We start from the raw sequence: 144,179 nt of genomic DNA, 5'->3' as shown, positions 1-144,179 counted from the left end.
GTAACCCAGTGTACACAGATTAAGCATCTAAAAATTGAAAAGCAAAGCTAGATATACCTTAAGAGTTACTGTACTGAAAGATTAAAAAAATTCCAATAATAACTTGCCTTTCCAAGAATTTATTAACCTCAAAGAAGTGAACAACATCTGTCATTTCTCAACATACATATTCATAATATGTACTTTACAAACATTAGAATAGCTTATTGTACATTTAATCCCATTCAATTTCACTGAAAAATACCAAACAAACATTGTTTAAAGGCATAAAATCCTGTTCTATGACTCAATCTCAAATATAAACTGTAAAACTGTCTAAAAGTATTTTTCATTGCCTCGGATTATTGCTCAGTGAAAAACAGAAACTGTTTCTATACATTACAGGCAGATTGAACACTTCTATCTTAGACCATTTCAGACTGCCTTCTTATAGCAGTGCAGTTTAGTAGAAAAATAGAGAAAGAGAGGGCATATTTTTTATGAATAAATGTAAGAATTTTTAACACCCTTTAAGGATTACTGCATTTCCTTATTAGAATAAATAGAACAAATGTACCAATATCTTCAAACAAGCTCTTCAAATTGAGGTACAGGCATGCAAATGAGGAAATACAAGAGCAATAAAACTCAGTAACAATTGCATACAAACTCTGTAACAATTTCGTCTGAAACTTTTACTTGCTTCTTAAGCTTAAAGAACTGAGCAGATAATAAGCTGAAACAAACCTTCAAACTGTGAGTGGGGCACATCATCACATGCCATAAATCTTACTGAGTTTAGTCCATATTCAGACATCACGCCACTCGTGATCCGAAAGTTCCTGAATCAAGGTAAGGACTCTAGGGTTCACGTGAAGACGGGATGTGTTTTTCTTCTCCACTTTAGTTCCCTTCTCTGGGTTGATGGAGAAAAAACACCTTGGGAAACAGAAGAAAAACAGATGACTGTATTAATAATAAAATAGCTTCATTAACAACAAAACATTTCACATCAATCATCATTTTTTTATTCAAGCTATTATTTTAAAGCCACTTATAATAGTAAAAAGGTAAAACAGGGTTTTTGCACCATTTTTAAAGTCAAATGAATCCTACTTTGGAAAACAAAACTTAACTTTTCCGTTGTTTTGTTCAGTGTTGAGAATACTGTCAATTCAAACTTTTCCATTCAAACCATTAACCAATCAGAGAACAGTTCAAGCATATTACAGTTTTTTTTGATTGCTAAGACACATTTCTTGAAATTATGCTCCATTTCCCAAAACTCTAAACACAAATGCATAACTGCACACTCATCTTCACAAACTTCAAACTTCCATGTCAAAACCAAACTCTCCACTCAAAACCATGTAATCTTACATCTAAACCAAACTTTGCCTTCAGACATCACACAAAAGCCATCAAATACACGTACACTACAAAATAGCCATTACACACGGGTGAGATCAATTCAAAACACTACCGTAAAAACCTGTTACTGCAATGAATAATGGCGCTTATGGTTTTCCCCCAGAACAACCTCTTTACATGATGAACACAATATAAAGACACAACACATATATACATTTTCAAAATTTTTAATTCCTCAATGTACTGTAGTAAAATAAACTGAAATTGAGTGAAAAAGTAAATGTACTGTAAAAATATGCAACTGATAAAGAACGTAGAATACAATAAAATAATTTCCATGTATTTACCAATATAAACCAATGAAAAAAAAAAAACAGTTTGTACATAAAGAAAGAAATCACATTTATTCTGCCTCAGCATCCCGTCTCTGGTCTGGGTCAGGCCAGAGATTCTCATCAACATCACATCACAAAACAAGTGAACTGACCCATAGCCCTTTTATCTATCTATCCTGAGGTTCTGATTGGTGTGTGAACAATTTTGACTCTTAGTGTTTGTACCTGGGGAATTGTGTGTTAATTGGGTTCGAGCTGTGATGACTTGAGTTAAAGATATTGAATGCCAGTGCTTTCTAAATGAGCACATGGTGCAGCCAGTGATATATGAAGGGATTTGTGTGTAGAGCTTTTCACAAAAAGTTAATAGGCCCAGTTATAGTGTGTAAGCGATCGAGAAAAACTGTAATAAGCTTACAGTTTTTCTCGATCGCTTACACACTATAACTGGGCCTATTAACTAAACATCCCAAACCATAACGCCATCTACCAAAAGACAGACCCATTTCCCAAAACTATAAACACTATTCCCCTGTTTCCACACATGATTCAGATTTGTTGAACTTTTTGTGAAAAACTCTACACACAAATCCCTTCATATATCACTAGCTGCACCATGTGCTCATTTAGAAAGCACTGGCATTCAATATCTTTAACTCAAGTCATCACAGCTCGAACCCAATTAACACACAATTCCCCAGGTACAAACACTAAGAGTCAAAATTGTTCACACACCAATCAGAACCTCAGGATAGATAGATAAAAGGGCTATGGGTCAGTTCACTTGTTTTGTGATGTGATGTTGATGAGAATCTCTGGCCTGACCCAGACCAGAGACGGGATGCTGAGGCAGAATAAATGTGATTTCTTTCTTTATGTACAAACTGTTTTTTTTTTTTTCATTGGTTTATATTGGTAAATACATGGAAATTATTTGATTGTATTCTATGTTCTTTATCAGTTGCATATTTTTACAGTACATTTACTTTTTCACTCAATTTCAGTTTATTTTACTACAGTACATTGAGGAATTAAAAATTTTGAAAATGTATACATGTGTCTTTATATTGTGTTCATCATGTAAAGAGGTTGTTCTGGGGGAAAACCATAAGCGCCATTATTCATTGCAGTAACAGGTTTTTACGGTAGTGTTTTGAATTGATCTCACCCGTGTGTAATGGCTATTTTGTAGTGTACGTGTATTTGATGGCTTTTGTGCGATGTCTGAAGGCAAAGTTTGGTTTAGATGTAAGATTACATGGTTTTGAGTGGAGAGTTTGGTTTTGACATGGAAGTTTGAAGTTTGTGAAGATGAGTGTGCAGTTATGCATTTGTGTTTAGAGTTTTGGGAAATGGAGCATAATTTCAAGAAATGTGTCTTAGCAATCAAAAAAACTGTAATAATAAAAGTCCTCAAAACAGAGGAGAGAGAGAGAGAGGAAAGAGAGAGAGAGGGAGGAGAGAGAGCAGAGAGAGGAGAGAGAGAGGGAGGAGAGAGAGCAGAGAGAGGAGAGAGAGAGGGAGGGAGGAGAGAGAGAGAGAAGAGAGGGAGGAGAGAGAGTAGAGAGAGAGGCGAGAGAGGGAGGGAGGAGAGAGAGAGGAGAGCGAGAGGAGAGAGAGGGAGGGAGGAGAGAGGGGAGAGAGAGAGAGGGAGGAGAGAGAGGGAGGGAGGAGAGAGAGGGAGGAGAGAGAGAGAGGAGAGAGAGAGAGGGAGGAGAGAGAGAAAGGCAGAGAGAGAGAGAGAGAGAGAGGGAGGAGAGGGAGAGAGAGGAGAGAGGGAGGAGAGAGAGGAGACGAGAGAGAGGGAGGAGAGAGGGAGAGAGAGAGGAGAGGAGAGAGAGAGAGGAGAGAGAAAGGGAGGAGAGAGAGGGAGAGACAGGGGAGAGAGGAGAGAGAGGAGGAGAGAGAGAGAGAGGAGAGAGAGGGAGGAGAGAGAGAGAGGAGAGAGGGAGAGAGAGGGAGAGAGGGAGGGGAGAGGGAGAGAGAGAGAGAGGAGAGGGAGGAGAGAGAGAGAGAGGGAGAGAGAGGAGAGAGGGAGAGAGAGAGAGAGAGAGAGAGAGAGAGAGAGAGAGAGAGAGAGAGGAGATAAAGTGAAAATGTTGGATAAAGCCAATCCAAAAAGACATACCTCTGCAGAAACTCCAGGGTTGAAGCCAGCTCTGATGGGTAATGGATGTTGAAGCAATAATAGCTCCCAAACATCATGCACAGGGCAGAAACGAAGGAGGGGATGTTGTCATGTACAATGTTTCGATCCACACTCAGCATGAACCGTCTTGAAGAATAGCAGGATCGTCCTACAAAGAAAACAAAAAAGAAAAAAAACAACAACAAAAACATAATTCAAACAAAATGAAAACAAGACTTGTCTTCCTGAAACATTTCACAAAACAATTTGAGCATATATGTTTTTAAATTTTCAAGGTCAGTTAAATTGCTTACCATCAATACAGAAATCAGTGTATGTGCAGGTTTAGGGGAGAGAAATGTAAGGCCTTTTAAGGCCACTTTGACTAACCTTAAGAGCTTACAGTAACAAAAAACATTGTGCAACATGAATTTGTGTCCAAATAGACAGAAAAGAGAGAAAGAAAAGGAAGAAAGAATAGAGAAATACAAAAGAGAGAAGAAAGACCAAGAAAGAAAAAAATGTTAATTTACCACACACAACAATGGTGGGAGTCAAGTGAACTTGGTCCATCTGTACTTCCCCTGCCAGGCATGTTTCCTCCACATAACAGAACATCGCGTCTTCCTTCTCATCAAAGTAGGACAGCAGAAGCAGCACCATCTCTTTGACGTCTTCAGAGCAACCACTCAGCTCTCCCCTCAGCACTTTAAACTTTGTTACAGCCTGTAGGAACTTTTTGTTCTTGTACACACAAACAGTATTCATGTAGTTCAGGAGCCGTTTCCCCTTCAGATCCACATTCCGTGTGAAAGTTTCTTTAAGCCCAATTCCTGTGAGTTCCTTGAAGTGGACTGCCATGCCAAGTTCGTCGAACCAAAACGGCCACTCTTCCAGGAGGTATTTTATATTTTTCCCCTGGTTGACTTGTTTACGCTGTGTGTAGAAAGTCGACTTCATTAGAAGTTTGACCTCCTCTGGATTTGCATCAGTTTGCTGAGACATCATCTTCAGTTTTTCTGTCTTCTCCTGCTGGCTCTCTGGGGTCTCTCCAAGGGGCAGGAATTTTAAATCCCAATAAATGCACCCATAAGTGTCCTGGATTGCTGCTCTCTGTTCTGGAGGGACTTCGTCTGTGTCAGACTCATCAGTGCGATGCTTTCGTTTTCTTATTTTTGGGTCGTAGATTGCTTCACATTCTCTATCCTATTTTGCAATTGCTTGACTACAGAGTGATACCCTGGCCCAATCACGTCTCCCTCTATTATGTCTTGCAGAGATTTGGGATATTTTGCCACTATCTTTTCGGCAACTTCAGTAGAGATCCTTTTATTTATGCAAGAACTTTTTCGAATCATCTCACAAACCACAATCCGGACCATCTCCCTTCTCATTTGTGGACTTGGTCGTTTTCCTCTCTCCAATGACTGCATCAGTTCCTCTGGGAACTTCTCCCACGGTATCATAAAGGTATCCACCCAGTCTCTATCAGGGCTTTGGCAGCTGTTGGAAGAGGTTGAGGATGAACTTCTGGGTGAAAGAGACTGCAAGGATGCGGGAGGTCCTGGCGAGGCACCAACAGATGAGCTGCTGGTTTCAGGAGTCTGGCCTGTAAAAACACACACACACACACACACACAAAAAGAGATATCAGGAACACAATGTGAATGTTTTTATATTTCCGATTGATCTTTTATGCTGGCTACTTTGGGCACTGGTTGCATCCTGTACTGCAATACATGACTTACATGTCAGCTTCCAAGCAGCAAGGACTTTTCGGGCTTGAATTGGCCTCAACGCTGACAGCAAATTGGCTTCCTCAATAAACCGAAAATCATCATATGTCTCCACCCCAAGGGATTGTAAGGTCTCTTCTAGAATATCTTTCGTCATCTCTGGAAGGTCAGGCAAGACCTCAGTGATGGCGGTGCGTAGAAATGTTTGTTCCAAGTCGGTCTTTTCTGGAATCAAGGAAGAATGACACCAGTTTTCAAGATTACAAATGAAAGAAGACAAAAGTAATTAGACATTTAGTCAAGTAACACTGTACCTACAGTATATACAGATAAGAGGAACCTCTACTTTGAGTATATAATGTGAGTAAGGATTTACACTTTTTATTTCTGTACATCTAGAAGGAAAAACTGCTGGCACTTTCATATTTTTCAAATTGTATTTTTATCATTTTTACTAAGCATACATGTGCATTTTTAGTATGGTTTCTCCACCACAGTGGCCAAGATCATGTTTATTTTGACAACACACTGTGTTTCAGCGGAATGACTTGGTGCCCGTCAACAATGTATGATGGTAACGGATAAAAATCTACCAAGTCGTTAATGTTAAGACATTGCAACCTTGTACTCTGTTTTGTCACTGAGTACAGATGGTATTCAGAATGATAGTCAGCTTTATGTATATCCATCACAAAATACACAGCTGCATCATTTTGAATTAAAATGAGAAGTTCTCCAAACTCCATGGACTCATCACTTTTTGACACATGGAAATGCCCTTTTTTATATGATGTACCTTTATACTGTATGTCTGTGGAAACACTAGTATTGTTTTCTGAAAAGCCAAACTCTCTCACTGCATGTTTAATTGCGTCACTGTAAAGGTTTGGGTAAAAAGTACAACTGTCTTTGACTTGCAGAAGCTGACTGCATCCTGGCCCAGCTGAAAGATATGCCTGAAACATCTGATGTCTTTTGGATAAAGTTAGGCAGATGTTTTTAAAGTTTTTCAAATGCCTGGCACATCTCTTGAAGTAGCTGTGTTTACTTTCAAAATGCATCGTCCATACTCTGATCAAGGGGCCAAATTTCAAAATTAGTGCCGGATAGTGCCGCAAGAAATGGTGTTTTGGTTTTAGTGTACTCTCAGGAAATAAACACTTTCTTGATTCCAAATATTCTTGGATTATAATGTCAAGATAGGCTACCTGTGACAACGAAATCTTTTGCGCACAAATCAGATCAAGAATATCTTTAAGCTGGAGAGTTAACTGCCACATATCATCTTCTGGATTTTGCACTTTGTCACCAATTAATACAGGCAGCAACCTTAACAAATTCCAGTTCTGAATGGCTTGACCCGAAAGCTTGGACAACTCAGAGTTGACAGCACATGGCTTTGTGAGAGCATCAGCTCCTTTGTACTTGAACTGCTTGATGTGCCGGTTCAAAAGTGAATATGTAAGCCATTTCTTTTTCTTAATGAAAAAATTCAAGTACAGTGCAACATCATAGGATAAGACACCCTCAAATATGTCATGGCCTAAACAAGGTGGGAGACCAGGTGGCAAACATGAAAAGATTTCAGAGCATTGAAAACAGAGTTTACCTTTATGCCTTTGCTGTGTTGACTGTCTTCAGCTTGTAGATCACCAACAGCAGAATCGTAACTTTCAGGGGTGCGCTGTGGACCACATACATTTGGATCATCACTCTGAAACTCACTTTGCGTGATTTCACAGTACCTGCAAAAGTACTGAGACCTACTAAAGTTTTCAGTAAACCCACCAATGCTGTGTGAACCCAAATTATCACCAGCAATACAATACAGGGCCTCTTTGACTGTTTCAACACCTACAGTTATTCCATTTTCCTCCAAATCTTTTAAATCCACTAACATCTCTGGCTGAGCTTCCGGATCCGGTAATGGCGGCAGCGTGAAAGCTGTGTGTCTCTCCAACCCCACAAGAGAACAAAAAAAAAGAAAAGAAATGGTGCTTTGACTTATCTCCATTTGCCTTCACGTCTTAACCTGTGTCGGGGGATGAACTTACGATCAGGTGCAACAACGGAAAAGACAACTATATCAACAAGTAAGAAACGCACAAACAAACAATTGGCGGCACCCATCCCCCAAATGGCTGAAGTGGGAGAAATAAAACGCCTGATGATTGAAATGAAGGACTCGCTCTCGAAAGAGATCAAGGATTTCAGGATGGATTTCAAAGAATTTCGAGCCGAGACCGAAAAAGACATTAAGACAATTATGCAACAGACGACAGAATTACGCCTTGATCTAGAAAAAACGAGTGACAGACTGGAACAGGTTGAGCGCCGTGTCGGTGAGATACATGATACTGAAATACTGCACCATAAATCGATTAAATATCTGGTGAACAAAGTTTCGGAGATGGAAGAACGCACTGAATACCTGGAGAACAAGTCCAGGCAAAACAATGTGCGTATATTCAACATACCAGAGAAAAGTGAAGGCAACAATATGACAGCCTTCCTCAAAAAACTGTTTAACGAGGTGCTTAAAATACCTGGAGATTTTAACATCATCAGAGCGCACCGGGTGTACAGAGAAGGCAAAGATCATACCAGACCGATAATTGTTGCCTTTTTGAACTTTGAAACAAAGAAGCAAATACTACATGCGGCATGGGGGAAGAAGGAATTTACCTATAATGGTACGCGTATCTTCTTTGACCACGACTTCACCTTCAAAGTGAAACAACAGAGAGCCTTGTACAGACCTATGAGAGAACAACTTAAGGCCAAGAATATAAAATCGCATATCTTGGCCCCGGCCAAATTGAAGGTTTTCAGCGAAGATGGGACCTCGCAGACATATGGAAATCCACAAGCTGCGGCAAAGGCTCTCGAGGAGCGGGGACTGCTCGCCAGTGTCCTGGTACCACGAGAGTCTACACTTCAAGACACACAGATCATGGAACGGGACACCAACCAGCGACAACGATGGGAAGTGGACAAGAAACAACGGAACAGTTGGAATATTATTGAACTGGTGCAAGAGGCAGAGAAGAACCTCGGACTATGTGAGTGAAAAACAATTCTATACATGTCCATATGTTTGCTTATTGCAACTAAAATTGTATTGGATCAGGATAATAGGAAAGAAACACTCTCCCGATTTGCTCCCTGTTTCTGCTGCTGTTTGTATAGGCTGAATGGGAATTACATTTCAGAATAGTTTGTTATTCTATTCTTCCTCTTAAGTTTTAGTTTTAACTCATGTTCGCCTGTTTATGTTAACTTCTTTCTTTTATTAGAGAGGCCCACATGATTGGCATGGGTTTTTTGTTTTTGTTTTGTTTTTTCTTTTTGCTATTACGCTAATTCTTACCACTAGATATTTGGTTAAAGTAAATGGGAAGGGGATGAGACAGCATTAATGCTACCGCCTTAATTAATTCGATGGCTAAGCAAATACAGGCATGTGTTATTGTTTTTGTGTTTCATGTGCATTTCAGTAAGTGTTTTATGTTTTTGAAGTTGTTAGTTAGGATCCTTACTAAGTATGAAAAGAAGGTTAATCCTTTCTTAATTTTTCTCCTTAGATGATGTATGACATGTAATAGTATAACAATTGCAACTTACAACTGTAATGGCTTGGCTAATGTTTCTAAAAGAAATGAAGTTTTTACATGGCTGCAAGATAAAGAAAATATTAAAATTATTTGTGTGCAAGAAACGCACTCTAACTCCGAAAATGAGTTAAAATGGAAATCAGAATGGGGTGGGGATATATACTTTAGTCATGGCCTTAGTAATAGTAGGGGGGTTATGATTTTGTTTAAGAAGGAACTGCAACACACAGTTCACTCTGTCCAAACTGATGAAGATGGAAGGTGGATTATGTTAGATGTAACAGTAGATAATTTACACATAAATATAATCAATATATATGCTCCAAATGAAGACAATCCCTTTTTTTTTTGAGGAAATCCATAATGTTATCTCCTCTCAAAAGAATAACCAAAATATTATAGTTGGAGATTTCAATACAGTTTTAAATATAAGCAAAGACCGTGCAGGTACTCATTCTTTCAACAACCATCCCCAGGCACTTAGTGAAATTCAAGAACTTATGGCATCCTTAGATTTAGTGGATATTTGGAGGCTACAAAATCCAGACTCAAATAGATATACATGGCATAGAGGGCAACAAGCTAGTCGTATTGATTATTTTCTTATCTCCTTTTCTCTTGTTCCCAAGGTATCAAAATGTATTATTGGTGACCGCCTAAGATCTGATCATGCTATTGTAACAATTCAAGTCATTACAGCTGAACATCCTCGGGGGCGTGGCTACTGGAAATTCAACCTATCACTTTTAAATGATACTATGTTTATTGAAAAAACTAAAGAATTTATTAAAGAGTTTTTTGAAAATAATGAGAATACATCTGACCCACACAACGTCTGGGAGTCCTTTAAGTGTTCATTTAGAGGACACGCCATTAAGATGGGATCATGGAAACAAAAAAAATATTTGATGAAGGAGAGGAGTTTAATGGACCAGATAAATGAACTGAATAAAAGGCTGGATGAAAGGCAACTGCCCTCCGTAGAAATGGCTTATCTAATAAAAAATAAACAACTGGAACTGGAGAATTTATACTCTGAGCGGGTAAATGGTATTATCAATAGATCTCGTGCCACTTGGATGGAAAAAGGGGAGAAGTGCACCGCTCATTTTTTAAGATTAAATCGAAGTAATTTTGTTAAGAAAAACATTATGAACTTGTGTACCACAAATGGTGTTATACTCACATCTCCACAGGAAATATTGTGTGAGGAGGTGGATTATTTCAAAGCTTTATTTTCTTTTGAGAAGGAGCCAGAGTCTCTCGCTGGCTCGGATATTGAATTATTTTTTCCGGAAAGTTATGATCAGACACTTTCAGTACATCAGCAATTAAGTTGTGAAGGTGAAATTTTAGAAGGAGAGTTACTGGATGCCATTAATTCTTTCTCCTCAGGTAAATCACCTGGGATTGATGGTATTCCTATTGAGGTTTATAAGACCTTTTTCACAGAAATTAAAAAACCTCTGATGGCATCTTTTAACTACTCTTTCACTCAGGGGATATTATCAGACACACAGAAAGAGGGCATCATCACATTACTTCTAAAGCAAGATCCACAGGGGCATTACAAAGATCCCACATATATGAAACATTGGAGACCACTGACACTGCTCTGCTGTGATACCCGTATCCTCTCTAAATGTATTGCATTGAGAATAAAACAAATTATTGGTGATATAATAAAATATGATCAAACAGGTTTCATAAAAGGGCGCTTTATTGGTGATAACATACGGCATCTTCTTGATACTATAGACTATTATGAAAATGAACAAAAATCTGGGCTTTTATTTATTGCTGATTTTGAAAAGGCATTTGATAAAGTAAGATGGGATTTCATCCAAAAAGCTCTTCAGTTTTTTAATTTTGGGGAAACCTTCATAAAATGGGTGAAGGTCATGTATAATCAACCAACCAGCAAAATAGTAAATAATGGATATTTATCTAATAGTTTCACCCTGTCTAGAGGCGTACGTCAGGGGTGTCCGCTGTCTCCATATTTGTTTTTACTATGTATTGAAATTCTTGCTATTAGAATTAGAAATAATTCATGCATAACAGGTTTAAAACCATATGGGATAGAAACAAAAATAACATTATATGCAGATGATGCAACTTTTTTTCTGCATCCCGAGAAATCTTCACTAGATGCCCTCATACTTGATTTAAATCTTTTTTCTAAACTATCTGGATTAAAGCCAAACTTTGATAAATGCACTATTATGAGAATAGGACCAGTGAGGGGTACAGATTTTGACCTACGGTGCCCAGCTCCAGTCAAGTGGAGTAACGGCTCGGTAGATGTTTTGGGAATTCATATTCCAGATAATCTAAAAGATCTAGTTAAGATAAATTACGAACGAAAAATTGAGAAAATTAAAAATGTTTTACAACCTTGGAGAGGGAAAATTCTGTCGTTACAAGGAAAGATTACATTGATTAATACTCTCGTAATTCCTCAGTTCATTTATCTCTTAATGGCACTTCCCTCCCCAGAGGCATCCTTCTTTAAATGTTTTGAACAAAACATTTTTAAGTTCCTTTGGAATAATAAACCTGACAAGATTAAAAGGCAATATATATATAATTCACATGAAAATGGTGGATTAAATCTAAAAAATATTGCAGCTATGAATTTATCCCTAAAAGCATCTTGGATTAATAAAATTTACCATAACAGTCTCTGGAGAACAAGTCAAAACTTGTCTTCTGTGTACTTATTCTTTGATAGCAAATTGTTTCCCTTTTTTCAATTAAAATCTCACCACTTTGAATGGCTATTTAAAGGAATATTAGCGAATCTCTCACCCTTTTTTAAGGATGCATTGAAGGCTTGGTTGAGTTTCCAGTATTACCCCCCAGATACCCCAGAAGATATCCAAAATCAGGTAATATGGATGAACTCAGAACTGTTAATAGATGGGAAACCCTTTTTATGGGAAACACTTCAGAGAAATGGAATCATTTTTATAAATGATATACTAGATAACACGGGTGATTTCCTTTCATACCATCAATTTTGCTGTATGTATGGTCAGATATGTGATATTTTTAATTTCAATCAGTTGATTTCAGTTATCCCAATTAACTGGAAACGGAAACTAAAAAAGAGTGGATACAGACAGCAGGTTTGTGCACCTATTACAAGGTGTCAGAAATGGCTATCCAAAACAAAGATAAATAAAATAATTTATAATTTCATTTTACAGAGCAGAGGCCTTACTGCCTTCCCACATACAGTCTGTTCCTTTTGGGAAGATGAATTTAATATTTTGATACCTTGGAAACAATTTTTCAGAACTATTTACAAAACAACAATTGATTCCTACTCCAGAATCTTTCAATTGAAGATATTCTACAAAATTACTGCTACTAAAAAACAACTTCACATGTTTAATATTGAACAATCGTCATTATGTAGATTCTGTAATGAGGAAGAGGAAGACCAGTTGCATTTGTTTTTCTACTGTCCATATGTTGCAAGTTTGTGGACCGATATCCAAAATTGGCTAAGGCCACTCAATATTTATTTTAAATTTACACCTTTAAACATTATGTTGGGGGTTCTGGATGAAAACTGTCCCCAGACAATAAATACAATTATTCTGTTAGGTAAAATATTTATATTTAAAGCTCAATCAAGAACTAATTTGAATCTAAGTTTCTTAAAAAATACAGTGCGAAGCCAATTCCTTTTGGAAAAAATAATTGCTACAAACCATTACAAAGTAGCACAACACAATATGAAATGGGAAAAAATTTGCTCTAGTGAAGAGTGGGACTATATAAAACTCTAAATACACTCTACCTGTCATATGTATATTTCAGTTTCAAAATGCACTGGTACTGTCAATCTAATTATTTGAATTACTGAAGGGATCCTATTATTTTTATTTTTTATTTATTGTTTATTTTTATTTATTGTTATTTTTTTATTTTATTTATGTATTTATCTATTTTTTTTTCTTTTCTTTTTTGTGAGGATATATTGTCATGTCATATTATCGTGAGTGTTATGTGTATTTTTGCCTGTAATAAAAAAAAAAAAAACATCTCTGAGAAAACCTTAGTACTTCCAAATTGTTTTAGGTCATTTTCTCCACACAATAAGACAAGGGACATGTGATCAATATTGGACCGCACATGAGCAGGTAAATTTGCCACCGAAAGATGTACTCCAACAAATTTGTGTTTTTTCTTAGCAGAGCCGAGGGGATTGACAATTTCAAAAGCATCCTCGTACAGAATTAGCTTCAGGAATCGTGGATTTTCAATGAAGAACTGGTTGGACTTAAAGTTTTGTCCATCACTTATGTCACCTAAATCATCTGAGTCTGTTTCACAAGACTGTTGTGACACTGAATTCTTCCATAATTCTCATTCTAATAAGTTATTTACTGTTTGTTTCACAGGTATGTAGTAAGCAAACCTTTGTGTCATATTTTCATCATTTCCTAATGTTACTTTTTTAGGCTCTATGTATTTGAACATCTTTTTGAACGTCTGAGCTCTTGAATATGTTGTTCTCAGTGGTCGCTGATGACAGACAGAGAACAGATCTGAATCCTTCACACAATCACAGATTTTAGCAATAGCATCATCTGTTAGACACATGTCATTTTTTTTAAAGTGAATGTAGTTTACTTAAAGTGTAATCCTGTCCCAACTCATGCACATTTTGCATCTCTTCGACAATCGTCTGTATTGTTGAAGCTGGAAGAAGGAGCTGCCCTTGCAATTTTAGGTAGAATAAACATACATTCCTAAGAAAGGTCTCATTGAAATTCTGTGGCAATTCAATGCTTTCATTTGTTGTTGCATCATTTGAGCTCTGGGAAGCATCTTCACATGCAATGACAGCAGAAGACTGAGAAATAGTTTCCCTGTACATGTCACTTATGCTATCCACCGAACATGCTCTATGTTTCCTGGACATATGAGCAGTAAATGATGATTTCACAGTGAACGTATTTTTACAACCAGTTACTGGACATGCCACAGGTCGCCCCTCCACTATATGCTCTTTTAAGTGGGATATAAGTTCTTTCACTGTGTGAAATTGGCGCTCACACAGCGAAATGGCACATTTAAAATCTGTAACAACGGCTGTAGCAGTAACAGAGGGTGCAGGCACATTGTGAACCCGATAGAAATGAGCTTTAAAAGCTGCGTAAGTAGAAAATGTCCACTTGCAGTCAGTGCCAACACATTTGAAAAAACAATGGGGTTCGTTCCTATGAACTCTACAATGCAGCACATAACCCCTCAACGTCTCTAGTGTTTTTCTGCAAAAACGGCAGGTAATCATTTTTAGCAAGCGAACAAAACCACCGCTCCACAACAGCATGAAAAAAACAACTGAAAGAGTTCAGACATAGCATGAAACGCCAGACTAATTAAACCCCAGTCAGTCGGCGTTATTATTATGACTGCAAAATATACCCTCGGTCACAAACAGAAGCTAGTATTTTTCTGACAACAAACGGTCATGTATTTCAAGTTTGAAGAAAAGGAATTGTTAGTTTACCAGTGCTACACATCGTGATTCTCCATGTCATCATGTACTCACTCAAGAGCTCATCTAGTTTGAAATTCAAACACAAGCGTTTATTTTCGCGGGAATGTAAAATTTACATTGAAAATCATTACTGTTACATTTAAAATGGCCTTAAGGCACTATAAATATTACCAAATGACATTATTCTGTAATGAAAAAAACAGAAACTTTTCATTTTATCATTTACAATTGATTAACAATTAATATGATGCAAAAATAAAGAACTGATGAACAGCTATGGAACAGATGAGCAGCTAAATGTCCATATGGAAGACAAAGATAAAATTTCTGTAATTCCATCACCAGTCATTATTACAAGTTCTACACTTATTTTAGGAATTTATGGTGTATAGACCTCAGTTATCTGTAATAATACCACTTGTTTTTCAGTAAAAGAAATACAATTTATGTATTATTTTGACTATAGTTAAGACCAGAGGAAAATATATTGAGGGATTATCACAGACTGGCATCTGTTTAGCCAGGATGCTGTTTTGAAACCATCTAAAAAAATGTATTGGTACCATAGTCCCATTTGGTGGCTGAAATAAGCGACATCTGTTTCTGGTCAAAACTGACTGATGTGCATGTGTGTGTGTCTGTGTGTGTGGGATTGTTGGTGGTGGGATGGGTGGGGGGAGGGTTGGGTGTGGTGTGGGGATGTATGGGGAAGTCAGACTTGGGTCAGTCAGATGAAATATACCATATTTATCACAGAAGAAAGTTGTAATCGGCCAATTTTGCCCGGAACACAATAGGAGGGTTAAAATCCATTGGCTATTAGCTACACTTACTCATGAGTTCTTTTATCAGGGAGGCTATAAAAATAGTTTTTTTACAGTGACCTACTACTATTATAGTTTTACTAGCCTACTGATATATTGTTAAATATAGGCCTACTCAATTCTAAACAGACACATCACCTGTTTTTTTAAACCCTTCATATTAACATAATTTTACTGTATTTGTACATATTTTTATCTGTAAAGTATAACATATGAATTTGTAAAATGTAATACGGTTTCTTTCTGTATAAAAAAAAAAACTACCTGACAAAAAACATTATTTTAACACTGTCAAGTTGTAATTTTAACTGTATTGTATTGCTTTTTGTTTTACAGTTTTTCTGTGTTTGAACTACAGTAATCTGTAAATTCTACAAAGAAATATGATTATTTTAACATATTCTTACTTTAAAATTAACAGTTGTGTTTGGTTCAGTATTTTACAAAATATTACTGTAAATTAAACACTGCTTCATTGTTTTTCTATTTACACCTTTTTGATGTCATAATTTCACAGCACTTCACTGTTAATTTCACAGACATTTTTTACAGTGTGGCAAATAATTGTACTTAATTGAAATAATTTATCAAGTAAATAATAATCAAATAAATATAACTAAATCATAGCCTAGAAAAAGAGACATAGTATTTTCTATCCAATAACACTGTTGAATTAACTGTTTCATATTTTTGGAAGACATTAAGCTTGTCGGCGGTTATAATGGTAAGATGGATCAGTTAGCTGCACTACTGTCCATCAGCCTCATCTATGTTCAGAGACGACACAGACGCAGGTTCTGGGTCCATCCCATCCTGCAAAAAAGACAAGAGCAAGGCGAGTACCATCGCCTTGTGCAGGGGCTGCGTCTGGACCAGGACCAGTGGGGCCACAGATAGAGAAAAGGAACACCAGACTTCGGTGTGCCATTTCCCCCCGTCAACGGCTGGCTATAGTAGCATATAGTAGCTTTGTTTACTGCTTTGATTACATTAGGTGATGTGGTCTGTTTGCAGTTAACATTAACTAGTTAGGTGGGCGATTACTGTATAACCAGAGTTCTTCTCAAAGAAGTAGCCTATTACTGGCATATCGTATAGACTGTATAGACATATCGGAAGACTGGAGGGAGATTGCAGCAGGCTTCAGGGATAGATGGCAGTTTCCGAACTGTGTTGGGGCCATAGATGGGAAGCATGTGGTAATAGAGACTCCCCCCAACTCTGGATCCCTCTACTACAATTACAAGGGAACATACTCAGTTGTTCTCTTGGCAGTTGTGGACTTCAAGTATGTTGAATATTCTCTGCACGTTATACTCTGTCAAAGTCTCTGCAGGGGCATATCAAATTCATCCATGTTGCAGCACATTGATATAATGAATGCTTATATATTTATGCTTACTCCCAGTACTTGTGGAGACTCCACAAGCTATACACCACCTCAGCATTATATTGAGTCTAATTTCAACTACACCGCTGTACTAGCTACTGCTTTAGGGTCATTGATGTTGGAGCTTATGGGAGATCCAGTGATGGAGGAACCCTGGCCAACTCCATCTTTGGCCAGGTACTTTGGAGAGAGGGCCTTAACCTCCCTGAAGATGCTCCATTGCCACGAGGGGAACACCAAGGTCCACAACTTCATGTTTTCGTGGCTGATGAGGCGTTTCCCCTCCGTGTAGATCCGATGCGGACCATGTAGAATCAATTATAACACAATTACATAGAATATGAACAGAATTTAGTGGCAAGCCAGCAATGGAAAATCTTAGTTAATGCAAATTAAACTGAGAACCTATGTTAATGTTCTGTGTGCTATTTCTTGCCTCCAAAAATGGCGTGCTTTTCAACACAATGTTTGTAGTTGTGCATTGTCACAGTTTTACTGCATCTCATCTACAACTCTGGGGGATATGTGTGTTCCCTTTATTGACACATTAGGTTGGTAGCGGAAAACATCTTTGGGATCCTCACCTCCCAGTGGAGGCATGTACCGTGGAGTGATCAGTGTCAGCCCTGACAACACGGAGACCTGTGTTAAGGCGACCTGTGTCCTGCACAATTTCCTGAGGAGGACTGGAAAAGATCCGTCATCATGGGCTTCAGAGGGAGAGGGTCCTCTACCTGGTATGTTCGACATCCAAAGTGCATGGAGCAACAATGCCACACGACGCATGTTGCACATTTAATTTTATTCTCTTTTTTTTCTTCTTTTCTTCATCGGATTTAGCCTCTTCAGAGCTGGCAACAGGCTCCTTAGGAACAGTTCATCCTCGTCATCTACGGGCCTAGTGGCATTGGCCCCAACCTTATCAATTGCCCCCAAGAGCCGGCTCTCAAATGAAGATGTGTCACAGCGTAGTTTCTGTGTCTGCTCCACTGTTGGCTGTATGGCTGCTCTCTGGCTCGGCTGTGTGGCTGCTCCTTGGGAGCGTGTCTATGTTCCCTCAGCCCTATGTTCCCTCAACCCTATCCCAACTTACCTTCTGACAGCCTTGACTGCAAGCTTGCTCTAACCTTAACCTCAGTGACCTCATGCCTCAACCCAACCACCTCATCTGCCCTGGAACCCCTAACCTCAACCATACGAGCTCCTTACCTAAACACATAGGGCTGAGGGAACATAGGGATGACCCCCTCCTTGGCTAGGTGGTTGTATGGCTGCTCCCTGGCTCGATGGCTGTCTGGCTGCTCCCTGGCTTGGTGGCTGCTCTGCAGCAGTCCCTTCCTCAAGTAGGACATCTTCAAGCTGAGAACATGGCAATTTACATAGTGTTAAAGGGCAAATTCTTCATACAACTTAATTATACAATTAAAAGTGTAGAATGCAAGTTGGGTGACCAAATATCTACTATTTCAAAAGAATTATGTGTGTACTTCTGTGTGCAAGGACACACTTCACAGATATGTTGTAGTTTGTGGTGCTAGATGAAATTCATAAACTTAAAAATCTAATGCCAAGAGACACCAGGCAGCACAAATATTAATCATCAAGAAAGTATAGACAAATCTTGTTTCACCAATTTATTTTTACCATGTTAACGCCTAGTGGCCTTCATCAGAGCATGAACGCCACTAGGTATTGACATGGACAAAAATAAGATTTGTCTATGTCTTGAAGATTACCGTGTGTGCTACCTGGTGTCTCTTGGCATTCGATTTTTAAAGTTATCTTAACTACCTCTGCCTCAAAGAGCTGCTCAAATTCTGCATCTGTAGCCATTTGACCCCCTGCAGTGCCTTATTAGAGACTGCCAACTCTGCCTCTCCTGCTACTGCGTTAATAAGGCCATCCAGATTAGACAATGTTTGTCTACCATCTAAAAATGGGTTAAAAAAACCCATAACTGCAGCAAACTTCCAGGGACGAGCATTGCTCTCCCCTGCTCCACTCTTCTGCCTGTCTCTCTCCCTGTTCTTCTCTCTCCTCAACTGGTCTCTCAGACTCTTCCATTTTTTTCCCACACTCAGACTCTAAATAGAATGAATAACAATAATTGGGATCAGGATAATAAATGAGTACATCAAGGAATGTACAGACAATAGAAGGATAAGTTGGGCGATTTTGGACCTATATGATTTGTGTGTTACATATACCTGTTGTAGTTGCCAAAGAAAAGTAGCCATATTGTATACAACACTTACTAAAAGTGTAGAATGCGAGTTGGGTGACCAAATGTTATCTACTATATTATCTACTCTATTTCAAAATAATTATTTGTGTACTTCTATGTGCTAGGACGTTTATCCTTTAACGAGTAGGATGAATAGCCATTCTATGATCCAACCCCTCTGAAAGAGTGTATACCTCTTTAAAGCCTGACCAAGACTTCCTCAAAGCTCTAAATCCGTGGCAAAATATTATCAATAACATGATCACACTATTTGGTAGGCTATGGTTGTTCTTTGTAAACAGATAGGAACATATGAGACCGGTTTGTAACGCTACTTTCAATCACAGCTAATGCTAAATTTAATTAACTGACATTAGCAAATTAGCCTGCCGGTTAACAAGCTATGACATTGAAAGAAAATACGTACCTGGAATACCAGTGATCTCTGCCACCTGCTTCCATGCTGCATTTTTCTTGTTTATATCGGAGTCGGGTTATAAATTACTGGAAACTGGCTGACAGCAAGGATCAGTTTCTCCTCCATCTTCAACACGGAGCCTTCAGTGTGGACAACCGTTGGGAACGGGAATAGTGAAACACATATACCTCTACTCTGATTGGTTTGTGCTTCACCGCATCATCAGAGCGTGGAAAAAAGTTGAAGCCAGCTGAACTTCAGTTTGTAGTAGAGCTCGCCCGGCGCGCTGCTACATTTTACGCTCTGGCGTTTGTAGCGCCGAGTTGCCGGCTTCCATTTAGCTTCCGTAGCAGCACAGCAGGAAGCAGAGAACAGAACAGTGCCAGAAAAACAAACACACCTCAAGCTAGCTCCACCTACCTGAGACCTTCCATTTTCCAATTCTCAAAGACAAAGAAGACGAATGAGGGGTGTCCTAGTGGCTCAGTGGTCTAAAGCGCGTGCCGTGTAAATGCGATGCCCTGGTAGGGATGGAGAGTCGGCTCCAAAAGAATCAATTCTCGATTGTGGGGAGGGGAGAGGGAGAAATTCAAAGCTCAATGGTTGAATGCCAACCGGTGTAAAACTTTAATTTTTGTGTGATTTTCATCTGGAATTGGAATCGATTTAGAATCGATTCCATCAATTCCATTACAAGGAGTCCGAGTCAGTATCTACTCCAAAAAATGTGGAATCGTCCATCCCTATGGGTTTGAATCTGGTCCAATACGTTTGTTGCATGTCTCCCCAGTCTTTCCTGTCTCTCTCTACTTTGATCTGTCCAATAAAGGCAAAAATGCCAAAGACTTACTCTTAAAAGAAGACAAATGAGTGTCAGAGCTGCAATATCCATTGGTGATACTCTGAAACAGAAAAGCTATACAACTGTTATTCATTTGAATAACAGTTGAAAATAAAAAATGATTGGCCACTAGGCACACAGACAGGGTTCTACAGTGTGAGCAAAATGCTCGCATTTGCTCCTACTTTTTAAAAAATGCGAATGAGAGGTTGAATTTAGGGGCACCGGTGCGAGCGTAGGAATGCAGCGAGTAACCGATGTCACTATTAGCCACGCTTTGAAACACCACGGTTTTCTAACCGTAAGCATTTTAGAAACTGCGGTATCTCTGCCTGCGACTCTGTGCTCTTGAATGCAGCCTCACGTTTGCACGAGACTGTGCCTGTCAAAACTTCTCAAAAGAGCGAATCACTGTTCATGTTTGTGTGGAGGCTACATTAGCTAACAGAGAGGAGACAACATCCCAGCTTTTATCCACCAAATAGTGCCTTAAATCAGCAGTGTGGAAGCATTTTGGATTCCTAAAAAATGACCGGGGTTTGTTGAAGAAGACTGATATTCAATTTGCAAAGCTGCCGACGAAACGCGGCTGCCAATGGCTCAAACACATCTAAAGTTGCTCACTGAGACGTAAAGCTGGTAGGGGATTAAATATGGACTGGAATAGTATGGAATATCAAAAATCTTTTGATAACTTTTAATCATGGGCATCCAGAGATTATGCACACCAAATTTGGAGATGATTGCCTCAACGGTCTAGGAGGAGTTGGTAAAGAAAATGTTTTTGAGAAAATTAAAATGACAGAAAATCTAGTCAGGCAGAAATGGGCGTGGCCTATATGGATATATGCGGAATGACCCAAGGAATCCAGGGGAAAAGAATTTTTATTCTATGACTGACAGTTCAGAAGTTATTGGTTGAATGCTATTAGCATCATATTACCACCTTTATATACAGGCTTTGCTTGCATAATATGTAAATATAATGCTAAATTAATGTATATCAAAGAATATTTTATGAAAATAGATCATTTATTTACATCCACGGCATTTAACATGGCTACTTTTCAGGTATATAACAGTTATGCTAAACAGATGCTAACCTGTTGTTATTATGACTTAAAGGCCCAACGTGACACATGTGTCACATGGAATTTCAACCGACTGGTACAAAGTCAATATTTTAGAAAAATCATTGAAAACTGACTACATTACTTCTAACACGTCATGAACACAACTAGTTGACTAAATTACCTTTTTGATTGAAATATATGGACTTTGTGAGCAGCAGAACCTGTGTGGCGGTCAATTCAACAGCCTGCCATTTTGTGTGGATGATTCCATTTGAGTAATGCATAATATGACAACTAGATTCTGCTAAACATTGATTGTTAGGACTGTTGTTGAATGTTATAAAGAAAAATCATGAGTGGGTGCCATATAAGAATTTTGCTAAGCAAGTGAAGTGTGTGTGACATATGTGTCATGTTGGGCTCTTAGAAACTCTCTTATAAATTGACATTCAAACTTTCAAAACACTCTTTGTGTGTCTGCAGACTCATACATGTGTATTGAAACACTTAAAACTGGGTATAGCTCCAAAACCCTCACTTTAGTACCATGTTTTGTGTTTCAAAACCAAAATATTGTGTTTAAAGTTCTCCCAAACACTGATATTAGTGTTTCAACTTGAGCACCCCCCAAACACCAATCCCAGTGTTTCATAACTGGCTAGAACATGAAATTAGACAATACCATGATAACAATGGTCCCATGTACAGAGATGGAGTGAGCAGATTATTTTTCTAGCTACTGTCCCTTGCAGTTTGAGGGCATCAAAATAACCAGCAAAATTAAGGTGTAAAATAAAAGCCCTCCAACTGCAAGGGACGGTAGCTGGAAAAATAATCTGCTCTCTCCATCTCTGTACATGAGATCATTCATTTTCAGAATTCATTTTTAGACTTACAGGGAATTCTTTACAAAAATATTGCAATAATTTCCTATCGGACATTGTTTGGACATAATACACTTGGACTATTTGGACATCGTGTTAAGTTTCCGTCTTTTAGAATTATTCGAAAAAAACACGGCATTTTTTAAACTTTTTGTCGGTAGTAGCCTAATTTAGAGTAGTCTCCAGACCCAGTACCGGGATCTGGAGTGGGAGAGGTTTTAAAGTGGGTTTTCTTTGTTCAGAGAAGAGATGAACGTAAAACACAATTAGGCCTAGTTCACTCAGATTGTTTAACCTAACTGACTAAACGTGTTGAATAAGTTGACTTTCTTAGAGTGGTCATTGTATTGTAACTGGGTGGAGGCCATGAATACAGGTTTTCTCATCATTGCAGGTACAAAATATAGACGAAATGGCATTTTTAATATTAATATTAATATTTACAAAAAATGAAAAACATCTCTATCTATAAGGAAAACCTAATGTAATGTTTGGCATATGAAAAATGAATTTTAACGCTGGTGGGAACATGCTTACCATAAACAGGCTAAAGAAGACATCAAGGTCATAGAAATAAATGTAAGCTACACGTTTTATTTAACTCAATTCATATATAGTACATGCTTTATTTTTGTTTGTTTTCTGAACTAGCCACACAATTTCTGTAATTTCTCTGAGTTGTTCGCTGCTTTCATCCTGGGGCAGCTGGAGAGCGGCTGTAGGCTTGGTGGTGCATTTATGCTTTAAGGCTGTTAGACAACATTTAGGCCTATATGGAAACATTAACACCAAAGTGATTTTAAATTCTTTTCATTCCTTAACAGTCACCGGTGTTAGGTTGGCTCATCACTAGGTATAGGCTACCAGCTATCCCCATCCACGCCAGTTTGGCAGCAGCCAGTTATCAAGAAACAAACATCAAGAAAATCCAAAACAAAAGCTAAAGGCAGCAATAAAGTGATGCATTTAAAAGCTTGTTTTTAAATAAGCAATTGCTCCGGAGTTTTACCAGTTAAAATCTGATCAAGTCTTTGCTTTCAAGTCTCGTGTCAAGTCGAGTCTTAAAGCAGTCAAGTCGCAACTAAATCGAGTCTGGAGTCCAAGTTGAGTCGCAAGTCTACAGCTCTGGTTAGAGTAAATTGTTAAAATACAATCAATTTTGGTAGATTCAAACAAAATAATGAGAATGTTAATTGACACCAAGCTGTCAAATTGAAAGAGTGTAATTTTGCCATGACATGGTATTAATGTTACCTTATAAAAACTACACTGTTTTACCACACATTTACCACAAATTTACCACTTAATACTTCATAAGTACCATAAGAATATACCACAGGAATGACAGAATTACCACAAGAATACTACAGAGTAGTACCTGTGGTACAGTACCATAGGAACATGTGGTACAGTACCACATGTATGGTACAGTACCACAGGAACGTGTGGTACAGTACCACAGGAACGAGTGGTACTGTACCATAGGAACATGTGGTACAGTACCACATGTATGGTACAGTACCACAGGAACGTGTGATACAGTACCATAGGAACGTGTGGTACAGTACCACAGGTTATGTGGTACATTCCTGTGGTAAACGTCCCAAAAAACCACACAGACCTCAGAATATCACAGGAATACCACAGCACAGTACCACAGGAACATCATAATTACCAAATAATAAACCCTGGTTAAATAAAGCAGTGAAGGATGCACTGCACAGGAAACATAATGCCTTTCTACATGGTGGGGATGGGGATAAGGCAGAAGCTAAAAAAGAGGCCAGATATGAAATTAAGAGGGCTAAACTCCAATATAAAAGCAGAATAGAGGAGAAATTTCATAGTAATGACCTAAAGGCAGTGTGGGATGGCATGAAAGCCATGACAGGCCAGGACAATAAGAATAATAGGTCAATCACCATTGATGGTTTTGATTCAAATTCTGAGCTTGCAAATGCACTGAATGATTTTTATTTACGTTTTAATGATGAACATGATTTTACAAATGTGCATAGTGATCTGTTTGATATGAGTGACTGTTCTGCCACCTCTCAGCCTACAATCAGTGCCCATTCTGTCAGATCCATGTTCCATAAATGTAATATTAGTAAGAGCCCTGGGCCTGACATGATCACTGGCAAATTTCTTAAAGTTTGTGCAGATCAGTTATGTGATATTTTTACTGATCTTTTTAACTCGTCACTTACCCAGCACAAGGTCCCGAAACTGTGGAAGGAGTCTATTGTTGTACCCGTGGCCAAGAACAAATCCCCCAAAGAGCTCAATGACCTTAGGCCTGTGGCTCTGACCTCACTAGTGATGAAGACTTTTGAGCGATTGGTCAAACAAATCCTGACTGATAAGGTTTAGGACCTGCTCGACCCGATGCAATTTGCATATCGGGTTAATAGAGGGGTGGATGATGCTACTACTACTTTATTTAATTATCTGTACAAGCATCTCGAGGGTACAAAAACTCATGCAAGGCTTTTATTTGTAGATTTCTCCTCAGCTTTTAATACAATCCAACCACACATTTTAGCTAGTAAACTACTGTCCACTTTTAATCTTGATGCTGGCATGGTGAAATGGGTAATGGACTTTTTAACATGTAGGCCCCAGGCAGTCAGGGCTAATGGTGCCCTATCCCAGAAGCGGTTGTCATCCACAGGCTCGCCCCAGGGGTGTGTCCTGTCCCCATTATTGTATATTCTATATACAAATGACTGTAGGAGTAACTACGACGACAGGCATCTCCTGAAGTTCGCAGATGACACTGTTTTAATCAGTCTGCTCCAGGATGGAGAGGTCGATCATGGGCCAGTTGTGAAAGACTTTGTAGAGTGGTGTGACAACCACTTCCTGAAGTTAAATGTTCACAAAACTAAAGATATGGCCATCGACTTCAGGAAAACCTCCCACTCAACCTTCCCAACTACAATCAAGGGCTCACTTGTTGAGACGGTTGAGTGCTACAAGTACCTGGGAACAGTGATCGACAAGAACTTGAACCATGACCTCAACACATCTGCAATCTGCAAAAAGGGCCTGCAGAGACTTCACTTTCTGCGCAGACTGAATACTTTTAATGTGGACAAGACACTGATGGCTTTATTTTACAAATCCTTTATTGAGTCTATTTTAACCTTTTGTTTAATTTCTTGGTATGGGAACCTTACAGTGCAAAACAAAAATCGTTTGTTCAATATTGTTAAAGTAGCCAGCAAAATAATTGGCACGCAGCAGCTTTCTTTAACAGATATCTATGACACAAGTTTTGCGGAAGGCACGGTCGATCTTGGCCAGCTCTGACCACCCACTCTTGGGGGAATTCGTTCTTGTCCCCTCTGGGCGGAGATACAGGTCCTCCAGGGTAAAAAGGAATAGGTTTAAATTTTCCTTTGTTCCAAGTGCAATAAATGCGCTTAATTTGCACTAAACCTTGACTGCACTGCTCAGCAGCACTTTATTATAGCTACCATTCCAATGGTTTGATACTTTTAACGAACCGATACATTTTTTTGGTTGTTTGCTGTAACTGTTGTGATTAATGTACCATGTCCTCTTGTATGTTGTGTTTGTGTTTTTGCCCTCTACTGCAAATCAAATTTCCCCTCGAGGGACAATAAAGATCTGAACTGAACTGATAGGAATTTGCCGCAGGAATATGGGGTATCAGTACCACAGCTTCTGTGGTACATTACCACAGCTTCTATGGTACATTACCACAGGAAATATTTGTAAGGGAATGGCTGCATAGCACTGCTTACGGTGTTTCAGAAACTGGTAAGTGCTGTCTCCTTACTCCCCCTTCTAACAGTGTAGTAGTAGTAGCAGTAGCAGCAGTAGTAATAGCAGTAGTAGCCTAGTAATAGTAGCAGCAGCAGTAGTTGTAGTAGCAGTAGTAGTAGTACCAGTAATAGTATTAGTAGTAGCAGTAGTGGTAGCAGTAGTGGTAGCAGTAGTGGTAGTAGCGGTATTAGCAATAGTGGCAGTAGTAGTAGCAGTAGTAGTAGCAGCAGTAGTAGAAGTAGCAGTAGTGGTAGCAGTAGCAGTAGTAGTAGCCTATTCAAATTTTAAAGACATTTAAACTCGTTCAAATGACTTCAAACTGACTTTCAAACTGAAGCAAGAACACAAATTTTCTTCAGAAAATGTTGCCTTTTCTAGTTAAGTTTTACAGCTGTTATACAACAATTAAACGCAAGTAACCATCTCAAACAGCAATTAATAGACAGTTCACTCACACAGACACACCCATCCTTACAAAACCACCTGTGCTCATTTCTCTAACAGGAGAAGAGAAAATAAATACATTTTTAAAAAATGAATAAAAAAATCTTTATAGAAACGGTTGCCAGACCTTTATGAACTTTCGAGTGGAGCCTCGGATTGTAATATTTAGGTTGTTTGAGTTTAAGATGTGCTTTACTTCCTCTACCCAGCATTTGTGGGATGGTGGCACAGCTTTTTTGGCTGGACCGCAACAGCGGGGCCAGCCTTATAAACGCGAATGTCTGTCACTCACTCACTCACTGACTGACTGAATGACTGACTGACTGACTGACTGAGTGATGTTACACCATTGGTCGGCCGTGGCACGTGGCACATCATAGGATCACAGAGCCAGAAATGTAAGTTTTGTTTTCTCCACCATCTTGTTTCTCCGCTGAGATCGGGAGCCCGTTTCTCCCACACAGTAAGCAGGCTGACCAATATCATGCATGTAAGCTGAAGCTAAAGTAGAATCTATACAATTATATCATATCGCCGTTTATTTCGATGCATATGCGCGAGCTCAGTCCACCTGACAGCCCTCTGTTCTGTCAGCGGAGAGAGAGACACAGACAAGCATGGAGGTTTCGCCGCGCCGAGGGCTTACTGCCGATGCTTCCCGGAGTTTCCCGGGGGCACGGTTCCAGCCAGTGCCGATAGCTGGGCGCCGATTTGTACCCGGTGATCCGGCCGAGATTTCGGCGGGGGTCCCGACGCCGATGCGTCACCGGGTGTACGGCGAACGGCGTTTTCGGCACCGATTGGATCGGGAGGCTCAATGCGGGCCGTGGGCGCGGTGGAGAGGACAGCGGCGGAGAGAGGAGACGGGACATGCTGGAACGGAGATCAGTATGGATGTATGGACTATTAACAGTCTACAGCGGAGTTAGTTACACCATTGGTCGGCCGTGGCACGTGGCACACCCATACACGGTCCAGCCATATACTAGGTTTTGACCTAGTCTTGTTCCAACTAAGAAGGATCAGTCGACTAGCCAGAAATGTGGAGAAGGCTATAGCCTCTGCTTGGCTTGGTGATACATGTGTCTCCTCCAGAGCTACACTAAATATAGTGGTCAAGGGGCTAGGGTCAATGACGGTGCCGCACATATATAAAAAAGTATTAAATATGCCTGTCCAGAATGTATTTAACTTAGGGCATGCCCAAAACATGTGGCAGAGGGTGCCTGGGTCCAAGCCCAGAAATAGCCAATTTACTCCTGGATAACTGAAGCCTATGTAGCACTTTAAAATGCAACAATCCATGTCTGATGCATATCGACGATGAGTGTACCAGTTTTATTACTGACTGCCAGTCTTCATCAGATATCACAATTCCCAGTTCCTCCTCCCACTGCCTCTTTATGTGCCCAAGAGATGGAGAAGCGGTTGTTTGAATAAGTTCGTAGACTACCGACACTACACCCTTGCTCTACCACTAGTGGGCGCTACAAATGCAAAAAAGTTTATATCTCATAATTGACTGCATCGATTTTTGTGAAATTTTGTGCACGTTCTAGGATGATCCATGATATTTAGTCGTGATTGATGAAAATGGGCGTGGCTTATTGCATAATAATCAAATCTTCATAGATATTAAAGTGAAAACTTCAAAAATTCATAAAAAAAACATGTCCGAGAGAATTGAAATTTTCAGGACATGGTGGCTGAAGTGAGATAAATCTTTCATACACTGGTACCTATGCCCGATTCTGAAGTCGCCCCACTCTGTATAGCAAAAACTGACTGTGATGCCACAGTGTTGTCCTCCTAAACCGTACATTACAGGAAAAAAACATGATTTTTGAAATCGTCATACCTTAATTACTAAACAGCCAAAAAATGTTAATGATATCTTGAAAACTGAGTGTATGGTAGATTGAAATGTGCAGCTGCAAATAGTTTGATAAATTGACAAATGTGATATGTTCAAGATAGTTTGATCAATCTTCATCGAACTAAAGACAAATGATGTCTGTTCTCTCAAGATGATGTCTGTAAAGCCATGTTTAAATTGATTAGTGTGGGGCACTAATACAGTTATAATATTCTTTCTGAGGCTTTCAATATGGGCTGGACTATCACCTATGACCTATCACTTGTCCCTTTGTTTTATTTGCCCATTCTGGTACACTGAAGTGCAAGTTGGTAGAGTGGTTAAGCTTAGGTTTGCTTTTTTTTTTAGCTTTTTGAAATTTCATGAAAAGTAAATCAACACTAAATCACACAGTGCAGAAAACTCAGAGCAGGTGTTTGGCTAGAAGTTTCAACCCATAGAGAGCAGTGCAGCAGCAGTTTTCTGGCCCATATGATTTACTATTGATTTGTTAATGGAGAGCACTACAAAGTTCTATAAAGTGATTAGCATTATCAATCATGGGCTGCAGTATCACAATACTTCTCCATTTAGTTAGTTTCTCCTCAATGAAACCATAGAGACAGTGTATAAAATAGGCCACGCCCATCGTGGGGGAAACCGCTGCACCGCTCTCCATTTACCTTGTGTGACTGAATGTACATCATTGTCATTATTCCCCCAAATTAAACATGCCTAAAAGCTGTTGTGTGGCGGGCTGCACAGCCAACAAACTTAAAAAACGTGAATTACAGTTTTTTGTGTTCCCAAGCAAAACGAGGCAGCCGTTAAGAAGAAAAATGTGGATTCGAGCCGTAAGGAGAGAGGAGCTGACAGTGGTACATGGTAGAAGAGGGGGAAACTTTGGGACCCCGAGACTAAGTACACTTATAATGTGGCCAGTATTTTGTCACTGGTCAGTAAGTTACCGGTAATTATCTAGTCATATTCTTGTAAGATAACCTGTATGTTAATTGTGTTTAAAAGCTACTATGCTGTCCTAACATTAGGTTGCTACTAAGCTAACATTACTGAGCCAATTCCTCTCTATAAAACAGATGAGTTGTGTTCATGTGTGGGTCTCAGAATAGTTTGCTCTGTATTGACTGCCAGTCCAGGGTGCAAAACTAATGAGAAATCTCACTGACTTGTTAGCTAGCATAAGATAGTTAATTTAACAACAATCCACTTTAATAACCAATGTCAAGTCAGCATCTCTCAAACTTATACTCTGAAAAGCATAGCTGTATTTCAACATTTTAAATATGAAGTGAAATTATTCATGGTCAAATTATTATCTTATCGGGTGATTAAATTAAATAGTGGTAAATGTCGAAGTATTTCACTTCAGGTCACTGTGTGGGATCATTTATCCAGCTTTATTGGAGTAATGAAAAAGGACATTGATGGAGGCCAATCAAGTTAATTTTTTCAATTTCCCTCTCTGTTGGAGGCAGTGTGCCAAAATAATTCTTTGACAGACTTGTCTACTCGAAAACAGGAAAAACCTTGTCAGGCTGTCCGTATCTGAAAAGATTTCCTCCCGATCGCCGCTTTTGCCGGTTTGTTAGCGATATTGTTTTCCCCCACGGTGGGCGTGGCTTTCGAAGTATGATGCGCTCTGCAGTGTGTCTATAACAGGAGTTTGGCTCCTGGCACACCCCGCACTACAAACCAAGCGCTCCTTATTGTCAAACTCAGCTGCAGCTCATTTTCCCAATCACCGCAGTTATAAAGAAGGCAAGAGAGCAAATGTTCAGTCTTTCTCTACACTTCAACCCCACAATCTGGTACCCAGTGTTTGCCTGTACAGACAAAGGTAAGTTGATTGTAGTTATGTTTTTCATTATTCTATTTGTTGGTGATTGTTTTGGTGTAAAATTGCATATGTTTGCATCCTAAAAACAAAAAATGCAAGTAAAACATCGCCACAGATCATCAGCTGGCCGTTGCCTCCATTTGCTCCAACCCGCATCATTAGCAAAAATTATGCATGGTATTAGTAGAAATGTGTACTCATTCATCTTTTCCTCATGCTTCAAATTGAGCTGTATACTCATTTAACCCTGTCTTTTACTCCAATCCAGTTTTCCCCCCACTCCTTGTTTTACCCACACTTCACCTCCACTCACTCTATCGCTTTCACCTGTTAAACCAAGTTCCCTTCTTTCAGACATTCTTTCTGATGGGGCAGCAGCTGGCTCAGTGGTGAATATCCACTAATTTTCTTTTTTTTTTCAGTTGCTTATGAGCTTCATTTAATATATTCTCCTGTATTGCTGTAAATCCATATTTCCTCAGTTTAATGAATTTCCTTATCACATGGTATGTATTTATTCAGTCATGTGTAATTTTTTTGTTGACTCAAATTGGTGTTTTTTGTCTCCCTTATGCTCCTCAGATTACCACAACCTGTCCATGTGTTTATACGTCAATGATCATTGTGAATAAACAAAGAACTCTGCTGGATACTCCTCTGGAATGCACTGTATTCAAAGCATTCTAATGTTGCACTAGGATATGGCCACCGTCAATTCCTGAATTTCCTGTTTTCACACCCTTAATAAATGTGCATTAAACCTGTCCCCCATGACTGCTGTTCTCAACTGACCATTAGTGAACTTCCCAGTCAGACCATTCAGGGTTCCTTTCTCATGGCATGGTGCTGTTGCATAATACAACAGTTTAGCCCAAACATATGTTAACAAGGTGTATTTTACATTCTTGCCCACATTTTCACCGTACGCCTAGATTTCTTTTTTCCCCTTGATTTCTTTGTCCTTGTTTAATTTGCCCACTTTGGCATACCAAAGTGGAAGTTGGCAGAGTGGTTAAGCTCAGGTCTTTGGAGCATGAGATTGTGAGTTCCAAGTCCCTGATGTTCTGTGATCACTTTTGAAGTTTCATGAAAAGTAACTCACATGTGCAGAAAATGCAAAGCAGGTGTTTGACATCATCTGTCAACGGCAAAATACCTGCTTGGCATCACTGATTGGGGTGTGGCCAGAGGTTTCAACCCATAGAGAGCAGTGCAGCAGCAGTTTTCTGGCCCATGTGATTTAGTATTGATTTATCTGTTAATGGAGAGCGCTACAAAGTTCTAAAGTGGTTAATGCTGTCAATCATAGGCTGCAGTATCACCCTCTCCCTTTAGTTTCTCCTCAGCAAACCTGTAAAAGGCGTTTGGTTCACTAGGTAAAGCATCAGTCCCTCGTTTATGACTTTGTTTCCGAAGTCATAAACTGTCAAAAAAAGGGGCATATTCTCCAATAGAAAGTTTGGCCATTGTGAATAACTTCAACAATGTGGTTGCAATGAAATGATAAACTTGTCAGACGTCACAGGGCAACACAAAAATAGACATAACTAGACTGTGTCCGATCTCTGTGTCGAATAGCTCATTTTAGTAGGGGTAAATTGGAAGCTGCCAGAGTGCATACAATGAGCTTTGGACAGAGTGACCCCCAATATTATGTAAATTCTTGTGATTAAAAAAAAAAAAAGAGGTTGACTCAAGGTTATCAAGTCAGCAATTAGCCTACTGCTAGGAAATATGATTCAGACTCAAAATACATTTCACAGAAATGCACAGTGGAAATATTTCATATTTGCACCACAGAAGCATATATTTGATTTCCCTAATGTCTTCTAGAATTTTGTGTTATGAGAGAGAGGGGGAGCTTTAAAGTGTGAGTCTGTCAACAAAGTGAAGAAGATGGACTCTTTACAACTTGTCTGTGTGTGTGTCTGTCTACCTTCTGTAATGTTTTGTCTATCAGTCTGTCTTTTCAAATTGTGTTTGGACCCCGCAATTGGCGCTTGTGGCTATATTTACTAGTCATATTATGCTTCAGTAAAGCAGAAATATTACACATTTAACCTTTAATTTATTAGTTACAAAATGTAATCTACAAGTATTCCAATCTCAGAAATGTAATCTGAATGTAATATAATCATAGAAATGTCATAAATATATTCTTAAACTAATCTAATCCCTGAAATGTAAACTAAATGTAATGTACAAGTAGTCTTATCACAGAAATGTAATCTACAAGTAAGGTAATCACTGAAATTTAATAAAAATGTAATCTATCTCTAACTACTAATACTGTTGCGATGATCCTGAGACCAGAACAGTTTTGCTCATGCACCTCTCTCTTGAGGACAAGTGACTGAAGCAGAGTTTTGGCAGAAAAATATTGGCCCACAATATCAAGTAATGAATGAAGTTTTTCTTAATTACAATTTATCGGCCGACTTCCAAAACGCTTTATGAAAACAAGCATATTTAATTACCCACTCTGTTAACTGCTGCTCCAAAGGCTTATTTGAACATTTCAACATTTATGGAGGTAATGTACAGGGAAGGGAATTTTAATTTGGCCACTTAAGAGCATTGTTTCAAACAGATGTCCACAAGCCTCTGCATCTGATGGCTGAGCCGTCGCCAAAATCCTGTGGATTTTAAAACACAGAAAGCTTCTTCTACTTATAACTGAATCATACTGCTGTGAAACAAACATCATAATCTGTTCAATGACTAGTGTTGAGGTAAACCCTAAACCCTAAACCCTATCTGCTCCAGTTCCGACTTTTGGAATCTCGACGTCCAAGTCCTGAAAAGATCATTTGAATTCTATGCCGCAGTGCAGTGTAATCACAAAAAGCTATCTGAATATTGCATGCATTTTTGAAAAAGACACATGGCATCAGTGCACCACTGAATTACACAGAACAATGACATGCTTTAATGATATAGAAATGTGTACATTATTGATTTCAATTGTAAAAAATATGTCCACATTTTTAACAGAAATCTGGTCCAGTGAGTTAAGCTCATCATTTTGTAGTCTGCCAGACTGTGATACTGGTGATAATGGAAATGTGCTTCAAGTAACAAGAATTATTTCTGTATCAAATGATCTGCCTATGATTCTGGAACAATCCAAGAAAATAAAAATAAGAAAATACAAAAATGGAAACATATAGGCCCACCCCTAGAAATTAAAAGTACACAAGCCAACCTGAATTATCTCTTAGGTTTTTCGTCATTCAAAGACAGCATTTTGATTACTGTCAACCTTAAATAAAATTATAGATCTTGCTGTGCAATTAATATTTTTCATCGCAGCAAAATGATCCATTCAAAGTACGTCTCCAATGACGTGCTATTGTGCTTAGTACAACAATAGGTATTGAGCTCATGTACACAAATACATTAAATCAGCTTATTATTTAACAGAACACTAGGCTATTCAAATGAAAAAAAAAAGACGAGACATCCATTAACCTTAAATGCACATCTCAAACAAAAATGATACAACTCAACAAGCAGTCAAATCAAATGTACACAATAGGAAACAGTATATACAATTAGCATTAGACAGTTGTGCTTCATATTGTAAGAGGTGCTTGTATTGTAATCATTCCTTAACTGGAACCTTAGTATTCTTTTAGACATAATAAAGTGTAATGTGATGCATCCTTACAGTGTATGGATGCATCTTTTCCTCTTTTCCCAAGAAATTGTTTTGGATGGATGCTGGTTTTGATTTTTTTTGTCAAGAGACTTCTGAAGTGGGTGCTATCACTGCTCATTTAATTTACTTGAATAAATAAGATTTATGGCAGGTGTCATACAACTAACTCACAAAACAAAACTGATAAATGAGAATAACCTGTGTGTTATAGCAGATTAGACACATTAAGGGTAGTACCAAATAGGAGGAGTTATCACAATAGGATGTATGTTTAAAACAAGGTTTCAAATATGTTTTGAAACAAAATAATAATTAAAAAGACACATGAATATCTCCATGCGAGGCTCTCCAGTAATGAAGGGAGAAATCAAAAGTGAAAATCATTCTTTCCACATTTCATTTTTTGACTAATGTTCCCATACACTCTGTGATGAACTGAATTGCCATTGCAGTATTATAACATCTGTGCACACAGTATTTGGAATTATATGTTAGACAGCATCATATGAATTTGTAGCACACCGTTTAAAACAGTGGCTGATGATGATATTGTGATAATACAGTGAATATAGGTGTTCGAACAAATGTAGTTAAAATTAAAACTGCTCATGCTTGGTTATGTCTCTTTCACACTTCAATCCTTAGTTTAAAGAGCGACATCAACACATGGACATTTGAAGTACAATGAAATTATAGTTATATGTATAACTGTAGTGCCATCTGGAACATTAAAACATCTTTCTGAGTCAAATGGAATGCCAGAAAAGGTCAGAGTATAAAATTATCATACGTAATTCATTTGCTGAAGAGGAATCGCATAATGTGAAAAACCTAGCTATATTTGTTTTTCCTTTTTCTGTCTTCCATTGACAATTGCCTGTAGGGAAGTGGGGGCATGGTGTGTACGGACTGTAATTTTCAGTGTAAAAGTTCTGTTGTGTTCCCCCTCTACCTCTTAACTGACAGCAACAGCAGCCTATCACTTACGGAGTTTTACAGTTGTCAGTGTATATAGGGACAAAGTTGGCTCATGGCTTAGTGGTTATTTGTTTCTCATAGATATCAAGAGATCATTTTAAGGAATTTATTTTTTCATAACATTACTGTCTTTGTCAATTAGTGTCTAATTAATTTAAGTGCCGATCAGATTGGGGAAGATAGCTAATTTTAATTGGCTATAACTTGTATTTGGTGTTTTTGTGTAGCCAGGGGTTAAATTGGGATTTGGAAGGAGGGAACTCCTAACCATGACCAGGGGAAAGGAGGAGCAGGAGGGGGTTGCAGTCAGGTATCTTTCACCTGAAAAAAGCTGCCAGAGTGCATACAATGAGCTTTGGACAGAGTGACCCCCAATTCTACTAGCCTACTGCTAGGAAATATGATTCAGACTCAAAATACATTTCATAGAAATGCACAGTGGAAATATTTCATATTTGCACCACAGAAGCATATATTTGCTTTTCCTAATTTCTTCTAGAATTTCATGTTGAGAGAGACAGAGAGAGAGAGAGATTTAATGTGTGAGTCTGCGAAGAAAGTGAAGAAGATGGACAACATAAAATTAATCAGCTAAGTGGAAAAGTAAAGGGATAGTTCCGGTCCACAACACCAAAGACAAGATTAGTTATCTTGTCATCAGCACATCAGCAACAGTGAGGTCCTGATGAGACACTAATTGGCAATGACAATAATGTTATTCAAAAACTACATTTCTTAAAGGTATCCCTTAATATCAGTGATAAACAGCTAACCGCCAAGCCATGAGCACACTTTGTCCCTATATACACTGACAACTGCCGTTGCTGTCAGTTCAGAGGTAGTTTACAGGGAACACAACAGAAATTTTACTCTGAAGATCACAGTCCATGCACTCCCCCATTTCCCTATAGGCAATTTTCAATTTAAGACAGAGAAAGGAATTATGAGATTATTGGATTCCTCTTCATCAAATGAATGTATTATCATTATGTAGCCTACACAGACCCAGAAATTGTCCATCAGACAAACACTCATGTTTGAAATTAGCCGACTGTAGAAAAAATTTAAACAATTTGTGAGCTTAGAATTATCAGGTTATATCTGGGTGGAACGCAGTTTTGAGACATTGAGCATACATTTGACATAGTAGCTGGCAAAAGTGTTATATACTTTCTACCTCTTTAAATATTTATATATATATATATTTTTTAAATAACACCACATAAGCTTAAAGTAGCATTCAAAGATCATGAAAATGGGGGTAACTCAATTTTGATTAAAAAAAAAGTCAGATAGAACCTTTTAAATCTAAACGATGGGCAGAAACAGTGATGTGGTCCAATAAGGGATGAAGTGTTTGAAAGGCAAGTGGGGGCTTCAAATTATTTAGAAAATGGTCACATTTCAAGAGCTTAGAGTCCATAAATGTAGAGCGTAATACTTTGTTAAACATCTATTTTCCCCAATTGTGGATGTCAACATTCAGTGCCTAGCAAGTTAGCATCAAAGCTAACACCACAACAGCAGTCCTTGGATCTTTTTGCATGTTGGCTTTATTTTAAAAAAGTAATGACTGGCGACGGCATGATTGTCTTCAGAGTTTCAGAGTAAATCTGTAGTAAAGAAACAGCATTTAGGCTACCCTTTCCATGTGGATCACAACCATAATCCTGCATTGTACACTACAACAGTAGTGCCCCAAATCCCATCTGAGTTATTTTATGAGTAAAAACATCATAATCTCAAGTGGACTCCATAAGAAAAATATATAAAAAGTGGAAAAATGCAAGTCTGTTTCATCCTCATATCCAACACTCTTCCATGACCTGGCTTTGGCATGCTGTTTGACTCCTTTGCTCCTCGTCTGGAAGCTTCCATCTCCTAATTCATCACACTGAGGTCCTGGGTTTGCGGATGAGGAGGTGGACGGGCCCTTCATTAGCGGCTTTGATGATGTTCCAGGCATCGTAGTGCATTAGGCCCTCCAGAGAGCGCCCGTTGATAGCCAGGACCTCGTCGCCTACATCAATGACCCTGGAGAGCTCTGCAGCACCTCCTATTGTAGAAGGGCAAAGAGATTAAGCTCAAATGTTACCTAAAATATAGTACGATAGAGGCGATTTTCTCCTTTGAAGAGTTCATGGCATTTCCTTTACTATGATTAATTAATTTCAAAATCTTTACCAGGGAAAAGCTCTTCATATTAGAACACAAAGCCTACTATGCAGAGGTGTGACCAAGTCAACTTTGCTCGAGTCCCAAGTCAGTCTCAAGTCTTGAGGCACAAGTCTCGAGTCAAGTCCCAAGTCTAAATGTAGATTACCAAGTGAAGTCCATGTCATTAATGTCAAGTCTCAAGTCTAAATGTAGAACAGCAAATCAAGTCAGAACAAATCAAGAGTCCAGTATCAATTTAATATCTTAAAGAAAACTAAATATCTAGGACTTTTAAATACAATATAATTGTATTAGTATAAAACTTGGTAAGAGCATCATGAGTTTGATTTCTATAATCAGTTTCAACTTCAATAAATTCAATCATTCCATACATATTCAGAAAACAGAATTTAAATTCAGTCGTCAAGACTTTAGAAACCTTTTCAAGTCATCAAAGTACAAGCCAAAGTCCCAAATCACCAGAACCCAAGTCAAGTCAAGTCTCAAGTCTTCTCTTCATGCATTAAGTCAAGTCTCAAGCAATTAAAATTGTTATTTAAGTCTGACCCAAGTCCAAATCATGTGACTCGAGTCCCCACCTCTGCTACTATGTTGAACATTGAAGAACCAGTCATACTCCACTGTAATTTCATCTTTTTCCCACATCGCAGCCGAGGGCATCACGCGGCAAATTCAGGTCAGGCAGTCAGTCAGTCAGTCAGTCAGTCAGTCAGGTAACGCTTAGTGAGATGTCGCTTCGTGAGATTGCCTCTAGAGGACATCTTTGACTAAGAGATGGCCCTGAGTCTCTTGACAGAGGAAACAAATCTAGGCTATATCTAGGGGGTCATTGGGCCGGAACGTACCGGTACGCCGTCCCGGGAGTGAATTTGACGACCTAACACGCATTCCGGTTATGAAAAAATAAATATACAGAGCAGTACCGGTGGTTATACCTGTTTTAGGAGCTTAAACTACTGGTTCGGTTTGCTTTATGACAAAAGTTTTTTGGCTGGGCGGTGTTTGGACCTTCAGGCCAATCACAGTGCTTAAAAACGGAAAACTCCACTCAACCAGGATGCTGGGCCAGCTTAAACAAACGCACAATCAAATTACAAGCACAGACAGTTTAATCCGAGCTGCCGAGCTGACAGGTTGTGTTGTGAAAATGTCGAGACAGAAGAAACTAGACATTCTTTCCTATTTTAGTGAATTTAACTTGATTCTATGAAGTAGCACTGCAATGAGTGAAGCTAGGCTGCTGTATTTCTGCCCCTCCCACCATGTTGACATTCCAAAACAGCCCAATGGACAGAAATCTATCCGTCAATAATTCTGTCCGTTTTCCGACAGATCAGTGTGGCTGCAGCTAGTGGAATTCAACACACGCCGTGGGCCTGTACAGGATCTGTACTTGTTAAATCCTAAAACATCACTGGTGATGTGCTCAGAAATGCATTATTTTTAGTAGGATAGTAGAAGCATCCCTAACGAAAGCATTGGTCTCTTGATGCCAACTGCTCTTTGTTTCATTCAGGAACTGGCTGACCCTGCTGGCTAGCTGACTGACCGATGGCGCCCTCCAGAGGTCAGCATCAACCCTGCTGGTGAATGCATATCACCACCTTCTCTCTCTCATTCAGTTCCATCTCCTAATTACTCTTCCTCCATTCAGCCACGTATTTATCTACATTCCATGCTTCTTTTCTTGGCACAGCTACGGAGAAGGGTCTGGATGAGAATTTACAGACATAAGCTATACATCACATTTAAAATGATCAATTTTGTGTGGATGCATGGGTTCCTATGACTGCCCTTGAGATAATATCTTAGAAAATTAGTAATCTAAGGCCAGTTTGCCTCTCAAGTCATTGTGAATGTCATATTGCAATGAGCACTGACTGGTGGTCCTAGATCAGTACTTCGCTTTATGCATACTGGCGCAGCTTTCTAGGAGAGTTAAATATAAAAGTCACCTTTAAAGATGCGTTTGACATTAAGCGGCCTGTCTCCATGGGCTGAGGCTTTGCCCCCCTCCAGACTGAAGCCCAGGCCAGCAGAGGTCTTCTGAAGCTCCACCATTAAAGCACCATCTGGACCTACATTCACCACTGAGAAATATAAAATTCATTTAATTTTAAGTATGAAAATGGCTGGTTTATAGACCTTTGAGACTTGCACTGTAGTTAAATCTTGATTTATGTCAGTGTTGTTTACAGTATTTACTCAAAGTGTACAGTTGACATCAAGAATATAAACCCAAGTTATATTCACAGATTATTGAAGAGGTTAACGTTAACATAGAATTAAAACATGTACAAAGCCATTAGTTGGGAGACAGATGTTCAGTAGAGGGAGCCCTACTGCAGTGGGACTTTGTCCATATTTCCACAGATGTAACCCTGGTCCTCACCTGCTCCAGCTTCCACAGACTTCTCCTTGGCAGCGAAGATCCTCCTTGGCTGGCCGGTCATGTCATGTCTGTCAGAGACACTTAATTCACTGTCCTTGCCTCTTCGGATGACTACTAAGGCTTGGGTGGACAGCCTAGCTTGATGTAGGCAAGACAGAGCCTCTCCATGGGTTTTACCCTCCAAATTTGTGCCATTTATGGATAAAATGCTGTCCCCCCTCTGGATAGTGCCTTCAAGGCTAGCTACACCTTTGGTGAAGACCCGATGAACCTGGGAAAAAAAGTTGAGTTTTTAAGCAAGTGCAGTTGAAATTTGTAATGCATGTAGCTGTAGGTCTTCTGTGTACTATGTAGCAGGTAAACTCACGGATTTCCTACCTTTGGGTAAATGACCCATATTGAGGTTAGAAAATTCCTGTGTCTCCACATTTAAAGACACATCAAAAGTCAATGTTCATATGGTATTCATGCGCAGAGTAGGCCTACCGAGTAAAAATTTCAGGGTGTTGTGAATCAGTGGTGTTTTTGCATTGAGGGCCTGTAGGGCAAGGCCCCACCAGAGCGCGCTGTTGTGCAGAATAAGTTGCAGGCTTCCCTCAATAATTGAATTCAAATGGCTTTATTGGCATGGGGTAACATTGCACATATTGCCAAATGTTTATGGCAAACTCAACTTGATCTACTTAATTAAATGCAATTTGTTTTCTAGAAAAATACTGACTTGTAGTTTGTGAATTTGTCTTTGTGCCTGGTGCTGCCTGCCCGTTGCCCGTTTGTTAGGGCGAGGCAGTGATATGGGCAAAACCCCTGCGCACGCGCTCAAAGAGAACTTTCAGTTTGGCGAGTGGGGCCTGATGGCCCTTAGAAGCATCCTGTGAACCTGTGTGTACCTGCACATCTTGCTAGCTAAAAAGAGGGACAGATAACAGGTCATAGAGAAGTTTGCACACATAAAGGACCTCAGCGTCACCTTCCTCTTCAAGAAGTGAACTTCATCAGTGAGTTTATTATTAGATTCTTCAGGTATTGATTGCTGTGTTGATTTATATGTATTGGCAGTGCACCATTCACTACATTTGCTTTGCGTTTTTGTTGTCAATATGCTGATCTTGGTTTCAGATATGTGTACGCTATTTGATGTTGAGAGATCTTAAACACTGTCCTTTGTTGGTCCTATTGTTGGTGTGACAAGATATGTTGGTAGATCTTCATTGTTTGTGTGATTTTAGATGGCATTATTTGGCTGGAATTTTTGTCATCACATCATCAACCAGTCTCTCGTCTCACTCATACGCAGTTTATTGGGTGTGTCAGTATAATTCAGTGTAATATCTCTATGGTATGATTACATCATCAAATTTTCACGTGTGAATTTTGTGTGGCCCCACCAGAACATTAATGTCAAAATTGCCACTGTTGTGAATAAATATATACTGTGTAAATACATACATAAAAATACATAAATACATACTGTGCCTGTGTTAACTAAGTAATTACTTTGGGTGCATTTCCTCAAAAGCTCAGTTCAAAACCACCATCAAAATCATCTCACTGATGATAGGCTGATGGGCTTAAATGTTGGCTTAATTTTTTCTTTGTCTACACTTTTCATTTTTTGCACCATGTCAAATTAAAATGACTTTTTTTTTTTAACTATCTCAGCTTTTTAAAGCCCTTTGTTGAGGCTTTATACCGTAACTGGCTTGTGTGTGGGCACTTTTCAATTTGGTGCTGATTTTTAATTATTCAGGGCGAGAGAAGTCCAGCTGCTCTCCTTAGCTTGTCAAAAGCCATTGCCTATATTTTTGTCATTTCAAAATAATGATAGGATCTTATTACAGTTATTTTAGATTGTGAATTTTTCCAGGGACTCCATGCTCATATCAGTGGACCCCACGCGAGGTCCAAATCCCAAAGTGTTCAGCACATCACGCCTAGATTTGGAATTTCCAGCACCTCTAAATATATCACTATACTTACAGTTACTGCCTTGTGCTCAAGGTCCACTCCACCAGCGACACTGAAACCCAGGCCAGAGCCTTCCTCTTTAATAAGGACAACAAAGTGAGTATTGTCGTTAACCTGCGGAGAGTTCAGACACAAAGGAAATCAACTTGACAACAAATTCAAACAAAAAGTAGGGTTTTAAAAACATTGTTCCAAGGACTGTATCAGATATTATATCACAAATACATAGTCTTTAACTGTATTATAGGACTTGCAGATGTGTGTGTAACCATTGTGTGCTTACCTCGGAGAGGGCCTTGGTTTCCTGAAGCAGGGCCAACACATCTGATTTGGTTGTCAGGGAGGACAAGACTGCTTGCAGCTTGCTCTGGTTCACTGGAGAAATAACCAGCCCCTTTAAACTGCAGATAAAAAGAATCCATAGTTTAAGACACACGTTTTTTGTCCCTTGCTTCAGAATTAGTATTTTAGTATGTTTGAATCAGTTCAATTGAAATGTGTTTCCCCCACCTGATGGACCAGCCTGGCTGCTGCCCATGGGTCCCTGGGCTCCCCTGACAATCTTCATGGGCCCCAGGATCACCTCGGTTCACCCTGGTCACATCCACTCCTGTGGGGCTTGCAGACTGGGAGAAGCCCTCAGTCACAGGGGCCTCCATAAGCCTTGTAGGATCAATCCCCAGGTCAGTTTTATATGTGACTGTACTTGGTTCACTGGAGAAGTCCTCCGTGCATAGTTTTTCCAGGTCAGGCATACTGAGTGCCCTGAGCTCCCGCAGCCTGGTGCGGGAAAGGTTGGCATTTCCCCTGGCATGTTTGCTCCGCAGCACCGGAGGGGTCTGGGGGGCGACCCCATCCGAAGCTTTGGGAATTTCACCCCCGACTTTGTCCTCGGTCGGGGGAGCGGTGTTGCAGCCTGCAGGGGGCAGGTCAAAGTTTATCAGTGTAATGCTCGAGGGAGACTTGCCATGAAAAGGTGTGGCAGGGTTTAGATTCTCCACATAAGAGCTGAAACTCCTTCGCAGTGCACGGCAGTCAATAGAGTTAACCAAGCCCATATAACCGGAAAGCCTCTGGTTAAGTGGGGGCCTACATGTCAGAGCATAAGATTGAATGTCAATGCATTTGACCACAGGCTTGTCAAAGCTAGCAAGGTTTTCAAAGGACTTTATCTTCTGTCGGACAGAGAAGGGATTGGGTTCCCCAGGTAAGGCAGTGTCTGTGGAGAAACTTCGCCTTTCTATTGCCTTTATGTACAGTGTAGACCTGCTGGACTTCAGGCCCTCACCCGTCTTTGCTGTAGTACAAGTTTCAGAGCCATTGCTTGTGATTGAATGAGTTTCATTAGTAGAATACGTTGAATTAACTACTTCATTACTAGCCATACCATTTGTTTTTTCTAGTTTAAGTGTGGAGCTGGAGGGCAAAAGCATAGGTGCTAATCTTGCATCTGTGCTTCCGTTAATGCCATTTTGTGAAAATAACCTTTGAGTTGCATTAGAGTCCTTTGTATTCACAGTTTCTTTGCGTGCCAGAACCGGTGTGGATGATGATGAAGACCCCAATGAGGATGACAGTCGGACTTCTATGAATGTTCTCTGAGTGGCAAGTGTCTCTGGTTGGCCCTGTGGTATGGTAACTGCCTGGGAGCCCTGCTCCCCTTGGCCTGAATGGACCTCCTTTTTCTTGTTGGCAGATTGTGCAGTGTCTAATGTACTGCCTGCAGGCCAGGACTTAGCCTTATCTTGTCCTCTGCCGCTTAATATGGGAGAAGCAAGACTGCTGTTCATATCAGGCTGTTTATTGGTCTTCAAACAGCTGGACATGGCTGCCTTCTTGGCTTGTGGTTTTGGTGACTGGACTGGGGAAGCATTGGCTTTCCTAGGAACTGGACTTTCTGCTCTGGTAGATTTTAGGGAAAGCTGCTCTTGTGGTTTGTTTTTACTCTTAATGTTCAGGCCCTTCAGTTTGGGAGCACTAGTGCTTGACCTGTTTTGAGTTTTGTCCTGGAGTTTAAAGTTATTACTCAACACGGGAGAGCCTGAACTATTGAGACATTTTGGGCCGGAGCCCCTAAGCAAGGGGCTAGTCGGGGTGTTTGAAATTGTTCTGGACTCCAGGACTTTCTCTCTCTCCTTGTCTCTTATCATTAGGGATGTTGACATTCCTGTGCCTGATCTACTGTTGCTTGAATTGGAGGTCTTTGATTCCGCTGAAGTGGAATGGGGTGGTGTTTGTGTATTCAACTGCTTCCCTGAGGCTGAGGTCTGTGAGCCATTTGCATGCAACTTTGCAGTCCTTTCCTGACTCTGTGGAGTGACACTGTGGGTATCTAGTGTGGGGGAGGGACTGCTATAAACCTTTACATATGCAGGAGTGGATGCCACAAATGTGTCAACTTTGTCACATGTCCCATTGGCACTATTAATGTGGCACTCTGTGGACTCTGTGGAAGGCACAGGTATTGTATCCTTGGAAGACTGGCATAGCTCTTGGCCGGAGGAGGCATTGGGTTCCCCAGTCAAAGAGGCACCTGAGGACTGAGAGAGCTGTGGACACTGAGTTGTTAGAATAGAGTGGTCTTTATTTATCAGCGAGACAACAGCAGAGTCCAGCAACATATCAAAGGTCTGAGCCATGTTTGTGTTTAGGCTGCTGGCATGCTGGGGAGGCAATGGTCTATTTGGTGACTGGCTGAGCGGAGATTGGTTCAAAGCAGCAGGTTGCTGGGATTCACAGAAACAAATCTCCACTTCCTCCTCATCCGAGTGCGGTTCTTGGGGATTTACACCACGGTTGACCATTTTATCGACGATGCGACTGCTGTCAGTGGTGGAGTCACATTCCAAGTCACTGTCATCCACCATATGATACATGTGTTTAGATGCAGCGTCAGGCCTCTCCTTACTTGATCCACTGGAAAAAGCAGAGCTGTCATCTGTGAGATGCCTTAAGTTTCTCGAGTAACTGTTTAGGAATGTTTTCCCTAGAGGCAGGAGGCAACCTTTATTATTTCTTGCATCCAAGATGGAAAAGTCCAGAAGACCTTTCTCAGGCAGGGTTACACTGTGTTGGCTAGAGCAGCAGAGTACAGTCTCATTACTTAATAATGTTTCGGAAGGGGATTTGGAAGGTTTATATTTATCATTGCAGAAGCTTAGTTCTGATATAAAATCATCTATATTGGTAACAGGTATTTGAGAGTCATGGTTTGTTTGGGTTGTGGGGTTGGAACTTGTCTGTGGTAGGTCATTCCCTGGATTTGTACTCGTTATTTGTCCTTCATCAGTTGGCACCTGAGGGGATCTGGGTGGGTCCACTCTGGTGGCTCCATCACAGCCTCCCGATGACATAATTAAACTGGACAGCCGATCTACAGCTGTGGTGAGAAAGGAAAAGTTAAGAAACAGTCAGGATCTGTTGTTAGACATGCCTGTGACTCAGAGAGAGATGACAGTGTTGACTTAATCATTTGATATGACATATGAGTGTTTCCCATCACAACACATAAGAAATGTCCACTTCACTGTGCAGTCTGGTGAGGTCACACTTATGCCATAATACAATTATGACATGAGGAGATAGGAATCAGTGTGAGGAAGGTCAAGGTGAACATGATGTATTTTTTGTTGTACAGTGTCAATCTTGTCAGTCCACTCCTCAACTAGAAGCGCAATCTTCCGCCAAGGCTGGACAATTATCCAACTTGCAGTTACATCCAAAGACATAATGTTAAGATATGTTGATTTATTGAGCCTGCAAGCATACCCTTAGGATTTGGAATTAAGTCTCTATCTCTGTTAGTTTTATATTTATGGCTCACCACCAAAATCTAATCAATTGTTCCTTGGCCCAAGGCCCATCTGTCTGCCAAATTTCATGGAAATCCATTCATAATTTTTTGGGATATCCTGCTTACAGACAGACAGACAGACAGACAAACAAACTAACAGGGGCAAAAACATAACCTCCTTTTGGTAACATAAGGATGAGGGAGAGGGTTGACTTACCAGTTCTTGTTTCCAAATAAAATAAACACTCTCAGACCAGTGCAATACCACTAACTCTCCACTATTCAAATCAAAGATAGGAACACCCCAGGTTAAATGAAGGCCTTTGCAAAACAGACAGGTACAGTTATGTTTACCCCAGAAATGTAATTAAAGTTAACGAAAGCCAAGACTAAAATTAAGCATGAAAAAACATTTTAGTTAACTGAAATGAAAATAAAAGCTAAACTTAATGAGGAATACTGAAATGCCTGTCACCAACACTAAGTGAAATAAAATAACAATGAACAAATTCTGAAACTAAACTGAAATGGAAATCAGGTTTGTAAATAAAAACTGATGGAAGGGACATCCTAGTGGCCTTGGTCTTTCCTGTCACTCTCTACTTTGAATTGTCAAATAAAGGTGAAAATACAAAAAACAAAACAAAAAAAAAAGCTAATGGAAGTTGTCAAACTATAATAAGCTTATCAACATGTAAGCCCATTTATGGCATGTACTGGATTCTGAATATCCAGCAGTGTTCACTGCAGGTAATTCACTGAAAAGGGGGAAAGGCCATGCATGCAAACTGTAGAAAACTAATACATTACAGCAGAAATGTTGGATTGTTTCAGCAAAGACTGATCTATAGTGTTGTGTATGTACAAGTATGCATCCAAAGACGGGCAGACACTAATTAATTCATTACATTTTCGTAAAATGTAGCTACACATTTCCATGTTTATCTTCTCAAGAGGGTTTACAAGAGATATTGCTGTGGCTGTTCTAAGATGTCACCTGAGGAGTTCTTCTGTTGGTGTCTCTTGGTGTCCAACCGGGTATGATTAAAACCATTTATTGCATCCCTATTATCTATCTTTTTTCTCATGGATTACAAAAAGTAAATGCAGACAATCACTTCCTCTGACCTTTGTGTACAACAGTGATTTGTTTGATGAGTTTCAATTTTAGGATTGAGGTGTTTGGTGGTGAAGATCTTTCCTGAGTCAACATCCCTTATTAAATGACATGAGGAACTTCTCAATTTTTGGTGACCAAGATACAGCATTCCACAGCAATGTCCACACTATGGCCAAAGACTTATACTAGTCTACTAAGAAGTTATCTAATATCAAACTGATCAAAAGAAAGCGGACAGGGAGTTGAGGAACTACAAGGTAAATCTACCGATAGCTACTGGAGGTAAAATGAATAAGATAGTCACCATGGATACAAAGCCAGATGCTTGCAGTTCCCTTTGGGGAGGTGAAGGGTACTGCCAGCAAGGGAAGGTTGATCTTACATCTTAAGGCAGCATTGGAGGGAAAGACACACTGCTCTATTTAATGAAGATCTAAGCCAAGGCTCCTGTTCAGTATTCACAATGGCAGACACAGCTGATTCTCTAAGAGGACCAATCTATAGACATCCAGTTAGAGAAGTGATGTGGGAGTTTTTGCTGGTGTTACAGTCATTTCTCCTTTGTAAATAATAGTGTCAATAGTTTGAGTAATGGCACGTACTGTACGTGCGCCAGAAATTGTCAAGATTTATTGCGCTAAATCTGGGTGCTTACATGTTATAAAATTTGGTACATATCTCCTACCACAATCTTAGTCAAAATATGAAGTCTGGTTGTTATTGGTCAATGCGGCCATGGTCTATCACAGTGTTCAATCACTTTAAAACTTGTAGAGCTCTTTGTTCTTCAGAAGATGCACACCAAATTTCACACATCGGCCAGATGCTGGCACTATAATTAAAGCTCAATTTTGCAAAGGCCATTACTCTCACACCACATGCCAAACTGACACAAAACCTAGTGGACAAAAGCAGCTGAAATTGCTCTAGAGCTTTCCTATTTGGATCACCTAAGTCTACCATTACTCTGTTTTGACATTTTTGCAGAATAGTTGTTTTGAGATAGGTTTGACCAATTTTTGATCTAGTGACACCAAATTGGTACAGAGCTCAAGCAGACCTAGATACACAAATGCAATATAAATGGACCCGACTGGATCAATGGCACAGCCATGATTAACCGATGAACTTGAAAACTTCAAGTGCAAAATGGTCATAACTCACTGACTGCTTATAAAATGTATGAATTATATCAAATACCCTTCTCTAAATATGTATGCAAATGCATTTTAAAATTGACTAATAGAGTGTGCCACACATGCCAAAAATGTGTATCTCCTTTTGTCTTAAATCAGACTTCATCAGCTTTGCTACACATGCTTTTGGCAGGTCCTGAGTTTGAATCCTGGTCCATCCTGGTGTTGCAATTATTTACCATTCACTTCAATGATATCACAAAGTTGAGTGATACTATTACTACTACTACTACTACGATTACTGAAAGACTTCCATCTTTGAACATTTGAAAAATGTCCCAATTTGCGCTTAAACCCTCCAATTGCTGCCTACAGTTATATTTACCATCTTCACCTATTCCTGCAATATAGGCCTACTGCAATTAAGACCAACAGCAAACATCAAACCATGCGTAAATAAATGTTTAAAATATAGAAGCGTGCTGGACATGCCTACTAGCGTGCCAGCTAAACGGCTATTAGAAACCTTTAGAAATAAGCCACATGCACTGAGTGCAGTACTAAACATGAGCAGTGTTAGGGTAAAAGGCAGGTCTCTCTCTCACATTTTTTAAACCTTTATTTATCCAAGGAAAGTCGACTACCCTACTTAACATTCATTCAGTTGCACATATTCACACTGGCACAACCACAGTACAACCACAGTCTTCTACTGTTGGCCACTGAGCAGCTCCACTGGAACAGTTGGGGGTTCAGTGCCTTGCTCAAGTTCACTTTATACAAACTTTATTACTCTGTTATTTGAATGACATAACATTATACTACATACTATGCGTATATATATATGAGTTATATATGAGTGATTTGATTCAGTTTATCATGATAAAAAGAGAAGATGACCATACGCACATCCCATAAAGTTTTTAGCAGCAAGAGAATGTTGCACACTGCTGCCAATGGTCCAATATCTTACAATGTTTAGGTCTTTTTTATCATTTCAGTAAGTAACATCATAAACATTCGGTTTATCATGGCCAATATTGCAATTGCAGCAGTAGGAGTGCATGAGGAGGAAGAGGTTTTCTCTGCCATTCTGACACTTAATTAACATGCTGGTTTTGATTGGCTGTCACCCGGCCTACAGCTGAGCATAACACAGCGGTAATGCAGCTCCGTCACGGTATTCACAGATGTGGTAAATTTCTGAATTAGGTAAAATTAAAGGGTCGCAGATTTTTCATGCTGCTATTCTGTTACCGCAGAATTTTATGAATGAGCCCCTAGGTTTGCAAAACTTAACACAAAAATGATCATGTACACACCTTCAGTTGAAATTTTCAGTTATACATAAAAAAAAAAAAATGTAGAGTTTCAATGTTTTTAGCATGACAGTAGCATCCACACTGATGCCGAATGACCTCCAATGCCAGGATTAAGTGATTTGAAGTAAAGGTCTCACCTGAAACCAGTCTCTTGACCTCCAAGGAGAGCGTTACAGGAAGGTTGTGCATTAATTCACAGATCTCCTGGTAGCTAGAGGAGCTCACCAGTTTATCTCCAATTGCCACAATCTCATCTCCAACACCCAGTTTGCCCATGCATTCCTGGAAGGATGAGGGCATAAAAAAGGGACAAAACACAACTTTTCGTTGAGCAACAATAGCACCAGTGATCAACATTACCTTGTCTTACCTCGTCATTTCTTCAAATAACTATAGCTGTCATGATCACATGAAGTAGGACATAAGATCTATTAAGAGCATCTATAGTATATGTTAGCTGACATTGGAATGACTTGAAGATGTATCAGACTAGACATACCCTTTCTGCAGCCCCTCCAGGTCTTAACCCAGTGATGATGACCTTCAGAGGGGATGACTTGATCTCCAGATCAAGGCCAAATGACTCCTCCTCACTTCTCCTCAGGATCACCATGTCAATGGTGCAAACTCCTGCCAACTCATTGACCTCCCCCTTCCTGCAGTGCTGGTGGGGTATCACCCAACCTGGAGTCCTGGGGATTATTCCCCCACACTGCAGGGCTTGGGATGGAGGTTGGAATGAGGCCAAAGCTGGAGAAGGCTCATCACTTTTGGGCTTTAGTGGCTGGGGCAGGTTGGGTGCTTCGATGCTCATCATGCTTTTGACCCGTGTTACTGCTTTGTGTTCCAGCTTGGGGGAGCGCTTGGACTCCGTTTGTCCACCATCTCGATTCGTATGGGTATCCTTTTTGACGGCCAAATTACTAGACCCAGAGCTCATGCTGGCTGTCACCCCTGCCTCGTGGTCAAAGGGGCAGCGAATGGGCATGAAGGGTGACTCAGAACCTGAGTTTATGGCGATACCATCCTCAGACTCCAGGGAGCTACCATAGAGTGGTGTGGGCATGTCACTACTTCCATCTCTCTGCAAATCCCCGCCGTCTTGGCTATCTTCGTCTACCTCCAACGATGACGTAGCAATTACAATCCCAGAATCATTTTCCGGTAACTGGGATGCCTGGGCATCACCGGAGGGAACGACCCTGGAATTCATTGGCCTGCAGAAGGGCGGGGTCTTTCCAGTGTTGTCAGGGTCCTCGTCGTCATCACTGGGCTCGTCCTCATAGCACATCACCCGCCGCTGGCGGAGAAGTGGGCTCCGAACTGAGGTGGGGCTAGTGCCAACACTGGGCTGGCACACTGCCTCCACATGGTGGTTTAGAGGGACAGCGGTCTTGCCTTGTGTTGCATGGCACATATGGCCACCCTCCACTCCTATCAAAGAGAAGGTGAATACTGAGAATAAGATGCTAGTGATGTTTTTTTCAGGTGATGTGGTTTCTTTAAACAAGTAATACGGTAATTCATCCATTTGAGATTTGTGTCAGAAAGATCACATGCTTTCACAAAGGATTGAATCAAGCCAGACTATAGCTTTAACATGATATTTAGTGTTTGAATTGGTGGAGTGTACCATGTGGCTGTGGGGAGGGGTTGTCCACTGAGGCACTGCAGCTCCTATGGTGGAGCATGTCATCACTGCTAGAGCCCATCAACATGGATTCAGACAGGGACGAATGGCTGGCGACTTCCTGCAAAAAGTACTGAGATAGCTCTGTCTCTGAGCTCAGGGATCCCTGCTGCAAAGATGGTGAAAACCACAGAAAAAAAAATCAAATGAAAAGGAGAAGATGAAGAACAGAGGAAGGTGATTAATATGGAACAACATGAGTTGCACCTGAATTTTTGATTTAGGCAATTTTTAATAATCTGTTTGTTTGGGCTTGACTTTAGTCCCAATGTATTTTTTGGCAGTGAACGGACAGTACCACCTTATGACTGTTTCCATAGATTCAATTTCTGCCATTTGGCCAATGGTAGTTGTAGTAGTAGCAGCAGTAGCTGGATTTGTCTGAGCGTTTGAATCGTGGATTGAGTATGCTTTCCCCCATTGACTTCCCCCTGACATTCCCCCTTTTCTTATTTATATCCTTATTTGCTGTATCCAATTACTATTCACTGCTAAATTTTCCCATCACATTCACCAAAAGACAGAAACATACCAGAAGGTAAAAATAATAATGAAAACGAACATTTAAAATGGCCAGAAGAGAGTAAGAAACAAACCAAATCAAATGATATTACCAAAAGCAAGATGACCGAACATAACAACAGGGACTGTATGGACTATATATAAATACTTACCCTACTGGCAGGCTCGAGGAACCTCTTCATGGTCCAGCTGAGACCAGGGGAACCCTCTCCCTGCTTTGCCTTCACTGTTGGGGAGGGACTCTTGGAGGGGAGACCTGCAGATTCAGGCCATGTAAAACAAATCCTGATGAGGTTTGATACCCAAAACAAAACAACAACCCTTAACTGACCTCTAGCATTCCATTAAAAGTAAGTTGAACTGTATAGTAGCATGTACATCTGTGAGAAGCATGCATTTCAGCAGCCAAAATAACCGATAAAAACATTATTGTGCAAGAGTAAATAAAAGGGGAAGAGGGAAGTAAAGACCTAAAGTGTGAGATGAGTGTCCGTCCTTGCTCATGTTGTCCCTGTGTGTGGATCGAGCTATAACATGGTCCATCTCCTGCTCTGATACCTGGGAAAAGACAATGCAGGTGTTTTATCCAAACTGACACATACACTAACAAAACTGACATGTGTTAGTCAAAAATTATTGCAATGATGAAGGTGGATATAGCTTATAGCATTCTGGAAATTAAATCCTTCATCAAATTTGGTGGATCGAATGGCTGATTACACAGACAGAGAGACAGAGACAGAGAGATAGAGATAGGTTTATGTTTCCTAACAGACACAAGTTTAACATAAATACAGAAACACTGATAGCCAGTGGACAGTGGAGACACAGCAACACACAAGCACACACACACACACACACACACACACACACACACACACACACACGATACATGGGAGGGGATGTGATTCATTTTCTGAAATGTTGGTTAATTGATGATTCATTTCTTGTTACATGCTTTGGCAATATTGTTTGTTTGTAAACTGTCATGTCAATAAAGCACAATGAATTGAACTGAATGGTGACACAGAGAGAGAGAGTATGGAGGCCCATTCCCACCACTTAATAAAATAAAAAAACGGGAAGTCAGAGTTCTGAGAAAAAAACCTCACAATTTAGTCGTTTTTTATTTTATTGAGTGGCAGGAATGGGCTTCCATAAAAGAGAGAGAGAGAGAGAGAGAGAGAGAGAGAGAGAGCTGCTCGTACGCTTGTGTGTTTGCTCTGGGAATAGTCTCATCATTCTTATTACTAATTCCACATTAGTGAGGTCAGTTTTTCTGTTTCTTGTTCCAGCAGGTCTGATCTGCTCTGCTGATAGACTTTGCGAGTGGGAGTTGTTCTGAATCCCTATCTGTCCTCCGAGTCTGTTCAGTATTGCAGGATGTTGGTTTGAATCCCTGTCTGGCCTCTGAGTCTAGCAAATCCACACTTGCAGATGTGTTAGTTCACTCTTAAGATGGGTAATTCCTTAAATAATATCTTAAAGATGCACTGTTCACTTTGAATTTCTTCGAGTTCATGTCCCGCTTGTTTGTTTGAAATGACTACTATCACTTCCTACGCGTCACGTCCTCTCTCCCCATCTCTGCGCCATGCGTGTTGATATGCTCTTCCGGACAGCCTTAAAGGGGCAGGTCTTAAAGTTGAGGTGTAATTCAGCTCACATTGTGTCTGTATTTAATAATGCATGAATGACCCAACCTCTGCTGTTAAAGACCTAACCTTATCCTTCAACCCTTAGTTAAATTATGAATATTATTTAGTGTTAACTAAAGGTGTAATGTTGTAGTTTAATTGAGATTAACTATTAATATTGCAATTTCAGTAGTAATAATTCAATTATTAGTTGAGATTCCAAATTGCTAATTAACTTTATGAGACTGATATGATTTTTAGATATTGTAGGAATATTTATCTTATCACTTGTGCCACCTTATGAAAATGTATAATCCTTCATAATCAGTGCCACTCTGTGTTAAGACCCATATTCCTTACATTAATATTACCCATGTCGAAGGACATTCCCTACATTGCTGACCAGGTCCAGTCTACCCATTTTTCAAATGGAAACTTGCAGCAGGATAAATATAGTTCAAGAACATAAGAGTCACTTTAAATCAGTCCAAATCTCTTTTGGAGATCATCAACATGCATCAAGATCCCTGTGGAGCATTTTCCGCTGAATCCAGACCTACTAGCTATGTGTACCTAATAAATTGGAATACATGAAAGGAGAATGAGTAAATCTATGAGAAGAGAGAGAGTGAGAGATTGGCATAGAGAGAGAGAGAGAGAGAGAGAGAGAGAGAGAGAGAGAGAGAGCACATCTTACCTTGGGGTTGGGGTGTCGGCTTATAATGAGGCTGACTGGTCCAGGGCCACATTCACTGAGGATGGCATAGGCTTCGCTCAGAGCAGCATGACGAAGACTGACCGAGTCCACCTCCAATACCTGATCTCCACGACTAGACACAGAAGCAAACATGTCAGCACAGCACTTTCAAAGACTACATGTCCAATTATAAATGCACACACACACACACACACACACACATTAAGATTAAAGAACTGATGACTAATAAATGATAATAAAAACTCAAATGAAATAGGCCTACTGGTCGTGTGTATGCCCCTGTTTATCTCGACATTCCAAACATATCCATTCAAATGACCATATCTTCTCAGGTAGTAATCTGTACTGACCCCACATTACCAAATACTACAGCTTCATTGATGATATCCTTATGGTATAGGAAGGCCCAAAGGACACTCCACTATTATTCCCACGGCGCAGATTCAGGTCAGGCAGTCAGTCATACACCTTTTGCTTTATTAACCTCTTCTTCCCTGCTGCCCGCGCCACTGGGTCCATCATTACAAACGCAGGTTGCATGGCCAAGCTTCTTTCAAACCCACAGAACTTTATTTTAAATTCTAGTCAAGATAACAAGTTTTCCAAAGACACAAAATGTGTCATGCTGAATTACAGGGAAATGTGTATATAATGATGCACAAACATCTACATTTTTTCCATTTGATGTAATGGTTCAGCCATAAAAACATGGCGTCTTGTATTTGAATATTTCATTAAATATAAGCAGCTAGAGCTTCAAGAAAGCGTTGGAACGAGCAGATACAGAATATGGATGTGATGTTGCTGTACAGTTAGGAATTTTTTTTTTCTAACTTTGAAGCTGCTTAAGGGGAAATTTAAGGGTTAAGTCAGCTAAAGTCAGGGAACAAGAGGTTAAATGTCGCTTCGTGAGATGGCCTCTAGAGGGCGTCTTTGACTACGAGATGGCCTCTCGCCTATGGGCTAAATGCCACATTCAGTCCCACACAGTGAGCCCCACTCTTTGCTGATTTACAAACATCCACGTCTTCTGCTGTTATTGTGGTATTGAAGTGACGTTAGTGGAATAGGTAATTTAACCTATAACAGTGTCGTGCTAGCTGACCATTGCTCCCACACACAGAGCCACACTCTCTGCCGGTAATTTACAGACATCCACGTCTTCTGCTGCCTGACAAACTTTAACGGCAGATAACGTTATTACCTGTGGTATTTAAGTTACGTTAGCTGCGCCAACACTGATCCGTTGTGTCTGTCAGTCTCCGTTCATTTCAATTCATTTTCAGTAAGAGCTGTCTGTTGTCCGGACAGGACTGATGACAAGTCCGTCTCCGTCAGATTTCCATCCGTTTTGATGGACAGAAAGTTCAACCCAGTTTAACTTTTTCTGGACAGACGGATTCGTCACCGTCTGTTGGCCAATCAGAGGCATTCCTACTTTTGTTTTGGAAAAAATAGTGGTGATCACAGACACAACGGTACAACCAAAACAAATATAAAACTGAGAAAGCCTGGTTGGGATGACTGTAGGTTTTCCAGGTCAGTTTCTTATTTAATTTATACTGTAGTCTGTTTCTTCTTTTTTCTATGAAGTAGCACCGTAATGAGCGAAGCTAGGCTGCTGTATTTCTGCCTCTCCCACCATGTTGACATTCCAAAACAGCCCAATGGACCGAAATCTATCCGTCAGTAATTCTGTCTGTTTTCCGACAGATCAGCGTGGCCGCAGTTAGTGGAATTCAACACACGCGCCATGGGCCTGTGCAGGATCTGTACTTGTTTACCTATTTGACTTCACTGAACAGTAATCTACAGTTTATATCTGAGTTCATCACTACCCAAATCAGACTGAAACGTATTGAAAACCAAATGACTATAACACACTATTATTATTATTATTATTATTATTTGTGGTTCAAGCACGTAGTGCTTCTGTTCCACAGGGATCTAGTGCTGATGTGGCTGATACAGGCAAAGAATATTAGGACATTCATAAACTGTAACAGGCATGCTATCTATGTCCTCAAATGTCATGGATGTGGATTACATTATGTGGGGAAGACAAATCGTCCTTTAAAAACATGCATCTCCAAACACAAAAGTGCAGTTAGACGTAAGGATCAGACGTCACCAGAACCTGTGTCCTCTCTGCAATTCATAGGCATTGAACATGTCAACTACATACTGATTAGTATGTAGTATGTAGTGGGTTAGTATCCATTTTCAAACACAGGTCAAGTCTGTGGCTTACTGGTTGAGGTTACAAACTTTTTTTCAGGAGGTCACCTCCTCGCCAAGATGAGAAGAAAATTAAGAGTAAAAAATAACATCTTTGGATTTACAATGCCACGCTTGGAATTGTGTCTGAACACGCAGGAGCGCTGTTGGTCACAGCCTCCACCATTTTCCAGAGAATATAGCCTAAATTGCTTAATTGTATTGAGTCTAGTCTAGATTATTTTGGCCCAACTAAAATAAGCCAGGGGAATTTACACATTTGCACTGAGGTCACAGCTAAGTATCGCTTATAAAGGCTTGTCAATGAGTCATCATGGAAGTGGGCATGGGAACAGGAGGGCGAACCAAACATGACATTTGTGTGACCTTTATTCTAATAAGCACAATACTGGCATACCCATTCATGTTATCTGTTCCTTTACTTACACAGGTCACAGGACAGGATCATGTCTCATGAATGGATGTTCAATTAATTTAATGATTGAATTAATGCTCTTAAAAAGATGTCAGACAGTATAAAATTTGTTAACAGAAAATACTGATGACTAGGAGAGTTTATTTTCAGCTCTAATGTTATATTATACAGTTGTGTGTTCCTGAGTTTCCACAAGATGACTTTCTCCACCACCTTTGTACATCAACACATACATAACCTAAAGCTGTACTCTGACTGGAAGATCATCTGCAAAGTGCAAACTGGGTCAAAGTTCAAATAATTTCTGCTGAGCGCACCGAAAGCCACCGAAAATATGATTATGTGTACCAACCTTAAAGAAGCAAAGTGGAAAGACTAAATTGTGAGCCTGAGAGTGTTTTGAGACTGTGCATCTTGTCGATTCATCCGTCACTCTGTTTTCAGATTTGATTCCATTACTTTCCAATAAGAAAGTGTCCTGAACCTCTTACCTGAGCCTGCCGTCCATCTTGGCCACAGATCCCGGTGCCAGGCTGTGGATGTAGATGCCAGGAGCAGAGTTCTCCAGGGTCAGGCAGCAGGCGCCAATGCCCAGCCCAACACCAGGCTCTGCAACATCAATATGAACAGACATGAAATGAAGCATTCCACCAGTGGAAAAACAAACATGACCAAAATGATTGCTCATAATGTAATTCATTATGGAATATTATTACACCCACGCATACACAAAGCGCAAGCAGGGGTAGTATGTTCGCCCCTGTCTGTCTGTGTGTCATCCAATCAGAATCTAGCTTTGCAGATGCTTTACAGATAGTCAGGCAAGGACCTGCACTATTGGCTTTTTCCCAAATTGGGCAAAGATCATTGGCACAGTCGACCAACCTTGTTGCAGTAATCTTACTGGACCAGCACCATCATGTTTTGTGGCAACATCCCATGTTGCCCTGGATGCAGTGTTTTAGCAATGTGTTAGGGTTAAACGTAGCCTGGTCCAGACTCCTGAAACGTCAGTCACTAGTGATTGGTTCGGGGAAAGTCAACACCCCCCCACACAGAAAACGTCTAACATGGAGGCAGTGTCAGACTGAATAATGGAGTGGAAACGAAATGGCCATTCAGTCTGAATATCAGGCTAGGTTAAACGTTTTGTTGGTTATTCTAGGGTGACCAGATGTCCCCGCTTTCCGGGGACAGTCCCCGGGTTTGGTGCTTTGTCCCCAGCTGGCGCGGCCCCTAGAAATGTCCCCAGCTTTCCCCGCTAATTGGGTGGGCGTGTCTGACTTCTGACTGGCTGAACCTGATGTTGTTGGTGCCGATTTGAAAAATGATGGTTTTGGAGTTGGGGTGATTGTCCAGGATGGCAGAGAGTCTCCGCTGGAGGTCCAAAACCCGGGCACTGGGTAAACAGAGGGTCCTACATGACGGGTGCAAGTCAGGTGAAATAAAAAGGCTTCAATAAAATCCACAATGATTGGATTGAGCTCAGAAGTCCATGGAGTCGCATTGCTAAAATTTTAAAAGTACACTAAACTAAAACCAACTAAAACTTGATGAACTTTGGATAACACGGTTGTTATATAACGACGGCCGTCCCGAGAACCAGAACCGCGCATCCACCTGATCGAGTCCCTAGCAAGGGACATAGAGCGATTCGACCCAACCAATTGGGAGTCGAAAGTGAACGACTACCTCCGAGAGGTCGTACGCTGCCTCCTTGAACTGCCGCGCGCCTCGACGCGCAAGAAACTCAGGTTGGTCTGGAAAACCACGGCCAGGAGCGTCCATGCATTCATGGAGACACTCTCGCCCAGGACTCGAGACCGCTACTCGACCCTCTGCCGGGCCCTACAGGAGGAATACTCACCGTACACTGACCCAGCCTCCTTCCCTCCCAACGCCAAGGTTTACCTTGTAGGTTGGGGTAGGGAACCAAGAGAGCACACGGCTCTCCCCAGCGCCACCACTCCAAACGTCCCGCATCCGCCTTTCTTAACCTTCTTGGGTGACCTTGTCCGCAAGGGCAACGCCCAACGCATATACACCTCCGTGAAAATAGAAAGGTGTGTAAGCACCCTCGCCTTGCTTTATTCCGGTTCCGAGATCAGCTTGATGTGTTCCAACACCTTTGCAAAGGTCGCCAGAGTGATGCTTTCCCTCGGTAAACCACTCCAAGTCGAGCCCTGCAACGTTAGCATCACCAGCTACACTCAGGACAAGTTGCCCATCACCAAATGCTTGCCGATGCTCGTGCCTCTTTCGGAGCCTGATCCTGGCTCCGAGTCTTCTAGGCCGCCCGTGAGCCCACGGCCGCCACAGGCTTGCAGCCTGAACCCGTTTCACAATCACAGGTCTTTCTTGTGCTCGTTGAAGAACACTAACGCAGCACTGTACAGCCACCATGTGGTCGGAGGCGTACAACTCAACAGTCTCACGACCCCGGACGCGCTCCTAGCACCCTGGTCCGAGAAAACCGCCGTCAGTCAAGACCTGTACAACGACCTGTGCCGACAGAACCCTCCGCCAGCCTTCGCACAGCGAAGCCACCGCCTCCTTTTGGCAGAGTCACCACAGACTCTCTGTAAGGTGATTGGAGTATGCGCCCTCTCTATCCAGATTGGGAGAAAACAGGTCGAGCGTGGTTCACTCAGCTCCGTCCCCCGTTCTTTTTAGGGGTGGACCCTCTTGCCAGGTTCGGCGCCCAGCTGGACACAGTCTACCAGGTCCTGTGGTCCCAAGCTGACGCTGGAAACTATCCCCTGACCACTGAACCAGAACATTTAACATCAGGGCAGACCATTCCCCAGGCGTGTCAAGTTGCCAGCGAGCTTGATGTGACGATCCCTGCGCGAACAGCAGGTGTCCCCATCCGCCTCGCGACTCTTAAAGGACAGAAGATGCCTGGCACACAGGCATTCTTTCAACCTTTGCCCCATTTCTGGGAACTCCACTTGACAGTCTGTGGCACGCCCCTTCTTGAGGTGAACAGTCGTTCAACCTACCTTCTGGTCCAGATCCTGATCAAACTCTACAAGTCATTCTTACTCCCAGGAGGAGGGGCAGGCTCTACACCCGAAAGGGGGGAGCTGGCTCCACTCCAATAGGAGAAAGACGCACCCTAGTAGGGCCACAAGGGAGAGTCGCATGCCCCAACTCACTCTGCCGGCATGCACTAACTCCTAACCCTATTCCCCTCCCCCTGGTAATAATCTTTGGTAAAACCCTGCAGGGTACCATAGTCACGGTGAACCTCCACTCCGCTCTCCTCAACAACACCTTGCATGCCTTAGAGACTCTATCAGAAGTTGTCCAGGAAGACATAACCTATGTGCAGGTAGTTAGAGATTTGATGCAGGACCTCACTAGGGAAGTACGCTCCTCAGTCAACAGTCTGAGTGGTGGAAGAATTCCATCCTATCTGGTCTCCCTAGACCTTGTTGAACAAATCGTAAAATCAGCTACTACCACTGTTGTGCAACCCTCACAGGTACATCTGGCATATAGTCTTGGCAATCAACGACACCCTTCAACAGCAGCTTCTGGCTGAAGGGACTAAATTGGTGCAGTTCAGTCTCAAACCGACTGGACTCACGACCACATTCTCCAATCATGTGAGTAGGTCATCACCTTACCAAGAACCCTCTATCAGTGTGGTCGCCCTCAGGCTCCTCCTTAGTGGTTGGATCATCACGGCTATTGTGGCACACTTCATGTATAGAAACATCTGGAAGCTACAAGCCAGACTGGACTCCCTCCTATTCGTGTCACCATGATTCGCACACCAGCCTGAGACCATTACACTAGCCAGCTCCAATCCTTCCAAGGAGTAAGCCTACTAACCACCTTTCCTTTTTCCTTTTCCTCCCTTTTATTAGAATTATTTATAGGGATCAAAAGCAGCAAAGGATTGTGTTGGGGTCAATACATTGCTTACCTAGGATGTGGATGCCCGTGTTTGATGTGTTTGTTTATTGTAGTTAGAAAAGTAGAAACTCTGCCCAGACGTTGCCTCACTGTCTGCCCAGACACCAGAGCCCTCTGTGAACTTGCGAACTCTATGAACTATATGGACTGTTCCCATTCTCTCCTATCCTCAGGAATATATGGACTGCGTAACCCTCAGGATTACCCCACCTATATGAACTGTCCGGCCCTTGAGTTGCTCTAAAGACTGCGGCCAGCACCCCACTCTTCAGACCAAAAGGGGGATGTTGGGCCAGGCCATGTGGTTAAACAAAGGAAAGGCCTACATGTAAAATTAAAAGCCTAAATCTGCGGCCAAGCAAGGGAATCAGAAACCTGAACTCAAGCCCACCCGCTGGGCTGGGACCTTAAACAAAGGAAAACAGCGCCAAAATTCCAACAGGCCCTGAAGTTCACACCTAGGTGCGAACTGGCTGAAACCCAACCTCCGATCTCTCATTGGACGAGACTCGGACAAGCCCTGGGATGTCCCCATGACATCACTAAGAGTATAAATTCCAGAGATACCTTTCCTCATCGCCCCTTCCTTGCGACTTTCGTTGCTAACAAGGTGGTACCTGAAACATTGGAACTGTTCTTTTGTTTAGCCGAGGCGCAGTCTTCAACTCGCGGGACGAGCCCAGACTGTTTAGTGTTAGCTCTAACACTGTTGGATCCAGAAGGATTAGACTAGTCATCTGTGTATCCGACATTCTAATTCCTTACACGCACTGCCGTGTGTAGCAGACCTGCAGAAGTGGACTGGAAGAGAATACAGCTAAGGACACTCCTTCCCTCCAAGAAGACAACGTAAGGATAAGTTTCTTCAATCAAGTCGACTCCTGGCTGACATCTTTCGCTGCCTACGAGGAAAGCCAGTTGGCCATTGTTCTGTGCACGGAGAGATAACGGTTCCGCCGACCCGCCTGGGAAAACCCCACCGGATCGATAAGACGGACTGAAACACACGCCAATCACTCGAGAGTGATTCCCAAGTAAGAGGCTTTGGTTCTGGGCAGAGACTAGAATAGGTGTGTTAAATAAGCTTGACTGATCAGAAGCTATAATTGTGCTTACTGGGAAGCGCATCGGACCGCCGCGTCCATATTATGCTGTGTGAAGATACCTCAATTATGCTTGCTGCTTGATTTGATTGTGTTAATGTAAAGCTGATTGTGTTCAATTGCATGCCGCTGAGCTTGCATCTATGTTAATAGCCACCGTATAGAGCCAATATACTGCATTTTACCAGTTCAAAGACCAGTAACCCAGTGTACTATTTTCAAGTCGTACCCCGAGTTTCTGCGTGGTAAAAAGCTATTGTTATGTCTCTAGACGGCGAGTAGGATCTCTAGGTTTATCCTGAGTGCTTCCCCCCTATTCTCCCTCTCTCTCTCTTACTAACCCACACACATACACACACCCACATCTCATTACACATTCATTGCTACCTAAGAATTAGATGGTGTTGGTTTAGCTACCGAACTCCAACCCCATCTTGGTTCCAAAGCCCCTTTGTTCAAACTGCGCGGTCACAGCCGCTATTTTGAACTCTCGCGAGACGTCCCACTCACGTGGTCACGTCCACCATCTTGCCTTCTCTCTTTCCCTCTCTCTCTCTCTCTCTCTCATCTCTCTCTCTCACACACACACACAACCCCACACACACACACACACACACACATCCACACACATCCATACGTGGCATATGCTATTTATGCCTTTATGCTTGCTAGTTTAGACTTATAGTTCTAGTTGTGTAATAGTTGTTGATTAACTGAAGTGTTATTGATTATTGATTGATATTGCTAAAGTTAAATAAACTCTGTTATACTTTTAAAGAGAAGTTGTCTGTGATTTCTTGTGCATATGTGTTGTAATAACGGCTGGTTGTGAGGGCCTGTGTACGAATTCACCCTTCACTGTTCACTCATAAATGTACAGTGGTACTTAAACACTGTCATTTGGGGGTGAACAGCCATTTTGAGACTACATTAAAGGTTCGGGTTAGTGGTCCCTGATTCCAGGGTGGTGCCCCGTTAATATTGACTCCCGTCAATAATTTTATGAATATTAATAATTACGATTATTAATTATTGATTGCTAATAACCAAACCTGCCCCTATCAAAGCCCAACACTGTAAACCAAGCACTACAGGATCAGCTCCTGCTACACAGATAGTCCTGGTGAGTCACTACTTGGACACAAAGAATGGTACTGATTGGCTAATAGAGTGCTCTATAATAAGCCATCAAAGTGTCATAGATAGATAGATAGATAGATAGATAGATAGATAGATAAGCCTAAATCAGGAAGTGGAGCTGCACCAGAGAAGAGCGTCTTTCACCTCTGACATGGGTTCACTCTGTACTCACAACTCCAACTTGGATAACTTTGGATAACTGGATTCTATATCAAGTCAACTAACCTTTATTAAGGGTGACCTCCATGATGATGCAGTCTTTGGGGCCGGGGCCTGGGCCCCTGCGGCCGTCGACCTCTTCAAATCCTGATGGGACTGGTGTTCCCCCGCTGGTGTTGGAGTTGGGTGAGCTGGAGCGGCTGAGAAGGGTGGGGGTCGGACAGGGTGTCAGGCTAGGGCTGCGGAGGCGAGTCCGGACCGTCAGGGTCACCACGCCCTTTTTTAGTTGCTGTGGGAAGACACAGAAAGTTAAATGTTAGGAGTTGGGGGGCATATACCATATAACCACAACGTCCTGGGTTAGAATCTGGCCCAGGACCTTCTCACCCAATCTTCCCTGCCTCTCTTCACTTCACTTACTTACATCTACCTAATAAAGGCAAAAAAAAACCTTCTCCTTCTCCAAGAAACGTGGTGAAGTCGGTTTAATGGTTTGCACTCATGAAAAGCAACAAAACAGAAGCTTTCTTATAAAGTTAACAAAAAAAGAATTTCCATTGAAAAAATATAAACAGGGACCATTATCAAACAAATGCCAAGGTAAGACTTATGAAATGCGAAAGATCAAAAATCCTAAATGGCTTACTGACATTTCAGCAGACATGCTTTCATCAGGGTATACAACTATATTATGATGTTGCTGGATGATGCCCCACATTTTTCCCCCTTTTCATTTCTGTTTTCACTGTCTTTATGAGTAATCAAAGACAGAACCCATTGCCAAAACTTAATCATGTTCTTCTAACAGTATTACAATTACTTCTCTTGACAGAGAGTGGAAGGATACCATCAGTGGTTCCACAGAGCCTCAGACAGAGAACATCTTATTAGATGAAATGATAATTGCTTTGACTGATGGCTGTAAGTCTGGCCTCATGGTGGTAGTGATGGTGGCGGGGTAAAGAGGCAGTTTACCTTGAAGGTCTGGATGGCCTGTTGATGTGTAAGTCCTTGGAGAGACTCTCCATTTACTTCCAGAATCTCATCTCCTTTAAGAGTAGAATTAGATTGAGAGAAATAGAGAAGAGAGATAGTCATAGTGAGTAGGCCACGTGGAAATGGACAATCTGCTTCGCTACATGCTCCCTCAATGCCCTTTAGAGATATTAGAGTGAAAACTAGCGGTTACCCTCTTTCAGCCGTCCGTCAGCTGCCGCAGCTCCATTGGGAAAGATGGTCTTGACAAAAATCCCCATTCGACCACGTGCCGAGTCCTGCCCACCAACAATACTGAAGCCCAGGCCCTACAAAACAGTTAGATCTCAATGAAACCAGAAAACAGTAGCAGCTGCACAACTAATGGGTCCAAAACAGCTGTTTTGGGACTAGAGGTCCCCCCTCATGACGTCTGCATACCAGATATTTCTCTGACAAAACTGTTGAGGAAAGGGTTAAGTTTCAGTACCAGCAGGCCAGAAAGATTGCATTATTTTGAGGGAAGTTTGATACACATTGAAAATGTCAAATGAAAACCATTGAAAAAGTCAAATGAAAACCTTGTATATCAAAAAGTATCCTTTTCAGGACATTATATACAACCTATATTCAACATACTGTATATTCCATGAAAAAGTGGAAAATCAAATAGCTCTGCTCCAAGTGACTTATCACACTAACTGCTTACTTAAGAGACTGTCAAACAAAGAAGAAAATGCCCGGGACTTCAGTATAGAAGCCTTTGCTGGGCGTATTTACCAACTTCACCAAGAATGTCGGTCGTTTTTGAAAAAAATATCGTCTTTGCGAAGACAATATGTTGGTTAAGTGGGTGATTTCAACAAATATTATTCTGCCGAAACACATGAAAAACTGTTGCACGAATGGCTTGAACTTTAAATTGATTGGCTCGATTGTTTCTCTGAGCTAGAACAAGCCGTTGACTAGAGCAACACCAGACTCTCTGAATTGCTCGACCAAATCTGAAGAGTGGGCGGGACGCGATTCAGGAGTCTGGAACCAGGCTACTGCATAACTGCAACTCCATATGCTCCAAACATTTCCCAATAGCAACCAGGTCACGTCGTCATGTAGTTAACCCTGGCGCATCGCTGGCATCAGCTATATTTTACTATTTGTATTCATCTACCTAACTTGTATTCATCTGGCTAATATTCATATAATAATGTTCAGTGCTTAACACAACCCATTATTTAACTGGAAAGTAAACTATTTTTGAGGTAAACACAGGAAAATTGCAATCACTTCAACCCACCCGCCCAGCAATGTGGAACTCTGATGAAGTAAAATCATGTTTACAGCATAAGACCTTCCAGCAAAAATGGAAGACATGTAACACACTGATTGTACTACATCTGTACTACGTCTCCAACCTGGGCGTTAGGTTCGACCCTCACTTGACCTTTGATGCCCACATCAAACATCTGTGCAGAACCTCCCTCTACCACCTCAGGAACATCTCTAAACTCTGTCCCACCTCAGGAACATCTCCAAACTCTGTCCCACGCTTAACCTGTCACACACGGAGAAACTCGTCCATGCCTTTGTCTCCTCAAGCCTGGGCTATTGCAATGCACTACTCATCGGGTCTCCTAGCAGGAGCCGGCAGGAGCTCCAGTACATCCAGAACAGCACTGCCAGGACCCTGATGAGAGTGCGAAAATGTGAACATATCAACACTCACTACACTGGCTCCCTGTCTCCTTCAAGGTCGAATACAAAATACCACACCCCAAGCCTCCACCCGTAACCTGCGATCCAGCAACAACCGCCTTCTCCGTCACCCCCAGGATCAAGCTCTGCACCATGGGGGATAGGGCCTTCTGTTCGGCTGCACCTCGTCTGAGGGATACTCTCCCTGACCACCTGAGGGCGCCACATGCTTTTAAAAGGGGCCTAAAAACTTTCATTTTTAACAGATCCTTTCCTTAACTCTGTGTTGCTTTTATTCCTTTGTTTTTATGCGTTGTTCATAAACTTTCTTTTTTAATAAGGCCTTTCCTTTGTGTTGCTTTTAATGATCTTTGCTGTTGGTTTGTGAATGTGTCAGGAATGGGCTTTTCATTTATTACCAGAGTGAGTAGTTGAACCAGCACATACTGTATAAATGTCTATGATACTATGAGCTCAACACAAATGGCATACATTCTCTTGAAGGACAGCTGAGCCGTATGCATGCCTACTTGTCAGAAGTGTCCACTCACCTTGCCCTGGCCTTTCATCAACACTATATTGGAGATAATGGATGGCTGGGCCAGTCGCCATGGCGACTCCACTTGAACGGTGCTCAGGGAACGAGCTGATTTCTTAATTATTTGATATTCCTAAAAGAGAGATGAAAAAAAACAAATGAGAAAATAGGGTGGAGCATGCAGCAATGTGATTTTTCAGGTATTTTTAAACATAGAATTCCCACTTATTCTAATGGAAGACTTTTTGTTTTCCTGCCTTGTAGTGCCAATCCCTGGTAGATTTGGCACTGTAGTTTGTTCCAGCTGCTGATGGATCCAGTGAAATATTGCTACCTAGCTTCCCTCATTCAGTGTTGGGATACCATGCATACAGACAGTCACTGTGGCTCTCATCCTTTCATTTTGTCTCCATTTCTCGATTAGCCTCTGATTAATACAGCAATTACCACAGCCAGCCTTGCCACTGTTGTCATGGCAGTCAGGGGGCAGGATGAGTGGTCAGGCTTCGGCATTGATGTGTGTCTGTGTGGGCTGAAAATGACAGAAATCTGTGTCGGGAGTATCTGATGACTTGGGCTGGATTCATACTCCAGAGAGGAGTGGTTCGTCTGTGGAAAAATAATGTTTGCCACTTATTGCGCAAAGTATACTTTTGAGAATTGACTATTCTTTGCCTTCTCTGAAGAACAATATGGATATTTATATGAAACAAAATGTTTGGTAATAACAAGTAACTATTTGTAATTACATTGTATAATATGGAAGTTCCATTTAATGAGAGAAGGAAAGGACCGGTAAGCAAAATGTTTCCAATGTATTACATAATAATTATTCAGTAATGATTAAAGAGTAACTAAACCCCAAACCCAAATCTTTGGTGAAGCCTGACATCTAATGGTGAAAGGTAGGGTGCTGAACTGGCCATCTGCTATTGATTGGTCTTTGGTGCCACCTGTTGTACTCTATAGAGTGTGACATCACCTGGCACCAAAGACCAGCCAATAGCAGATGACCAGTTCAGTACCCTACTTTTTACCATTAAGTGTCAGGCTTCACCACAGATTTGGGTGGGGTTTAGTTACAGTTTAAGCTTGGGCCAATATTTGATAACATCAACTATTGCGATATTTCACGAATATCGCGATATTTTCCACGGTATTGAATATGCATATTTTATATTCAATCAATATGCAATATTTCAATAGCTGACTAAGTTTACATGGGCTACAGGGTGGTCTTCAGGTCGGAAAGGCTGAGCACTAACCAAAAACTTGCTGGTTCGGGCAGCATCTATCATTACTGAAATCTAGAGCAGGATAAATAACTTGCTAGTCTTGTGGCCAGAGGCCTGCCATGATATCGGCCTTCAGTTCCCAACTGGGGCATACCAGAGTTGCATTTAGATAGACTTAGGCTAAGAGTCATATTTCAGGAAACTACACTTTTCATTTTCTTCAAAAGGGATCTGCTGAAATTTTAATTCGAGGGGAAATAAGTTGGCAAATTGTACTGTGATCTGTGCTTGTCAGGTTAGGCAAGGGAGGTTGCATTATGCACATATTTTTCTGTACCAAAGAAATACATTTGTCACTTCTTGAAAATGCAAAAATAGATTTTATAATTGACAAGTACACATACCGCTGTATAGCTATATGGCTGATAACCTTGTAACTAAAGTCAAGTTAACTCAATCTTAATGCAAGGGTTGCCAACTTTTCAGGCTAAAATTATTTGAAACTCATATCAGACTGGTATCAGTAGCGAATTTAAAACCAGTCTAAGGTTTAGATGAACTAGTGTCTGGTCATGGCTTGCATAATGGCTCCTTAAGAGTGAATGTTGCAGTAGTGGCCACAGTGACACAAAGTTCACAGCCCAGTTGCACTTTCTACAATTTCCCAATAATATATACTGTATATTTCATCCTATTTGGGTTTTACATGTCATTATCACAAATAATCTAATGGGTCATGGGTTTTCACTGGCACACTGCCATCTTGGACCAATCTATCTGAGCCAGGATTGGCTCTTCTGTTCATTTGTTACTTCTGACTGGTGGAGGTGACTACAGGCTAGTGATACATGACTTCTGATGGGTGGAGCTGACTATAAGCTGATGTAATATGACTTCCGATTAGAGCTGTGTGGTGGCAAAGCGTTCCTGGAGACTACAGCATCGCTCTGCCACGCCCAATCTCCGCAATCCCAATCTTACATTCAACAGTGTAGAATGTACATCTGATAACTTCACATAATTCAAATTGTCAGGCCAAAAAAAAATATGAGCAATTAAACCTTAAGAGATCTTTTTGAGGAACTACCATGAGGCTTGTGTGTGTCTATTTATGGCATCCAGTCAGAGGAATGTCCTTCCAGGTCAATGAAGAGAGTTTGTACATTATTTATTAATGAAGATAATCTTACTGTAGCCCTTTGGACTGAGGTCACAGACAGTGCCCACAGATGATAATCCAAGGGTTTTCAAAGGCTGTACAGCTATATAACCCAATCCTATATAGTAGCTGAGTGAGGTAATTACAGTCCAACACAAATCTGGTCCGTGAATCATCTTAATCCCATATTATATTGTAATAAATAGATGATTTATGGTATAATATATGTTTTTTACATACATCTTCACACTATGTAAGAGGCAGTACATGAAAGACATAGTTCCGTATTAAAGTGTACCTTTAACTAAAGACTGAAATGAATCTTTCACTGACCTGTCGCACTCCGGCAGTGTCTAGTTGTTGCGGTAGGGAGTGTTTCCGTCGACCAGGTGCCGGCTTCCCTGCCATGTCGCAGCCAGTCTCATCATTCTCCACAATCAGCTCATCATCCTCGCCCACTGACTCCAGTCGACTGCCCCCCCCTAGCCCAGAAAACAGGCATATTTCACACCTCCGCAAAAGAGTAGCTATTTACAAATATTTGCACTCGTGTCTGGCACAGTTAGCCTCACTGCATTCCATCATGACGATTAAGAACAGACAACCTTAAGTCTGTTTTTTTTTATGTTGTTTACAACTCTATTTTTTGACTGCAACTTCAAGAGTAGCGTTAAGACATACAGTAGACAACAGCAAGACTGCATTTGATAGATTTCTTGGCACAATCAGGATTCAAAAGAATTTCTGATAAACAGTACTAATAAGACAGCACAAAAATAAACAGTAGAGGGGAAAAAGGGGATTATCACAGTTGATTTGCACACCCATTTGTGACTTTCAAGGGGAGTAATTAAATAGCTAGTGTGACTGGTTAGCATGCTTCACTGTAAACATAACAAGACAACATTAAATACCATTAGGGAATAATTCCCTTACTCTGCTAGTGTCTGTGTGTGTGTGTGCACTACTACCCTTTCATTCTGAGAGATCCTGTATCACCTCTCATTTATTGATTCTGTTCATCAACATTCTACGTGTACAAATTACACTCTTAAAAAGGTCATATTAAGTTCCAGGAATGGATTCATTGTTTATACAATAGCAGAACCCTTTTTGGTGCTATAAAGACCCCATTGAGAAAGGTTCTTTAAAGTACCAACCTTGGGATCGGCTGCAGAGCTTCATGGGCGTCGGGCTGCGGCAGGATCCTTTAGGTGCCTCTCCCCAACCTCGTTCTTCCAGCTTCTCTAGGTCGGTCAGCTGCCAGGACAAAAACAAGGGGTTTACAGGGCTCATCAATCACAAAGCTTTTCCACTCAATATCGCCAGCAGATGGCAGTTGCTGGCAGTCCTGGGAAGAAAGTTGAGGTAAAAAAGTGGCTGTAACCACCAAGGTATTAAGGCAGTCGCATGAGAAGAGTTTACAAAACATTAATCGAAAAAAAAAGAAGAAAAAACAACCCCATCATCACAAGAAACGTAAACAGATACGTTTGCTAGTCATTTATGTTTAGATTAAAGGGGCATTAAGCGATCAATGACTTTTATCAGCCTTTATCAACCACGGAATTACATGTATCCCCCCCAACCCCCCCCCCCTTGTGATTGACACAAATAATCAATTCAAAATTTCACAACAGAGACAAGTAACCCACTTAACTAGAGCAGAGATCCAACAGAAACGTCTAGTCAAGAGCCATTATATTACAATGCAAAATACTATAATGACAATACTGCTTTATTTGCTTTTTTTTTGGCTTGAGAACAAGGCTTTTTAGCCTTCGAACTGGTCGCTCGCTCATAGTACTTTCTTGAGATGCCGTGTGGTGTGGTGAGTATTTGTTCCGAAACAGTATGAGCCGTAAACTGAGCTTTGAAAGACTAAAACCTCAGCACCTGCATTGAGTCGTAGGTCATTTTGTGCTACGGGACAATAAAAATGATACTTATTGCATGTTTAAACTACAACAAAAAATCAAACTGTTTGACGATCATAGCCGTAGCTTGCAAAATTTGACAGCTGACAAAAACTGTTACTTGAGAACTAAAATTCAATATCAGGAATGATTGCAAGATTGAAGGACAAAGGTTATAGAATGGCACTTCACTGACAGATTTTAGTTCTTGGCCAGTGATTTTTTTTGTCAAATATGTTCTCAGACACCTTAGTCCATCTGTGTAAACCGGCTTTCAGAGGGTTAAATAGGCAGCAGATGGGGGGTGGGGTGGGTTTGCAGACAACCAAGAGGCTTAAAGAGACCCTTGAGGGAAGCTTTGATCACTGCCTGTGTTTACATTAATTGTCTGGCCTCATTTCCTTGGCAGCTTACTTGCACCTCAGATTCTTTGCACATAATCCATGTAGAGAAGCACATCAACTGATTAAGTACAGTATTGTTATTTAAGGCTAATTAATGGCTCTTCTGCAGATGAAGCAACCATAACTCAGAAAGCCTAAATGAGTTTCAATGCCTCAAATTCTTGACACTTATGCAGCATGCCTGCAACATCTTTGAGCATGTTTTTACATGAGAAAGTAAAAGCAGATGCAGTAAAATCATCTGGACAGGTCCCTTATCTAGCCACGCATATCCTTTCCAAGTGCTGATCTGTTTACAAAATTCATTATTTTTTTATTCTGCACTGTAACCACATGTTTTGTTGTGTCATCTGCAGAGAGATACAGGATGTTCTTGGACCATCAAAAGGCAACATATTGCACTGATCATTGCTAATATTTATAAACCATCTGCTAACGGTTTTGTAATATGTTATGTAACAGTTGCCCACAGTACAACACATGAACTATAATACAGTAGGAATCACAAAACGTGAATAACCTGGTGCACACTTAAAGTCCATAGACTATTATATCACAAATATTATGCCATCTAATACAGAGAAGCAACCTATGCATTTCACATCAAAGCTTCATTAGGTCCACTCTGTGACTGATTGGCAACAGGTGTATGTCTAGAGACACTTCCTGCGTTAGGATCTGATCTATACCTGTCATTAAATTAAATGCAGATATTGCAATAAACAATAGTTGTAAATTTACAGATTAACAGGTATATCCAAAATTATCTATACAGTTATATGACTACAAACAATATTTTAAGAAATACTGTATATATCTGCACACTTCACATCTCAACTTTCACATTGAGATATTTCCATTACAAATACATATGTATATATTCTGTATATAGTGACAGTATTGAAGACCATCTAGACATCCTATAATTACTATGGATAACCTTTTAGTCACTTAGTAGGGGGAGGGGTATTACTGTACACTTGTTCACTCACTCACTCACTTTGTCATATAGTGAACTATATGGGCAATGACCAAACAAAGTTTCGGACACTACATTAAACATTATTGCTTCAAAAACATGCGGCGGATATTCATGTGACGCAGCAGGACGCTCTCAGCATCTCATAAACAAACCAGGCACTCATGACAGCAGGTTGAATTGGACTCAGGTATCGATTTTCTGAAGTTTTGAACATTAAATTACAAATAAATTGTTGAAATTCTAATCATGTGCAAGTGTGGTTTTGTTAGCTAAGGTGCGGTCTGCTACACACCTTTTTTCTGTACATACCTTTTTTCTATTTTATTATTTCATAGTTTCTACTTTAATTTTCGATTCTATTTTATTTCTATTACTTATACTGCAGTGTACAGGAGTCTGCACACAAGAATTGGTAACACTTTACAATAAGGGTCACTAAGTTAAGGGTTAACTAACCCTTAATTAACAGTTAACTAACGTGTCTGGTAATCATTTACTAATGGTGTTCATGTTACCTAAGGCATTCATTTATACATTATTTAATAGTCATCTTTATAAACTATTAAATAATGTATAAATTAATACCTTAGTTAACATGAACACCATTAGTAAATTACACATTAGTTAACTGTTAATTAAGGGTTAGTTAATGCTTATTAAGCATTAACTAACCCTTATTAAGCATTAACTTACCCTTATTAAGCATTAACTAACCCTTAACTTAGTGACCCTTATTGTAAAGTGTTACCCAAGAATTTCACTCGCTTTTATACTCACTGTAATTGTGATATGACAATAAAAACTTGAAACTTGAAACTAATGGCAGCAAGCTGTTTTTGTTTGGCAAACAATTTTATGAACTTGTTTGAACTGCAATATTAATTTTAACATAGATTTTACTCAATTATCAGCATTAAGTGTACGTTTCATTGCATGTCTTTTTGACATTATGAACTGGGATACGTAAGTCTTGACTGTAGAGAGTTCATAAAAATAAAGAAAAAAAGATTGTAAAAGGTGGTGTCGTTCTTAGTAAACATACAGTTTTAAATCATTTGAACAATCAGTTGGTGAGAAATGAAGGCTGCAAATTTTAGCAACCTTTAGATGCTATATGGCACATCTATTTAGAACCACAATGGTACTATTAAGAACCTTTAAGTATGGGTGCCACATAACACCAAAACCGGTTCCGCTATTAAGAGCCAAAGAACCAGTTTAGGGTACTGTTTGGAACCTTTTGTTTTTAGTGTGTATAAGTCACAAGCATGGACAGGATCCTTGCTGCAGCCTGCAGATATTAACATACCAGAAAGTACCTTGGTGATTTTCTAACTATAGCAGGTAAGTCAATGCATGAATTAAAGCACTTTGGTGTTAACAGGTTGAAGTCAATGTAGTTTCAGTCGTTCCAATAATGCATACCACACCGAGTACCTAAAAAGCGCTAGCACACTGAAAATGGATACATAGATTTTTTTTGAAGGAAATCCTTCACATATTAGCCAATTTGTTTTCAGTCAATGAAAAAATAAATAAATAGAGAGCACATCTCTCATTTTTTGGTCTCCTCTGGGAAGTGATGTGTCCACTTTTGTAGCTGTTTTTGCAAGCACACTCCAAGTACATCATCTGTTTGAAACCATTTTCATATAGATCTTTGGTCAGAGCCATCCTCCTTCACTTCAACCCTCCAAGTCTTCCAAGTTTCTTTAGGGTAAAATTTGTCATGCAAGACATCGGTTGAAAGCATGAAAACTCAAAATTCTATCTCTATACACCATTTTATGATCCCAATGTTATAGCAGCAACAATCTTTTCTTTTGTAATGGGAGTGGACACAAAACAGACGAAATGGAGACTCCTAGAAATCCACAGACAACACGAATCATGGTAATGTCAGTTCCCTAATCACGACAAGGGTCCATTGAACCAAAAACGTGCTAACTCGGGAAAACATTGGTGGAATGTTCATTGTTGATGATTCTCAAACAATCCTTCAGTATTTCCAACCACTGATGCTGATGATAGTCTTGCTCTATGGAGGGTAGAGAGAGGTACGGGGCTTGATATGTTGTTGACGTCGCTGAACAATAGAGGTCAGCATTGAACCAGGTGTGTTTGTCACTGGAGCAATAATAATTAGGCTTATACTGTAATATTATTAAAAAAAAAACTAAATAAAAACCAGAAAATTAAATCGATTGCAATTATTTTTGTGCCTGCACACTGAAGAAGGCACTAGCCGAAACGTCTGTGCGTGATTTCCCTTATGCATTCATAAAAAATTAAAAAAACCTGAATACAATGAGAACATAAAAGATCTTGGAAAACATATTTCTTCTTTGAGTGCGAACCACTTTCTCCACTGAAGACATTTGATTGGTTTTTACGCACCAAACAAAGCAAAGGTGAGTGCGGTGATTTCTCCTATAGAATTATTTGTGCAATAAATAATCGTAAGCTGAAATTTCATAAATCGGCACAACCCTACCTCTGAGTTTATCTTTCTCTCTGCACTGATCTGCAGTGCAGTACTGCAGTAATATAGAGCTGTTACTGTGTCATCCAGAAGCTCAGCTGCCAACTCTTCTTCATCAACAAATATGAACACAATGACAACCATGTTCAACATCAGCTAACTCATCTCAGGTCACAGAAAATGAAAGGAAAGCCAACTGCCGCCTGCACTGTGAATGCCCGGTATGAAGTATTTTGGTGTTTGAAGGCTGAAAAGAAGACCAGACTACATCAGACTACATGTAATTTTGTAAAAGGGGATCCTCTTTTAAAGGTGCATTAAGTAAACTATGACCTTTATACCCCTCTATCTGCAACCAATGAATTGCAACAACAGGAATGCCAATGGGTGGGGAGTTTTTGTTCCAAAACAAAAGTATTGGAACAAAAAGTAGAGTATGAGTTGGAAAAGTGAGTTTTGAAATCCAGAAATCTCAGCTCCTCACCAAGTAATCATTGAGTCAGTGAGTTTGCCCCACTGCCTAAAATGAATTTGTAGGCGGTGGTCCATGTCGTAGAACCTGTAGCTGTCGCATAGAGTTGAATCCACGTTCTTGAATCTTTCCTATCTTTTCATCCAGCAAGAGTATATTAGCTGCATTTAAATAGGAGAATAATGGGAGAGAAACTACAAGAGCTAGGTAAAAGACCAAAGACTGAAAAGGTAACGTTAGATCCGAATGAAACACTTGAACGCACCAGGTTTGGGTGCGTGCACGTGTGACCGATCTTCAAAAACGACGGCTGTAGCGAAGATTTGCGCTTAATAATGGCGTAAATATAGGTCTTTTCCACTCACTGTGCGATCGTTTGGCTTCAGAAGACTTGGATTATGCTACATGAGCTGTATGGAGTAACTCTGGTAATTTTTTTGCTCTTTACGGAACTCTAAAGAATTGGTCCCCACAGACTTCAGTTGTTTTGGGGAAGGCTGCGTTGGCAACCTTCCTGAGTGTTATACGGACTAACAGACTTCACCTGTGTTTCGACTGGCATGAGGGTGAGTAGATAATGACTGAATTTTCATTTTTGGGTGAACTATTCCTCGGACTCTAATCACGAGGATTTTCCCCATTAAATTTGCAAAGTCATCAACACTGGTTCCATACATGTGAGGTTTTAGTGGGCACATACACGTGCGTGCACACATAGGCCGAATCCATCAGCAGCTGCAGAGTGATAATGCAATTAGACTGCATGCAGAGAGAGAGAGAGAAGAAGAAGAAGAAGAAAAAGAGAGAAATGGGGTCGGCGGGGGGTGACCCACTTTACTGGTTAGCCCACCATCCTCCTCTCTCTCTCTCTCTCTCTCTCACACACACACACACATACATACATTAAATACATGATACCGACTACTTAAGCACCCCCCATCCTTCATCTACACATATCATGAATTAACTGACAATCAAATGCATCAACAGTATGGAGCTGATCATCAATAACAACACCACGTCCAAAGTGACAACAGTCCAGGTTGCAGCAGCACATAAATAATTTCTCATCATCTGGCAAGGGAAGTTAGGCAACAAGCTGCTGGGCTCAGTCAGCCTGGTTAGGCTGTGCTGCCACAACAGATTATATTAGATAGGACAGAGAGGGGAGACAATGAAAAAGAGAGAGAGAGAGAGAGAGAGAGATGCGAGTGAGCAAGAGAGTGACGCTGGAAAGTGAGAGAGCTAAAAGAGAGGGAAAGCTGAAGTTTTTAACCCTTATTTACCTGGGGGAATGTTGACAGAGTTCCATTCTCTTTTACAGCAACACCCTGCTTCACATTCAAAAACTTCCTCACACTCACAACCACAGGGTGTCGCTGGAAAAGAGCATGAAGCTCAGCTGACTTTTCCTGGATATATAATGGTTAAAATAATACTAAAATAATGAATAATAACATCCTAGTGCCAGTAGGAGTTTTATCTCCAGATCCAGCAAACAGTCCTGTAAGTAACCATGAGAACAAGCCTTTGACATTCTGAGTCTCTTTGGCTTCAGTTGCTGCATGACTGAACCTGCAGATGCATGCAGATACAAGATTTAACCACAGATAGATCCTATACAGATAAATTCAAGCGCCCCCCCCCCCCCCCCCCCCCCCCAACACACACACATTAGAGTATATGTCCTTACCAGGTGGTGGGTGGGCAGGGAGAGGCTGCTGCCACCTTGGGGGAGGGGAGAGGCAGCAATCTGAGACGAGGATGAGGAGGAGCTGCAGGTACTGACCAGGTCCGGCAGGCTGGTGGACGGGAAGCGCTGGAAATCCACCTCCGATTCCTCCTGGAGGGACAGGAAGAGAGATGACAACACTGAGCATGAGTGAAATACAGAAGCAATGTGTGTGTGTGTGTGTGTGTGTGTGTGTGTGTGGTTTGCTGGAGAAGAGCATGAGATGCATTGTATGTATGACAAAGATGCATGTTTGCGTATCTTACTGTACCTTCCTAAATCTACCTACACCTTCAACAGAGGCGCCATATACAGTCGACAGGATGTGTGTGTGTGTGTGTGTGTGTGTATGTGTGTATGTCTGACTGGGCAAGAGGAAGGGAATCCAGAGATGCAGCCTGAGTATATTTTTAACTTCATCTCCGAAAGCCGCCTGCATTTTCCAACAAGGCCATTAAGACTTCTCTTCAATTTTTCAGATCCAGCAAGGGGAGGGAAGGCAATGCAAGACAGCCTCAGCTAGAGTTTGATTTTCCTTTCCATTTGGAAACGATAGCAGAAAAAAAAAAAAAAATATTCAACCAGTACAGGCCAACATTACAGAAAGAAATTAGCCCCAGCAGAGATTACATTTGGACTGCATAAGCATGGCAAATTCTTGAATTGCAAAAAAACCGTCATTCTCATATTGAACAATTGAATATAAAAAATAATAATAATGAATAATAATGAATAAATGAATTCAAAAATTGCATTTACGAATTCAAAAATTGCATTTGTCAGGCGCACTCAGCTACCATTCAAATGTGCAACTCGGTCACCAAGTAGGGAGAATAAGACTAATAAGAATAAGAAAAAATGTAAAATTCTAGTTAGAAGTAAAATTCAATAACAATCACTTTCAATTGCAAGCCACTGCATTCAGTTTCAAATCATGTCTTACAAATTCAATGGCTGAATTTGATTATTCAACAAATTCATTTTTTTGTATTCACTGGTTCAATGCGAGCTTGACAATTCCAATTTATGCAATTCAAATACTATCTCTGCTGAGACTAATTTCTTTCTAGACAAAACACCTATAGTCTATGGGCAGTGGTGGCCTAAAGGTTAGAGAAGCGAGCTTGTGACCGGAAGGTCGTCGGTTCAATGCCCCGGACCGGCAGGATAAATCTGGGTGGGGAAAGTGAAAAGCAGCGCTTGCCCCTCCCTCATTACCACCACTGAGGTGCCCTTGAGCAAGGCCCTTAACCCCAACCGCTCCAGTGGAGCTGCTCAGTAGCAATGTCCAATGCAGAAATTGTAAATATCTGCTGAATAATATTATGAACATTATTAATATTTTTGAAGCCAGTAACATGTCAACATATTATGCTTTTGTTTCTCTCAACACTTGCCCCATTTTCTGTTGGAAATGCCAAAGCAGCAAATTGACTTCTTGTGTTCCATTTTTACAAGGAGGTAAGAATGGCTACGATACATAAGATAAGATAAGGTAAGGTCCCAACACCCACGTAGTGAGTTCGTGGCCTAAGTGTGTGTGTGTGTGTGTGTATACACAATGTTTTCTATACATACACTGATTTGTAGTAGAACCCAGGGTGTGTGTGTGTGTGTGTGTGTGTGTGTGTGTGTGTGTGTGTGTGTGTGTGCATGCTCACCCTTGTGGCGACCACCAGCTGGACGAGGCCAGCAGTAGAGCGGAGGATGGCCACGGCCTCCTGGTGAGAGAGGCCCACCAGAGACTGACCATTAATCATCAGCAGCTCATCACCAGCACGAAGACGACCGTCCCTTAAACACACACACACACACGCACACACATTTGTACACATAAACATATGCACACAAACAAATTTGGTCAGATGGTCCTCTCAGTTTAAGCATGTCGCATTTGGAATACCTTATTGATCAATATTCAATGCAGTACCATGACAAGCTTCACAGCAATTTAAAAAAAATGGCTTAAGCAAAACCAATCATGTGACCATCGGCACATTTTTAAGCGCCTCACTATTCATGCCTTGCAGCAGCATTCTAAATTCCATTGGGTACCAGTTTGTGGTTCTGGCTCCATTGAAGTCTATGAGAGAATTAGGGAAAACTCAATTTTCAGCAAAAGGAAAAGTATCTACTAAGAAAGAAGTTAGTTTGCAGTTATGTTATGCTGCTATGTGTTATAAACAATTCTTCGAAGGAAAGATTCCATTTAGTGTAACCTTTGTTTGTTTGGAGAGCATTTTTCTGACCTCTGTGCTGGCTGCTTGGCTGCATAAACAATTGGTTTACATCTAGTGTTGAATCTTGACAGCTTTTTAATTTGTTATTATAAGTTCCATTAAAAAAAAAAAAAAAAAAAAAAAACAGTCAAAGGAGTACATGAGCATTCATTTTGATATTATTTATTTATTTCATACTTTTTTTTTCTTTTTTTAAGAATATTTGTACTTTGAATTCTATGTAGCCTGAAATGATGACTCATAATCTAGTAATATTTCTAGGTTACAGCTGAAAATGGTTTCCTTTGATTAAATCATGTTTTTAACTGTTTGTCTATCAGTAATCTGTTATAAGAAATTAACAAAGAAACAAAAAGGTGTTGAATGTAATCACACTATTTTCACACAGAATTGACTGTTCCACCCAGGGGTATAATCTATTCGAGCAGAAACTCTCAAACTATTTAATTTTTTAGGAAATAGCTAGATTTTTTTATTTGACTCACTATCGGTTCTTTTCCCTTTATTATGACTATTTGTACCTCTGGGTGGCGCCCCCCTCCTCAACATGGGCTATGATGATGCCGTGGGGGGAGCGCTTGGAGCCACGGCCCCCAGTGATCTGGATGCCCAGGCCCTCCTGGCCTTTCACCATGTGCATCTTCCAGATGCGGCTTCCCTCTCTGGGCTAGAAAAGAGCAGAAACAAACAGACATGAAACAATATATCGTCACACAGTGTTGTGATACAAAAAGGTCACAATACACAGAGATCACTAAGATGAAAAATGGACCACCATGTCAGGTTAGAGTTAAAATGTGATATGTGAACTGGGTGACAAACTTTACAAATCATCAATATCACTGTTTCTTGTCAAAGCTATTGCCTTTATTATGAATTTAATTGTCCATTTTAAAAAGGAAACAAGACTAGACCAAACATTACAAACACTCTGACAAACACTCACAGGCAACTAAGTTGCATTTCAACTTAATTTTAGATTATGACAATTCTATAAATCCAGGATCATGTATCTCCTCCAGGGCTCCAAAGTCTGACCATTAGATCAAACTTTGATTTCCATATCTAGCATTATCACAAATACAAGCTGGGGATTTGTCCCAATGTTGATATCATATTTGTAAACCCATAAATAATAGATTTGTAACAAATAATGTAACCATCTGAATATAATCTTCAATACTAGATTTTTTTTAAATTTACTAAAACAAGTACTCTATCAATCACTACACTACCATAATTCATATTGCTTAACAGAAACGTGTCGCATTTGACACTTTTTATTTTTTATTATCTTTTTGAGAACAACACGAGGAGTATACATACATATATCTCATTCCCCATATCTTAAATCCAACCCCCACAAAAACAAAACAGACAAAACAAGGCAAGGGAAGCACAACATGATGAGATATAACAACCATGTGACAACGTGGAAGGGAAAATAAAAGGTTAGTCAGTGGAGTAATGAGGGTCGAGCCTACTCCAAACAATCAGGGATTCTGATTGATATCCAGACATATCATATCCTCAAGATATAAAAGACAAAACGAAAAACAAACAAGATAAATAAATAGACAAACAAAACAACACAAACTATTGCACTCAGATCCTGCCGTTGTCATAGTCACTGACATTGGTGTAAAAGGTTCTTAAAGTCAAATTCTGTATGAGATTGCCATATTTTTAAAAAGTCTGAGGATCTGCCTTTACTCTTATAAATGTTATCCAATGTAAGGTAGCTTGAGAGTTCATTCCACCAATGGACTATTACTGGGGGGTTGGATACTTTCCAATTTAAAGCTATGCACTTCCTAACTGCCAACAAGGCAAGATCTATGTACCTGCTTTCATATTTATTTCACTTGTCAGACATACTAACTTTTGCAGTTTTACTGTCTGGTGAGGAAGAGAGAAAGAATAGGTGAAATGTAATGTGTGAGTCAGGTTTTTCTCCCTTGCTTGTATGCTTGTTTTGCTTCCTAGTGTTTTATTTTGTTGCATTGTTAATTGTTTTTAAAGTCCTTTGAGACAGGCTTGCGATGAAGGGCTATATTAATAAATTAACTTGAAATGAACTTTATCTAGGGCTTTAGAGAAGGTTGTGGCCAATCGACTTTTGTGATCCTTTGCCCTCTCCCTGTGTGTGTCTAAAAATTATTTTTAGGGTTTGTTAAACCATTAATATGTTCTTAATATGTATGACGGCCGCGTCCATCGACTCCAGAGGGTTAATATGTTCAGTTTTACAGTAATACTGACAATAAGTCAAGAGAGAATTGGATTGACAATACATGACATTGATTATGACATTCTAATGACACCATTAATGTGTCATTAGAAATAAGGTGTAGTCAGATGATTTGTCTATATCTAAATAAGCCAATATCATTTTGCCCCTCTTGTTGGACAAAATAACACTTGGGCTTATATCCTCAATGCCGCTGACGATCACGCTCTCGCCCTCTGCCCACAATTGCTCTTTCAGAAATTGAAGACGGAGAGCAAGACGCTTTTCAGATGCTAATTAATCCACATCAAAAGTGTTCAATTGAACAAGAGGCTGGGGAAGCTTTGGCCCAGCTTTAATGGGCCAGCATTGTCCCTTCCTCTGGGTCAGCATCATCTTCTATTTGCATACAAGGTAATGTGGAAGTTTAAAGAGAGGAAAATGTAGAATGTAATACAGCAAAACATGGGGGGACAAAAAGGAACAAAATGGAAGCTAATCAGGATCTTGGCTGCCCTTGGCTGTTGAAACATCGCTGATCATTTGACTGAGGCGATACAAGAGGTCTAGTTTATGTGCAATAAGCGTCAATAATGACACTATTTCCAGTCGTGCTCATAATGTCAACATTAGGCTGTTAATATCATCCACATCTTCACCAACAGTTCACAGCTGAAGGTGCAACTGGGTGAAGTTGGCTGTACTCTGACCTAAAATACAACCTGGTTAGATTTCTATTAAAGGCACACTAAGTAATCTATGACTTTTATCGACTTGTACTGGCAACCAAGGAATTGCAACAACATCAAGTCTCTGGCATAGCTTACAGTGTCCTGTAATTAACGTAAATAGTAATGTCCCATTTTCATAATTGCGATTTGTACGCTAGCTAATTAGAGCAGAGATCCAGTCTAGTGAAGAGGTAATATATCACCATGTAAAATACTGGAATAATAATACAGCTTTATCATTTGCTTTTTTGGCTTGGGAACAAATGCAGCTGAAATGTGTGGCAATGGTGATGGCTTGAGGACAGTCTGAAGCTTGTCTGGGCTAGCCAGTCCAGCCAATAGTGGCGAGGTGAAGACAAAAAGAAAAAAAACATTCAAAATTAGCTGCTGACAGGTCTGGAATATGGGAGGGCATCATCCTGAGGGAGGGACCCTTTAACAATTTAGAGAGGAAATACTGATCTTCCAGGCTTATACACTTAAAACCATGATTTTACAACAGCAGGCTACTTTTGATGGCTTTCACAATAAATTACAGTTGAGAGCTAGGTCAGTGCCCGCTTGGCCGCTGCTGGTCAGTTACACAATCAGAGCTTCGCTGACACAGTCACTGAGGTTTCTTGGGGCTTCAAACACCTTCAAACCAATATGACCTCATAAGAGAAAATCTAGATGATCTTATGGACTGAGACGATGTGAAGACTCACAAGTGGGCAGTGGTATCTGGTACACAAAAGGGAGTTTCTACACAATGATTTGCCTATTTATAGTCCTCTAATGTTTGGTAGACAAAAGGAGTTTTTTTTAGCACTTTTTACATGAAGTTCCCATACGTACTTTCCATGCTTAAGCTCTCCTCTGGTTGACAAAGCCACTAATACAACAGGTCTTGGTTCCCTTGCTCCAACACAAGCTGCTAATTACCTCCGCCAAGGATGTAATGTTTTCACCCCCGTCTGTGTGTTGGTCCGTCCATCTGTTAGCAGGATATCTCAAAAAGTTGGCCACAGATTTGCACAAAACTTGGTATGAAGGTTGGTTATGGGCCAAGGAAGAACTGATTAACTTTTCATGTTGAGCGGCCAAAAGGGGGCGTGGTGGTGGGCGCGGCATATCACCAAAAGGTGCATAACTTCATTGCGGGATGTTGTCAGACATGGCAGAGGTCTGTGCTCTACTGAGCACATTTTCTAGTTAGCTGTATTGCTCATCTATTTTCTCACTTACTGTTGTCCTTTATGGGAAAGAGATGGGTATAGCAGCTTTACAGACACACCACAGATGTGCCTATGTAGGGGAACACTGCATCTTGCAGCCAAAGACGCCCTCTAGAGGCCATCTCACGAAGCGTTGATGATTGACTGACTGACTGCCTGACCGAATTGAATATGCCTTGTGACGCCCTTGGCTGCGGCGTGGGATAAACAAAACTAGCAGATCTCGAAGAATGCCAAATCCTTCAACATAGACATCCTAAGAGGAATTATTGTCTGTTGTAGACATCCTAAGAGGAATTATTGTCTGTTAAAGACATCCTAAGAGAAATTATTGTCTGTTACACTAGAAACCTGGAAACCAATAAGAATGTACTGTTGTTGATTGACAATTACCTCTGAACAAATACTGCCAACTTTTGGCAAAAACTGTGCTGAATTATAACTCAGCCTGTGGCACCAGACTCAAACCAACACAGAAATGGTTTGGACTGACAAGAGTGAAAACTAAAACTGTTGGTCTGAAACTGCGGCTTCCGCACCTGCAGCTCATTGATATTGAAATTTGCACAGAGCAAATACTCTTTGGGCTGGGCGATGGGTGGTCTCAAAGCTGGTATGTCCAGACTAGGTTACTTGTTACTATTTGTTCTATTTCCAAAACTGTAAAAAAGATATCCATCAGAAGAATGAGGGATAGACCCTACCAAGGACTGATTAATTAAAAGGCATGTCGACTAGGTTACTTTGTGTTCCATTTCCAAAACCTAAAAAGAAGTGGAATCAGCAAATAAGTAAATAAAGCTCTGGCAAATGGTTGGGACTGGGAGTAACTGATGCGTCTGCCTATCACAGGCAGTGTCACAAAAACTGATAGCTCTATTCTTTTGTTATTAACTAGCACTGATATAACACTAAAATAGTCACAATTCAGTACAGGTCATGACAGCGGGACAGTTTCCAATATTTTACCTTTTTATGAGTCTACATAATTATAATTTTGAAGAAATGCATTGGAACATTTTTATTCTAATTCTCATTTGGTGTTGGGGAGGATGAAGCAGGGCCAGAGAAAAATTGCTGGTGGGCCCGGGGGCCGCTAAATGATGCTCCCAGTTGCACATCTTGGCCACAGTGATAGGTATTGCTACTGAATTTGGCAGGAGCCATGCTTTATACTAAAGTACATTGGAAAACAGATTCTGAAATTCTCCATGCATGTGAGGTGGTTTGTTTAAATTGTATTACATTAGAACTGGTGCATCGGAGTGTACTGGAGTATTGGTCTGTGTAATATTGCTATATGTAAAAGTAATACTCATGAATGGATACCATACTAATGGTTCAGATTTTCAATTCAACCCAGTGATGACTCAATTTTGCAGATTTGGGCCAGTTTGTTATTGATGTCAACCCCACTAGTGGTGGTGTCACCCTGTTCATTGAATTTCCCTGTTCACTGAATTTTAGAAAATTCAATGAACGTGATCTGCATGATCTTCATCAGAGTGAACTATCTCAAACTCTTGAAATCCCTGATGTCAAGCTGGTTGATCAGCATACTCCCTCCAAGAAGCTAAGAATGAAAGATTAGTCACCTATGAATTATCAACTCTGTTTAAGTCAAGAAACAAACCTTGGGCCCTGGCTTTCAAACTCTCTGCTCCCTTGATATCGAGCTGCCGTTGAGTTACTGTGAGAAGATTTTTGATTCTGTGGTTGATCACCATGCTCCCTTCAAGAAGCTAAGAACTGGCTCTCAAACTCTCAGCTCCCTTGATATTGGAACACATAAAACATATTAGCAGTTATTTCAGGAATAATTCCTAGGATGTAGAAGGCTGCTCAAGTGCTGCTACAAAAGGGTGGCGAAAAATGAAGAGTTACACTGCTACTATATCAAATTTGCTTGTTTGTCTAAAATTCTGGAGTCTAGTGGTCTGCCACCACCCGAGATAGACTGGGCACACCACACACTCCAACTCATGCCTGCTGCTGGCGACCCACCTGGGACGATTCTGGTTTGGCTATTACGTTGGGGAGACAGACAGAGGATCCTGGCCACGGCAAAAAAAAAAAAAACAGCTGACATGGAATGTACAGAGCTGACATGGAATGTACACCAGTAGAGCGAGCGACAAGCTCATTATTGTCAAACTGAAAGCCTAGGGTCTGCAATTTGGAATCCTCCATCCAGCCAGGCTTGTCATCACAACAGATGGACAGAAAGTGGTATATAAATTGGCTGAACTGGCGCTTGCTGGTTTGAAAAATGACCTTCCAGGAGTGTTCTGAATTTGCTGCAAATTCTACAGATTTACTGTATAATCTAATGGTATTGAGCATGTCCCTGTTTATAAACATTTGGGAATCTGGACTGATGAGTTCTATTTCACACAGGCTTTGCCCTCTAACAGGGCTCTATTGGCTTAGCCACTCATCTAGTCGCCTCAGCGCACTGAAAATATGCATGCACGTGCTCAGCCAATCAGGATGAGCCTACTGTATACACCCCCTATGGGGTCTAGCGCTATAAATGGTGAGCGGCCCCTCATTCAGCATCCACTATTTCTTCAGCGCCTGACGAACAAGTATGCCTAGGATGGCATCGTCTCACAGCTCCTTCATGAAGCACGGGGAATCAGTCGCCCGCCCGGCCCAAACGAGAGGGCGGCTCCCCGCTTCTCTTCTCCGACGGCGGGCTGGATTTCTTCTAGACGCCGGCCGGTGTCTATGGAGCGAGAGCGGAGGAGTTTTCAAATAACTCCGCTGCTCCGCTCATTGGGCCGTTACGTTGACATCATCTTTGCCTCCCCTTGGAGGCAAGCAGACGTGGATGAGGACAGTCTTTCTCACACAGCGTTGTCAACGCCGTTTTCCCTCGCCAACTCTGCCTCGAAGCGAGTAGCGGACGTGAAAGGGGACTGTGTATTACAGTCTATGGCGAGAACGCCATCTTCTGATTCTAATGCCATTTTTGCCACTGAGCAAACAGCGGTGGCCATTCATTGGCTGCCGGCCAATGAATGGCCTACTCCACAGCTGACTGCTCGCCCCCTGGAATTGGTACAGCCAGGCGATTGGTTCACCACAGTGGATTTGAAAGATGCTTACTTTCATGTCCCAGTGGTGCCGAGACACAGGAAATTCCTGCGTTTTGCCTTTTAGGGGGTAGCTTACGAGTACAACAGACTACCGTTCGGCTACTCCCTGGCTCCCCGCACTTTTTCGAAGTGTGTGGACACGGCGCTCACACCCCTGCGCCGTCAGGGAATACGGGTCTTCTTTTATCTAGACGACCTGATTCTCATGGCCCGGCTATTTTCCACACAGTGCATTTGGTGCAGCACTTAACCAGGTTGGGTTTTGCCATCAATTGGGAAAAGAGTGCACCCATACCATGTCAACAGGTGGTGTATTTAGGAGTGCAGCTGGACTCCACCCCACACTACAGGCGTGTCTGTCAGAACCCAGACAGACAGCCGTGTTGGAGGTGGTTCGGCAGGCGAGACAGGGTGGAACGGTGATGGCTTTGACCGTCATGCGTCTCCTGGGTCTCATGGCGGTGGCTCACACTGTGGTTCCACTGGGGCTGCTCCATATGAGACGCCTTCAGAGATGGTTTGCCAGGTTGCGTTTGGATCCACAACGTCCACGACCCCCCAAAGGGGACACCGCTGGGGAGAGTGACCTCCTACGTGTTGGTGTTCACAGACGCCTCCCTGGCGTCTCCCATCCTGGTTGGGGGGGGCACCTGCCTGGGGCAGTCAGTCGGTGGTGTGTGGCCTTCAGGGACAAACCAGCACGTCAACCTACTAGAGCTGACTGCAGTCATGCTGGTCCTACAGCACTTCCTGCCTCTGTTACAGGGGAAGGATGTGCTAGTGAGGACCGACAATCGTTCGACGGTGGCCTAAATCAACACACAGGGCGGAGAACGATCCGCACCATTGTTGAAGGCTGCCGAGAACCTGTGGCGCTGGGCCACAGAGCACCGCCGTTCTCTCAAGGCGCTGCATATTCCAGGCCTGGAGAACACGGGGGCCGACCTCATGTCGAGGGGCAGGCCCCTGGAGGATGAATGGAGATTACATCCCGACATAGTGGACCAGATTTGGTCCTGATTCGGGAAGGCGGAAGTGGACCTGTTCGCCACCCGGCAGAACGCCCACTGTCCCCTGTGGTTCTCTCTGTTTCCCCGAGACGCTCCCCCATTGGGGGTGGATGCATTCGGACACACGCCATGACCAGGAAAGCTGCTGTATGCTTTTCCTCCCCTCCGTCTTATTCCTCCCCTGCTGGCGAGAGTGAGAGTGGAGAGACTGTTCGCTCATTCTGGAGGCCCCTGGACCGCACAACAGCACCGTGGTATGCAGAAATGAGACAGCTGCTGGTGGCTCCGCCCTGGATAGTTCCCCAGTTTTGGGGGGCATTGTCTCAGGCGAACGGAGCGATAGGTGTGATGGCCAGCCTGGGACAGCCTCTCAGGGTTTGGCTCCTGAGAGGGACAGACTGATGCGCGCTGGACTGGCTGCGGATGTGGTACAGAACATCCAGGGCGCGAGGGCTCAATCCACCATTGATAGCTACAAGGCTAAATGGTTGGGCTTTCAAAAATGGTGCGGGGAGCAGAACATCGATCCTTTGAACTGTTCGATTGGATCGGCATTTATAGCGCGAGGCCCCATAGGGGGTGTATAGGCTCATCCTGATTGGCTGAGCACGTGCATGCAAATTTTCAGTGCGCTGAGGCGACTAGATGAGTGGCTAAGCCAATAGAGCCCTGTTAGAGGGCTCCACCTGTGATCATAGCACTAGAGTTACAATACATAACTATCGTTCACTTTCAGAACCCGAATAGATAATCTGGTCAAAAAGTTGCAGATGAAGCTTGGTTTCTTGAACAGAAACAGGGCTTGCTTTCCTCATCCTCACCAAGGATGAGGAAAGATGGTTCAGAGCAGAAAGAAAACCTCCACCCCCCTCTTTCTACATGAGGAAAGAGGGGGGTGGAGGTTTCCTTTCTGCTCTGAACCATGAAGATGGAATAGAATTGCAGCTGTCACCACCCTTGCGGCTTCACTACACCACAACTTTGGAAATACGTATGATGGACTACGCATCTGTCTGTTCCGTATTTTAGCCATATAAATGTGTAAAAGATTTTGCTTACTGTAGTCATTTATTACCATGTCAGTTAACAAAATAGAGGATGCATGAACCAGTGTCACTTAAATAAATGTTGGAGATTAGGTTATCTATGGATAGTCGCTGAGAAGCCTGCTATTTGGCTACAGTACGCCTACATTCTCAAAAAAAGTGACATAAGCACTCCTATATGGTACATTAATGTTCCTCACGGTACAACTTGAGTTGTTTATGGAACAATAAGCAAAACTAGATAACTGTGTTCACTTAAGCTGGTGTAGCAGCTTAACATGCTGCGCTGCAACTGGGCCACAACAAGTTCGGATACACAAACGTTACGCATTCTGTGCAGTTCAGGCATTAAATCTAGTTTCCCAGACAGCCTTTATTCCAAAGGCCGAGCTGAACCCAAAAAAGAGTCCACTGTGTCAGCTGGCACTGAACCTAACTAGTCCCCCTCAGTCACATCTTGACCAGACTCAGAACAGCACTGCTTTCAAATAAAATTATTACGCAATGCAAAGAAATTTATTTGGAACACTGGAAAAATAATCCAAAAGTAGATTTGAATATTATCTGGCCCTAAAGAGAGAAAATGAATTAGCAAGTAATGAGTATCTCTCTACTATCAGAGATAGAAAGCAGAGACATATTCTGACCAAGTATAGTCACAGCAACCGCCAATTAACAATTGAAACAGGAAGACATAGAAATCTTGGAAACCCAAAGAAAACAGAATATGTGGTTGGGGGGTTGAGACAGAGATGCATGCAAATGTGAAAAATTGAAACCACCCAGAGAAATGTACTTAAACAAATTCAGCTCCCAAATGACCAACTTCAAAGAGCTTGATGATGAGCCCAAACTCGGAACTGTCCTCGGAGAAGGAACACAACAGATCTGGCCGCACAATATGTACTAACCTGCCACAACCTGAAGAACAGTGAGAGACCAACACACACACACTGATGTTAATCAACTTGTCATATTTTTGATCCTTGTTTTATTATTTCTATTTTATTCCTATTTGAACTGTATTGTTTATCGTCGAACTGTCGTGACTACTAATAGTCATTGTATGGTGTAGTGTCAACTCAGCATTCACACACACACACACACACACACACACACACACACACACACACACACACACTCACACACACTCACACACAGTGTGATCTCTATCTTGATGCTTTGGCAACAAGCCAGTAAAGCACTTGAATTAATAATCACATTCAATTTCAAGCCATTGCATTCAATTTGAAATTGTGCCTTATAAATTCAATTTTTGATTTCATTTATTCAACAAATTAATTCTTTTTTTTACTCAACGGGGCAATACGAGCATGACAAATTCAAATTTATGCAATTCAAACAATCTCTGCTGGCACTAATATCCATTTCCATAAACGTGTATGAAGCAAATTCTGGATTCTGGAATGGATTCTATCAACAAAGGAGCAGTTTTGGCAGTTCAACTCAACATTATTTTTATTCATCCGGCAACATTCGCTTCTTGGACATGGTATTAATTTTCATGTCAATATATTTCAAAGTTGTACCTGTTTTGGTACATTCTCTGGATCTACCAGTTTGAACTCTGCATGTCTGCACTGTGTCTTACCTGGCTTGATGGCTCGCTGCTGAGTGAATCCCCTCTGCATTCTGATAGCCGACTATGAGACCTTGCAGGTAAGGTGGCAGCACCCCCATCTTGTGGGAAATGGGGAACAGTTTTCATACGAGGTAAGGTATCTGCTGCTGGACTTTCCTCTGTGGGTGTATCTGTGGAAAGTATGCAGCCAGTGTCCTCTTCTGGAGGAATAACCTCTGTGTCCATGGAGACAGAAGAGCTGTGGCCATGGTAACCGCTCTGAAGTTCAGAGTCCCTACTATCTTTGCTATCCTTGCTGTCTCGATTGAAGGATGATCGGGATATGACACCGAACTTGCGTGTCCGTTTGCCATTCTGCAGTGGGCTGCCGGGCGGCTCCGAGGAGGCGCTGCTACGCTGCTTGTCTGCATGGCTGCCAATCCCATCGCTGATAGAAATACTGGCATTGCCATTACACGGAGGGGGAGGAGCCTTTCGCTTGATTCGCCGCAGCATTATCAGGTAGATGCAACCCCCATTCCAGCACTGGTCAGCCAGGTAACTGTAAAGAGAGGAGAAAGGAATCATACTGTCAATACAGTGTTATTACAGTATTATCCCTACAGGTTCAAATGTCAGAAAGATTAATAAAAACAAGGCCAAGCTTTTAATGGAAGTGATTGTATGTCACAGCTAAACATGGACTTTAGGCATGTGAAGCTGTAAAAAGGTTTTGATATTCTAAAAAAAAATTAATACTGGCTTCAAACACTGACTTTCTCTGTTGTGCTTTAGTTGACCTCCAGTATACCACGTTAGCTTAACCATCATCAAGATTGACCATCCAAGCAGATAAAGGCCCAGTCAACCAAGCAACTACCATCGCAGGGCAACCTAGTTTACTTGCTGCAGCCTTTTTGTGATGCACTTAATCTTAAATGGTCCACAAGACCATGAGAATGTTCCAGTGGCCCTAAAGGACTGTTTTAGTTCATATTTGAAACCTTGTCTTAATCCGTCACACGTGTTGCTGTTGTGTGGAAAACATCTTTGGATGAGACTTGCAGCAGAGAAAGCAACCCACCAAAACTAGTTCACAGTCTTTTGAATTACATTATATTTCCAAGTACGTTAATATCTCTTCAGGCTCCAGTTCACCCAGCAAATGCGGTGTTGTTCAGCCTGGTTAATTGATCTCAACAAGGTGAGATGCTGTGTCTTTGCTCTGTTAGACTCAGCTCAGGAAACACAGTACCAATCATTTGATTGATTAGGCGACCCATCCAAGTTTCCCAGCAATTTTCTTCAAGGCACTGAGTCACAATTTCGGGGAAATGCAGGAAAGCTTTTTTTTCTATTCAGGAAATTTTAGTGCCATTTGCTGGATTCCTGAATTGATCACTCAGCCACTGGTCAAGATCACTATAGCAACAGTCACTGTAGATCACTATTAGCACCCCATAATTTTCCTTAATAAGAGAATGTATTGATCACAGGGATGTTGTGTAGTCTGAACAGGACAGACAGGCAGAGAGAAAGCAAGCTTGACCTGAGAGAGCCTTTGTAATTATAGGCATGTCAATCATCACATGCAGACCAAGCATCACAAGGCTTCTGTTGGTCAAGCAACTTTATAAAATATACAAGTATGCATTATTTAATTTAAATGTATCTTTACACAATTTTTGTTCATAAAAATGAGATATGCAAATAGCCAGCATAGCCTGTGTGTGTGTGTGTGTGTGTGTGTGTGTGTGTGTGTGAGTTTCTTCTTTGATGCCTAATTTTTCATTTCAACCAAATTATTTAGTAGCTACACTGTGCATGTTGGGAAATAAAGGTGCGTTTTTACTCTGATCAAGCTATTACACTGTCTGTCTCACTCTTTCTCTCTCTCCCCTTTCTCTGTTTCACTCTCACACACACACTCATACTCTGTCTCGCTGTCTCTCTTTTGCTTGATAAAATACTTAAGCTACAAAAGGCCCCTTTGGCAGTCAGGTCCAGTGAAAACTGTCCTACATCAATGTTGAGCCTGTGCATTCATACCACAAAACCTGCTCCATCACCTTGTATTGCGATATACCTGCTCACCCCAGCTGACAGCCAAAATTTCTAAAAACCCCACTGAACATATACAGCTGTGGGATGCAGAGATACAATACACACACTGGTGCTTTAGCTCACTTGGTAGGGCAGCAGACTTTCATGCAGGGGTGTTTGGTTTCACAAAGCCAAATAGGTCGTAGCTTATCATGAATTACGTGCATGTTTTTAATAAGATTCGCCATCTTGCTGCCATTACAGAAAAAACGTGCGCACAACTAAATTTTGATACATTAATTTGGCTCAAATAACAGCTGCTGTTTATCATGGCATTGTCAAGTATCACGGCCTCCCGATGCCTCCCGATATGCCGGACATTTGCTGAACAATTTGCTGAACAATAAAATCATTACCCAAGCCTACTGTGCAATATTCAAACTATATTACATTATGCATTTACACTGAATTTCACTGAAAATCAAACAGGAAGCAAAAGGAGGCAACAGATTTTCTGCAATTACACTGAATAGCCATGAAGGGAAAAAAAGTTACACATATCCATCATCCATCACCAAACTACACTCAGATCAGTTCAATGATCAGTTCAATGTCATTGAAAAATGCCCAAATTGTTACACACATACAGAAAAAGAAAATGCCATAAAAGCACATGTTTTAGCTAGTGGATAATTTCTCTTTAAAATGAATGAGAAGAAAACAGGCAAGCACACACCTTGAACTCTGCTCTTATGTTTTATACAAGTCAAATGGTTTTCTCCAGCAGAGTCCTATTCCCTGTCCACTCTGACTCCCAGCAAACAGTCCATGGCGGCAGTGCGCTGTTGTTTGCTACAGTTTGCAAAGGCTTAGCACTTTAACAAAACCCTTCAGCAGCTATTCTCTATCCTATGCCAAGGTCCTGACTGGTGACTGACAGCACTGATGCAACCTTCCCAACAAAGCATTTGCTTACATCCCGAAATGGAGTGGCAGACAATGGTGAGAGGCCAAAACTAATCTGACCAACAAAACAGTTCGAAACACAAAACCAAACACTTTTGAAGGACAACCAGGAAAGGTCTGTTGAGAGACTGTCTCCACATCTTTTGAGAGAAATTAAAATCAACTACATACTTAAAAACAGTAAGAATGGATAATAAACTGCCGGCTTTGTGGGTGCTAGAGAGCTTTTCTTTCTTTAAGGGGGATATCATTTGTGCATCTGGCTGTCTAGGATGACAAATTTTGGTAGCCCACATTTGTACTTCAAAAATATTTTGTAATTCAGTAAGAACTATAAAATAAAATATAGCTGCTAGCAACGATGAACAGGTTACCACAGTGTGACAAATATTCACTGTGTTCCCTGATTGTTCAACAAGGCATGGTGGGTATTGGGGTCTTTGTTATTATCATAACATATAATAACAGAAGTTGGCTGCATTTTCTTCAAATCTCATCCTATATAATTATAAGTGGATTGATTACAGTCAGCTGAACTTTTTGTGAAACTTTTTAAACATTGATAGGTTAATAACTTGGCCATGTTGAACCGATCCTGAATATTATAGGCAGACATTATGGGTCCTATATGTCCAGCTACATATCCATGTCAAGTTTCACATCTCTATGGCTAAGCCTTAGACTTTGAGGGCTTATTATAGCGCCCCCATCAGAGGAATTTAGAAAACCACACCATTTGCACACCATTTCCAATTGCTGTGCAAAATTGTACATTTCTAGTACGCAGCATCTCACGGTAACTTGCGATACAACGAAAGAGGAAAAAGCAAGGACACTGTCATAGATGTGAAGCAACCTATACAGTTCTGCAGTGTTTCAGAGAGAAGGCAAGTGAATGATCCTGGTTCATAGGGGCGTTCAGAGATGCTACTATTTGTATCTGTATTTGTTCACCAACCAAATTATTGTATGCGGGTAAAATCGGAAGTGGGCAGGGGTATAGTATAAAACAGTGGTTCTCAACATGGGGTCCGGGGGGGTCCTTTAGGGAGTTCCAGGGGGTCACCAGCAAATTGATGAATTGTTAAACTTCACCATTATTTAATTTACAAGAAGTTAACACAATTAGATAATGTAGAGGAATGACTGTTTAGATCATAGGTTCACTGTTATCTCTCTACCTAGAATATAGCTAGTCATGGAATTCTGGACCAAATCAAATCTAACAATAAAAATATTCTCAGATTTGGGTTTGAGAAACAAAATCAAATTGGTGTCTGGGGCGCAAATGTGGACTAAATTATAGGGCTCCTTGCATATGAAAAAGGTTGAGAACCACTGGTATAAAACCAACCTAGATGTTATGTATCCATAAACATAGACTTTTTAAGCACAGCCATAAATGACCATACTCATAAACAATTAACAGGAAAGAAAGTCTCCTGAATCCCCTGAACTGACTGTATGGTAGTAAGAACTGCATGAACACTGAGGGAGACAATTATTAACACCTTCATTATGAACTACCTTATCCTATGAAGTGAACAACTTCATAGGATGAACAGTGAAAAACAAGTGAACAAGAAACTGACCTCACTAATGTGAAATCAGTAATCAAAATAATTAGACGACTACTGGAGTAAACAGAAAATGTACAAACAAGCAACTCTCTCTCTCTCTTGCCCGCTCTCTGTCTTTGTCTCTCTCTCTCACTCCCTCAATTTGGCTTTATTGGCATAACTATATCTGGTACAATATGGCCAAAGCACAAAGTACAGCCTTATCCTTCAATAAAACCTGGAAAGAACTCACTGCCAATAACACAACAATAACTGGCAAAATAACATGTAGAACAGAAATACGATAATACTTGCCTTTGTGTGTGCATGTTTGTGTGTGTGTATGTATGTGTGCGTGTCTATGTGTAGCAATGGGTCTCTCTCTCTTTCTCTGTGTGTGTGTGTGTGAACTAGGCACTGGCAGACTAACTGGAGAAAAGAAATAAACTCTGCCTCCTTCTCCTCAGAGCTCAACGACAGAAACCAGTCAGGTTATATTTAGTTGAATATGTTTTCTCTGCGATCATAGGCATACCATACAGCTTGTGCAGCATAATCCAAGTCGATGCAATGCGATCGCTCTGTGAGTGGAAAAAAACACAATTTTATCAATTATTTAATGAAATTGAGTCTTCTTCCATTGTATTCAGCTTCCACATTACCAAACCTTGCGAGGCCACCGTGGAGGAAGACTTGATTTGCATTAAATAATTGATAAAAAAATATTTATTTTCCACTCACAGAACGATCGCATGTCGACAGAAAACTTGGATTATGCTGCACAAGCTGTATGGACAATATTTAAAGACATTTTTTGCCCCTTTTGAAGCCTAAAGGACTGGACTCCATTTAGTGCAATTGTTTGGAAGAAAGCTTCTCCGGCAGTGAGCCTGGCGAACTCCTGGTAAATTGTATAAATGTACTGGCATGAAGATGAACATCCTGATTTGTACAAGCATATTCTGCATATTCTGCAACAGAAGCTCCTCTAACCTGCATATAGGGCTGAGCTGGGCAGGTTACCAAGAAAAGAGCCTGCAAGTTCATCCTACTTATCCATCATAATCAGGGGTTAAATTGGGCCGGAATAATCCAGAACGGCACCCTCGGTTGGAAAAAAGGTTTTACCTATGGTCTGCCAGTCTTTCTCCTATATCTAGGCTATATTCTCCCATGGCGGTACATAGAAAACTAAATGTCAATGGAGTGTTTATTTTCATTTTGGCAGTAATAATGCATTTTCCAAAATGCAAATGAAAATGAAGATTGGATTATTTCATTTTAATTTTGCACATACTGTATATGGGAAATTATGATAATTGCAATTCGATTTAATGATTTCAATTGAATTATGTCACATCTGGACTTCCATAGAGGGTAAGCCAAATCAAGGTCGAACATTCAGCATAGGCCAATGCATATGCTTAAATGCTAACGACAATAGCAAAAGTGGACCAGGTTGCATTAAGTGATTGTGCTACTGGGGTACATTTAAAGCTACATTCACTAAGTTTGAAATGCGGACCATGTAGGATCAACCATGATACAATTACGTTGAAGATGGATGTAATTTGCCAGTCCGGCAGACCCATAAAATGAGAACCATGAAGACTTGCCTCTAAATTACATCCATATTCGACATAAATGTATCGTGGTTGATTCTACATGGTCCAGCTACACAAATGAATATTATGTGGGTTATCAATGACACACAATTTTCATTCTGGTTCCACAGGGAAAACAAGGAAATAACTGGGAAGATAATTCCAAAGTAAAGGAAAGCGACTTTGCTGCCCGATGTGTGTCACTCAGTTTAATAAATGATTTCATTCTCAAAAATATGATCAATATTTTTGAAACGGTCTTGAAAAGCAGATGCGATAAAACATTTGTTTTCGAACGGAACGCCACTCCCTTGGCCCACGCATGTTGCCGGGATGAGTCTGCATGTATTAAGTACATGTTGTAACATGTAGTTACAACCTGATCCCTCTCTTCCCTGTTTCTTTTCATGACTAGCAAGTTACAGCCACACCTTCAGGCTTTTTTTCCCCCCCTGGAAAGATTCCCTTGGCGTACCTTGGACATTTGAGCATGGAATGGGTTCAAGCTTAATAGAATCTGATTAATAAACTTTACGTACATTGAAGTACATACTTCACGTACAGTTCCATTTTCCATGAACACTGAAAGATTTGGGGCATTACATGGTACGAGTTGACATGAACTCTGGTTTATAAACCATTCTTAACATCTGAACAACAGCTTCATAACAGCTACATGCCACATTCATGAATACTGATACAATCCCTTTGTCAGTTTTTTGTGACATAGCAATGGAACCATGTTTCAATGTATTGAGCAAAATTAAAAAATTAATGTCTTTCTGGTTAGTGCCGTTTTAAAAATATGCATTGCTAGTAGCCCATCAGTTGAACTTAAATGGTAAGCACAAATTCAGAGAAGCACATGGAAAGTACTGTTTCACTTCTACGTCAGAAATGACAAGTAATGTCTAAAAGCTCTATCTGCAATAAGCAATTTCAGACCTTATAACTAGTAGCTTTTAATTTTTTAAAAAACAAACTTGTCTCCTCCCTCGCTGTTTAAAAGCAGCCCTCACCCCCTCCCATTTGTGAAAACAATTATCGTAATGGCGGAATTGATGCAGCGAGTGAGTAAACTTGTGAAACTAGTAAACTTGCTACCTGCCTCTTCACTTGTCATTGTGGGACATGTAACCTTCAGTGGGAGAAAGTTCTGGCAAAGTGAGACACAGGTACGTTTAGCTTAGCTATTAGTATTTATCCTTCCATTTGTCCTTTGTAGGCCTCCGTAGTACAGTGGCTTTGCTGTGTGTTATTTACAAATGTGTTGCGGTTTCTGTCGCCCTCTAGTGGTCCGAAAAAATTGCCTATTGCAGCTTTAATCAAACAATTGCCAAAATAAAGGAAACACTAACGTGGGCCATGAGCCACAAGAACAGCTTCAGTGCACCTCAGCATAGATTCTTCAAAGGTCTTCTGACGGGATGCGGCATCATTCTTCCCCTGAGAATTCATTCATTCAGTCATTTGATGTTTTGACGATGGTGGTGGAAAAACGCTGTCTCAAGCACTGCTCCACAATCTCCAACATAAATCTACAACGTGAATCCCTGTAATGTTGCCAATTAAAATCATTTGTGACTTGTTCCTTCTTAAATACCATCTTGCTCTCCATCAAAGTATTCAAACATATGCCAAAACAGGAGCCTGCGCTGATACGAGATAGCAGCTGGAACATCTGGCAACATTACATTAAGAACTTAATCTGGCCCAGGAATGCTCACTATCCCTTTCGCCCAACTCTTCTGAGTTGTTGTGCTCTTTGAGGTGGTTATTTTCCCTGAGGTATTTGGAGATTAAGCAAGAGTTGCTGCAAAAGCATGCTCCACATGTCACACCCCAGATAACTGTGGTTATTTCTTCCTGCTATACACACAGGGGAGGAAAAGCTTTAGCTTTTGTTAGAGAGACCAAGGAGAAAAACACACAATTCAAAGCGACTGCATAGCTTAGTGATATACGTATATCCAGTTGAGACCCATATTCCCAATACAGAACAGGAGCAAGAGACTCCAAAAGTAGACATTAAAATTTGAGGATGGAACAAAGGATGATGAGCATATTTACCAAGGCAACATGTAACTGACCTGTATTGAATAAGAATCAGCTTTACTTACTTTGCAAAGTATGTTACATTTCCAAAGGCTGCCTCAGTGCAGTGTCAACAGTATTAAGCCAAAACGAAGGGTGATGAAATTCTGAACTTCATCCACTGATTCAATTAGGCTACCTATTCCAGCACAGTGATATTCAGGATAATTTCCACCCTAGTTACAATGAAATCCACTCAGTCCTCAAACTACAATTCATGATTATCCAACACCAAGTCTCAAGACACAGGACATTTGTTTGACAAATAGTGTAAAACCTGTGCACTAGAAAAAGCATGTGTTTGGGTAGTCGTCTCCTACAGGGGAGGTCCTAAATCCCTCTGCTGACACCATCTCACATTACAGCTATAAAAGAATGTTCTTTTTTAAAGCACAGAAGACCACAGGACAAAGGTTAAAAAGAAAAATCTCATGACAGAATCCTTTAAAAGCTAAACATTAAGCCAGGGACTCCACCAAAAGAGTCCACAATCTGAAAAGGTTTTGTTTCTAGATTGGATTTGATTGTTAGAATTGATTTAGTACACAACTACATGACTTTTTATTTTGAAAACAGTGGGGCGAGTCAAACCTATGATCCACCTCTCTCACTCTTTCTTCCTTTTGGTTGCATGTTAAAGCAGGATAACGTCTCAACCTGTTTCTCAAGGAGCACTTGCAACACATCTGATGAAGACCAAATAAGAATAAAACAAGCATGAGGTGGAACCCTTCTTGAAGGTTAGACTTTGCACCGTCTGAGAGGGATTAAAGGAATAGTTTGCCCAAAAATTAAAATTCTTTCATTATCTATTCACCCTCGTACCAGTTGAAACACGTGAAGTTTCTTGGTCCACATAACACACAGGGAGGTTGCCAGCACAACTCCATAGCAGCCCTCCAAAAAAAGTTAAGTCGATGGGGACCGGTTCATTAGTGTTCCAAAAAATGACCATAAAATTACTTCCATCTCACTAATCCAAGTCTTCTGAAGCCAAACAGCTAGGCATGCATTAATTGTTTCGCAAATAAGACAAAAGAAAAAAAAAGGCAAATATCAACCATTTTGGGATAAAATATTTTGTACATATCTGATTTATCATAGCATAATGACATCTGATTCAACCTAAAAATGTATTAATCATAACAACACATTGGGATAATCCTGTCATAACATAAGGAATACTTGAAATTGTGGAGGCAATGGCGATCATCTTTCATAGAATCAAAATAAGAGATCCTAGCCACTTATAAACATCCATGTTGGGAGCAAATGAAGTGATGAATTAATATTGACACATTTATGTGTCTCTTCTGGTCCTCTTAGACATGGAAAAATTACTAAAATTGGATTTTAAAAGCTAAAGAATGCTTCAATTAGTGTTAGCCTATACCAAAAACTGGTGTCTATAAAGGCATAAAATTGGAATAAAAGGGGTTTGGGTGTTAAATTGACCGTGGCCGTACAGGTTGTGGGGATGATTGAGAGCTTGGATTTCATCTGAGATCGTCCCACTGTTTTATTTCTGTGCATTAGGCGGGCGAACACAAATAAGTTTAAAAAAGCAAGCATACTTTGTAAACAAGCCTAAAAAAACGCAATTTGCGACTGCCAATATTTTCAAGCGACTTTAATAAAAAACAATCCCAAAGTCGTTAATCACAAGTGGACATGCTGTGAACTTGGCTCACTCATCAACACTATATCATGAAGTATGGAGTCATCTGTAGGCCGGTCGCTGACTATGTTTACATCTTTCAAACCACTGAAATGTGATTTATATCTGATGTACATTTGAGCCAATAATGCACAAAAATACAATACACAGGCATTTCAATCTAATGTTTTGATTGTCAGTATCAGAAATGGCTGACAAATAGACGTCCAGCAGGATATAAGTGGCTTGTTTAAAAACTGCACCGAACTAGTGTACCAGAAACTTTAGTGTGACTAATTCCCTCCCCCTTCTCAAACAGCCAACAGTGACATGCCATTTGCAAAAACACGGCCAATCCAAATCGAGATGCATGCACGCGATGCATGCTGACCAATCCCGATGGAGAACAGTCTGTGACAACCAAGCTGATGGGGACAATTTTGTCCCAAAAAAGTCAACGCATTCTTGACATTCTTGACCAACGAGCATTTATTGAGTGCGTCCTATTTCATAGGACTGGCTTCAAAACAGGTATGCATAGATTATACAGAATTTGTACCTAGGTTTCTTTTCCTTCAAAGTTATTGACAACATAAATCCACATATGATCTCATTTGTCTGATTTCATTTTATGTATACACAGCTGTGAAAGGAATAGAATCCCGCACACTGTCTACACTTGCATGATAATTTATTACGTTTCGGTCATCGGACCTTCATCAGGCAAACATGAAACAACCACATTACATCATAGGATAAATAGGGCAGAGTAAGAGGTTACAGACCAATGAGGAAAAGTTATTCCCAAGGGGACACCTGTAAGCCATCCTCAATCAAGGTCACATGGCTCAACAGACACACCTAGGTAGATACTACATTCATAACAATAATCAATATACAAACAGAAGCAAAATGTATATAGCTGTGAAATTGCAAAGACAACATGAGAATATTGCTTGATGTCTAAATTCTACTACTAACTACTCAACAGTTATGTTAGGAGTAGGTAGACTGGCTATGTTATTATCTCTGTATCTGTATATAATAGAACAGTCCAAATCTGGCAGCCACCTGCCATGGGCTCCCTTACCACAAAGCCTTACACCTTACAGAAAGTGTTAAGTGTTAGTGTAATACATTTGACGAGATAAATGGGCAGCCACATTCAACAGGCCTTACAATTTAGGTTCAATATAGGGAAACTCCATGATCAAAGTTGCTCAAGTGTACAAGCAGTAACATTTTAGAGCAAATCCCCCCACAGTCCACTCAACTTTTTTTCTTTTTGTTGTTTTAATTCATTATTCAGACAGTTGGAAAGCAGAGACATACTCAGTAGAGGAGACGTTCTAGTGGGATTTGATCTTAGACCAGTAGGAGTAAATAAGTGGCTCCAGAGATGGCAGACTACACCTCTGGACTATCTCTGGGCACACTCTCAAATAAATCTGTGGGGACAAGTTGTGACTGGAAATTCACCTCTACTACCAATCAAATGAGGACAATACTTTCACAGTTTAGGGGAAGTGCAAGTGAACATAGGAAGCAAATACCCTTGAGAAAAGTTATTGTTGGGGTAAATTAAGTTGCACAAATGAATGTGGGGGATTACGGCTTTTAATACTTGTGTTATATAATCCTTTGCCTGGAAAAGTCCCAAACATTCATGCCAGACAAATTACTTCAGAAAAAGGGGCAATGATGATCAGCTAATTTAGTTTTTTTTAATTTATTTAAGAACATAATGACATCTTTATTGGTATGGTTGATTCAGTATCAAATTAAAGCATATAAAAGTTAGTATTGAACAATGGATAAGAAAATAAAATAAGTTTTAACACTGTATTCTAGGGATTTCACTTTTGATGCATGTAGCACACATGCAGGAAGACCTAAAGTCAAACATCTTTGCTTGCCACAGATTTTATGCCACAGAACATGTGGACAGCTTTCCTCCGTTTAAGCCCTAGTAAAGCCATTCCTCAGTGTGGTGGGGTAACAGGAACTACTTTGCTCAGCACTTTATTTTTAAACAAGCAAAGAGGCGGGACAGGGGAAACGGCGCCCACCACAATTCCCCTAAGGGGAATGCATTCAGAAAGGGCCCTGATCGGAGAGTACACAAACATTGCTTCCAGGACTAGGAAGACACTGATCTCCACGTTTTCTTCCTTCCACACTATGATTGACATACTCACTTTACAAAGACATGGGCAAGGAAGAGTTATTAAAGGTATAGTTCACCCAAAAATGAAAATTCAGTCATTATCTACTCACCCCCATGCCAGTAGAAAATTGGGTAAAGTTTGTTAGTCCATACAACAGTCCCGGGGCTTTCCAGCTGAACATTGCAGCGTTCTCCAAAACGACTGAAGTTGCTGGGGACCTGTCTTCAGACTTCAAAAAATAACGGAAAATAACCATAAAATGGCTCCATGCAGCTCTTCCAGCATACTCCAAATCTCTTGAAGCCAAAAGATCCCAAAGTGACTTGAAAAGACTGACATTTACACCATTATTTAGTTGAAATCAGCACTAGCTAGTAAGACTAGCTCCAATTACCAGAAACAAGACTTCCGGTTTGGCCGTTTAGACTTCAAAATAAAAGCTCAAGATTTTAAATCTGTAGAAATACTGTTTTAAACCAATTGCTTTGTATTTAATAGTCAAATTCAATAAGTGAGCACCCACATTAATGTTTGATGTCATAATAATAATGAAAAATGCCATAATATGTGCCATTTTAACTATAAAAGCTGCATGTATTACAGTGTGCTGAATACATACAGAACAGAGACTAAAGTGGACATCAAACATTAATATGGGTTAGCTAAATAATGGTGTAAATGTCTTTTCAAGTCACTGGGATCGGTTGGCTTCAAGAGACTTGGATTACGCTGGAAGAGCTGCATGGAGCCATTTTATGGTTATTTTCCGTTATTTTTTTTGAAGTCTGAAGACAGGTCATTGGCGATTTTAGACTCTTTTTAGGGGTGCTCAAGCACACCTAAATTTCATCTCAGCACCCCTAAAAAATAATAATAATTAAGCCCACGGCGCAGTCCGTGTTTGACGAGCTCTCGCGAGCTCAGTTTTTAAGCTAGAGTAGACATCCAGATGAATACGTAGGTACCAGCCATGTTGTGCTAGCTCGCTGGGAAGCGGGCGTAACATAGCTCCAAATGGGCATGACTATTTTCAAACGGGTCCCTTGACCTCTCACATCAAGATATCTGAATGAAATTGGGCTCATTAGAACCGCTAGAGTTACAGCCATGTCTGACATATGTCAGCTACATAGGGTATATGAGCTTCAGGGTACTAAAGACACAGTGTTCTGCATGCAGTGAAAAGATGTTATTCTCGCCTTTTTTACTTTCCCTATTTCTGCACACTGTGGTACCTAAACAGTCATGGAATTGTAGAAATTGGGTATGGCTACAAAGCTGAGACTCTTGTGAATCAAAAGAGCCCAATTGCATTCATGTGTGATGAAATATGGCCTCATAGTAACCATTTCAATGTGATGACAGCATTTTTTTAAACTTAACCTTACTGTATAAAATGACCTATTGTGAGCTCTAGGATAATCACAGCCTCATGAAACTCTAGACCCAGAATCTAGACACCTAGACCATTCAGAAAATGTATGGGATGTCCAGGTACATTGAAGATAAATGGGTTTTTCTGAGCCATTTTCAGAAAATAGTGCTTGTCATCCAATCGTCAAAATTGTCAAAATTGCACAAATCTCCAGTTTTCAAAAGTTATTGATACTGCATCACAGCATTAAGTTTTCTAAAGTGTTTTTCAAGGTCATGAGGTCTTCAGGTGGTCTTTTGGGGAGATTTTAACTGTTTATTATTTTAGTTAAAGTAGTCACAATGTTTCTTATTCTGATAGAATTGGGCTTTATGGTATATTTACAGTACATTTATGGACAGTGAATTGAAGCATTGGAACAAACCCTCACTCATTGGAAATGTCTGTTTTTCCATAGATGGATATACGAGAAAACAGCCAGGTTCAGGTGAGAGAGTAAGGTCAAAATAACGTTACCTGACTGCATTGCCCACAGCAACCCAATATTCAATTAGAATGTTATAAATTGATATGGATCAATTTATACCTCTTATTAGATTATAAATACTCTGTTTGGTTGTTATATTTGCCTTTTGGTTGACAGCACAAAGAGGGAGAGAGGAGGATAGAGAGGGAGAGAAGGAGAGAGAGAGAGCAAGAACCAGGTGAGAAAGTGGACAGGTAGTCAAGACCACATATAATGCCAAGGCAGCTTCTGTTTTGCCCACATTCATTCATTGCTTGATGATATGGTGGACTATCCCCATGTGGTTCAGAGACTGAAACAATGTTTTGTACATTTCTCCCCATATCTGCTTTGCTATAACTTGATCTTTTACTTACTTTGGAAAGTTCTGGTCATTATGATTGAGTCTTTGCCTCAGGTTTTATTAACTAACTGAGGGCCCTCTCTAAAACAGGTGTATTATATCGAAATCTGCGATTGTTCATTCTGAACCATTATTATTATACACTACAATAGACCACCCAACTAATTAGGTTGCTTCTGAAGGTAACATTGTGTACCTAATTGAATTGAGGTTTGCCAAAGTGAGATGGGTTGAATACTTTTGCAAACAGCATATTCAATTTTTCATTTTCTTAAAAAATATTTTGTGGTGTAAAACTCATGTTACTTACTAGTAATTCATTAAAAGTATTATTGTTGTAAATTAAAATATCATATATAGAAAAATATGAATGTATTAATTGTTATCCAGTGAAATGAGTGATTTAGCAGGGGGGTTGAACACTTTTGCAAGGCACTGTATGCATGTCACATTCTCATTAGGGGCTGAGCCCCCCTAAAGGTCTGATCCTAGAATCGCCCCTGAGACAGGTCTCCAGCAACTTCAGTTGTTTTGGAGAACGCTGCAACGTACTTCAGCTGGCAAGCTCTGGGACTGTTGTATGGACTAACAAACTTTACCCGATTTTCTACTGGCACAGGGGTGAGCAGATAATGACTGAATTTACATTTTTGGGTGAACTATTCCTTTAAACTGAAATGGGACAATTGTTTTGAAACTGCAGGGATTTTACTCATGGATTGGGCAATTTAAGGTTCCAGTGGCAGCAACATCTACATTTCAATGTTTATGGGGTGAAGTAATGTGTTATGAAGTGGCTATCCCTATTCCCAATTACTGTAGCACAACACCACAGAAGTAAGGATACAGAATGATGTTTATATTCAAACCTACAAATATGAACTAAAATCAGATCCTTCTTTGGAAGGTAGACAGAAAATCCAAGTCTTCATTTGTACCATTAATGTGCCTATGGAGATTTTTTCCTATCTTTAATCAAGAGCGTGGTCTTTCAATTTGAGAGCATGATTTATTGATTTCACGTTCAGATTTTGTAATGCTTTCCCTCAAACCCTGTCCTCGCACTCAAATATCTCCTGCTTGCACTTAGATTTGCTCTGCTTCTGCTCAAACTGTATGCTTGCACTCAGATATAATGTTGCTTGCACACAGATTTCCTGCGCTCCAGCTTCAGCCCTTCTCCTCGCACTCAGGCTGCTTCTGTGCGCTCGTGAAACGTCTGCTCTCGAATTTCTGCTCTGCTCTCGGATTTCTGCTCTGCTCTCGGATTTTTTGTGCAACAACCCTGTCAAAGTTCCCCAACCAATAGAATGCCAGGTGTAGTGTTGACCAATGAAATGATCCCTGCCTCGTTGCGGGTGCGTTCGCTTTACTTCTTAGAGCATCCCGTACGGGCGGTTACTGTTTAACCGGGTTCATCCACTCCCGCCCTCCGGGGCTTTATTAAATACGACTTTTGGAATAAAAGGACAGTTAATGTATATACCAGCGCCTGTACTTTTTCCTTTTACTATAATAGCTACATAAAATAGTAGCCGTATAGCACACCGGCCTCCCGTCGGTGTGCTAGAGGAGAAAACAACGTCACCTTCATGACTCAGGAGCGGGAGTCTTGCGGATCACTGGCCAATATGGACCGCCAAAGTCAAGGACCTCAAGTAAGTTTTTTATTTTAATGGTGCTATTACTTCCTTCAAATTGAATTGGTTAAGTCATATTTGCGGCATAAGAATACATCCATGATAATATGCTTGGCTTTCAAGTGTTGTACGTTATGGGAACATTGTTGCTAGGCAACTAACAACAAAATGGACGCCGCCGTGTTTCATTTTTTTCCTGTATTTTAGTGTTTAGGAATGGGAAAAGTACCAACAGCAAAAGTAACCAGCTAACACATTAAGACAGTAGAAAACAAAAGTAAATTCAATGAGCAACTACATTTTAAAAACGCAGTTGGTGTGTTGTGTATATATCCTTCTCTTCAAATGATGTTTACCGTTGCTGTGTCAAAGTCTGCTCTATCAGAAAGGTTTCACATATTGGAAATACGGTAAACACGTCCCCACTTGCAGGTATCATATTCATATCTGTAACATATCTACAATTAAATCAGTTACATTGCCTATTAATGACTTCTAAATGATTTTCAAAGCATTAGTAAATGATTTATTAAAAATGAATGAAGCCATTAATTAATGCTTATAAACCCAGTCAAACCCAGAGAAATTATGAGTAGCTAAATGTGTATCTCAATCTCCAGTAATCACGCTGTAGCATTAACTGAGATTGGAATAAATTGGAATAATATCTGTGACACAATTTAAGGATTTCCTCAGCTTTAACAGTAACAGACCCCTCGTTGTTCAACTGGAAAGCTAGTGCTTAATGTCTGCAATGTAACTGATTTAATTGTAGATATGTTACAGATATGATACCTGCAAGTGGGGACGTGTTTACCGTATTTCCAATATGTGAAACCTTTCTGATAGAGCAGACTTTGACACAGCAACGGTAAACATCATTTGAAGAGAAGGATATATACACAACACACCAACTGCGTTTTTAAAATGTAGTTGCTCATTGAATTTACTTTTGTTTTCTACTGTCTTAATGTGTTAGCTGGTTACTTTTGCTGTTGGTACTTTTCCCATTCCTAAACACTAAAATACAGGAAAAAAATGAAACACGGCGGCGTCCATTTTGTTGTTAGTTGCCTAGCAACAATGTTCCCATAACGTACAACACTTGAAAGCCAAGCATATTATCATGGATGTATTCTTATGCCGCAAATATGACTTAACCAATTCAATTTGAAGGAAGTAATAGCACCATTAAAATAAAAAACTTACTTTGAGGTCCTTGACTTTGGCGGTCCATATTGGCCAGTGATCCGCAAGACTCCCGCTCCTGAGTCATGAAGGTGACGTTGTTTTCTCCTCTAGCACACCGACGGGAGGCCGGTGTGCTATACGGCTACTATTTTATGTAGCTATTATAGTAAAAGAAAAAGTACAGGCGCTGGTATATACATTAACTGTCCTTTTATTCCAAAAGTCGTATTTAATAAAGCCCCGGAGGGCGGGAGTGGATGAACCCGGTTAAACAGTAACCGCCCGTACGGGATGCTCTAAGAAGTAAAGCGAACGCACCCGCAACGAGGCAGGGATCATTTCATTGGTCAACACTACACCTGGCATTCTATTGGTTGGGGAATTTTGACAGGGTTGTTGCACAAAAAATCCGAGAGCAGAGCAGAAATCCGAGAGCAGAGCAGAAATCCGAGAGCAGACGTTTCACGAGCGTACAGAAGCAGCCTGAGTGCGAGGAGAAGGGCTGAAGCTGGAGCGCAGGAAATCTGTGTGCAAGCCACATTATATCTGAGTGCAAGCATACAGTTTGAGCAGAAGCAGAGCAAATCTAAGTGCAAGCAGGAGATATTTGAGTGCGAGGGCAGGGTTTGAGGGAAAGCATTACAAAATCTGAACGTGAAATCAATAAACCATGCTCTCAAATTGAAAGACCACGCTCTTGATTAAAGATAGGAAAAAATCTCCATATGTGCCCTGCACTGGCTCAGTACCCAGACTCCAGTACAGCTTACTAAGTACCTGGTGGTCTAGGTATTTATGCGTGTGCGAGTGTATTCATGTCTTTCACTGTGTTTGTGTGCGTGATTGCGAGAGAGTGCAAGCGTATCTGCATGCTTAAGTTTACTGAGTCCCCGACTCCCTCCTACCAAACCATTTCTTTCATGCAGTTACAGGTAAAGAAAAATCACTGCGTGGATAATCCAACCCTGTTAGATATCATCAATCTGTGATGTTTAATGCATTGCAGGTGTTATTTTGTGTACCCACTTTACCTCAATCTGCCTAGATTACTTCAATTAGTAATTTCCTACATTAGCAATTCACTTTTGAATTGTGGCTTTTTATTTAGTTGAATGTCACTGTGGCCACAAACTTGTGAAAATGTGCTCCCTCAAAGATTCTGGGTGCATGTTGCCCCTGGTTTTAGCTATGATATTTACAAAGATAGAGCTACAGATATTCAGTTTTGCAACTGTTTACCTGTCACACTTGCTGATTTGACACTTGCTGAACTTGGCTAAATTACTAGCCATGATGCATTTTAAGGTAACAGCTAACTGCCATGGAAACCTGAAATTTGATTAGTATTGCATTCTTTCCTGTGATTAGAAGTGAGCTGATAGTTGTTACATAACCACATAATGGCATAAAAAATTGGGGTTTGGCTAGATGAAAGTAAGGGAAGAGGGTTTATTCTCATATCACACCCACTGAAATTGCAGCCAATCCGCTTAATGACTCACACTTAGCTGATCACTTACTTACAGTCCAATTTGGTCTATTTACTACATACTAGGCATATATTTAGATCAAATTTAACTAAAAACAGTAAACATGTTCCTGTAATTGTTTTCTAAAAGGCCAATACTGGGCAGCAAGAATGAGTGGTTCTCGGATTGGCAGTTGTACCGGCTGATCTACATAAGTACTCATATCAGTTCTGAAAAATTGGTATCAGTGCCCCTCTACTCAAATCCATGTTTGATATCTTGCAACAAACTGGTGAATTTATATTCAACTGTTAACTTGCTGACTGGCTACTAGCAGGCTGTTGATGACATGAACCCTGAGTTCCGCACAAAACACTCCTAGCAACATTGCGCTAATGTTACCTTCAAAAATAAGATGGATAATAGAGAAATTCTGGGGTGTTTCACCTCCCCACTCAGAATGAGTGCAGTGCTTTGATTCACATCCTTAACTTTCCTCTGCCATCACTGCTTATTTCCTTGTGTGATTATATTGGTACTTCATCTATGTCTGTAATACATATTGTTTATTTCATTACAGATGTTTAATTTATGATAATGCTGTCAAGCAAGGCGTCATATTGGGAAGCATGGAAGTAAATTGACCAACTAAGACAGTGAGCATTAGAACATAAATGAATATACATAATTTTGCTGTAAGGCACATACAAAGGACTGTTGATTGCATTCCTGCTTTGGCAATTTAATCTTCCACCCCAAGTCTGTACATGCATTTGCTGTGACGTTGCACAGAATTGGATCCTGCTGCTTACAACTGTATTTCAGCGAGCTACGCCTCCCTAGTCCAGCACCTTCTACATTTTCTGAGCCATATAAGCCGCTATGTGTGTGTGTGAGGTTGTGGTCGTTTATGTATGTGAGCCTGTTAAGACGGATTGACCTCAATCAGTTCCCCATAATCAACCTGAGGTTTGTCATCTTGTCAGTGGAGAGGGAGCCAAGGATACAATAGCCGCTGAGAGAAGAAAGAAAACCTTTGATGCATTTGGTCTTTCATTAGGAGCTGCCATAAAAACGGAGTGTCACAGTTTACCACCTTTTTAGGCTGACGTAAATCTTAAAGTTAAAATCCACAACTTTCTCATAGAAAGAAATGCCTGTTTTGCTACTCTCTATTGCAGATTGATACCATACAATAGTGATTCAACCTGTAGCTAATTCATGAAAGCTTTAACATTTGCTGTTCTAAACACCCGGTATTGGATAGGACTTTTTTGTGTTGATTGCACAAATGGTCATTGAGTTATGGCCAGTTTTGTGTTAAGCCACTCTCATTGTCAAATAGGCTTAGGGAAAAAATGTTTTTCAAAAAAAATGTTGATTAGCAAAAAATCCAATAGGCAGACTTTGGTGTTCCTTGAGACAGATTTGTAGAGCAAGGATAGCTGGATGTGTACAGCAAGATTCATGTCAATCATCATGATTTATGATGCAGGAGACGTCAGAGCAGGCAAAGAAAACAACAAAAAGAGTCCTGGGTGGAAACATTAACGAGAGTAGAGGACCCAGGGCAATCAAGTGCTGAAGATGCTGATTCACATTGGAATTGGGAACGACTGGCAGCTATCAAATCATCACTTTAATTGTGGAAGACACTTTGTTAGAAGTGAGTAGACTGTACGAACCAGTAATCCCTTATAGCCTTACATTTACATTAATTTGCCCCTTAATTCATGCAACCTCCCCTTAAAATGAGGGAGTTATTAATCGAGGACCCCATCAAAACCACCTTAAACACCTCTTAATGTTTGACTGCTTACTTTTAATTTAACGTAAAATTCAGGGAGACAGGAACTTTCCATTAATAACTCATTAATAACCCTGTAAACCTGCACAAAAGACATGAAAAATCCCTGAATTTCTAGTGTCTCCACCAACCAACCCACGAATAAATCCCTTATGCACCCATGATACTAACCTTACTTTTTTAAAGCTATGATATTTTTAATGGATAATTTATGTTTATGTAATGAGAAATTAAGGACATTTCAGGGATAAAATTAAGGGGTTGATGCCTACTCATAGTCCTTACCTGCCGTTCATTTCTTCTCTTAACTTTGGTAGAGTCCTGTGTTAGTGCCCGACCAGCTGATTTCAGCAGTGAGGGATTGAACCATAGAACATTTTTCAGAGTCAAACCCGGGTCAGCCTACCTGTAGATCTCATCTGGAATACATAGCCCGTGTTCTCCAGTATTATTTGCCTGTAGTTCATGGTGACAGCGGCTTAATCTGCTGTAAACCGATGTAAGAATCCCGTGAGTCCGATCATTCTTTAATCCCTCCAGAGCAACAAGGCAGCCTGCGCGGAAAACCCATATCGACTTGGCGGCGAATTTGCTTCCTTTACGGGCGGAGAATTCAGAACCGATGGGGTTGTCTGCTTTGGTTTCTGACAGACCCGAGTTCCTACCGGAGATTCAAGCTGCCGCGCGCGCGCACACAAATACAGAAACACACGCACGCACGCACACAGGATGTTACACTATTCTGCCTTCAAAATAAAAGCGTAGGCTGTAGGACATTTTTATGGGTCTATTACTATCTCTCTCTCCGCATCTCTTTTATATGTATGGAAGCATAATCCTGTCAATATTAAAATGAAAATGAAAATAATTTCTTTTTTTTATGTTCTATTCTGTCTTATTCACTGATATTGTCTGTTATGTTTTGTTGTTTACTATGTAAAGCGTCTTTGAGTATCTAGAAAAGCGCTATACAAATATAATGTATTATTATTATATTATTATAATTTCATTTTCAGTGATGTGTGCAAAAATCATGACATAATTCAAATTCAAAAGCAAATGCAACTCTCACCACTATTACCTCCCAGTAGTGTAGACAGTTCTATAATTCAATAACCTACAAATCAACTAACCAAAATCCTCCCATAGGTCCTGAAATAAAACCTGCACACACTGCAAGCTGATTGAACTGTTTCAATCAGTGCAACGCAATGCCACCCACTTAAAGATTCAACTTGAAATTTAAGTTTCCACCTTCTTGCATGAAAGCTAGCTAAATGTTTTGCTTTGTGCAACGAGAAATGCCATCTGCATCATGGTGGCCTTGATATTCTGTGTAGCTGAGGGAAATCATTCAATTTATTTGTGCCACTGACTGCTCTTTTTCTGCCAGACTCTTTCATTGCAAAGTATAAAACAGCGCCGCTTCTCTCTACATGTTATCCTCAAAGTACACCCGCTGATTCAAGTTGACTCCTTTTTCTTCATCAGTAATGTTTCATTACTCTCATTCAAGACAACAGGCATGAAGAAAGCCTAAACTACAATGGTTAAGATTCCAAATTACCAGCTGTTAAGTCAGTATTTCAAAGACTTGAGATATTTACAAAGGTCTTAACATTGCGTTCATCATCATAGTCTCAAAAGTTCCTTTTCCTTATTGTATCTGTCCCCTTGACAAAGCAGCACACAGTAGTTTGTTGCCTATTCTAGGGTGACCACCTCCTAATTGTTCCATTGCAGGACAGCAGACGTGATTTTGCGGGACAATGCGGGACACGTGGGAGAGAGAGAAATTACTATTATTAGGTTATGTAAATATTGATTTAATATTAGACGGAATGCCTATTTGCAGTGGCGTTGGATATTAACTTGCTTTAAATCATCGGTAGGCTTTATGAAATGTTTATTTTAACGACACTTGGACCTATTCAATCCAATAAATATAATGAATTAAATAAATAGGCTAATAGTTTGGTTGAAAATCACATTTTATGCAAGAATAGGAGGGATAAACAGACCAGTTTCCTTAAGTAGTGACTAGAAAATGCATGGTTAAATATATAAGTATGTTGTTTACGAAAAAAAATAAATAAATAGGCCTAATCATTGAAATGCGGGACACTGCTTATGACATGCGGGACGCGGGACAAACGTTCCAATTTCGGGACTGTCCCGCAGGTCACCCTAGCCTATTCTCTTTCTTCATCCTAATGCATACAAACACAGTGCTTCATATTGACTGCCCTCTTACACAGATATTATAATTTAATAATAATAGGTGGCAAAAAACAGCACTGAAAATATCAGAATATAGCAAATGTCCAGAGCATCCATATGGTCCAACCTATAGCTACTGGAATGGTTGAACCCGCCCCAGCACAGCTCTGGGATCAGCCCTTGACAGGTCACACAAGGAGGCTCATATCCCCATGATGACTTGAGGATAGGCCTCTTGTTAAATGGATACCCTTAGGTTTTAAGGAAAAGAATGAAATGAAAGTCCACCTGTCAGGCAGTCCATTTGTTATATCTCAACAAACTGGCCACGGGTTGTACTGTACTATGACACAGAAAAACCCTTACTTTCCTACAGTTATTCCACCGGAGTATTCCCTACTTTAGCCATGCAGCACTTAAAAAGGCAGTCTGACTCGGCATTCCACACATTCCATAGCCAGGTTGTGGGGGTTGGAGGAGAACCATCATTCATAACTCCCATCCAACAGAGTAAAGTGGGAAAAATGCATCACATATGGTAACACATTTTGCAGAAAATAAAACAAATGATCATCTTAGGGAAGCTTACTCAGTGGGAACAGCCTAATCCATGCATTATAACTTTAAGAAAACATAAATTATTATTAACTAAATTAATCCATTTATACAATTGATACTATATTATGGCAGATGCTAAGGGGGCAGCCACACTGATCCGTTGCATCTATCCATGTACGTTCATTTCAATTAATTTCCAATGAGAGCTGTCTGTTGTCCAGACAGGGCTGATGGCGCTTCCATCTCTGTCAGATTTCCAACTTCTGGATGGACAGATTTGTCACCAGTTTAGCAAATTAAAGGCATTCCTACATTTGTTTTGGGAAAAATTGTGGCGAACACTGAGACAATGCAGTGTGCACCATCCCACTGTTAGGATGATTGGAGGTTTTCCAGGCCAGTTTCTTATTGAATTTATACTGTACAATCAGTTTCTTCGGTAGCACCATTATGAACAAAGCCTTCTTGGCATGTTTTCTCCTTACTGTACTGACGGATCAGTGTGGCTGGCCCTTAAGTCAGGTAATAGGCAGCATGTTGGACTGAGAGGCAGAGACAGTGGACCATAGTCTTTTAGTGGCATCTGCTGGACAGAAGTTGAAGAACACATTAGGATCAAATTGAGGCAAGGTCTGCAGCATCCATTCTCCTGGGTGACATTTTTTAAACCGCTGAGAGGTCTGAGATTAAGCCATCTAGCTTAATCTCTTTTGAAGTGGTTATGTGGTAGTCTAGCTGCTCATATTGTCATAATAGTCTTATCATTCATTATTCACATAGCCTCTGCTTGGCTAGTCAATTAGTAACACAAGTCAGCTGCTCACTTCACATTTATTATGTACAAAAGCACTGCTTTCTGTGTGGAGTTTGCATGTTCTCCCCATGTAGTCCTGGGTTTCCTCCGACAGTCAAGTCGAGGTATGAATGTGAGTGTCCGTCTATGTGGGTTTTCCCTGTAATGGACTGGGGACCTGTCCAGGGTGTCTCCCTGCCTTCCGACAAATGCATGCTGAGATAGGCTCCAGCCCCTCATGACCCTGGATAGGAACAGGCGGGGAAAGGGAATGTTCTGAAGAAAGTAATTAGCAAAACACAATGTTAAAATTAAAATTATTTTAAGTAAAACTGCCTGCACACTTGTCCATGCCTTGTCAGCAGTCCGTCTAACAGTGTTTGTCTAGCCATTGTTAAGTTCTTTAAGTTCTTTAATGTTTCCATGTACAGGCTGTGAAAATTAATTTCCTCTTAGAAGACAAGTACCTATCTATCCAGTTAAGTCAATGAAAGGTATGTCTTTGAACGAGACAGCTTGAGTGTTAGGTAGTACAAGAATCACTCTGTGGTAGAGGCTCTGATGAGAAACATGTGACCCCTTAATATATTCACTTACATTCAATTTGTTTCTAAACATAAATTCCCCAGATTCCTCAACTACAGCGGAGATACAGAAACGGAGTATATGAGCTTGGAAACAAAGAGAGACAATGCCTAACCCTGTAATCACAGGTCATGGCAAAACAAATTCTGCCTCCATCTCAACAGTTCTCATCTCAACCACACCCATGCATTACACCAGTACCACACCAGACCTCATCAAGCCACATCCTCGCACAAGGGAATCATCTCAACCGTTTTCACATAATTTAAAAAATAGTAAAGTTTTAGGATCTACATTCATTTTTGTGCAAGAATGAAGAATGTTGTTGCACACTTTTGGGTACCAACACTCTGGTGGAACCTAGCCTTTTACTAAGTCCCTGTCTAATCTCATTGGACAAAACACTAGAGACGGGAACAAAGGAAAAAACCCTTGTGAACATAAATGACTCACAGAGATAGGTGATTCTGACCCTGCTTCTAAGTAAAATGCACTACAGAGCCATGAATCAATGCAAAAGGATCCAACATTCACATTGGCCTAATTGGTTCTTTGTTTTGAGGGTTATCAGCAGGGTTACACCAATATATTGATTTGCTGTTATATGAGGCAGATATTGGTACTTTATTTAAATATTGGGTATCTGCCAGTCACATCGTTCACCTCTGATGTGATGGAGGTTCTTCTACCACAGCTACATAAAAACAGGCTGGAAAACCTGCAGTGGCATTTCATTTCCTTTGCACATTTTATCTATTATTATTTATTAATTTAATTGTTCAATAATGTTTTTGTGAGGTCATTCTTCATTGAAAGGCAGTAATATATCCCAGAGTTTCCCTGTCATTGAATAGGTGTGGTGGGTCACCCTGTGCTAAAGAGCTGCTAACCCTAAAAGAATGGCATTAGCCTGGGTATCAATGGAGAGTTATAGTGGTCTAAATGCTGTTTCAGAGGCTTTTCCACCCTGACAAGAATAAAATAAATAAAAGGCTGATATCAAATATCAGCACAAAATACCGCCTATTGCCAGCTATAATACAAGGATATTGGTATCGGCCTTCAAAAACCCATACTGGTCGAACGCTAGTTAGCATACCCAAATTGCTCTGATCTGGATTTCTCACTTTTCCTGCTTCTACCTATAAAAGGAAACCCCTTGTGTAATCGTAACCAAAAGCCGCTCATACAAAGGAATTAACTTTTGAGGAGAAAAAAAGTGGTTGCCTCAGCTTCCAGACGATAATACCTGCCAATCTGGCTTGTACCTCTTTAATCCAGCAGCCCATCTGTGAGCATGGGTCTGGGCAGCGGGGGTGGCTTTGGGGGTGGGTGGTCGTGAGAGGTTTGCTCCGAGATCCTCAACCAGCCTGCTAAAGTGGTTTCCTCAGGGCTTGTGCTGATATGGAAGGAAGAAGTGGGATCTCCACGCTGTTCCTGACATTCTCTGATGCTCAGTGGTTGCAAAAATAACTTGAGACACTGTGAGGGTCGAGCCAGTAAAAACCAGCTACCCTGTTGTGAGAATGGTAAGTGATGTTTGAATTCAAATTCAGCCATTTGATAGCAGTGTTCATTTTTATTATAGGTTGATGTTATATTATTATTTCCTTTTTTTCCTTTGGATTTCCTTCTACCCAAGAACTTCAGCAACCCCTCTATTTCTGTATTGGATAACTTATCTTGTAATGATGAAGCATGTTTGGATAGTGGACCCATGTACTGTCGCTTCATTAGTAACAGCTAGGCTATGTGTCATTTTAGCCAGGGAGCTCTACTCCATGATTCCTGAGTCAGTAGACCACAATGACTAGGACAAAGCATTTGAGTGGATGAGTAAAAGCCATTCAATCGAAAACAAGGCTCGTGTCTTTTTTCATATGCCTCTGCTTATGCTCTTCTCATCTTAAAAAAGGCAAGTCACCATTTTGCGTGCAGCGCTGCTTGGCTGGCAGTGGGAAAGAGCTGGGCAGTTTACATTCACAGTGAAGTAAAGAAGCCACACAGACCACTGCCTTGCCATCCTCTCTCTTCTAGCTCTTTTACGATCTTTATTTCTCCTACTCTTTTGTTTCTTTCTTCACCTTATTCTTTCTATATTAACCCTTACAGTCTTGCTCTCTCTCCCCTGTATTTGTTTCTATTTGTCCCTTGGCACGGAGTCATCATGAGAAGTGAGAAAAGCACCAAGGTACACGGACTCCCACACATCTAGCCACGCATGAACCAGCCCTTGCCATAACCACAGGAGCCAAGTAGGTTGGTTCTTCATCAGAGCAGGAGCAAACACTGAATGACTGCCAAACATTTGTAAGACCAAATGTCTCGACATCTGAAGTCCAATCCTTAGGCGTGTCCAAAATATCTTTATTGCTGTGGCAAAACTGGAATAATTTAGGCCGGAAAACTGTTAAAAAGAACTAAGAAGGGAGGCTTAATGTGCCTAAATTTGTTGTGAGATTTACCATTTGCAAGCTATCACCAAGTCACTGGAAGTTCATTCATTTCCTACAGAGCTGAACAACCTGGGAAACTCAGTTGACGTGTGAATGGTCAACAAGCTTGTCAGCTGAGAAAAGCTGGCCATGGATGAACTTTTCACGTTCATTGGCTGTCAACAGCCAATCAGATATCTGTGCTTCTTCTGATTTTGTTTCGTGAACAACAGTTCCACCTAGCAAGTGCAAAATGGATGAGAATTTGATTACAGCCACTCAAAGTTTTCCAGTTCTAAAGATTCTTTTTTCTTTTCTGCTTTATTGGACAGCATAGTTTAGAGAAACAGGAAAGGGGGAAGAAAGAGGGGATGACATGCGACAAAGGTCCTGGGGCACAGGGTACGCACCCTAGACCACTGAGCCACCAGGATGCCCCAAAGTTTCCCAGTTCTCTGTACAACTCTCTCTCTCTCTACAAAGATTACAGGAATAAACATCTCAAAAACAATGCTTAGATGGTAATCTCTGAAGTAATTTTATTGATTTTTTTTCTTTTTATTTTCATTTAATGTCTAATAGCACCTGCTACCTAGCTGTGTTAACTCTGTTTGTTAATTCTGTCCGTTTTCTGACGGATTAGTGTGGCCGCGGCCGTCAGGAAAAGTTGCCATAAGTAAGCTAAATGCATTGTTTCTGTTTGTTTTCTTCTATCTTATTAAATGAACTGCTGATATCAGTCTTTCTGTCAAAACCTTGACTATATTGCCCTCTAGTGGACATACCCAGTATAACACTATAAATACATTAACGTTATTGATAAAAAAAAAAAAAACATATAATAAAATATTGATAATTAGCGATTTTATATGTATTTCATATTTAAATATTCAAATTGTAATTTTTGATCAATGTCACAGTCCTAGTTGCTCGTAGTGTGAAGGTACAGCATGTACAGGAAGTAAGAGTAATGTTAACAGTAAATAAGACTAATTGAATAAGTAAATGATGAGAGAATTTTATTGGTGTTTGGGACAGCATTACATGATTAGGTCAGTAATCCCCACTGCTGGAAACCTGAGATGGAGATAGGGAGGAAAAACATCATATTTCACAAGGCTTTCCTTGGTTCGGCAAGACGACCCAACTGTGGAGAACTTGAAGATTTCAGTTGTCTGTGGTTTTAAAATCATCAATTTTGCAACGGTTTCCCAGGATCAAGTGTCTGAGAAAGCTGAACGCCCTGTTCAACCATCAGTAGTTAAAAAAGCTCCCCAAACCATCTCCACTCCTCCACACACTGGAAACACTCCAGCTTGGACAGGATCCACTGAGCTGGTTTCTATGCAGGCTCAGACAGATCAAGACAGGGGAAAATACAGAGAAGAAGCCAAAAGAAAAGAAACATTAAACTGAGGGCTATTTTGTTGTGTCTGATTTGGACCGAAGTGCTTCACCAAAACCATTAGCATGAAAGCCCTCAATGATAAAGAAAGCTATCTGTCACGGGTCTCTATTCATTTGCGAGGTCTCCCCAAAAACCTGCTCTTTGATCCACCTCCAACACCATGTTGCCAAGTTGAGCTCATTTCTCTGTAGTGGCTATGGGAAAACCATGTGAGAGAGAGAGAGAGAGAGAGACAGAGAGAGAGAGAGAGAGAGAAAATGGAATCCCATATGGAGAGTTAGAAAAGGAAAGGAAGGACTGTGTGTGTGTGTGTGTGTGTGTGTGTGTGTGTGTGTGTGTGTGCGTGCGTGCATGCGTGTGTGTGTGTCTGTGTGGGTGGGAGGTGTTAAACTGGCACAAACAATCCCTCCTGGATCCTTATGCACTTATATTAAGAGTGAGCGTGTATACATATCTGGATTTTCTCCAAACCAACACACTCTCCACCCAGCCACAAACTTAACATACATACACTTATATCAAACATGTATTTACACTGCCCAAGCCTGCACACACACACGACCCCACACAACCCCTAACACTAACTTTAACCTCCAACCCTGAGGGCCGGCCAGAAAGTAATCACTTCAAAGATACCAAATTCTTAACAGTCCTCACAAGTATAGTAAGTACAAATAGTAATGTTGGCATTTTTAGAGGAGAACACAACCACTTTTTCTGTGAGCAAACCGATCAGAGCTAAGAGGAGGTGGGGTTTCATTGTGTATATAGCTGGTACAGTTTACTACAACAACAACAACAACAACAACAACAACAACCACCAGAAAGAAAATGGAAAAATAGTGGTAAAAAGGTTGGTAGTAGCTGTCACTGTTTATACAGAGTCAGTATGGAACACATTGGTTGTGTTGTGGTAGTTTCTAAGCGCAGACAGTTTAGAGATAGTGCCAACTACTGCAGCCGGTTGTTACATGCCATAGACTGCGTACTGTTAACCAGGGAAAAGAACTGAGCTGCCTCGTGGTTTCATTTGTTCCAACTTGCTAGTTCTCAGGCTTGATTCCTTGTGAAATCTAAGAAATCCTTGCCAGTATGCCTTGCTGGTATGTTATGTTTCATTTACATCAAATTTGGCACTACCATCCGCTTTTCATCACCCAAAGTTAGTGGCAGCAGAGCATTTCAAATTGAAATGGGAATCTATTTTTTTTATTTTTTTTTTATATGTTTATTTTCTGCTAGCAAGTATGCTGGCATAACCACAGTAAATTCTTCAATTTCCTGATGTGTCTGTTGTCATCAACATCAAGTGTCAGAGTGATTTACATATTAAGAGTAAATCCTCTCAGAGTTTGAGTATAGAAGTATCGAACTTGATTTTGCTTAAAACCTTAGCTTGAGAGTGTGCTATTATCTCTATATGTCTTTATGTATACTGTGTTAATTTGTCAAACTTCTGCAACACTTCTTTTCGAAATTCAAAGGAAATCAAATCAATCAGACCAATTCACGTTTCCCTACGTTTCCATGACCATGCCAATTTTCAGTGACAGCAGAACTAGTCCTACCTGGCTCCGCTGACATCCACTCCCACCATCAGCTGCCCGTTGAGTGACAGTAGTTCGTCTCTGAGTTTGATCCTGCCACAGCAGGCAGCCGGGCTCCTCTTCCTCACCTCCGTCACCCAGATGCAGCCCACGTCCAGAATGGGCCCCTGGTCCCTTCTCCTCCTCCTCCGGCTTCCCTTTTTCCTTCCCTCAGGGTCCCCAAAGATAGGGATGTTCCCAAAGCTGAGGCCAAATTCAGGCGCATCCCCTCCGGCCTTATTGAGGCAAACGGCGCAAACCTCCGCATCTAGACCCTCCCTGGAGGAGGGGGGGGCAGCTGCTGAAGCTCTGTCACCCTCCATGAAGTTGAGCTGGATGTACTCTACCAGCTTCTGGATGGCAGCCAGGCAGAGGGCCATATCACCCACAATAACACTGTTCGCACTGCTGCTGCTGCAGATGCTGTCACCCTCCCCATTCTGGTAGGATTCCTGGTCCACATCCTGGAGGAGGGAGAAGAGAAAGAGCAGCCAAATGGTGGATGAAGTGTGATGGTATTGTTTCATGCATAAGACTTCAACAAACAATTCAACTTTAATTCCTAAACACAAAAATATCCTGCATAAACCCTGCGCCTTCAATTTTATCCTTAATTGCAACTGACGACAATGTTCTGTATAGTGTAAAAAAAGGTTTCATAGCACTGTTAAAGCCAAATCATTGCAAATGTATTATTATATATATATTATATATATTCAAAAATGCATGTGAATCGAAATGAAAAAAGAAATCAGAATGAAAAAAGGCATTGACTTTTCTCAGTTCCTAAAAAGCTGACTCTTTGGATTTTGGAAAAACATTCAGTAAGAAAGCCATGTTTACATATAATTAATATGCATGGGGTTTCTATCTGCTAAAATATACACACTGACATTACTGAAAGCCACAACCCTGGAAGAAGAAAAAGTCGACCAAATACCATGCTATTTTAGAAACGGGGGAAAGAAGTACCTTGTAGTGGTTGTTGTCATGATTCTGGTTGTAGTCTTGGTCTGGCCTTGTGGTCTGAGCCCTGAGCCAGTCCTCCAGCAGTGGGAGGAGGCTGAGGGCGTTGTCCTGAGTGATGGGCATCCTGGCATCCTGGGGGGGGGGGGGGGGGTTCCCTTACCAACACCCTGACTGATGCTGCCAACAGTTAGTATGAGCACAGACACAGGAAGCTCTGTGGGCTGATGGGCCTGAATCCATCTCTGCAGGCTCTCAGAAGGAAGTCAAACGCAGAGCCAACCCCCAACACCATGACGTTGTGTGTGTGTCTGTGTGTGTGTGTTGGTGGTCTGGACGCACTGCGGAGTAACTGGAGACTGCGCTGAGATATTTCCAGACCAGCCAGGGTGGAAAGTATCTGATAACTGCCAGGATCTGCGAGCACTTCAACCAGCCCTGGTGTCTGAGTGTCAGGCCATCACCTATACAGAAAACCATAAGAAGTCACATCAGACAAGTCAAAAAGCCTCTTTACACACAAACAGTGATGTAGTGGTAAATAAAAAGGAAGGTAAGCTTCTCTGTGTTAAGCATGCCATGAATCGTATCAAACTGGCACAAGGTGTACCACAGTATCACAAAATGTAACAAAAAGTACCCCAAAACCCCAAAGAAGTGTAGTACAAAGATATAATGATATTACATTACAGGTAGGGCTGTGCCGATTATGAAATTTCAGCTGTTTGTCACACAAATAATTGCAATTTTTTTTTTACTAATATCACAGTATAAGCCTAATTATTATTGCTCCAATGACAAACATGGCCATGGCACATATGTCACAAAATGAGCCATAACTCATGAACGCTTTGTGCTATCTTCACTGAATCTGGTACACTTGTGCACGTATCTACTCTGAGGAAATGTGCAACTTTTGGTGTCTACATCTCACATTTAACCCAGAGGTCACCAGGCGCTTGGACCCGTCATTGCCGCCAGTGGCTATATTTACATTTGATTTTATTACATTACGGGCAGTTATTACGTTACGATCAATCATTACACTTTGAGCCCTTACAGAGCTTATTCCTGCTATGAAGAAGGCCAGACAGAAAGGAATGTACGGCATCATTAGCTATGACCGCCTGATTGTCAAGCCAAAGATGGAGCAACCTCAAAGAAATGAAGGGGATAATTAGCTGTGAGCCTACAAAGAGAAAGTGTTCTCACCAGGGTGAGAAATGAACACCAGCCCCCTGCCAAATGTGGGTGATTTTGAGCAGTGGCTGGTAAATTTGTTAGTTTCACAAGCCACTGTGGAGAGTGAGTTTGACCAAACTGGGGTAAAAAAATTAAAATAAAAAAAGCACTAGTTAGCACACACTTTACGAAATATGTTCCCACAGTGACACGTATGCCCTGTCCTCTGTTTTATGTCCAATATGTCTTTTTTCTTCCCATGACCACTCCCAGGCATCATACGTAGCCACATAGCTTCAAAACTAATTGTTTTGATATGAAATCTTGCTACCAAGGAAAACATTAAAGAGTAACTGTCACCAAACCCAAATCTGTGGTGAAGCCTGACATCTAATGGTGAAAAGTAGGGAACTAAACTGGCTATCTGCTATTGGCTGGTCTTTGTGCCAGGTGATGTCACCACCTGTTGTACTCTATAGAAGGTGACATCACCTGGTACAAAGACCTTAGTGATGGGAATTACGGCTCTTTGATGGGAGCCGGATCTTATGGCTCCGTTCCTTTCCGAGAGCCGTTCAAAAGAACGGCTCATCGTTCTTTTTTTTTTTTTTTTTTAGGGGGCGGGGGTTACTAGGTTTATCTGCGAAATAATCACTAGGATAATGATAGGGAAAGATTTGGATCAGATTCAAATTTAGACATCCCACCAATATAATTTCATTTCGTATGTGTGAACTAGGTTTAGCAGCACTAAATTACTCGTATTGCCAGACCTAATGTCAATGATCTGCATTGTAAACATTACACAAGGTGACGCCATATCCCTCTGCTTTGTCAGTGAATTTACTAGTTTGAATTTACCCTCTGTATGAAATGTGTTATGTAAATAAAGTTGCCTTGCCTTGAATGCAATTCATGCAACACTTAATATTAGAAAACTTTTTATTGGCACAATAAAAAAAAACAAGTATAATGAACTTTTGTGCAAAACAGATTTTAGTGCAAATCAGATAGATAAACAATTATCTGAAAAACATTTCACATGAGAAAATTTTTAAGAATAGTAAAACAACTTATCAAAATAATAATACTTTGTGCAAAAGGCCCATACTACAGCCAACTTCTGCACAATATTTCAATATTATAAAAATAGAGAAAAATAAAATAAAATAGAGAAAAATATACGGATACTACTAGTATAAACCCTGCAATGGACTAGTGAACTGTCCTGGGGTGTGTACACCTGAGCTGCTTTGACAAAAACAGGAGATGAGCTCCTGGCCTATGAGCCACATCGGCTCAAACAAGGCTTACTTACTTGTAAACAATAACATAATAATACTCACAGGTGTGTGAATTGACCTGGATATGAAGCGTCTGTAGCGCTAAATAATATAACTTTAGTTTCTAAAGAGATAAGACGAAGCCCTCTCCTCTCCTCCTCTCTTCTCCTCTCCTCTCTCCTCTCGTAAAAAAAAAAATTCAGCAGCGGCGGTCATATTTCAGCACCTTGCGAGGCAGCTGGATTCGCGAGATCACGATCACGCGAGACCATCTGGCGCGTCAGGTTAAGTGGATTTAGGGCAGGCAGTGAAATTTGGGCACAACAATAAAAAGAACGGCTCTCAAGTACGACTCGGTTCCCTTCGTTCGTACCAAAGAGCCGTTGAAAAGCATCGGATCGTTCGCGAACGTCACATCACTAAAAGACCTTAAATAGGCCAGCCTCACTGCCCAGTTTAGCTTGTCTACCACCTAGATATCACTGTCAACTGGAAACAGTATGTGGCGAAATACTGTTGGGGTTAAAAGACCAGCGGACACAGATAATCACAAAATAGCAACATTTCAATGAGAAGTGGTGGCATGACAAGCAAGGCAAGATGCGTAACTGGCAGTAAACAGTGCTCCTGAAAATGTATCTCACCATGTTCTTTATAAATAAAATTTAAAAAATAAATAAATGCTTACTTGAATTATGAAAACAGTTTATGCATGAAATATCTATGTATTCAATTATATGAAATACTTTATTGTTTAATATTATTTTGAGGAGTTTTTATTCCATTAAATACCGGTGTTCCCTTTAAGTCCACCTGTTGTGTATGAGGAGTTTAGAAGCTTTGTTTAGGCCTAATGCTTTGTTTCCATCCAGGGAGGAAAATGGCCATGAGAAAAAACTACAGAGGTTCAGGAAACACGGCAGAGGCCTAAAGGCTTTATAGAGAGGGCACCATAAGAAACCTCTCTGTCCTTGCAAGAAAATGCATTGTTGGCACTAACTAACAAAATCGAGTTCACAGAGGCACAAGCAGGACACAGGACAGCACCCAGTGTAGAGGTAGAGAAGGAGACTGCATACTGTCTTGAAGTAAGGAGAAGGCACAGGGTAGCTAATTTGTAGGAAGATGTTCTTGGGTGCAGCCAAATTATGGCTAATTGTAATTAAAGCCCAAATCCAGAATCTTTTGACCATTTCAATGTGGGGTCAATTCATATTCTCAGATGCACTTTTACAACTGGCCTATTCTTTTTTCTCTCTTGTAGCTTGCCACATTGGGCCAGGGATTCACCAAAGACGACATGCTGGATCTTGTACAGGATTACGTTAAAGCAAATGATACCTGCACCACATTTGTGAATGGAAGACCTAGAAGGAAATTGTTCAGGAGATTCATGAAGGATCACCCAATTTGAGCAGTTCTCCCAAGCCCACGCAACAGCTGTAGCAGATGAATCCATCACAAACAAATAACGCCATGTTGCATCATGACTGGATGCAAAAGGAGCTGTTTATTGAGATTCTTGTCTTGCCCGAGTCCACCACGCTGTCAGACACGGATCATCCAAGGGTCCTGATATTTTGATTAACATTCTTCCCACATATCCTTCAGCTTTGCCATGAAAGCAAAACAGCATAAGGTGATCCTCCTCAGACTCCACTCTCCCTTTACTCACTCTTACTCTGAATGACCACCACCTACAGTATGTCATGAAGTTCTTGAGCAGAGGGCCTGGCAACATGAATTTTCTACCAGCAAAAGACAAAATTGAAGATGTAGCCTACACCAACCATTTATAATCTGTGAAGCAGATCATGAGCAGATTGACACTCTTCAAAATAATGCTGAAAGAAATAAAAAAAAAAAAAAAGATGAAGTGAAACTATGCTATGCATCTTTTAGATTGTGTGTTCTTAAAGCTGAAATCCAGGATTTCCCCAATTTCCCCGCTTTGTCTCCCCTTCTGGTGGCAAAAAGTATTTGAAATGTTGTCTGGACTACAACCAAGCAACCACGGAAGTATTATATTATCAAAGGTGTAGTTGTCAGTGTCGCTCATGTGCCATCAGCTCACCAGTAAACAGTTCCCACCCTAGTAAAAACAGCATCCCCAGACCAGGTAATTTGACTTTCAATGGTTGTAACTTTTGTAATGAAGTTAGGCATTAGTATCTCTTATGATGGTGTAAATATTGCGACTTGACAGTGATAGCAGCCTACAGTGTGTGCTGCTAGCATATCAGTCAGGTTGGTCAAAATTATTTTCAACGTAATCTCTTTGGGTAGGCTAGTATCCTAACTAGCTAGCAGCACTCAGGCAGGTAACCTGTGTTGGCTAATGTTAGTTGGATAGTTAGCAGACTTCGCAAACAAAAATTGCAATAGCGGCCAATGGAGAGCGTCTCCAAACATGGCAATATGGCCGGTCTTGTATAACCTGACTCCACAGTCCAGATGGATAAAATAACTATTTATTACTGGGAAAAAGTCTAGGATTCCAGCTTTAAGTTTTTACTTGATTGACGTTCAAAATGAACTGAAATGCAAAAGCAAAAAAAAGCTTTGCATTTTTTTTATTAGATTAGACTGAATATTTTGTGTGTGTGTTTCAGTTAGGCTACTGCACTGTGTCCTTTTTGTGACCTTATTGCTCATAATTGTTAGTTGTGTAATTGTAATTTTTTTTTACTCAGTTTAATGAAATATGACACAAAGTGTTTTTAACATGTCCCCTGGTGTTTGATCATCAATAACATTTTTATATTTTCAAAAAAGTGACTTATTACGAACAGGGGCAGGCTTAAAGGGTACATTTGTCCTATTTTGGCCCAGTCAAGACTTTTGAGATATGTAGTAAAATATCTTCATTTAATTTGAAAATTTGGAGAAGGGTCCCTCAGTGGTCTAAGGCACATACCATGTAAACGTGATGTCCTGGGTTTGAATCCGACCCAGGACCTTTGTTGCATGTCATCCCCCTTTCCCTTCTAATCTTTCCTGTCTCTCTCTACTTTGAACTGTCTAATGAGGGCAAAAATGAAAAAAAAAAATGGGGCTTTTACCCTAAAAGGTGCCATTATCATTCCTATACATGAAGACGATGACCCTTTTTACAGTTTTCACACACCACAGACCTATATCTATTTTGCCTTCCATTACCAAAATTCTTGAAAAATTGGCATATAATAGAGTCATGAAATATCTTGATGATCATGACATACTATATAAACATCAATATGGGTTCAGAAAATCTCATTCAGGTTGCATGACCATTACCCCAGTGTTTCCCATGCATAGTGTCGCACACCGCCACAATATCGGTACAGCCTCTACAAAATAAAAAGTTGGTCAATGTATAGAAATTGATCTAAATCGATCTCACTGCGCGACATGTTATGTTCTCTGTCACACCAGAGACTGATCTCACACCGCACGCACATGCCTTTTTTCCTCATCCGCTTGTGTGAGGCAGTCTTGCTAGATGGACAAGGGTGCAATCTGACCTGAAAAAAAGCTATGTCCAGTGTTAAGAGTCTGACAAAAACCTGACATCAACTCCACCGTGGAGGGTAATTGTTGACTTTTTTCTCCAATGTTGAATTTGCGATGTTACCGTCCACAAAGACATTACCCCAGTGGCTAGCAGAGTCTATATATTCAACAAGTCACGTAATCATGCGTCAAGTGGAAAATGTATTTTCTCCCGTGCATTGAGCGTTTGTTTCCTCAGATGAGCACTGAAAAGTATTTTAGAAGGAAAAGGCCTCGAGAGAAGGAAGAAAGCCAAAGGGAGTCCGAACCTGAGGTAGATTTAAAACATGCAGATTAAACCAAACAGGTGTCGAACTCCAGTCTCCCCATTGAGAGTCTGCAGTCTAACTCCCTGCGGCACACTTTCACCCACGTGACCAAAAGGGGTGAACAAAGCGACCGACTGACCGACATTGCGATCCATAGAGCCTCTGCTTTCGCGGGGCTAAAAACACTTAACCCCGCTACCTGAAATTAATTCATTTCATAAGTAGCTACAGCAATATCCATTATTATCACAATGGAATGGGAATCCATTGAAATAAATAAACAAATCCAAACAAAACATGCGGTCTGTGTGACAAGTAGAGGCCCTTATTAAGGCAGCTTTATCTACTAAAACCTTTTGTTTATTTATTGTTATTTTTTTAACCTTTATTTAACTACATAGTTTAGAACATATTATCATTTCCAATGATGGCTTGGCAAGCGACAAAAACAGTGTATGATGTTAAATACATTTTCAATAAATCAGTAAATCTGAGCTGTGAATGTTGTGTGATGTCATTTCCAGTACATCTTCAGACCCCAGTAAGTCACCACAATTTCTTGGTGTAGCCTACTCATAGATGATAAAATATATTGGAAACTTCATATTTCATCCATATCTCATCTAAAGTTGCCAAAAACATTGGTATAAATAGCAGAATTTGTCATCTCCTGAACGTAAGTTCTAATCAAACCTCCAGGTCATTCATAGATTGCAAAAATTGATTATTAGAACCATCACTATCTGCTCTAAGGGAACATACACCACCCTTATTTTGTAAACTTGGGGTCCTAACCATACACCAAATCATACATCAGAAACAGTTTACAGATTGCTTAGTTTGTATATGGATCCCTCCACAATACTCTTCCCCCATTTTCACTCCTATTTTATTCACAATTACTTAACTGGCTGTGGATTCCATCTATGACTCCCTCAAACCAGAGTAAGTATAGAATCACAGAGATTGCAAGATTTGGAGCTTGATTCCTCCTAACTTTAATAAACTAACCCCTTTACTTTTTAAAAAATCTTATTTTTTTTATATTATATATACATATATACATATATATATATATACATACACATATATATATATACATACATACATGTATATATATATATATATATATATATATATGTGGTTTCTACCTTTTTGTCTTTTTATCTACTTCCTTGATCTCTTGTTAATTTCTTATACGTGTTGCTTGTTAGTTCTTACTACTACATATATTGTGTGTGTGTGTCTGTAAGTGTCTGTGTATGTGCATGTGTTAAGGGTTGGGGATACAGTAGCTGGGAGGGGCTAGGTGCGATAGATGTGGCGGGAGGATTGTGAATGGCTCCCTTTTTTACTGAGTAAACAATATTTCTTGATATGTATACTTTTTATTATTATTAAGGGAAATCCAATAACAAGCTCCTTGAGGGTTTTATGGGACTTGCATTGTATGTATGTGTTGTGTAATTGCTCTTGTTTGTCATTTAGTATTTATCAGTGTACAAATAAGAAAAACAAATCAGGTACTATGCCAAAAGGACGTAAAGTAGAAACTGAGTTAAGTTTAGCACAGAAAATAGCTCGCTGTTTTTGCTCTCAAATATACTAACTAACTTCAGCAAGCTGCTGAAGCTAAGCTTGCTGAGTTAGCTTGCTAAGGTCAAGACAAGTTTTCAGACTGATTCCAGACGATGGTCAATCAGTGAAAAATGGAGGAAAAGGTTTATGGGCCCCATTTACAAAGAAAGGCTCCCATCTGAAGGGAGGAATCTGGGTTGACCCTTTATTTCTGCGCTGAACTATGGAGCGCTCACTGCAACTACATCTGTGGCAGATATAGACAAAAAGCAGGCTACCATGGGACCACAGTTAAATTACTATCCAGAGCTTGGGCTTCAAATAAACTGTTTGGCTTTGTGGTGCCATCTGTCTATGCTATTTCTGTGTGCTTTAACTCAAGGCAAACGGTGCCTGGTCTGGCTTTGTGGAAGACTGAGGAAAAACTACAGAAAACGTGAACATCCCAATCCTCAAGTCACAGGTGCTGGTCAAAGAGAAACAAAGTAAATCAAAGCGAACAATAGTCCGCAACATCTTATGCTCCCATGTAGGATTGTGCAATAAACTATGTCATCGGACATCGGTCATGGCAATGTTGAGTTTGTTTTTATTTCATCAATGTAATATTTTCAAAATATTGCTTTTGCAGTGTAGCCATTAGCCAAAACAACAAAATCATTGAATAAGAGAACAATGACAGTGTTCACTACAGGCAGCAAGTGAAGCCCTTTCTCCTCTCTTTTAACTTGTTTTACAGTAAATCCTCTAATATTGGCCCGGGCCTTTATTTACCTCAACTGCAGAGGGTACCAGGCCTTTATTGGAAGCAGGCTTATATTAGAGACAGGCCTTTATTTCTAATTCCCTCTGTTTGATAAGTATATTTGCTCATATTTTAGCACGAAGCCTCCTTGTTTTCTGATCTGCTTCTGTTGGGGTACGTTAGGTAGACGTTTTTTTGTTACTGCAATGCATTACGATAATTACGGTAATCGACAACGGCATGCTCCAGAGACTTCCGCCGGCCGAGCCATCTTGTGGCACTTGTACGTTATTACAAACTACAAACAGGCACCAGGAGTTTACCGGTATCCACCGTTGTTTGCATGTAAGCTGAAGCTAACTGAAGCTAACTGAACCTGGGCGCCGATGTGGTCCCGGTGATCCGGCCGAGATTTCGGCGGGGGTCCCGGGCGTCATAGGATCGGGAGGATCAATGCGGGCCGTGGGCGCGGTAGAGAGGCAGCGGCGGAGAGAGGAGACGGACACGGTCCAGCCATATACTAGGTTTTGACCTAGTCTTGTTTCCTTTGTTTTTTTCCCCGGCCTGTATTTGAGGCCGGCCTTTATTTGTTTGTGTCGACCACGGCCCCGGCCATTATCGGAGACCCGGCTTTTAATTGCGACTAATCAACTGGAAACAATGGAAAGACCAGATACATGCAGGGGAAGGAGCTGGAGGTATAGGAGGAGTTTGAGGTATAGATGAGTTTCCGAGCAACGTCACATAAAGTGTGCGCGCACATCTCAGGGGCAGAAAGGGTTCACCTTAGTTAGTAATCTGATTTCCCAGAAGCGACAGCATTTTAGTTTAGTAAGTGCATGGCCATATATTTTAACATCATGCCTCGCAGTTGCTAGTTGCTAGTCGCAGTTGCACCCTAGACTGGAAAGAATAAAAGCAACCCCCGAAATCAACAGTTACAGTAGGGTCCCGCTGCAGCCCCGGACTGGCTACCGTTAACGTTAATGGGTAAAGGCTGTTGCGTCCGTGTTTTCCCGAGAAGACTCTGGAACACATTTAGATCGGAGGTCGACCTCCGACCATTAGGGTGAGTGTGCTATGCCAATTGGAAGTCGGAGGTCGGTAGTTCAGAGTTGGAACTACCGACCTCCGATCTAAATGCGTTCAAGAGTCTTCTCGGGAAAGCACGAACGCAACAGCCTTTACACGTTAACGTTAACGGTAGCTATCTGACAGCTATAGTAACATTAGCAGGCTAGTTCATACTAGCAAAGACTTCCATAACCCCTATCCCTAACTTCGCCTAGCCTAGCCAGGGGCTTGTCCGGGTCTGCAGCTGGGTGCTATTGGAGTAGCAATCCAGCTAACTCAGTTCGCTAGCTTCATAGTCCCTGGTTGACACTTACCCGGCCATACATGTACAATTTGTTGTCAGAATGTCGCCTTTTTCAGTATTCACACTTTGACGCTGGCTGGGCTCTTAACACACAAAACTCACCAGAGATGTAATGTCTAATTTGTTGCACATGCCTACATGTGTGAAATGTGAATTTACAGCATCGAGAGATTTGTAGGCTCGGAGACTGTCTTTTGTGCTAGGCTTTTCATATACATGTCTGGCCATTGGATGGGTGGCCACTTGGCCATGTCTACAAGCCATTCATCAACTGGATTGAATAAGGGTCCGGCAGTCGTTCACCAGTACTTAAAACAAGTTTTTCTAAATAATCTGCACAATCGGAGTCTGACAAACTAGCAAGGTACGCCATTGTTTGCTGTTACCAGTGCGAAAATGACAGCCAAGTTGCTATAGCTATGATAGCTACAGCGGCTTTTCTGCCCCTGAGCTGTGCGTGCATCCTTGACTGTTTGTAAACGGGAAACTCATCTATAGGTTGTTTCCACTCATGTGACTTTGCGATTTTTTGGTTTACCAGCGCTGTGTGTGACATAAGCAGATGGTGGTCAGAGTTGGTGGTTGACTGCTGAAATGAATTGGACAAGGAGCAGTATTCATTTTATTTCAGTAGTTTAGAAGCCAAAGTTCGAGAGAGATCTTCAAAAAATAGAGAAATGCCTAGATGCCAAGGTGAGTATTATTTCTTTCCCTCTTTGTCAATCTAAAAATCAAATCCAGTTACTCTAAACACTAACGTTTGGGTTGACCCCAGAAATCCAGATAGTACTAGTTTGCCAGGCTGGTATTTGGACATAGTTTCAGTATTCGGATGCCTCATTTTTTATGGGGAGTTGTTGGCCTACCTATTTTCTCCACACCTTCCCTACTGTCATTTTGTCTTTTAATGTATTAGGCTACTGTTTGGTTATTTCCCCTTGAACTTTTTCTTACAGCGATGGCATGGTCTGTGGGAGAAACACTATAGGCGGCTATTCTGACCGACCGTTGGGCCAGAGTGCCCCCTTACCAGACCTGATTCACCCCAAAAGTTGGGATGGTCCATCTGGGCTTAGAATAGATGTTAAAATCATCTACTGTGACGTAGCCTCAATACTGTCAACAGTTTTCAATGCAGTGATCCACAGGGAAGGAGGCAAACAGCAGCAGCTGAAATGGGACACTGTAGTTGTACTTGATATTCATTGCAAATGCCATATCCTGTGGGAATTATTGCACATTGAGACATAAAAGTCTAATCCCTAAAATCACAGCGCTTTGGGGTGGGATTTGGGAAGCACACTGAAAACAAATAGACTTCTGAATTGATGCTGTAAGAGCATGTTAGTATTTGTGGAAAAATATGTCATATTTTGAACTTAAGTACCTCTGTGCCATCCATATGCATATCTTTTCAGGCATATAAGGCAAACAATAAGAAAACTATTTATTCACCGTAGTGTGAAATCAGCTATATGAACTATATTTGTTATTTGTTCACATTAACCTACTCACACATTACATACAGCTGCAGTGCAAGTAATATGTAAACAATTAACCACACTGTTCTCCCATACAACTGTTTTCTCCAAACTGTTCAGTGGTGAATATTTCAAGACTAAAATAGCCTAGTCAATAAAAAGCAAAATGTCTGCCATTTTAGAAAGTCCTTGGGATATAGGCTAGCTCAATATAATGTCTATGCTGACCCTAAAATTTGCTTTTGCGTCCTGGCAGTGCCTGCGGTTCTGAGTGGCACCTGTACAGTGGTTGTTGCCTCCAATTCCCAAGAATCCTTCCATGTTGCTTTATATCACCAATCTACAGAAACAGTCAGAGAAACAGGGAAATGTCTTCAAACCAGGTAAATTTGTGCCATTTTTTCATTTGGCCACAAAATATCAAAATAGCTAACCCTTGGCCTCATGTTTAGTGTTTACGTTCTCTAATTAGGCTTATAAATTCTGCAGAATTAAAAGTAATCTTTTGAATTATGCTTGGTTGATTAACTTATTGACTAGGCCTAAAGACAGGTGTAAAAACACGCATTTTGTTTTTTCTATTTTCTATGTCAAAAGCTGTTTTTTAAAGAGTAACTAAACCCCACCTAAATCTGTGGTGAATCCTGACACCTAATGGTGTAAAGTAGGGTACTGAACTGGTCATCTGCTATTGGCTGGTCTCTGTGCCCTTTGATGTCACCCTCTATAGAGTACAACAGGTGGTGACATCACCTGGCACAATGACCAGCCAATAGGAGAAGGCACACGTCAGAAACTTTTATTAGGGGCCGGCAGCAGCTCTGCTGACGTGAAGACATGGGCATGGCCATTTCTCGGAAGCAAAAAACCCATTCATTTTTCGCATACACATGGTCACGTGACACGCCATTCAGACTGTTGCAACAGTTGAATGACCTGAACTGCTACCGAGTGAGCCATTAGCTCAAAAGAATAGCAGATGCGTCAGGAAAACTAGCATAGTTGGAAAAAAAGGCTATGGTACAAGACTGTGTACATCTGAGTGGGAGGGTAAGGAAACTACTCGTCCCAGAGAAAATTGCACCATCGAAGTCCCCCAAACACAGAGCTCGCTCCGTCGTCTTGTCATGTGGGAGAGGCAAACTATATCTAGAGCTAGTCATACAAGATAGACCTAACGCTACAACCATGGACTGTAAAGGGTTACAACGTTAAGACAAGAAGAACATGGTCCAGTGTTTTGTACCTGGCTGCAACTATTGGTCAGGAGTGCACAACTGCACTTCTTTCTACCGCTTTCCATCGTCTCAGTCGGCAAAGCAGCGGTGGATCCGACTCATTTGGTAATTAATTAATTAATCAAAGACTTATCACAACAGGTATCAGAGAACTGCCGGTATCAGAGAACTGCCGGTTAGCTCGCTGGTGCGCGTGCACTACACAGCTGTCATCACTATAGCAACATGACGCTATAAGATTTACATACACCAAAAAAAACATGAATACTAATTCTACAATTCTATTCTATGTGCTTGACACACCTACCAAATTGGCGTTGCGAGTTTGTTGTGCTGTCACCATAGTAATGGCCTCTAAGGATCATGGATACTGTTTGGTGCCGTTTTAAACACGGAAGCTACAGAAAAAACACAATTTGACACTAACAAGGTTGAAACATTTATAACCGAGGATCATTACAGCAACCTTTACTATCATTTTCTGATCTCTGAGACTGAAGGGGTTCTCTGTTGTGTAATATGGCAGCTATCGCAAAAGTTAAAAATCCCAATGAGTCTGGCGGCTGGTCAAAAATTTCCGGAACCAAATGTTTCAACTCTATTGTTTGTATGTATTATTATTATGCTTGCTGGCTTTCTTTCTTACTTACTAAAACTGCCTTCCCATGCATGAAAAGTCACCAAACTTGGCACATAGCTCCATTTCCATGCCAAACAACACTCACTAAAGTCTGGGACAAATAGTCCAGATGGTGGTGCTACAGCAGCGGTCTAAAGTGTAAAACTTAAAAAAAATCCTTAAAAAAATCCTAAAAAATCAACAATACATGCTACAGCTCTGTAATCTTCTGAGATTATCGGCCCAAGCAAGACAAAACTTTCATTCTAAATTATGAAGTACACCAATCTGTTTTTATTAAAAACTGTAAAACTAATTAAATCTAGTCCCACATACTTTGCACAAATTAGATGAAAATCAGCATCATTAGACCTGCCCAAATAAAACTATTGTGGGGTTTTTCATTTAATCAAAAACTGAGCCCACAAAATGTCTGACTGTAAATGGTGCTGTACACCGCCACAGTGAATTGCTGCTTACTTGAGGTCCAATCTTCATGTAAAAAATAGAAAATATTTTCCTGTCTTGGTAGATGAAACTTACAACATTTCAGACTTCTACCTCAAACACGGAATTTTTAAAAATTATTTGAATTCTGCCCTTATGGAAATCATTGCAGTCAATGGAAAATAGAGCATCTTTAAACATCAGTTTTTTTGCTGATGGAGCATTCAGTCCTTCTAAAAAATTAATTACAGACATCTCTATGTTGTTTAGATAAAGTACACAAATTCTCATATTTGACACTAGTTTGAAATCTGCCTTTGAATGGATGGACAGATCTTATCATGCACCCTGGTGGTTGCCTCAGTCATAGTGCGACGCCTCCTCTCTTCAAACCACCAATAGATAGCTCAACAAGTTCATGACTTGCCCTTGGTGTCAAAGGTTGTGAATTCGAGTCCTGGGTGATGCTGAGTAAATGTGTTTTCTTTGTTGTAACTCTCTTTTTCCTCTTACGCTACATCTGCCGAACCCATCCATGACTGCTTGCAGTCCTAGTTGTGATTACATACTGTGGAGCATGTAAGTGCACACCGTGTGATCCTTATTTAGCGTTCATATAAACATTTGCGGGTGAATCTTTTCATTCAGAATGAAAAAATACGGCTCATGTAACCCCAGTCTCTCGCATTTGATCGGATGTCTGAGCTCTTCAGAGCTGCAGATTACAGTAAGCGGCAGACAATGTAGCTCACAGGGTGTACGACCGATGCACACCGTTATATGCCACGTTGTACATCGTCATGATTTTACATCGCGAATTATCATACTACGATATATCGTCCCATCCCTAGTAGCCATTAATTAGACCGATGCAAACATTAAGTTACAAGAATTAAATTCAAACTGGAATTACAAAGACATATTTTTTATTTCAAGTTTGCAAAACTTTCTTACGACCACGGAACCTCAAACAGGAGTACAAAGCCCCCCCTACAAAGATTAAAAACTGAGCTTCAAACTTTCAAAACTTGTTTGAACCATTCAAAACTAAGTTTCAACCTTTCAAAATTTAAAGCTACAATAAGCGAAATTTTCTGACCACTAGAGGGTGAGAGAAACTGCAACAAATTTGTAAATGAACTCAAAGCAAAGCCACTCCCCCCCCCAAAAAAATAAAAATGTATGCATCCACTGCACTATGGAGGCCAACCAAGGACAAACATTGCAAAGCACCGTGCCTAAAGGCTAATAGCTACGCTAACCATACCTACAGAGAAGTCTCGTCGGTTACTAGTCTTTGCCAGACCTGTCTCCTGCTGAAGGTTACGTGTGCCACAAACAATGACAAGTGAAGAGGTAAGTAGCAAGTTAACTAGTTTACCAAGTTTACTCCCTCGCTTCATCGATTCTGCCATTATGTTTTCAGGAATGGGAGGGGATGAGGGCCGCTTTTAAACAGCGGTGGTAGAGCCAAGCTAGTTAAAAAAAAATTGAAAGCTACATGAGGGACTGGGAGGAGCTTCGTTCCGGACCAAAATTTGACAACATGCTTTAGAAAAGAGGTGAAAACAGCAACATAGCTGGACCACGTGTTTTTTTGGGAGGATTTAACATCCATACATTTAGTTAAAATACTTTTATGCCTTTGTGTTTGGCCTTCATGGCTTCTGACAACAAGTATATCTAAGAACAAGTGAAAATTCTCATTTGAGTAAGTCCAATTTACATTAAAGTCTTCTCAAACATTCTATTGCCTACATATTGTAATGCTAAATAAGGTAATGGTACTATTTGTTAATGGAACTACACAAGCTACAAAACATCTGCATAGCAACACATTCAACCTGGTTCACACGAGGATGCTTCGACTGCCACTGAATGAACGACCACATGAACCTTGGTTAGCAAGCAACAAATTATAGCTTCAGTGCAGTTTGTCAAATTGAGGTCAGCGGTTACACTGACAATTACACCATATCCCTTTGAATCCATTTGTATTATCACTGCTTAAAGAACAGAAAAAAATGCTCACACTATAGCACTACAACCCATCACAGTATTATTACAGTATTAGGAATCACATGATCACAATTCTCTCATCAAAGTCCTAATATATGTGTGGGATCAGGGGCGGGGGCGGGAGCATGTATGTATTATAGCCTACTGAACCAGACAGCCTTAGAGAGGAAGACAAGCTGTTCAGAGCACAGGGGACTTACAGCTTGCCCAGTGGAATGATAGGATGGCAATGTGGGGCATCATGGGCAGATTTAATGGGGAAGACGTCCATGCACTCTGCCCTGTGTGTATGTATGTGTGTGTGTCCTTGGTGGAAGACAGGAGGAGGGGACAATGCTGTCACAAGGAGCCAGAAGTGGGGGTAAAGGGTTAGGGATAGGGTTGATTTTATTGTCCCCCACCAAAGGGGGGACTATGGATTGGTCTCCGTCCGTTAGTACGTTCGTTCGTTCGTTAGTCACACTGTAACGTTGACTTTCTGCCGCTAGGGGGCGGCTGGACGCAATACACACACATTGAAAAGACATGAGAACCTGAGAACCATGTGGACTCAATCACAGGATCACAGAGCCAGAAATTTAAGTTTGTTTCTCCGCCATCTTGTTTCTCTGCTGAGATCGGGAGGTAGCTCGTTTCTCCCACACAGTAAGCAGGCTGACCAATATCATGCATGTGATAAACTGAAGCTTGAAAAGTAAAAGTAAAATCTATACAATTATATCATATCGCAGTTTATTTCCATGCATATGCGCGAGCTCTGTCCACCTGACAGCCCTCTGTTCTGTCAGTGGAGAGAGAGACACAGACAAGCATGGAGGTTTCGGCGTTACTGCTGACGCTTCCCGGGAGCACGATGGCGGCCAGGGCTGATGGCAGGGCGCTGATTTGTTCCCAGTGATCTGTCCGAGATTTCGTCGGGGGTCCCGACGCCGATGCGTCACCGGGTGCCCGGCGAACAGCGTTTTCGGCACCGATGGGTACCAAGGATAGTTATCAAAGTTATCATAGGTAACATAATAGTCTACACACGCTACACACTTGGAGACATCAGACTGGGTTGATGTGTTGAAGTGAGAGTCAATGGAGAATTTTTCCATATATCACTTATCATTTAGCATTTATATTATTCATAACACTCACGCTCCTGGTGTTGTATGTTATATTGTACAATAAATTGTATTGTAGTGTACATTGTGTAATGTACGGATTGTATTCATTGCGTATTGTAGTTCTTATATTTTGTACTGTATTGAGTAAAAACAGGACAATTACAGTTACTACATTTCAAGATATAACTTAAGCCTAATTCTGAGGAGAGTAGGCAACAGAAATATATGGTCAATCTGTCCTTTCATTGTCCCATACCAAAATGCTTATACAATCTCACTCATATTTCAAGTACACTCAGCAATCACTGACTGACCCAAGGGTGGAACTACATCACTGGTGGGGGACAACATGTTTACTATTTGCTTGTTTAATTTGATTTACCTCCGCCAAGGAAGTAATGTTTTCTGCGTCTGTGTGTTGTTACATCCATGGCACCATATGGGCCAAGGAATAACTGATTAACTTTTCATGTTGATTGGCCAAAAGGGGGCGTGGTGGTGGTTGTAGCATATCACCAAAAGGTGCATAACTTCCTTGCGGGGTGTTGTCAGACATGGCGGAGGTCTGTGCTCTACTGAGCACATTTTCTAGTTATAACTATTACTCTTTAATTTATTGTCTATTCATATTTCAGTATGAGACCAATATTTTAAATGAGAATCTAAACAAACATGATGCTGTTTTAAAGCAGTCTACCAACTTTTTGTTCTTTGTTAAATTTTTTGTCTTTTATAACAAAAGCCACCAGAATAACATTGTAAATGAGAATCATTTTGCATAGAGGCCCAGCTTTCTCCCCTCTTTCAGGTTAACAAAAGAAGTGAAATTAAAGTAAACTTGTATTTTTGGATACCAAAGTTGCAATGCGCCACCCGATTTGTATTGACACTCCACTCTAGTGTGCTCGCCCATTTCGCCATAAGCGATATCATGGCGAGCCACGAAATGAATGAAGGGGTACAGAAAAAAATCCACTCATGGCGAAGAAAATTACCACGTCATCGGCACTGTGCTTGCTCTGTGCCAGCAAATAGGGCCCCTAAAGTCTAAAGTGATACAGCCTTTTAAGATAAATCATCTGCTGTAATCTCAGGATTATTTGAATGTAGGCTAGTTGCTATAAACAATGGTGTCATCCTTCCAAAATACATTTCCTGTTGAAAACTGATAAAAAGCTCTGAAATCTCTCCATGTTTGATATATCTCTTATACAAGTGTTATTTGTAAATCCTGTTGGTGTCTTTATGGAACAAACTACTGCTATAACTGTATTGTTTAATTTCTGTAATATTTTCCAGTTATTCCAGCAAAGCAAACTCCCACACTACACTGTTCAAAACCATACGAGGAATTTTTATTTTCAACCCAAATTATACCTCAGCCCAGTACCCCCAGAGGTAGGGAACACTCCAAACAAAGTACTTTTGGCTTGCAATTCTCCTGACCTCCTCATAGTAGTCGAAGGCAGTGTTCCAAAAGCAATAACCCAACAGATTTGAAGGCCCAAACTGTTCAACACCTGCGAACAAGTGAGTCCTTGCTGATGGACGAGTGAAGAGGCAGGTAAGTTGGAGAGAGAAAGTGAAGAGAAGGCTGTTTGTATACAGGCCAGATGCTGTCCAATGGGCATTTGTGAGTAATGTTTTGCTGGGTTGGTTGTTTCTATCCTAAGTAGTATTGAGGCTTCACACCCCCAAATCCCAGGTGGTCTTGGAGGTGAAGAGGGTGTTTTACTGCTGACGCAACATAGTTCTTTTACATTGCAGTTCAGGCAACAAGGATTTGTTCAACACCCTTTGTTCTGTGTTTCAAGCTGACCTACATGTCCCATCCCACCCCTCCCCCTCTACCCTGTTCCCCTTCTAGGAGCCATATGGCCAAAGATTAGTAAGGCCCCATTTCAGTATGTCCTAAATGCCACATGGCTAGAGAAAAAAAAGGAGATAAAAACGTCATTACAGCACACTGAAGCTGGACACAATTCAATGGGCCTGTGACACTGGTTGTCAGAACATGTTTTGAGCCATTTAAGATCCTTCAAAGAAGAAGAGAGGACCTTTTCTGTAATAGGACCATATAAAAAAATGTGTAGGAAAATTAAAACACTTAAAAACACTCAAGAGACTTGGACAATGAAAGCTTGAGTTCATTCAAAGCTGATTCCTAAAACTGTAGAAATAAGTGCCAAACAGAGGGCTTGGGGAAATGAAACCCTGCTTTTTGACCTGATGTTTGCAAACTTTTGCATTCTCTTAAATGTAGAATTTATCCCACAGGATTCATTTAAATATTTCAACAATTAATCATCATTGAAGAAGGTGCTCTTCCAAAAGCAACAACCTGACAGATTTTAAGGCCCAAAACTGTTCACCACCTGCAAACAACACTGACTGATGAGTGAAGAGGCAGGAATGTCGGAGAGACAGTGAAGACAAGGCCATTTCTACTGATCAGAACAGCAACTGGAAACCTGTCCAAGCACCAATGAATAATCTGTTACTGCACTGCACTGCCAAAATGAGCTGAAGCCACTGCCAGAGATGTTGAATCAAGATGGACATTGAAGAGATATCTCAAATGCTACACAAGTGATTATGAATCACATCACTGGTCATTTTGAGAGTTCTCTAGATGTGAGGCAGGTGAAATGGGTAAAATTGTCTTGGTTGAAACTGGAATTAATTAATTTTGAAAGGAAGAAATGTGTCTGAAATAATGAAAATGAAAGTTTCAACTTAAGTTTAGTTTTTTAATCAAAACTGTATGTCATTAAGTGCTTTACAGAAAACAAGGGAGAAAAACAAATTAAAGCTGCAAGCAGCCTCGAAAGGTAGCCTAGCCACGTAGTACAGCAACCACTTGTGAAAATCACTCAGGACTGGTGTGAGAAGTGTCCACAAGCAATTATGAGTGAATCCAAGTCATGGTTTATGAGTAGATGCTGTTAATGTGTGATTTCTAGCATTAGCGGTTAGCTTAGCACAAATTGAAATTGGGACTGTGTTGTCGTTCTTTGGACTATCAACACCAAACTTGGTACAGTCCCTAAGGGTCTTGTCACTAATGTGGCCACCAAGTTTCAAGGTCATAGGCCACTGTGAAGTGGACTTGTGATAGATTGAATAATGTCAGAATCTGATTGGCTAATAACTCCGCCATTTTTTTTACCCAATCATTACAAAAAGTTTTTTGTTTGGGCATGTGCATGGGACCATGCATACCAAATGTTGTATCATTTGGACTTATGGTTCAGGAGGAGAAGATTGTCAAAGGTTTTACAAAATTTCCAAGATGGGGGCCAATTTACCCAGACTGACCTTATGGGTCCTTATGGCAAATTTGTTGAGCATGCAAAATGACAGCTAAATACAAAGTTTCAAGTGTCTAGGTCAAACGGGGCGGCGGGGCTGACCGTTTAAGTTTCGCTGCATGTTATGGCTTCCCCTGTGGCCGAAATGCTACAAAAGCACTTGGACACCTGCTTACCTGGGTGTGCTATGTATGTGCCAAATTTGAAAACTTTCTACCAATCAGACGCTGAGCTAGAGCCAATACCACGGGGGAATAATAAGAATATGTGTGTGGATATGAGAGCACTGGGCATTACCAGGGCAGTTCATCGGAGAAGTAAGTGAATGACAGACTGCAGGGAAGCAGACAAAGAGAAAAGAATGGCTGATAAGGTGGGAGTAGATTTAAATGGGTCTTGAGCAGGGATGGGTCAGGGTTAGCCCAAACCATGTGCCATGGAGGGCCGAGAGTAGGGATGGGAATTGATAAGATTTTATTGATACCAATGCCATTATCGATTCTGCTTATCGGTCCGGTTCTTTATCGATTCCCTTATCGATTCCCAATCAATTTTCGGGAATTTTGTGGAAAAAAAAGTAGGCCTACACAGGTTTTCAGCGTCAACGCAGCTGTTTTATTATCTCTTGAGTCTGAAGACAGTGTAGAATGTTTGCCTAATAACATTTGAACATGTTAAAATAAATTACAATGCTCCTTTTCTTAAAATGATATAACTTGGAAAACAAATAAGATGGTTAGATGGTTACCCTAAGATGTTTCAACATATTGCTGGTGTTTCCACCCTTAAGGCTGCGTTCACACGCAGCGTTTTTTCCCCAACCGCCAGCGCCCTTTTCTCATTAAAAGCAATGGGAAGCGGCCGCAAGGCGCACAAAAGGCGGCCGCTCCCGAAAAGCGCTGCAGCGGCATTTTTTTCGTCAGAGCGGAGCGCTTTCAAAAGTTGAGAAATGTTCAACTTTTCAGAAAAGCGCCGGGTGACGTGAACCGCTTTTTCCCAGCCGACCAATCGCGATGACAGAGACGCTGGCCGTTTCCCATAGCAACAACAAATATGGAGAAAGTGAAAGTGCCGGTGGAGAAATGGGACGTTGTAATAAGTGAATTTCCGTTACCGCAACAGCGATCATAAAGGTAGTGTGGGATTATACTGGACATGTATTGGAAATATCTGGTAAGCCTTTGCTTGTTGCACAACACTGTTCTGTCTGCTAGAAGTGCTAACCAGCTGGTTAGTGAGCTAGCAGCTGCTCAGCTAACGTCAGGTGACGTTGCCGTGATCCGCTTTTTATTTCTCCTCACAAAAAGCGTTCCAGACAGCGCTTTTTCCACATCAAAAAACGCTATGTGTGAACACAGAAATGATCATTTTACAGACGTTACAAGTAGCACTGTTGTCATCTTTCTTCGTGAAATGAAGCCACACTTTGGACCGTTTCTTCCTCTCCACCATGACTCCTTGTTGCAAGTTTCCAGCAGCGTAGAGGCAGAGTTTGACGTCATGACGCATGAGTTTTTGCAATGCGCATGCGCAACTGTCAGAAAAACATGCCGGCATCGATAAAAGGAATTGATAACCTCGGAGGCATACGATTCCGATGGATCAGACAATTTGGAACCGGTTCTCAACTGGAACCGGTTCTCGATTCCCATCCCTAGCCGAGAGTATGCAGGTTTTCATGCCAACGAAAGACTACACTTTTGGGTGGAACGAAAACCTGCATACTCTCGGCCATCCATGGAACAGAATTGTCCACCCCTGGTCTTGAGTCTGGAGTTAAATCCTGAGACAATGGACCTCATTCACAAAACTTTTCTTAAATTCCTCTTACTTTTGTTCTGGAGAAAAGTGCCTATGAAAAACCGATGAGGGATTCATGAATCATGCGTGTACCCTAAGGCGTATCTGATGATGAATGCCACTTGTGCGTAAACTGGATGTGTGTCTGTTGATGTTGATTATAAGAAGACAACCTGGCAACTCCACAAAAGGCTTGCTGACTTAAATGGAAAGGTGGAGAAAGTATGGCGAAGAGACCGATGAAGAGAAACTTCATCTCTGAAATATAAGTGAAATAGAAGAAATCAAAATTTTAAAAGTGTAAGCAGTGAAGTGACAGCAACCAAGAAAAAAAAGCATGGCGAGAAATTGGATAAAGTTAAAAACACTTAAAAGTGTACTCGAAATAGGCACAGTTTATTAGCTACAGGTGGAGAGCAGGGCACTGTCAAAAAGACTGGGTGAATAATAGGAGAGACTGGTCAGGTATTAGTGGAGTTAGACTGATTTCATTCAAGCAGCATCTCTCTACTGTAGCGCAGGAGCTTCCAATCCAAATCCAGAAAGAAGACGTAGGCCTACTATTCATGTTAATTTTCATAAACTATCTTTGGTAATTTTCCAATAGATGAAAAAAAACACCTATGTCAAATCAAATGTGCTTCTCTACAACTGTCAAAACTCTCACTTGATACCAAGGTTGGTGTGTCAAACACATACTGAGCAGCCAGACATTACTAACTAATTGAATCTTGAATTGCGCAGGTTGCGGATGAGGCACTTGTTTGATGTCTCAATGCTTTTTACTTAATCACTGATTTATTTCCTGATTTCATTCAGAAACTCCATTGCTTTTGCATCCAACCAACTCATGCAGCTGCCTACATGCTAGACCTAAAGTGTGCTGGGAAGGCACAGCCTGTCTAGTTAAGAGAGTACGTCACCCTATACAGCCTTGGCAGCGCGTCACCGTCATATTGATGAGGGAAGGTTCTTGGAAGTTTGGCCACCTTCACAACCAAGGATGTCATGTCATGAAGGTAATGCAAATTCAGAAAACACAGGCACCAAACTGACAACACATGCACTACATTTTAGAAACGCACTGGAAATTCATAGATGCAACGCAAATTCAGAAAACACATGCGTCAATCAGACAATACATGCACTGCATTTTAGGAACTTTCTGCAAAGTCACAGATGCGATCTAAGTTCTGAAAACACATGCAAATACAGAGACACTGCAAATGCAGTCACAACAAAACATAAGTGTATCTATCTATCTAAGTGAGCCACAACACAGCAGAAGTGTTTCCTGAGGATGTATAAAAAAAATAAAAATTCTGCAGATTTTTTTTTTTTACGTGAATCGCTTTCTTTATGTTTATTAAACCTTTCAGTTTGAAGTGTAACACCGAAATCCAGTTACAAGATTTCCGGTGTTACGCTTGTTCAAACTGAAAGGTTTACTAAACATAAAGAAAGCGATTCATGTAAAAAATAATTTTATATTTTGTCAGAATCTGCTTTGTTTGTGTTTATGTGCTAGAAGTGTGACCTGTTTTCAGACCTGTTTCACCATACAATGGCAGTGAATGGAGAGGGAAAAAAAACACAATTCTCCAATTGTCTCTACCGGAGCCCCGGAGCCACAGGTAACAGAGAATCACTGATTTTGGGGTTATATCATGGCCAGGAAGCTACACAACCCAATCTACTACCAAAAGTCAACATCACAAGCAGTCAGAAATCATAGAATGGCAAAGTCTGATTTAACCAGTGAAAGTTAAAGTTTTCGTAAATTATCGTCGTTTGGAGCATGTCCAGGCGGTTCCATCCCCTTAAAGTGTCCTCCGGAAACACTTCCATTGTGTTGTTTGTATTTTCAGTGTGTATGTATTTGAATGTTTTTTCTGAATTTTCTGTGACTTTGCAAGGCGTTTCTAAAATGTAGTGCCTGTGTTGTCAGGTTGATACATGTGCTTTCTGAATTTGCATCACGTTGGGCTGTCTCGGCCACTGTACAACGCCATATGGGAAGTTCTAACCATATCACAGCATCAGACTGGTGGAAGGGACTGTGTGG

General features: G+C 40.7%; 1 protein-coding gene across 1 annotated transcript; it reads right to left on the bottom strand.

The window, feature by feature from the left end:
- Nucleotides 1–33,196: 33,196 nt before the first annotated feature.
- Nucleotides 33,197–120,250, bottom strand: pdzd2 (PDZ domain containing 2). Its single transcript, XM_078285144.1, has 25 exons — nt 120,131–120,250; nt 119,141–119,622; nt 89,162–89,693; nt 78,736–78,881; nt 77,636–77,768; nt 75,936–76,085; nt 69,147–69,246; nt 68,320–68,468; nt 65,606–65,725; nt 63,574–63,688; nt 63,360–63,433; nt 62,451–62,673; nt 56,550–56,667; nt 53,385–53,517; nt 51,521–51,608; nt 51,203–51,306; nt 50,472–50,637; nt 49,338–50,272; nt 48,976–49,120; nt 41,978–44,846; nt 41,751–41,868; nt 41,480–41,581; nt 39,500–39,770; nt 39,063–39,197; nt 33,197–36,985 (listed from the first exon to the last, which is right to left on the bottom strand). The coding sequence occupies exons 1-25, from the start codon at nt 120,248–120,250 to the stop codon at nt 36,819–36,821; spliced, it is 7,695 nt and encodes a 2,564-aa protein (XP_078141270.1). The 3' UTR covers nt 33,197–36,818.
- Between the last annotated feature and the right edge of the window lie 23,929 nt (nt 120,251–144,179).

Source organism: Centroberyx gerrardi, chromosome 8 (genome assembly GCF_048128805.1).
Source record: "Centroberyx gerrardi isolate f3 chromosome 8, fCenGer3.hap1.cur.20231027, whole genome shotgun sequence".
NCBI classification, from domain to species: Eukaryota; Metazoa; Chordata; class Actinopteri; order Beryciformes; family Berycidae; genus Centroberyx; species Centroberyx gerrardi.
This window is presented reverse-complemented; position numbering and strand designations above follow the sequence as displayed.

Coding starts and splice junctions, on each gene's coding strand:
- pdzd2 (XM_078285144.1), bottom strand. CDS start 120,250: ATGCCCATCACTCAGGACAACGCCCTCAGCCTCCTCCCACTGCTGGAG. Junction 53,518..56,549: donor AAGATGGACGGCAGGCTCAG/GTAAGAGGTTCA, acceptor TTCTGTGTCTAG/TCGTGGAGATCAGGTATTGG. Junction 39,771..41,479: donor TTGAGCACAAGGCAGTAACT/GTAAGTATAGTG, acceptor TTTTTTTCCCAG/GTTCATCGGGTCTTCACCAA.